Genomic DNA, 140204 nt, shown 5'->3' with positions numbered 1-140204 from the left:
AGAAGCTGTTTCAGCAACAAGCACAGAGTGGAAGAAGGGTTCTGAAATAAATCTTTACCTCAGGTATACAAACATACATACACACACACACCACTGAGTAAAAAACCAGAAGGGAGAATGTGGATTGGAACCCTCACCTGAAGACATCAACACTGTATCATCTGAAAAGATCAATTAGGACACACTAGAAAAAAAAGTTCACAGAAAGAAGTCCTACGATACAACTTAAAATTCAATCTCTTGACAATACCATGCAGCCAGATCTGCCATAAAAACTGGCATGTCGCATGACAAGACTCATCTGGGAAGAAGTATCCTCCTAGAACACTGAGAAAACAACTCCTTACCCTGCAATCGCTGCTTATCTGGAAGATCGAAAGGGAGAGTAAGAAGTAAAAGTTGAAACTACTTCAATTCTGCTAGGCTGAAAAGGAATTTGTTACAATCAAAAAGACAAATAACAACAAGTGTTGGCAAGGATGTAGGGAAACGAACCTTCATATACTGCTGACAGGAATGTAAAATGGGGCAGCAACTTTGAAAAGCAGTCCAGCAATTCCTGGAATGATTAAACATAGTTACCGTATAAGGAGGAAGTTTCACTCCTAGCTATATACTCAAAGGAAAACACGTCTACACAGAAACTTGCACGTGCAAATTCACTGCAGCATTTTTCATAAGAACCAAAAAGCAGAAATTGAGATGTCCATGAACTGATGAATGGATGGTCCCATTTATAAGGATATGACCAGAGTTTCTGAAAAAGAAAAACTCAAAATCTAAGCTGCTTTCTTTGGGGGGAGCCAAGCTGTCTAGTTTATTTATCCTGAGACTCTATGCTCACTTTCCAAGATCAGGTCGCATTTGGTGCTACTCGCACTGGAAGGATGAAGCAATCCAAGTAGTCCAAGCATAAGTCACAGGACACTGAGTTCAGGGAAAGGTAGAGCCTGCCAAGACTGATGCTGAAAGTACCTCTCACCTCTGCTACATCTAATCATGAGTTGGTAAAGGGCCATTCCACTTAAAGAATTTCCAAAGTTAAACGGCTCTGGTCATTTTGAGGCAGGGCATAGAGAAATGTTAAGTTACAAGGATTCCACAAGCCTTTTCAGGATTAGACTGGCTGAAATGAAAATCGAAGTCAAGCTACTTGCCATGGAAAATTCTGTTAGTGGGTTGGGCAGAGAAGTCAAAAACTATGGGTAAATGAAAGGATAAAACCCAGGGAAGGGGTGGAGTCCAATGCATTTGCAACCAGTCACTTACTTTCTTTTAGGCTGCCCTGAAAGACTCCTGGCTCGACAGGGGACCCCCAGTGGAACCATCTCCTTCTTGTACCCTTGTGTCCACTTTTCACAGCTGCCTAATAAAAACTTTTCAATCCCAAGTCAGTTGCAGCATATAAACAGAACATGGGAATTTGTAGCAGGCTTCTGTATCCAAGTTCTAAATTGGAACCTGTGGTTCAAAAAGTAGGCAAGTGGCTATTTGTAAGCTCATGTTCATTTCATTGCAGCACTGTTCCTAACAGCCAAGAAGGGGAAGCAATTCCAGTGTCCACCAACATGAGTGGATTAAGAAAACGTAGTATGTATGTACAATAGGATATTTTCTGCCTTAAAAAAGGAAATCCTATTATGTGACAACATAGATGAATCTGGAAGACACATGGTAAGTGAAATAGGCTTGTTTCAAAAAGACAAATACTGCATGATTCCACGTATGCGAGGTATCTAAACTAGTCAAACTCCTAGAAACAGAAAGTAGTATGTGGTTGCCAAGGGGCTGGAGGAAAGGGGAAAAAGAGTTGTTACATGGATATAGTTTGTCTTGCAAGATGAAAAAGTTCCAGAGATCTATTGCACAGTAACGTGCACATACTTAGCTACTCTACACTTAAAAATGTTAAGATGGTGAAGTTTTATGTTGTATGTTTCTGACCAATAAAAGAAAGAAAGAAAGAAAGAAAGAAAGAAAGAAAGAAAGAAAGAAAGAAAGAAAGAAAGAAAGAAAGAAAGCAGATGGCTGCAACACAGATTCCTCATAAAACTGTCCTTCACAGGGCTGGGTCAAATGGGATGCAACAGAAAGTGCTCAATAAACCCTATTAATCATACCATTAATAAAAACGAATGCTAGGAGTTTAGCATTAACTTTGCACATTTTATAATGCAATCAGAGTAAACCCAATGGGCCCTGAGGTCTGGTCTGCAGCCCACTAACAGAAGCTCTGTGGGCAGGCTTCATCCACCTGGTTTAGCTGACTCACTCAAGGCAGACCCACCACTGGCACTTTCTATAACCACAGCTCAGCCTTCAGTGGTGGCCTGAGCCTTTGTTCACATTCTCCCCACCCAAAGATAATGGACCAAATGCACCAGCCCTTTCCCCAAAGCTCTGCTCACAAAATGGGAGAGGAGAGAGATGTATAGAATGAACGAAATGAAAGATGTCAGATAAAGCAAATTCCAAGGAGTAGGGAATTTTCAAGGCCATAAAAAGAAAAGAGCAGAGATTGGAGATACCATACTTACCTAGGTAATTGCAGTTCACTCCACAACAGTTAGCTTTCAAAGAAAAACCCTCTCCCTGAGCTGATGTAGCCTAATCCTCCACTTGAGTTAGGCTACACAGGCTTGGCTTTCTCTAGCCTGGGGACCTGGCTGGGACTCCATTTCCAATCCTCCTGTGGGAATGGGAGCAAGGTACTTGCCATTCTCCACAAATCAGTCAGTTCCTGACTGTCCTCTCACTCTAAACGTGACCCCAGGTCCTTCCTCTTCTCTCTCCACATAGCCACAGAAGACTTCACCCATCCTTCTGGCAATGCCCAAAGTCTCCAATTCTGGCCTAGGCCTGCCCCTGCATTCCAGAACTGCGTATCTACTTGCCTACAAGGCGGTGTCAATCACAAGCACCAGGGCACTAAACTAAGCCTATCTTCTCTAAAACCTGTCAAAGCAGGTACACTTGCTATGTGTTGATAGTGCTACCATGCTGAATGGATAACTCAGAAACTCAAGATTTTCCATTACTCTAGAAAGTTCCACAGGACACCACTGCTTTAAAAACTATGACCAGGTCACAGGGCACCTGGCTGGCTCAGTCCATAGAGCATGTGACTTTTTTTTTTTTTTAAGATTTTATTTATTTATTTATTCATGAGAGACAGAGAGAGAGGGAGGCAGAGACACAGGCAGAGGGAGAAGCAGGCCCCATGCAAGGAGCCTGATGCAGGACTTGATTCTCAGGACTCCAGGATCACTCCCTGGGCCAAAGGCAGGCACTAAACCGCTGAGCCATCCAGGGATCCCCAAGCATGTGACTTTTGATCTCAGGGTCATGAGTTAGGTGTGGAGCCTACTTGGGAAAAAAAGGGGGGGGGGAGGCAGGGGGAGTAGGCCACTGTAAAAGAAGATCCAAACGGGACCCTGAAAGATGGAGGGAAGGAGTACCTCGAAAAAGTAAATAATCGGGATGCCTGGGTGGCTCAATGGTTGAGCATCTGCCTTCGGCTCAGGTCATGATCAGGGTTATGGGATCAAGTACCACATCAGGCTCTCCCTCTGCATGTGTCTCTGTCTCTCTGCATCTGTCATGAATGAACGAATGAATCAGAGAAAGAAAGAAGAAAAGAAAGCAAGCAAAGAACCAAAGACATGGGACAGCAGTCTGTCACAGAAGCGAGAGCCCAGAGTACCACAGGATGGGAATTTGGGTTTTAGCCTACATCCAGTGGGGTATGCAGTGGGGTTTTAAAGCCGTAGGAAAATTCTGCCACAATAATAAACCTATTACATTTTGATCACATTCCAACTAACTTACTAGTCTAGTTTTCAGTTTTGCATGAAGCCTGTTAAACCACTTCTACCATTTTCTCTTGACTGGATTTTCCTCACATCTACTCAGAGCCAAACTCTTACTCAATGAGATCATTTGTCATCTTACAAAGTCAAAGCAAGGTTTTAAAAGTAAAATAGTCTGTTTCTTCAGGGCACTCTTATTAAATGAATTACCACTTTTCTAGCACTGAGCCACTGTCCACACTGGACATATTAGAACCCCTTAAACACTTGCCTCATTCTGCCCATCATGTTGTAACTGTACATGGCATACAGACATGGGAAACACTTTTATTCACCACTGAATCTTCATGGCACACACAGAATATAGCACAGTTCCTGATTACCTAAAGTCCCACACACGCCCTGGCAGAATCTGGCCTGTTTGCCTTAGGCAGAAAATTTCCTTTAAACAAGAGTCCTTAGGGACGCCTGGGTGGCTCAGCAGTTGAGCATCTGCCTTTGGCCCAGGCCATGATCCTGGAGTCCCGGGATCAAGTCCCACACAACGGGCTCCCTGCATGGAGCCTGCTTCTCCCTCTGCCTAGGTCTCTGCCTTGCTCTGTGTCTTTCATGAATAATAAAATATCTTAAAAAAATAACGAGTCCTTAAGCGGGAAATAAGCACTCATGAGCTAGAACTCAATTGCACCCTACAATAAAAGCAGCATTTGAGGCAGACAGACTCACCATAATCCTAAGAGATCATCCAGTTCACACCCCTGATTTAACAAGCCTGGAGTTTGGGGCAGTCAGTAAGCTGGAGTAAGATGAAGTTTACTCCAGCTTACTGACTGCCCCAAACTCCCTCTTTTGTACTCAGACTTTCACTAGAGTAACAAGGAAAAAAAGGAGGTGAAACCAAATCAAGACAGGTGGAATTTGATTCCACTCATGTGAATTACTCCATGAGACTCCTAAGGAGGGTGGCATTGCATTTAATGACCAGATCCCCACATGAAGAGAGATTTACCCAGCCAGAGTAATGACCCTCCCTCCTCTGACCATCCCCCACCCTGCTGAGTGCCTCCAAGGGAAAGGCGCTTTGCCTGCTGAATGTTCAGTCCAGATCTCCATCCAGGCCTCAGCTGTCCCCACAGGTGGATCAACCAAAATGCGAGCTCTTTTCCTACACTCACAGCTGGAAGATCTCTCTTCCTTCAGGGTGGCTGGCCTATAACTCTCAGGAGGCACTCTCTACCCTGCCCACATTATGGTACCATCCCAACCATCTGCACGTGGCAGATTCTCTCCTTCCACAACTTGCAGAAGTCAAGAGCATGTGGAGGAGTGCCTGGCTGGCTCAGTTGGAGTGAGACTCTTGACTTTGGGGTTGTAAGTTCAAGCCCCACATTGGGTGTAGAGATTACTTAAAAATAAAATCTTAGGGGTGCCTGGATGGCTCAGTGGTTGAGCATTTGCCTTTGGCTCAGGTCATGATCCTGGGGTCCTGTTACTGAGTTCCAAGTTCCGCATCAGGTCCCAGCAGGAAGCCTGCTTCTCCCTCTGCCTGTGTCTCTGCCTCTTTCTGTGTCTCTCATGAATAAATAAAATCTTAAAAAAGTAAAATTAAATTAAAAAAATAAATACAAAATATTGGAAAAAGAAATCTTAAAAAAAGAAAGAGCACGTAGGCTCTGGAGCCAAGCGCTGCCACTTACCAGCTCTGTGCCCTTGTATCCCTCTCCTCAAGTGACTGAGCGCTCTGGGCATCAGCTTCCTTTTACAAAATGGAAATGATACTAGTACTAGTACCCAGTTAGGTTGTTTTCTTTTTTTTTTTTTTTTAAGATTTTATTTATTTATTCATGAGAGACACAGACAGAGGCAGAGACACAGGCAGAGGGAGAAGCAGGCTCCATGCAGGGAGCCCAACGTGGGACTTGATCCCAGGTCTCCAGGATCACGCTCTGCGCTGAAGGCGGCGCTAAACCGCTGAGCCACCTGGGCTGCCCAGTTTTCTTAAGACTTAAGGAAAACAGGAGCCTTGCTTAGAAATCTAGCACCTGGGATCCCTGGGTGGCGCAGCGGTTTAGCGCCTGCCTTTGGCCCAGGGCGCAATCTTGGAGACCCAGGATCGAATCCCATGTCGGGCTCCCTGCATGGAGCCTGCTTCTCCCTCTGCCTATGTATCTGCCTCTCTCTCTGTGTGACTATCATAAAAAAAAAGAAGAAAGAAAGAAAAGAAAAGAAAAGAAAAGAAAAGAAAAGAAAAAGAAAGAAAGAAAGAAAGAAAGAAAGAAAGAAAGAAAGAAAGAAAGAAAGAAAGAAAGAAAGAAAGAAAGAAATCTAGCACCTGAGCCATACTAACCACTCAAATATTCACTAAAACAGAGTGCTCATAAACATATACTCAAGCTTCCCCTCTGGGGAAACAGTGGGAAAGAAGAGACCCACACTGCAGCTCTGTACATTAAGGCAGACAAAGACAGCCAGGTGACTCACGTTCTACTTCACCATTTCAAATTAGGCAAGAAGGTAACAGGAAAAAAAAAAAAACCTGTATGTTCAGAAAATATAGGGGATCCCTGGGTGGTGTAGCGGTTTAGCGCCTGCCTTTGGCCCAGGGCGCAATCCTGGAGACCCAAGATCGAATCCCACGTCGAGCTCCCAGTGCATGGAGCCTGCTTCTCCCTCTGCCTGTGTCTCTGCCTCTCTCTCTGTGTGTGTGACTATCATAAATAAATAAAAATTTAAAAAAAAAAAGAAAGAAAATATAGTTCTACCCTTTATGGGATACTTTTCACAAAGAGTCTGGATCAAAAGATAAGCACTGCCTCAAGGTGAACAAAGGGACTGTGGGGATCTGGGAGGCAAGCAGTAAGAGCCACAGGCCAGGGAGGGCATTCAGCCCTCTCAAATACAAGGGAAGGATGCTCAGGGTTCCCAGAGCAAACAGACCTGGAGATGTCCTGAGAGAGGACCCTGAAGACAGGCCACCTAAACTACAGGCTGCATATGTTGCAACTCAAAAGGATTCCAACACTGACAACTGAAAACTGCATTCCTGGGATTACAAAGATGCATGTTATGATTCTGAAATAGATGAACACAAAGGTGGTGTTACTTCCAGACAACTTATCTGTCAGCTCAATTGTTTCCTAGTGTCAAAAGGAAAACAAATGGGGACACCTGGGTGGCTCAGCGGTTGAGCGCCGCCTTCAGCCCAGGGCGTGATCCCGGACACCTGGGATTGAGTCCCACGTCAGGCTCCCAGCATGGAGCCTGCTTCTCCCTCTGCCTGTATCTCTGCCTCTCCTCTCTTGTGTCTCTCATGAATAAATAAAATCTTAAAAAAAAAAAGGTAATTTTCAATGAAGATTATAAATGAAAACCTACACATGGAAGGAACCACCTTTTACAAAACTCTTCCACATATCCTATCTTGCCTGTTTCTCTTAATTACAAAATAGGGGAAACTGCTCAAGCAACAAAAAAACCATGCCTATACAGTAAGATTGTAATTCAACTGAGCAGAGCAATGGGATTAATAAAGCCAACACCAGTAAATGAAAGGGTGAAATATACATCAGCACGTAACAAGCTTAATCTTTGAACTTTAGAGATTAAGGAGGAGCAAGGGAGTTTTTAATATGCACCATTCTTAGAAGTAACAGGAGTTCTTTTCCATCCTCCATCACCTCTGCCCCAATTACAGAAGTATGAATTATTCAAGTTTATGGTATTGTGTTTCCTACTCCTTCCACCATAGGGATGTGGGTAGAGAAAGGAGAGTGGCATCATGCACACACCTGGAGTAGCATGTTCATATTCCTAAGCAAAAACATTATGTTGAAGGATGATACTTTGCCCATTCCACAAGTTCTATCTCCCTCATCGTGCAGTTCTAGTGTATGCATGAATGAAGTCCCACAGCAGAGACCAGATACTAAATCACAGCAGGGACCCATAGCCATAACTCTAAGCCTACCCACATCCAACACCACCAAATGACAGGCTGGCTAACAGCCCATTGGGTTACCTTCTGCAATAAAGGTTCCAGGCCAACATCAAATCCTGGAGACAGTTTAACCAAGAGTGGCGTCTTCAGTGAACCAAAAACTCCCTTCTTCTGCAGCCACTGAGAGGCCCATTCTGACACTCCTTATCCCCAGGAAGGAAAACAAGCTGGGAAAGAGGGGTGCATTGGGGATCTTGGGCCGGTTTGTGCCATTGCTGACACTCACGCTGACAGCTCTATAAAACCCTCTGGAGGATTTCACAAGGACAATCCAAAATGGGCACTCCACACTGTTTCCATGTTATGTATTTGTAAATGTCCGCAAAAACAGGCTGCGTGCAAAAAGTCTTCAAAACCACCAAGAGCCTTTTAATTAATATAATGATAAACTTCTCGTTCTCAAAGTAAAATCCAGGAAATTTATTTTAGTACATGCTCCTTAGACAGACTTTACGTTTCCGAGAACCATCTCCCCAACTGTTCAATGTTCAGGCATATACATTTTTTCTGGAGAAAGGACCCATAGCATTCATCACATTCTCAAGGGGACCCTCTGACCTCCCCTCACGTTAAGGGAAGCTCTAGTGAGAAGGAGGGCTGGTCTCATCCTTGGCCACTGGATCCTCAATTATTCGGAGCCCCCCAAAGGACTGAATAAATCCAACAGCAAGAACTGCAGGAAAATGATTACTCTAGCAGTCCTTAACACTTGTTTTTTATTATGGAAATCTGAGTAGGCTTTCTGTAATACTAGAGGAATGTCAAGCAGCAGACTTTACAAGAACTTAAGTACAGAAACAGCTTAGCAAATGGCAAAATTACAACTGTAGTTTTCACAGGCATGGACGAAAGATGAACCCAGTCTACTGAAAAGTTCTCCATTACAATTTCATTCATGCAAGCATTTACTGAAATTTATCTACCTGGTTCCCTTTCCAAGTTGTGCCCTGTGCTTCCTCAATGTTATAAACCCATCTTACCCCTGTGCTTCCTCAGGGCTGCTTTTCTGGTCAAACTGAACCCTGTCCTCACTGGTGACCTGAGTCCTCTCATCTCCCTCAAAGAGATTTGGCTTGACTTCTCTCACAGGTCCCACAGCAGCTCCCTCTGTACCCGGTACCTGGTAAAAAAAAAAAAACCCTTTCATTTAATCCTCTACCAAAGGATTTGGAATACATAATCCCTAAGCATCTTCACTTTACCCTTTTCTTGTGTTACTCATCCTGAGCTAATTTTAATTCTATTTTTGTTTTTTTTTTTAAGATTTTATTTATTTATTCATGAGAGACAGAGGGAGAGAGAGGCAGACACAAGCAGAGAGAGAAGCAGGCTCCACGCAGGGAGTCCCATGTGGGACTTGATCCTGGGTCTCCAGGATCAGGCCCTGGGCTGAAGGTGGCGCTAAACTGCTGAGCCACCCGGGCTGCCCTAATTCTGGTTTATGACTTAGTATGGAAAATTAGCTTCCCTTTCAGCCATTCAAAATTTGCTTCCAATTGGGGGGCACACTACTTCTAGTGCAAAAAACAGACTGCTCTGGGCATGTGGATGCCTTAATGGCTGAGGGTCTGCCTTTGGCTCAGGTCATGCGGGGTACTGGGATCCAGTCCCACATCAGGCTTCCCATGGGGAGCCTGCTTCTCCCTCGGCCTGTGTCTCTGCCTCTCTCATAAATAAAATCTTAAAAAAAAAAAAAAGACTGCTTAACTAAAGTATTCCATCTAGCTGCTGGAGCTACTTGACGTGAGCAAGTGGAGGACAGAGATGGGCTACAGGTGCCATGTTTGAGGCAAGGTAGTTTGACATTCCCATTCTGCACATGGTAGGTGATGGGCAATGATCCGAGGCAGTCTCCTGCCATCAGACAGCACTACTGGGGAAAACTCAATCTTGACCTTGAGATCAGTATATGAGAGACAGGTAACAAGATCTGATGTCCCTGCTTGAGCCCTTAGATTCAGCTAGCTGTGCCTGAGACACCGGACTTATCACATAAGCCAACAGAGTTCCCTTTTGACAGTTTCACGTTTATTATTTGTAAGAGACCCAACCAATAAAATTATTTCCAAAAAAAGAGAAAGAAAGATATCTTAAATAAAAAGTTGGAAGGACGGTTTCTGAGAATAAAGGACAGGTAGTTTGCCTCACACACTTGAAGAGACAAAAGGCCCAAATGGAGTCACTTGTGCTAAGCCCCACAGTCACCAAACTGAGACTTAATACCTAATTATAGTTTCAACTTCTCCAAGGAGTGGAATTTTAAACCAGTCAATCTGGAATTACCTGGTCAGCACCAGTGAGGTAATCTGCCCAAAAGACGACAGACCCCAGCCCCTAAAGGAAGGTGACCTTTCCTAAAACAATCGACTCTTTGCTGTTTACAACTTCCTCATCTCCCCCCCACCCCCCCCCCGTCCCCAATAAAACTTTTCATTTCATACAGCTCTTTGGAAATCCTTTCTATTTACTAGGTGAGATGCTGCCCTATTCATGAATCATTGAAAAAAGTCAACTAAGATCTTTAAAATTCACTTGGTTGAACTTTTTTTAATACACATACAACACTCTTAAATACTTGTTTTGCCTGTTGCAGACTACTGACAACCTTCAACACTATATGCTTCAACTCTCCCACCCACTCTACCTCCTACAGAGTGCTTAGCAAGCAGTGGGTACAATCCAAGTCACCTACTTATAGAAAGCATATGCAGGAGTCACCCTCAGACAAGTGAGGAAGAAACAGATTGTAAAGGGTTAAAAGAAGAAACTACCATCAAAGTTCCCACAGTTATAAGTGAGTGGTCCCTAAAACAATGTTATTTCACACAGTTCTGACAGGACCCACAATTAAGATACATGTTTTATCACGTACACAGCAATACATAAAATAAAGGTTTATGAAATACTCTTCAGGGATCCCTGGGTGGCTCAGCGGTTTGGCGCCTGCCTTTGGCCCAGGGCGAGATCCTGGAGTCACGGGATCGAGTCCCAAGTGGGGCTCCTGGCATGGAGCCTGCTTCTCCCTCCTCCTGTGTCTCTGCCTCTCTAATAAATCTTAAAAAAAAAAAAAAAAAAAATACTCTTCAATGTGTAACACTCTCTGACATTTCCTTTCTTCCCCTTAAACAATGACTGCAACCCTTTACTTCACATCATTACCCTCAGTTTGGAAAGGGGAAAAAAAAAACATATAAAACAAGAATGACTTTCTTTTAAAATCGAGACTCTGGTCAAAGTTCTCTGGAGCCCAAACTTACTACCCTACTACCCTTTTTTACATATGAGAAACTGAGGCTTGAGAGGGTATCTGACTGGTCCAACGCAAGTACAGTGTGTTCTCATGCATGCACGTACTGTGTGTACATACATGTACACACACACATAGCGTTGGCACATTCCACACTCCATGCAATTCTCCTATTTCAACCCTCAGATTAACAATTTGCTCCCACCAAATAGAGGTTTCCTCAGAAACAACGGAAAAGGGACACCTGGGTGGCTCAGCGGTTGGGCGCCTGCCTTCGGCCCAGGTTGTAGTCCTGGGATCCAGGATCGAGTCCCACTTCAGGGTCCCTGCATGGAGCCTGCTTCCCCCTCTGCCTGTGTCTCTGCCTCTCTCTCTCTCTCTCTGAATAAATAAAATCTTTAAAAAAAAAAAAAAAGGAAAATGTTTCAAGTGTAAAATCCCCAGACTGATCTCACTCTCTTCCTTTTTTTCTTAAAACCCAAAACAGGGACGCCTGGGTGGCTCAGCGGCTGAGCATCTGCCTTCGGCCCAGGGTGTGAGCCTGGAGTCCCAGGATCCAGTCCTGCATTGGGCTCCCTGCATGGAGCCTGCTTCTCCCTCTGCCTGTGTCTCTGCCTCTCTGTCTCTCATGAACAAATAAAAATCTTGAAAAAAAACAAAACAAAACAAAACCACAAAACAATCCCAAAGGCCAATTTGCCCACAGATGTGTATGTGTTATTGCATGGCGTACGACAAGTGGGGACATTGGCCACACACAAGGGCATAGGAATTACTAATTCCTGTTTCTGGAAATTGCATAATACAAAGCCCAACACCTCTTCTCTGGCACTGCTTCCACAATGTGTCAGTGCCTCTTGACAGCTACAAGGAACAAATAATAACTTTCAGCATTAAATGGAACCAAGACAAGGAAGGTGACCAAATGCAGAGTAGGGTCTGGACAGCTTTTCTCAAAGCCCTTCAGGCAGAGCAAAGCAAGCACTCCCTTCAGACCCCACTCAATACAACTACATTACAGATGTGAGCCCTCCCTCCCCGCCCTCCACCTTCTGACCACCTGCCAATGCTCAGGTATACAGATCCCACTTTACAGATATGGAAACTGAGGTTTAGAGAGATTATGTAAATCAAGTTAGGTCAAGAGCAGAAGTGGGTAGGGCTGGGACTGAACTGTGACAGTGGACTCCACAGTTCTCCCTCTCCAGTGAAACAGCTCCAACCAAGCCTACTCTCCACAGCCCAAAGACCTAGTATCTAGTATTCCGACATCGGGCAGAAGAAGCCAATAGCTGTCAAGGAAAAAAAAAAAAATCACAGAAAAATAGCCTATACTTAGGATGAACTGAAAAAAAAAAAAAAAAAAAAGTCTAGGTATGTCACAGATCAAAAAGAATAAATGGCATATACGTTGAAGCACTCTTAATTTGCAGTTAAATGCTTAGCTTTGGCTGATATCTGAAAAAAAAAATTTCTCCAATTGAATTTTAACACAACAAAAAACAACCTATATGACACTGGATCTTGATAGTCCCTAGTAATGGTAACTGACATCAACTTGTTAGCCTGGTCAACAAGGCCCAAAGTCTAATCATTAGCAGGACCTCAGTCTCCCAACCAGGAAAGTGGAGTTATCCCATCCAGCTGATTGCCTCTCTTGCAGGGAAAGGCTGACTTGTGACCCAAACCTTCCTGGAGACCAGAATCCTGCCATGCTCAGATGTCAACACAATTCAAATTAGGGCCAAAAGAGGCAAAGAAGGTAGGGAGAGATGCTGTGCTTGTAACTCTAGAAAAACTTTGCCCAACTGGCACCCTAACCATCGCCTTTTATTCAGATAACCAAGTTTTAATGAAATAGAAAACTTCCATTTTAGGCCCAAAAATATACCAGGTCACCTTTCCCTGCTAGATCATTTCCCCAAACTCTGCAGCCAACATCCCAGAGTGGATGTTCCCAGAGCCACTGAATTTTCCCTGATCCTATTACCATAATTTTTAATCTCGGTATCAGATAAAAACAAATCCTCACTTAAAAAAACAACAACACCCTAATCCCCACTTTAAATCACTCCCTCCATTGGTCTCCATGCACCATTCACTTGGAAGGAACACACAACATGGGGGGGGGGCGGTTCTAGAAGGCACCTGGTTGACCTTGGTGTCACCTGGTGACATGATTTCTAGGAGTACCAGCTGATGCAGCTTCCTGGCCTTCAGGAGCTCTACTCTCATACCTAGCTACCTCTTCCCACTTCAATTCTTTACCCTGGGCAATGACAGCAATTAAGTAGCTAACCTTGAGAGGGTATTGCCTCATTTTGCCCTCAGCTGGAAAAAAAAGTAAAGAAAAGAAATTTGTGGGAGGTTGAAAGACAGGCTGAAAGCCACACAGGTGGCAGCAGGGCCAAGACTCAAACTGGAGTCTGTCTCACAGTGGTAGTATTAGTCTTTGGAGCTGGCTAACAAAAATGAGACAGGATTAGATGCCAGGGGGCTGCACGAGCCCTCCCCAGAGCATTCAGATAACACTGGGCTCCTATCACAGGATCACGAATTCTGAGACTTGATTTCAGGAAACAAAGTCCAACTATGGCAGGATAGAGTACAGAGAGGTCAAAGAGCAAGACGTGGAGACACATTTGCTTCTCAGAAGCCCTCAGAACACACTCAAGAGGACATTTTGTTTTTACCCAATTGCTTTTTTATGGGGGCAAAAATGTTAAAAGAAAAACCCTCACTCTTACAAACAACACTATCAACTATAACTGGAGAAATGGACATTCTTGGAACTTTTCTGGAAAACTAATTTATCAAGTTTTAAAAAATGCACACCCTCTGATCTAGTGATTCCCTCTCTAAACATGAAAAAAGAACACCTGATGGGGATCACTGGGTGGCTCAGTGGTTTAGCGCCCGCCTTTGGCCCAGGGCGTGATCCTGGAGACCCGGGATCGAGTACCCACCCCACGTCGGGCTCCCTGCATAGAGCCCGCTTCTCCCTCTGTCTGTGTCTCTGCCTCTCTGTCTCTCATGAATAAATAAAATTTTAAAAAAAGAGAACTTAAAAATTGTGTCCAAAAATAGAATTATAGCACATTCATATGGTAGAATATTAGGCAACTATTTAAATAGGGCATCTTGGAAGTGTTCACAATGCAGGATTTTTTTTTAAAGAGTATAATCTAATTTTGTTACTCATAAATAGAAAAAAATGGAACACGAATGAGATTAAGGGATAGTTTTGGACACTTCACATTATGTTAACATTGTTATTTTTCAAATTATTTCAAATGACCATGAACTGCTTTAGCTTAAAGGAGAGAGAGAGAAAAAAAAAAAAAAAGACCCTTACAGTCTCATTTTCAAATGATGGTGGACCAATCAGTGCTATTCCCCTTCAGGGATCAGTCAAGAATGGGACAGATGGCTGTTTGCCCTAACTTTGACACTGGACTTCATCTATTTCTTTAGAAATGGGATATATCCCATGATTTAAACTGGGACGTGTGGGTGCAGTTTAATGAGTTGTAGCCTGCTTAAACTAAAAAAGAAAATTAAAGGTTTTAATAATAACCCTTTACAACAGTAAAAGTTTGTGGAGTGCATATTCCAGAAGGGTTTCTGTGCATTACCAGCATTTCAAACTGTTCTCTAGGAATGAACAATTTTTAAAAAATAAGCTGGGATCAAATCACACAGACTGCACTACAGGCAACGTACTGGCATCCTTGCACTTCCATTTCCTCATTTTTTAAAATGGGTACACCCACAGTTCAGCAAGCTTTTCTTTTAACCCCTTGTGAAAGCACCAGAAATCAAGGCACTTAAAAAGTCATTGCACATCCTCAAATAGCTACCTACCATGACCCAGCAATTCCACTAAATATCTATCTACTCACGAGTAAATGTCTATACAAAATAACTTGTATGTGAATGTTCACAGTGGCCAAAGTGGAAACACCCCAAATATCCACCAACCAATGAATGGATAAATAAAATGTGTAATGTGTTCACATAATGGAATATCATTCAGTCATAAAAAGAATGAAGTACTGATTCATACAATAGCAAAAACCTTGAAAACATACTGAAAGAGATCAGATATAAAAAGCTATATATTGCATAATTCCTGAAATACTCAGAAGAGACAAATTTATAGTGACAGAGAATAGATTGGTGGTTGCCAGGCCTTGCGGGGGGCGGGGGGGGGGTACAGAGAGTGGCTATAAAGGGGTTTATTTTTGTATGAATGTAAATGTCCTAACATTGGTTGTGGTGATGACTGCACAACTCTGAATATACTACAAACTACTAAATTATACACTTTAAACTGGGGAACTGCATTGTGTGTGAATTCTATCTTGATAAAGCTGTTACTTCTTTAAAGAAGAATATTTGAGGAAACACCTGAGTAGCTCAGTCAGTTAAGCGTCCGTCCGACTTCAGCTCAGGTCATACATGATCTCATGGTTCTGGGATCAAGACCTGCCATCAGACTCCTTCCTAAGTGGGGAATCTAGTCTACATGTCCCTCTCCCTCTCACCTTCACTCATTCTCTCAAATAAAATCTTAAATATATATATATACTTATTATTTTAACAGTGTAATGCCTAAGTTATACACAATTTGTATTCAGTACATATTTGGAAACGGATATGTTAGTAAAGAACAAACTCACCAAAGAAAAGTCACATGCAAATACCTTTTTATCTTTCTTTTGCACAGTTAAAAGCTCGGGTACTAATCGCTGAAATTGGGCAATCACATACACACGAAACCCGAGTATTAAAAAGAAAACGCTCAATGCTAAAAAAAAGTTTTTATTGACAAGATTAGATTCACATTTAGAAGTGCTGCCCATACATGTTTATTACCCACTTCATCTCCCTCTTAAAATACTTTTCCCAGGCCAGTATTGAACCATAGCCCAAACCCACTCACCACATTTCAAACTAAGTGGGAAATGTACAGTAGACAGTGCACAGAAGCAACTGCATGCCACATTGCCAGGACTATAAATAAGTTCACTCCAATTTCTGGACTTTAGTATCCTAGTTAAAATTCACATTACTTGTAAATCACTACAAACCAATTATGTCCCCTCCTAACAATTTAAGGGGAATTATTTGCATTTGGTATTAGGGACATGCCAAATTCCTCCTGTACAATTATCTCTCCAGTTTGTTCACTCAAAGAATATTTAAGGTACTCTTCTGGGATGTAACAATTAAAATAGGCAAAACCAAGCAAACATAATCCTGCCTGCATGGAACTTACATTCCACTAAAACAAACAAAAAAATTAAAATTTTATTTTTTACAAACTCATGACTTATGAATTTAAAATGAACTGTCAGCACCTGCAAAGAATCCCATTTCTCACTTTGCAAACACGCAATCTTTGCTAAACACCAGAAGTCACAAAGACTTATGAAATATTAGTAGCAGTTTCCAATGGCAAACTTTTCTTTCCTTTTTATACACTTCCCAGGAACATGAAGACAAACATGATCTACAAGTTTATTAAGAATCAGAAATGAAATACTTTACAACTGTGACAGATGACAGTGGGTTGTCAAAAGATTTAACAGCCCAGAATCTGCAAATCATTGAAGTACCAAATGGTTTTGCTTTAAATTAAGAACAAGGACTCCAACCTCCTTCCAAATCCGTAAATCTCAAGTCATTCAATAACCTGAATTGTGTAACAGAAAAATATCGCATCCTCCCAACCTCCAAGAACAAAAGTGCAATTAAGTACAAAGATCACAACAACTGGCTCAAAAAGGTAACTTTTGGAAACAAAGTCTAAATTCCTCTAAGCAATTCAATAATTTAGTGGAAATTTTACAAAGTGGCCAATAATTATCTTGCAATTCTTTGGTAATTTCTTTTTTCTACCACCATCCAAGCTAAGGGGAAGCTAGCCATACTGACACCCTAAACAGCCAACCTATCCTTAAAATATAGCCACTTTCAAGTTCCAACTTTTCATTTGTAGGCAGAGCTCCGTATCTTTCACAAATTAGCTGGGGCTGAATTCTATCTAAAAACACACAGGTGGGCTCACTTTCCAGACCAAAGTAAAGTGATCTTATTAAGAGATTTACTCCACAGCTTGAGCCCGTAGATACTACTAAAAACAGAAGTATGGTGGATAACTGGGGAGAAATGCATTTTGTTTCAGGTCATGCTCTTCCTTCTATAGTCAACAGAAACCGTCTGAGAGGTTTATCTTCCCCAGGTTGAAGTTTTGGGGGAAAACCGGTTGGTTATCTATTATACCTTGAAAATAGATAATCCCCATCCAAATTAAACCAAAAAGAATGCTTTATTAAATTACTGGCAAGGTCATAAAACAGATTTTACCATCCAAAGTCTACCTGGTATTGAAAACACATTCATAAATCCTGCCGAGTATCGCTTTCTTTAGCACTTTCAAACTACAAACTCTAAGGACTCACAACTCAAGGAACTTGACAGCCCCATTCATAAAAATATCCCAACCATGATTACAGCACGAAAGAGCCACTGGCTTAGAGGTACACTGAGACTCACTCTCTGTAAACACAGACAAGTAGAGCCGTCTCAGAGGGAAGCAAAAACACGTCAATTCTCACGAAACAAAAATTCCAAGAGGTCACTTCTTGCATCCAACACACATATAAATGAACCCAAAGACCAGGGCCATAAACTCCACCAGGTTGCAGAAAACATTAAATGAGTAAACAAATGAGAATAACATTTCAAAAAAAACAACAACAACGCGTGGTCTTCAGTATATGCGAGGTCAGCCACTCAGCGAAAGCACATGACTCATCCACGGGCCTGAATATAAGTATTCACACTGTCCACTACACCAAAGTGGGATTTCCCATTTTCGTCCAAGGCCGGGCCTTGGGGGCAGCCCGGTTGGGTAAAGTTGTGCTGTTTCCGTGCGGGGGGGGGGGGGGGGAGAAGAGGGGGGGTGTCATTTTATTTCGCTGAATCACAACTCCCCCACATCCACACCCCAAACCACCACCCCGCACAACACCGCGAACAGACGAGGCCGTGGCAAGGACGCCAGCGAGCACCGACCGAGCAAAACAAAGCGCCCGGCGCAGGGCTGCCAGGTTGGGGGTGGGTGGGTAGAGGGGGTCAGATTCGCCCCCACACAGCACCGCTCCCACCCCCGGGAGTGTCTCCGGCAGGCGTGCGGCGGCAGCCTCCTCCCTCCGCCCGGGGACCAGCCCCATTCTCCGCAGAGCTCCGGGGACGGCCGGGAAGGCGAGGAAATGGGGGCGGGGGCGCGCTGCCCCAATCCGGGCAGGACGACCCAGGCGCGGAGGGGGGGGGAGGGGGCGCTAAGCCCAGCCCACGTGAGCGTCTGGGCCGGGGCCGAGCCAGCCCCCGGGACGGCGGTCGGAGACAGCGGCGCCCGCGGCCACCACGCCGGGCCCGGACTTACCGGGGCCGGGCGCGCCGCGAGCCCCGCGGCGGCCGCTTCCTCCTCCTCCTCCTCCTCCTCACTTGACAAAATGGCGGCGGCAGGAAGTGCCGGGCGCCTCGGCCCGCCCCCCGCCCGCCCCCGGCCACCCGCCCCGCCGCGGCGCCCGCGCCCCCCGCCCGCGCCCCCGCCCCGCCGGCCAGCCCAAGCCGGGGAGCGGCGGCGCCAACCGCCGGGCACCCGCGAGCGCCCCGGCCGCTCCGACGCCAACGGCGCAGGCCGCCCCGGCCCGGCGCAAGCGGCACGGCGCGCGGACGCGGGAGGCCCGCAGGCCCGAGCCCGCGTCGCCCCGGCCTCCCCGCCCCCGCGCCGCGCCGATGGCGTAGGTGCTGGCGCACCGGCCCCATTACGCAATGCAGGTTACGCGGGCCGCGCCGCGGGCCCCCGCCGGCCGCCCCGCGCCGCCCGCCGCCCCGAAGGGCACTGGTCCTCACCTGAGACGCTAGGCCGCACGCCACCCCCGCCGGCCGCCGGCCGCCGCCGCCGCCCCCTCCTCTCCGGGCTGCCTGCGCGGCGCCGGGGCCCGCCCGCCGCGCCCGCCGCTCCGCCGCGCTCACAGGCCCCGCTCGCCTGCGGGCACCGCCGGCAGCCGCCGCCGCCGCAGCCACCGCTTCGGCTCCTCGGCTGCGGGAGAGCAGAACAAACAGCCCTGCCGCCGCCGCCGCCGCCGCCGCCGCCGCCGCCGCCGCCAGCGCACTGACGTCACCGCGTACGTTGCGCGCGCGGCCCCGCGCCGCCGCCCGGCGTGCGCGCCCCGCGACCGCGCCGGGCGCCAGCGAGCTGCGGAGAGCTGCTCGCCGGCGCGAGGTAAAGGGGGAAGCCCTGGGCGACGGAGAGGTCGCCGGGACCTGGCCGGCCCAGGTCGGGGTGCCTGCGGACGGCGGGCGTGACCCTGCGGGCCACGGGAGAGGCCGGAGGGGAGACGTTCCGGCGGGAGGCTGGGACGGGGGAGGAGCGTCCAGGATTTAAGAAGGGTCCGCAGATGAGACCCGCAGCGAGAGGGAGGAAGGCGACGAGCGACGGCAGAGGCGAGCCCCCCAGGTGGGCAGGTGGCGGGGTGCTGCGGGAGGCGGGGACGCTTCGGCCGGCGAGCGGCGCTGGGGCGCCTGGCGGGGGCGGCGGGGGCGGCGGGGCGCCGGGCCGCGGCGGCGTCAGTCTCAGCCCGCCTGCTGCTGGGAGGCGGGGGCTGCAGGTGCTGGGCCGCGAGTCTGCGAGACACCGCCGGGGCCGGCGGGGTGGGGGGTGGGGGGGCGGGGGGGCGTTAAGGCTCAGGTCCCTGGCAGTTTATTTTTTATTTTTTTAGACATTTCATTTATTTATTCACGAGAGACACAGAGACCCAGGCAGAGGGAGAAGCAGGCTCCACGCAGGGAACCCGACGTGGGACTCGATCCCGGGTCTCCAGGATCAGGCCCCCCCGGGCTGAAGGCGGCGCTAAACCGCTGAGCCACCCGGGCTGCCCCTCGCTTGCAGTTTAAAATGAGGATTCTGGGCGCCTGGCTGGGTCAGGGGGGAAGACCTCGTGACTCTGGATCGCAGGGTCGTGGGTTCGAGCCCTGTGTTGAGCTGAGAGCTTACTTTAAAAAAAAATTTTTTTTTAATTAAAAAAGGATTCCGTTAGATGTTTCAAACGGGGAAACAAAATTTTATTTTCATTTTCACTCTTATCTTCACTGTTTTAGCACTTTTATTTTTTTGCTTTAAAGATTTGCGGCAGCCCGGGTGGCTGGGCGGTTTAGCGCCGCCTTCAGCCCGGGGCGTGATCCTGGAGTCTCGGGACCGAGTCCCACGTCGGGCTCCCTGCGTGGAGCCTGCTTCTCCCTCTGCCTGGGTCTCTGTGTCTCTCTCTGTGTCTCTCATGAATGAATAAATAAGATCTTTTTTAAAACATAAAGATTTTATTTATTTTGAGAGCGAGCGAGAGAACATGAGCAGGAGGAGGCACGCAGAGAAACGGAGAAGGAGAATCCCAAGCTGATGCCCCACCCAGCCCAGAGCCCCCATGCAGGGCTCTATCTCACAACCCTAAGACGAAATCAGAAGTCCCATTCTCAACCACCAGAGCCACCCAAAACCCCCCACTTTTAGTACTTTTAGCCCCATCTTTTAGAGATCACAAATTCCGTTCCTCTAAAAAGTCTAGGTTATTTTAAAAAGTCCCCAATGGCCCCTTCTTCCAAAATATATCACTACACTCGGATAGCAGTCAAATAGTTTTGTCTGTATAATGGTATTTGCTCAGGCTTGAAAGGCAATCATAAATCACTGATGGGTCCTGGGCAAAGTAAAGACTTAAGTTTATCTGTTATTTTAGCAAAGCATGAGATAACAAGTGCGAGAAATAAAGGAAGTGATTGTAATTGGTTCATTAATCAACTTTCTTCTAATTATGTATTACAGAACATTAGAATTTCTGAATGTCTTCTGGTTTCTTATTTTGCATACTCAACAATTTGTGGAAGATGATCAGAAATGGAAAAAGAATAGAAAAGTACACAGGGCTATGTAAATATGGAATAACAATTTTTTTTTCTTTTTTAAGGAAACCAGAATGTATCCATTTTAAGTTGTCCTTCCCATGTTTGTCTTCTTGTATTATATACTTAATTTGTTGTTGTAGCTGATAATATTTTTGGAAGTAATTTGGAGCTGCCAGTTTGCAAGTTGTTTTACTTGAATCACATTTCATTTAAACAAAACTAACATCCAACTTGATTTACTGGCCCCAAGTGCAGGGCTTTTCAGCTGTTACTAGAAGTCAAATCCAACCTGAAGAGAATATGCAAAACAAACAAACAAAAAAAAAGAATATGCAAACTGTAAAGGCAGTTCCAAAAGCTGTTTCCAAAAATCTTTTAGGACAACAATGTCCTGTTCTTCTTGTCTTCCGTAGTGCAGACCCTAACTCCTTACAGCTTAAACTCAGAAAATGTTTATCCCATTGAATCAGTTTCATAAAAAGTCTTGGGTCTTTTTTGTTTTTGTTTTAAAGATTTTATTTATTTATTCATGAGAGACAAGAAGAGGCAGAGACACAGGCAGAGGGAGAAGCAGGCTCCCTGCAGGGAGCGGCACATGGGACTCCATCCCAGGTCTCCAGGACCACACCACGGCCTGAAGGTGGCGCTAAACCGCTGAGGCACCTGGGCTGCCCAAGTTTTTATTTTTTTATTTTTTTATTTTATTTTTTTAAAGATTTTATTTATTTATTCATGAGAGACACACACACACAGAGAGAGAGAGGCAGAGACACAGGCAGAGGGAGAAGCAGGCTCCACACAGGGAGCCCGATGTGGGACTTGATCCCAGGACTCCAGGGTCACACCCCGGGGCAAAGGCAGGCGCCAAACCACTGAGCAACCCAGGGATCCCAGTTTTGTTTTTTTAATGATTCGCATAATAAGCTCTCTTTCTCTTGTTATTACTGTGTTTGCAATACTAAAAATCAGAAGAGATCAATAAAAAATTGTTTTAATATTTATTCATGAGAGAGAGAGAGAGAGGCAGAGACATAGGTAGAGGGAGAAGCAGGCTCCCTGCAGGGAGCCCGATGTGGAACTCGATCCCAGGACTCCAGGATCACTCCCTGGGCAGGCGCTAAACCGCTGAGCCACCGGGCTGCCCAAAGATGTCAAGGACCCAGGGATCCCCGAGATCAATAAAAATATTAAGGAATGAGACATAAGTACATACTAATTTTCTGAATGGCTTTAAATATGCATTATTTGGGGGATCCCTGGGTGGCTCAGCACTTTATCGTCTGTCTTTGGCCCAGGGCCTGATCCTGGAGTCCAGGGATCGAGTTCCTCATCCGGCTCCTTGCATGGAGCCTGATTCTCCCTCTGCCTGTCTGTCTGTCTGTCTCTCTCTCTCTCTCTCCCTGCCCCCTGTCTCTCATGAATAAATAAAATATTAAAAACAAATAAATAAAGATGCATTACTCATTGTAAATAACACATGAAACCATTCTAACTGAACAATACAAAAGAATACAGAAGTAAAATAAAGTATCCCTCTTATCTCTTCCCCTCTTTTCCCAGAGTATCCAATGCTGTCACTTCAATGTGTTTTAGACCTATGCCGTCTGGTAGGACCACATGTGGCTACTGAGTGCTTGATATGTAGCTGGCCCAAATTGAGATGTGCTGTAAGTATAAAATACACATTACATTTCAAAGATTTAATAGGAAAAAACGTAAAATATCATAATTTTTTTGTATTGATCACATGTTGAAATAATGTTTTGTATATTGGGTTAAATAAAATATATTATTAAATTTAATTTTGCCTGTTTTTTTCTTTTTAATGTAGACTAGAAAAAATAAAATCACATATACAGCTTGCAACATATTTCTATTGAACAGTACTGGTCTGGGTTTTTTTAATTGTTTTATTTTTTTATTATTAAAGATTTTATTTATTTATTCATCAGAGACACACAGAGAGAGGCAGAGACATAGGCAGAGGGGGAAGCAGGCTCCATACAGAAAGCCTGATGTGGGGCTCAATCCTGGGTCTCCAGGATCACACCCTGGGCTGCAGGTGGCGCTAAACCGGTGCACCACTGGGGCTGCCCTGGATTTTTTTTTTTTTTTTTAATTTGTGACAACATTTTTTTTTTTTTTTTTTTTACCTAAGCTCTATGGCCAACATGGGGCTTAAACTCACAACCCCAAGGTCAAGAGTTGTATGCTCTACCAACTGAGCCAGCCACAGGTCTCTTGGTCTTTTTTTTTTTTTTTTTAAGTATAGTTGACACACCATGTTATATTAGTTTCAGGTGTACAACATAATGATTCCACAACTCTATTACACTGTCTAGACTTTTCTATGCATCAATATGTATCCATAGAAATAGTTGTTATAAAACAAAAGGAATCATTCTGTGCTTGTTAATTTGTAGCATTCTTTTTTTCATTTAATACATCTTAGAAGAGGGCGGGTGGCAGCCCGGGTGGCTCAGCGGTTTAACGCCTGCCTTCAGCCCAGGGTGTGATCCTGGAGTCCCGGGATCAAGTCCCACCACCGGCTCCCTGCATGGAGCCTGCTTCTCCTTCTGCCTGTGTCTCTGCCTCTTTCTCTCTCCCTGTGTCTCTCATGAATAAATAAATAAAATCTTAAAAAAAAAAAAACATCTTAGAAGGCATTCTACATGAGCTCTGCTAGTAGGAAGATAACTCCAAATGATGTACAGTATGTTATCTGGTAGGAGTAGATCATAATTTACTTAACCATTCCCCTATATTGAACATTTAATACATTTCTAGTTTTTCCATCATTAATAGTATTACAATGGACAGCCTATACATTTACCATTTTCCTTTCATACTTGCCAGCATCTTTCCAGGTTAAAAACATCTGGGGCACCTGGCTGGCTCAGTGGGTGAAGCATGCAACTCTTAATCTCAGGATTGTGGGTTCACACACACACGGGGGGGGGGGGGGTAGAGATCACTTTTTTAAAAATCTTTTTAAAAATTAATGTTTTCTTAAAAGCAAAGATAAATTTATAAAAGATGAGTTTTGGAAAAGCTGGAGGTGTTTGATTTGTTATGGCCTGAATCCATGCTCACTTTGGTTTTTTTTGAAAGATTTTATTTGTATATATTTAATTAAAATTTTAAAAAAAAGTTTATTTTTTTTTAAATTTTATTTATTTATTCATGACAGAGAGAGAGAGAGAAAGGCAGAGACACAGGCAGAGGGAGAAGCAGGCTCCATGCAGGGAGCCCGATGTGGGACTCGATCCCAGGTCTCCAGGATCACACCCCATGCTGAAGGCAGCGCTAAACCGCTGAGCCACCGGGGCTGCCCCTAAAAAAAGTTTATTAATGAGAGACACAGAAGCAGAAACCTAGGCAGAGGGAGAAGCAGGCTCCTCGCAGGAGCCTGATGCAGGACTCGATCTCGGATTCCAGGATCACAACCTGAGCAGAAGGCAGCCACCCAACCGCTGAGCAACCCGGGTGTCCCCCCCCCAAAAAAAAAATATTTAAAAAAATAAATAAAATGATTGAATCAAATGATGAGCAGTAGATGAGCATTCCCACTACTATTCTTTGACCTCCAGATTCCTTCTGGAGCAGTTTTATTCTATGTGCAACATCTGCATTTTCTTTCCACTTTCAAACTTTAATCACTTTTTTTTTTAATTGCAATTATATGGCTCTTCACACTAGGTCTTCCAGTATCATTATTTTGAGTGTGATAGTGAATGATATTTGTTAAGCCCTCCAAAACCAAAAAACACAGCAAAATACAAATGAACATAATAGCAGAGACTAAAAATTACCCTTAGGACTATCCTGCACCTGTTTGTGGCTGCCAGAATTGCAGTATTCTACTCTGAAGCTTATTTTTGTTTCCAACTAGTTTATGAGTTAAAACCTGGCAAGCATAATGGTGCATGTCATTACACATTTGTCATAAGTCAGAACAGGGGCGCCTGTGTAGCTCAGTTGGTTAAGCATCTGCCTTGGGCTCAGATCGTGATCCCAGGGTCCTGGAATTGAACCCCACATGAGGCTCCATGCTCAGCAGGGAGCCTGCTTCTCCTTCTCCCTCTGCCCCACCCGTGCTCACTCTCTCAAATAAATAAATAAAATCTTAAAAAACCAACCCATAGAATATAAAACACAAAGAGTGAGCCCTAACGTAAACTATAGGCTTTAGTTAATAATCACATATCCATGTTGGCTTATCAACTGTAACAAATGTACTGCGCTATGCATACTAATAATGGGGGAAGTGGATTGGGGAAGTAAGGGAGTATATGGGAACTCTGTACTTTCCACTCAATTTAAACATAAATCTAAAACTGCTAAAAACGAAAGAATTAACAAAAAATGCAAGCAGGATAGCTTCTTATTATGGTAAGGAAGTTTCCATTTTGTACACTTGAGAGTCTAGAGCAGGGATCAGCAAACTAATGCCTGTGGGACAAATCTAGACTGCTCTCTGTATATGTACAGTCTTCCAGCAAAGAGTGGTATATATGGCATAAATAATTTATTACATATTCATATAATACATATATATTTATATATAAATAATAACTAATATAAATAAATATATACAGGGGCACCTGGGTGGCTCAGTGGTTGAGCATCTGCCTCCGGCTCAGGTTGTAATCCCAGGGTCCTGGGACCGAGTCCCGCAACAGGCTCCTGCAAGGAGCCTGCTTCTCCCTCTGCCTGTGTCTCTGCCTCTCTCTCTGTCCCTCATGAATAAATAAATAAATCTTTAAAAAAAAGTTTTGTTTTTTTTTTTTTGTTCAGTCATTTAGAAAACAGTTTAGCCTTATCTGGTGAAGTTGAAGCTGTACATACTCTGGTCCACTAGTTCCAGTCCCTTGGAAACTTGCTGATCTGCTGAAGAAGGTTCGGAACAGCTCTGCTCAGAAGATCCCACCCTGAAGACAAGCCAAATGTTCCCCCACAGCAAGATGGATTGTATATATATATATATACATGAAATATTATACATAATATAATGAAAATGAACTAACCACCACCACATGGGACAACATGGATGAATTTTGCAAACTGTGGAATCAAAGAAGCAAGGCCTATGAAGCATATATGACGATTCCATTGCTATGTTGATTTTTAAAACAAAAATAGACTGAAGTTTTTAGGGAAATGAAACAATAAAAACAATCACCAGTGGTTGCCTGAGAGGGTGACCAGGAAGGGATGAGGGGGTGGGTGGGCAGGGCTACTATTTTAATGTGGTTCAAGGGCAGCCCAGGTGGCTTAAGGATTTAGCGCCGCCTTCAGTCCAGGGCCTGATTCTGGAGTCCCAGGAATGAGTCCCACATCGGGCTCCCTGTGTGGAGCCTGCTTCTCCCTCTGCCTGTGTCTCTGCCTCTCTCTCTGTGTCTCTCATGAATAAATAAAATCTTAAAAAAAAAAAAAAAGACACACAGGTATTCTAAAGCTGAGGCTGCTAAAAGTGTTGCTGGTCAAATTTTGATCATCAGCCCCTGACAGTTCCAAAAGTTCAAGGTCTTGTAGAATCATGGCATCAGAATGAGTGGCAGCGAGCCAAGTGAGGCTGCTCCAGCTGCTAAAAACACTGTCTTTGATATTTGCTGAGTAAGGAAGTTTTCTTGCCTTGACCAATTTTCACCATAGTTGAAGACAGGCTATTGTGGGGGAAAGATGCCTGATAAAATTTATTTTAGCAGGGACTCCATGGGTAGGCCTGTTGTTTTTCTTTTAAGATTATTCATTCGTTCATTCTGAAGAGACAGAGACAGAGAGGCGGAGACATAGGCAGATGGAGAAGCAGGCTCCTCAAGGGGAGCCCCATATGGGACTTGATCCCGGGACTCTGGGACCACACCCTGAGCCGAAGGCAAACGCTCAACTACTGAGCCACCCAGGTGTCCCTGAGTAGGCCTGTTTTAAAGCTTTGTATGAGGGCAGCCCCGGTGGCTCAGCGGTTTAGTGCCGCCTTCAGCCCAGGGCCTATTCCTGGAGACCTGGGATTGAGTCCCATGTTGGGCTTGCTGCATGGAGCCTGCTTCTCCCGCCACTTGTGTCTCTGCCTCTCTCTCTGTGTCTCTCATTAATAAATAAAATCTTTTTTTTAATAAATAAAATCTTTAAAAAAATAAAAATAAAGCGTTGTATGAATAACCTCAGCAGTGTAAGTACATGTCAGAACTGAAAGCCTACATCTCTTTTGTTCCTTTCATCTTCAAGAGAAATGGGCTGATGAAGCAGACACTTGGAATCTAATAGAAGAAGAGCATCTAGGGGCTCGGCTTGGGTCATGATTGCAGGGTCCTGGGTTTGAGCCCTGAGTCAGGTTCCCACTCAGTGGGGAGCCTGCTTCTCCCTCCCCCACTGGAGCTCTCTCTCTCTCTCTCTCTCTCACTCTCTCACTCATTCTCTCTCAAATAAATAGAATCTTAAAAAAAAAAAAAAGAGCATCTTTGGGACACCTGGGTGGCTCAGTCAGTTAAGCGTCTGTCTTAAGCTCAGGTTATGATCCCAGGGTCCTGGGATCAAGCCCCATGTTGAAATCCTTGCAGTGGGGAGTCTGCTTCTCCCTCTCCTGCTGCGCTTCCCCCTGCTTGTGCTCATGTTCTCTGCTGTGTCTGCTTGTGTCTCTGTCTCTCTCTCTCTGTCAAAAGAATGAATGAAATCTAAAAAAAAAAAAACAGCTATATCTGGAATTGTATTATGTGATAGGCAATTTTCAAAGATGGCCCCCAGTGATTCTTCACCTTCTGATAGTCACACCCTTTTGTGATCTCTTTTTGAGAGTGGACTAGACCTAGCGATTTGCTGGTAATGAAGAGATTCTGTCAAAAGTGGTGGAATGTCACTTTCATAATCAGGTTACAGAAGACTGACTTTCATCTAGCTGGATTCTCTTTTGCCTTTTCAGCTTGTACACTTTTAAGATTTTATTTATTTATTTGAGAGAGAGAGAGAGAGAGAGAGGGCAGAGACACAGGCAGAGGGAAAAGCAGGCTCCATGTGGGACTTGATCCCAGGTCTCCAGGATCATGGCCCAGGGTGAAGGTGGTGCTAAACCGCTGAGTCACCTGGGCTGCCCTCAGCTTGCACACTTTGATGAAGCAAGCTGTCAGGTATGAGAGGCCCATGTGACAAGGGGCTGAAAGTGATTTCTGGTCAATAGCAAGGAGCCAAAGCCCCAGTCCAATGGCTACAAAGAACTTAGTTCTGCTAACCACCACATGGGCAACATTGAAAAGATATCCTTCCATAGTCAAGCCTTCACATGAGACCACAGCCTTGGCCAACAGTTTGCAGCCCTATAATTCCAACTAAGGACTCAGCTAAGCCACACCAAGATTCCTAACCACCAGAAATTGTGAAATAATAAACATTTAATTTTAAGTCACTAACTTTTGGAGCAATTAGTTATGCAGCAATAGATAACTCATACATCCTGGGACCAAATCTCCTCTTTCCTTAGGAGACACACTTCAGCCTTAGCAGGATTGATAAATGTTGGCAAGAAAATTCTTCCTTTTCCCAGAGTATTCCCTTAGCTTCATCTGGTTTTGCCATTGTTGAGCAAGTGTATTTCAAACATGGGAACATTGTTGTGGTCTTACCTCATTTGAGACAACCAATATTGTCATTCTCATTGTCCTCCAATGAGAAGGAATTAGAGATTTATTGTCTCTCTAAGGAGGCTACATTTTTTCTTGTGGGGACCATTGTAGTAGACACTTCATTCTGAAATTAGCCTAAAGTTAGTCTTTGACCCTTGGGGGTTGTCTAAAGAGGAATTCTCTTAGAGATAATTTTGTGGCAGCACATAAAGGGAACTTTGTGATGCATATGTGATCTCCCTATCTTCACTATTTAGTGAAATGCTCCCAAATCTTTTTTTTTTTTAAGATTCTGTTTATTTATTCATGAGAAACAGAGAGAGAGACACACAGAGAGAGGCAGAGACACAGGCAGAGGAAGAAGCAGGCTCCATGCAGGGAGCCCAATGTGGGACTCGATCCCAGGCCTCCAGGATCACACCCTGGGCTGAAGGCAGCACTAAACCACTGAGCTGCCCAGGCTGCCCAAATATTATATCATTTATGTTCTTTATTCAAAGAATCCAACTTAAATGGATTGGCTAGAATTAGAGTATTTGCAGGAATTCACAGGAGAAAGATTGAGGATATAAATAACTTTAAAAAGAAATGTTATAAGGATACCAACATTGTATTGGAAGTTCTAGCCAGAGTAATCAGGCAAGAAAAAGATATAAAAGGCATCCACATAGAAAGGAAGAAGTAAAACAATATCTCTTCACAGATAACATGATCTTATATGTGGGAAATCCTAAAGAATCTACCATTAAAAAAAATCCACCATAAACAAATTCAGCAAAGTTTCAAGACACAGGATCACACAAAAATCAATCGTATTTCTTTCTTCTTTTTTTCTTTTTCTAAGAGGGAGGGGCAGTAGGAAAGAGAATCCCAAGCAGGCTCCAAGCCCAGTGCAGAGCCCAACATGGGGCTCAGTCCCATGACCCTAAGATCATGACCTGAGCCAAAGTCAAGAGTTGGACTCTTAACCAACTGAGCCACTTAAGTGCCCCAAGAAACAGTGTATTTCTATATACTAGCAATGAAAAAATCCAAAAATGAAATTAAGAAAACCACTCCAGGGGCACCTGGGTGGCCTAGTCAGTTAAGTATCTGCCTTTGGCTCAGGTCATGATCCCAGGGTCCTGGGCTTCAGCCCCGCATCAGGCTCCCTGCTCAGCGGGGAGTCTGCTTCTCCCTCTCCCTCTGTGCACTTGCACTCTCTCTCTCAAGTAAATAAAATCTTTTAAAAAGAAAGAAAGAAAACCACTCCATTTACAATAGCATCAAAGAATAAAATACTTAGGAATAAATTTAACCAAAGAAAGGTAGAAGTTATACACTGCAAAACACTACTTCCAGAAATTAAAGTAGACCTGAATAAGTGGAAAGATGTTAATATTCATGAATTAGAAGTGTAAAGTGTAAAGATTAAGAGTGTAAAGATGGCAATATTCCCCAAATTGATTTATAGATTTAAAGTAATTCTACCAGAATACCAGTTGGCTTCTTTGTAGAAATTGATAAACTGACTCTTAAATTAATTACTCAAGGGACCCAGAATAACCAAAAGAACCTTGAAAAAGACAAAAAAGGTTGGAGGATTCACAGTTCCTGATTCCAAATCATTATACAAAGCTCCAGTGTGATACTGGCATAAGGATAGATATATGAGAATAATAGAATCAAATTGAGTGTCCAGAAATAAACCCACATAGCTATAGTCAACTGAACTTTGACAACGGTGCCAAGACCATTCAGTGGAAAGAACAGCCTGGGTTTTTTTTTTGTTTTTTGTTTTAGATTTTATTTGAGAGAGCAAGCAAGCAAGAGAGAGCACGAGCAGGGTGAAGAGCAGAAACACACTCTCCACTGAGCAGGGAAGCCTGATGCAGGGCTCCATCCGAGGACCCTGGAATCGTGACCTGAATCTAAGGCTGATGCCTAACTGACTGAGCCACCCAGACACCCCAAGAACAGCCTCTTTAACAAATGGTGCTGGGACACCCAGATATTCACATAGAATATGATGAAGTTGGACCCTTACATCACACTGTGCACAAGTATTAGGACAAAATGGATCGTAGACCTAAATGCAACAGCTAAAACCATAAAACTCTCAGAAGAAAATGTAGGGGTACATTCTAGTGGCCTTAGATTTGGCCATGATTTCTTCCATATGCCAAAACTACAAGCAAAGCAACAAAAAATATATATAAATTGGACTTGATCAGAAACAAAACAATTTTTGCATCAAAGGGCACTACTAAGAGAATGAAGAGTCCAGAATGTAAAAAAAAATATATCTATATATATATATGTAACTCATATCTGCTAGGTGTCTATATGCAGAATATATCAACAACTCTTACAACTTAACAAAAGGACAACTCAATTTAAAAGTAGGCTAAGAGGGGCAACTGGGTGGCTCAGTTGGTTAAGTGTCTAACTCTTTTTTTTTTTTTTTTAAGCGTCCAACTCTTGATTTTGGCTCAGGTCACGATCTCAGGGTCATGGGATTGAACCTGCATCAAGCTTCTATGCTGGGTGTGGAGCCTGCTTGGGATTCTCTTTCACCTTCTCCCTCTGCCACTACTGCCAAGTCCGACACTCTCTCTCAAAAAAAAAAAAAAAAAAAAAGGTGAAGAACTTGAATAGACATTTCTCCAAATGTAAACAAATGACCAAGTACATGAAGGAATGTCCAACATCATTAGTCATCAGGGAAATACAAATCAAAACGACAATAAGATACCATTTCACACGTACTAGGATGGCTGGAATTAGGGGGAAAAAATGAAGTATTGGTAAGGATGTGAAGAAATTGGAACCCTTGTATATTTCTTTTGGAAATGTAAAAATGGTGCAGCTACTGTGGAAAAAGATTTGGTGGTTCCTTGAAAAATTAACCATAGAATTACCATATGACATAATGCCACTCCTAGATATATATTCAAAAGAATTAACAACAGGTACTCAGATACTTGTTCAAGAATGTTCCTTTTTTAAAGATTTTATTTATTTATTCATTTTATTTAATTATTTAGATAGATAGATAAAGAGGCAGAGACACGGGCAGAGGGAGAGGCAGGCTCCATGCAGGGAGCCCAAAGTGGGACTCGATCCCAGGTCTCCAGGATCATGCCCTGGGCTGAAGGCAGCACTAACCCACTAAGCCACCTAGGGATCCCCTGAAGAATGTTCCTAATGGTACTATTTGCAATGGTCAAAACATGGAAACTAAGGATGCCTGGATGGTTTAGTGCCTTTGGCCCAGGGCGTGATCCTGGAGACCCAGGATCGAGCCCCACGTCGGGCTCCCTGCATGGGGCCTGCTTCTCCCTCTGCCTGTGTCTCTGCCTCTCTCATGAATAAATAAATAGAATCTTAAAAAAAAAAAAAAAAAAAAAAAGCATGAGCAGGGTGAGGGGCCAAGGGAGAGGCAGACTCCTTGCTGAGCAGGGAGCCTGATGCGGGGCTCAATGCCAGAACCCCGGGATCGCGACCCCAGCCAAACACAGATGCTTTACAGATTGGGCCACCCAGGTGCTGGATTGTCCACTTGAAAATGGTTAATGGAGGAGCGCCTGGGTGGCTCAGTCCGTGAAGCATGCATGGGACTTATTGGGGTTGTCAGTTTGATCCCTACATTCGGTGTAGATGCTACTTAAAAGTCTTAAAAAACATTTAAAAGATAAAATGGTGAATGGCTTATTTTATGTGAATTTTACCTCTGAATCCAATGTTGAGCTCATCAAATCACTTTTTTCAATAGTGCCAAATGTTTACTCATTCAATACTGATACCCAACCCTGTGAGAGTGGATTGCCCCCTAGCTCACCACGTTGTCTAATTTATCTATATAAATTAAAGTATACCTGCATCAGATAGTGTCTTGAGAGGAGGGTAGCAGTATGGGGGCTCTAAGTCTGCTTGTTGAAAACCAACCTCATTGGCCTCGGTGTCCTTATAAAAGATAAAGTGGCCCAATATATATATTTATATTTTTAAAGATTTTGACATAGGGGTCCCTGGGTGGCTCAGTAGTTTGGCACCTGTCTTTGGCCCAGGGCATGGTCCTAGAGACCTGGGATGGAGGCCCCGTCAGTCTCCCCGCAAGGAGCCTGCTTCTCCCTCTGCCTGTGTCTCGTGAATAAATAAAATCTTTAAAAAAAAAAAAAAAAAGATTTTGACACAGAGTATGAGGGGGGAGGGACAGAGGGAGAAGCAGACTCCCCGCTGAGCAGGGAGCCCCACATGGGACTCCATCTCAGGACCCGGAGGTCATGACCTGAGCTGAAAGCAGACACTTAACTGAGCCACCAAGGCACCCCTAAACCTTTTTAAAGGTGCTCTGTAAAGCTCATGGCTCCTGGTGTCTCACAGATCTGGGTACTTTTTTAAATAAAGACTTTATTCATGAAACAGAGGCAGAGGGAGAAGCAGACTCCTCACAGGGAACCCAATGCGGGACTCAATCCCAGGCCCCCAGGGTCACACTGAGCCAAAGGCAGATGCTCAACCACTGAGGCACCCAGGTGCCCCCAGATCTGTGGACTGATTTGGGTTATCTATACATCTTTGCTAGGGGACTCTAAAAGTTACTCTAACTGCCTCTGCAAGTGGGAAGTGACCTAAGTGAGGGACCTTGTTTATTCCCGTCCCTTCTGGGGACAGAAGGGCACCCCTTTGTGCAATCCAAGTAGTTACTTCCATCTTGGGGGAGGGGGGCCTGGTAAGCTCAGTGTAGAAGTAAGACGATTCATGTTCTTTCACACTGGGTGGGAGACGAGGAACCACACTGAAATGGAGATTTAATGGTGGGCCTTGGGTCACATTTACAAGAGAAACAGAGCAGTTTCATAGTTTTGTTATCCTTCTTGAGGCTACTGGTGTTCAGCGGCACCAACTTTTTTGCCTCAAGAGAAGCAGCTTCAAAGAGCACACGCAACCTGTGTCCAAGGCACATCTGTGTAGTAGTGGCGACGAGCGCAGACAATTCAGAGACACCATTTTCTTGCGTACTGAGCAATTTATTTGTTTCTAGTTCTTATATTGACTTTTCATAAATATCCATCTCACATCTCCAATAAAGGCCCTTGAGAGCAGGGCCCATCTCTTACTTTTATTGTGAATTAGCACCTGGAACACAGTAGATGCTCGAGTCTTTTAACATCTAGTAAATTCCCTCTGGCCAATGCTTCCCCAAATGAGACCGTTCAGGGGTTTGCAGGGAAACAGACCCAGCGGTATCATTTCAAAAGGGAAGCATCTTCCACTTCCTTTGATTATATGAAAGTCTAACTGTTGCTTGCTACCCTCTTAACACGTGCTAGCTAGCTTTTCTTTCTCACTGATTCAGAAAACCTCCAAAGGAATAGTATCTATTTGAAATGTATTTATTTCACTATATTCATTTCTTACAGGTAGCATCTATCTATGGCAATTTAGTTTGTTTTCCATTCATGAGAGTGACACCAAGTTTTCTTTTTAAATACGGTTAAGTAGTAGTAAGTAACTCAGTTTAAAGGGAAACAAAAGCAAAAAACCCTGAAGTAACAGAGGTGGAACAAAAATGAGGTAAAAACGAAAAAAGAACAAAAAACCTCCAAACTAGAAAGGTGATTCAAAGACTAAAGATTGGGAAAATAATGCCCTAGGCAAAATGTCCTCATTCTTGAGGGGCAAGAGGGAGGGCTTCCAAGGGTGAAGGTCTGTTAGATTCAGGAGGCCTTTGAACAGAGTTCACCAACGTGACAGAGCCAACGTCGCAGTAACAAGATCCTGCTACATCTTGTGAGGATCACACACCCATACGCGGTGTGCTACCAAAGCAGGTCAAAAACTGAAGCCAAAGCAAATTCTTAAATCTTAAAAAAATCCTTTATAAAGCAAGATATATCCTAGTATTAAGCTGGTCTCAGGGAAAAGAAAAATAATATAAAGGGCATTCAGCTAGTAGCTGTATTTAACAAGCAAAATATCATCAAAATCTAATGATCCAACTTTTATTATTCCAACTGCAGTGTAGAGACGTCACAGCCACTTGGGGGGAATGTACAACTTCCGCAGCCTTCATACCACGGCAGAAAGCCATACAACTTTAAAGATAAGCCCATGAGGTACACTTTTTTTGAAGGAAACGGCTGGGTCTCTTCACCAAGGTTTCCAGCATGTTCCAGTAACACACACCCCAGTTCTGCTTATAAACAAAAGGAGAAAGAGCAACGCATTATGAAATCCATCCCCTGCCACAGGGAGGTGGGTCATTCCGTGGGGGTGACATCTTTGGGCTCTGCCTCAGTCTGTTCCGCTTTGGTTTCTGTGACCGGCGGGGCAGGAGCTGCGCCCCTCACCGCGCCGTCCACTGCGCCGTCCGTCTCTGCCACCACCTCCTGCTCTTCACCTGCCGCTTCGGTGGTTTCACCTCCAGCCTCTGCGTTGGCGTCGCCCTTCTCTGGAGCCACACCACATGGTGTCTCCACTTCCACCAGCTGCTCAGAGTGGGGACTGTGAGTGGCCTCGGCTGCATCCACGGGGCCTTGCCCTTCGGGCGGTGTGTCACTGCCTTCTGGGGCCGGTGCTCCCTCCCCATCTACCGCTCTCACTGCTGCTGTGATGACCTCAGCCAACACCTCTGCGGCCACCTCCTCGGGCGTCTCCTCCTTCTCACCTCCTAAAGTGTCATCTCCTTCGATTTCTGGGTCAACGGCTTCGCTAGTGAAAGGGTCTTCACCCTGGCCAAGAGGAGCAACAGGTCAGTGCAAAGGTGAGACAAGGGGCCCAGGTTGCTGGGAGTCAGGGTTTTGACGCTGAGCAGCCAACGGGAGAAACCCTTTCAGCTACGGCAGGTGAGTGCATCCCACAGGGGCTCAGCGCCTTCGGAGTCAGGAAAGGCTTCTCGGAAGAGCCTTACGGCAACCATTTTTGCATCTTTTCACTTTTATTGTCTTACTTAGTTAGCTAAGGCCTGGAGTACAAATAAAGGGCTGAATCAAGGGCTGTTCTTGTTTTCAGCACTAGTAATTTTGATATTTACAATGGGTTTTTGAAAGATGTACTTTTCCCGCCCCCTTCAAAGACTTTTTAGGATGAAGTATTTAACTGAGCCACCTGTTAATATTTACTACAGCTGCCTACCCCCCCCCACTGTTCTGCATTTTTCATTCAAGCATATAATGGTGAAGAAAAGTTTAAAAAGAACTAGGATTTCTTAACCTAATTAAAACAAAAAGCCTCATAACAGAAGTTATGACTATTTACAATTTTAGCTTCATTTATTTTATTTTTTAAAGATTATTTATGTATTTATTCATGAGAGACAGAGAGAGAGGCAGAGACACAGGCAGAGGGAGAAGCAGGCTTCACGCAGGGAGCCCGACGTGGGACTTGATCCTGGGTCTCCAAGATCAGGCCCTGGGCCGAAAGCAGCACCAAACCACTGAGCCACCCAGGCTACCCAATTTTGGCTTCATTTAAGCACACAGCCCTGGTTACGGTTACAAGGGTGCCCCATTCTGCAGATAAGGAGACTCAGCAACTTGCCCAAGGCCACACAACTACTGAACTCCAGTCAGGACACAGAAGTCAAACGTAGACTAAAAACAGTCTCTGGCTTAGAAAATATAAACATCAGGGAAGCCCTGGTGGCTCAGCGGTTTGGCGCTGCCTGTGGCCTGGGGTGTGATCCTGGAGACCCGGGATCAAGTCCCACATCGGGCTCCCTGCATGGGGCCTGCTTCTCCCTCTGCCTGTGTCTTTGCCTCTCTCTCTGTGTGTCTATGAATAAATAAATAAAATCCTAAAAAAAAAAATAAACATCACTGGTAGATTAGCAAATAGGTTTTAAATTTTATTTTATTTTATTTATTTATGATAGGCACACAGTGAGAGAGAGAGAGAGAGGCAGAGACATAGGCAGAGGGAGAAGCAGGCTCTATGCACCGAGAGCCCGATGTGGGATTCAATCCCGGGTCTCCAGGATCGCGCCCTGGGCCAAAGGCAGGTGCTAAACCGCTGCGCCACCCAGGGATCCCGCAAATAGGTTTTAAAATGCAGTATTTAGGGGGTGCCTGGTTGGCTTAGTCAGGGGAGCACGCGACTCTTGATCTCAGGGTCAGGAGTTCGAGCCCCACATTAGGTGTGGAGATAATTCGAAGAAAAAAAAATTTTTAATAAATAAATTCAATAAAATTAAAACCAAAAACACAGGGATGCCTGGGTGGCTCAGTGGTTGAGTGTCTGCCTTTGGCTCAGAACGTGATCCCGTGGTCCTGGGACTGAGTCCCACATCAGGCTCCCTGCATGGAGCCTGCTACTCTGTCTGCCTATGTCTTTGCCTCTCTGTGTCTCTCATGAATAAATAAATAAAATAAATATTTACACACACACACACACACACACACACACACACACACACACACACACACACGTCTCTCTCTCCAAACACACTGACCAGGCCTGACTCTTAAATTGGTTGCTCTTTCTGGCTTCTTTCCTGGACAACTATCAGCTAACTTGGATTTTTCTGTGAGCATTTCGGCATCATTGCTCAGTACTTCGTGGATATTCAAGGTTTCTCATGGTGAGCCCACAACCATGCCCACAAGTGGGGAATCACAGGAAATCTGTTGTTGTGGAATTCCCACTCATGATACATTCTTCAAAACAATCCGAACTGCCAATACTGCACTCTGAATGCAACTCCACACTTGCAGAGTTCATCCTGCATCCCAAAAGCTTTTCCCATCCACTGCACTCCTAAGCACAAACCTTGAGGTATTTTTCCAGCATCTTCACTATGTGTCTGTTGTTCAAAACACTCTTAGCCACATGAAGACTGGTCTTCTTGAACTGTTCAGCAGCCAACTGTAAAGGAAACCAAACAAACCAAACATGGACTTTGACACATGGTTTGCACAGAGGAGCAAACAAACTGGCCAGGCTGTACCGAGTTGCCCCGGGAGCAGCCCTAGACAAAAAAATGACTACCACCTCTCTTCACCATGGCAGATCCTGCAATGCCAGGGTCCGAGAATGAGAGAAAGAAGGCCCTGGAGGGACACCGGAGCTCAGACTATGAAACAGCACAGAGAAGCCTGATAATCTTAAGAGACAGAAGAACAGGCATAACACTGACGTCCAGTACCTTGTGCAGGAGCAAGGCAAGCTTTTTCTTTTTCAGTTCTTTGAATTCTAGTGACTTTACCAGTAAAATCAGCAGCAGAAGTAGGAATGCTGCAACCATTTGGCTGTTTTAGAGCTCAAGCCATTCAAAGGATAATCCCTTGTTTGTACAGGGCTCGGTGGACGAGCTTTCATGAGGTAGGAGATGTGTGGGCAGCACTCAGGACAGGCGGGGAGAGCCCGTGGGCCAGGCATGGCCATGCCCATGCCTTCCATCTGGACTCTGGTCGCTCTAGCCCATGAGCAGCACACCTGAGGTGTTAAAGATCTCGTGTCCCACAAAGCCCGAAACATTTGCGATTTGACCCTTTGTAAGAGATCTGCTGATACCCTGAGCTACATACACATTTAGCCACAGGCCCCAACGGCTAGTGAAGGCCCAGTTAGTTCTTGACTCTGGGTCCCCCAGGCCACTGTGCTCTTCTTAACAAGAAAGCCCCTCAGCCCCTGCTTCTGGGAAATCCAGTTTGTCAGGAACTGGGAAATTTCCCTGTGTGGTTTATAGGGAACATTTTTAACATTTTTTTTTTTTTTTTAAATTTACGATAGTCATACAGAGAGAGAGAGAGAGAGAGAGAGGCAGAGACACAGGCAGAGGGAGAAGCAGGCTCCATGCACCAGGAGCCCGACGTGGGATTCGATCCCGGGTCTCCAGGATCGCGCCCTGGGCCAAAGGCAGGCGCCAAACCGCTGCGCCACCCAGGGATCCCCATTTTTAACATTTTTTAAGGAGACTTTCAGCTACTCTATGTAAAGTCAACCCCCAGCAACACAGTTTCACATGATACTAGAAACTGGGACACCTCTTACAGCCCGCTGATGAAATCACAGTCGGTGGAACCTGTCAAGAGCCCCTGATCAGCTAACATTCCCCACAAGACACAGAAGGCTCTGAACCTCACCGCCAGAGGCCTGGAAGTGCTGGCCAGGCCTGAGGAGGGGACTCACCCTGCGGTTGTGATTGTGGTCCACCGAATGCAGGTGCCGTTGGAGGAGCTGATGCTGCGCGGGGATTAGCATGTCACAAGCCAGGCAGTGAGCAGCCTCTATCTTCTTGAAAAAGTGCTCCTGGCCAATCCCTGTAGATACAACCCAAGTCTGGTGTGATCCGGAACAGCAGGCAGGTGATGCTCTCCTCCTGCTCCCCAGAAGGGCTCCCATTTTCTCCTGGTAGTCCGTGAGGACTAGCACACCCGCCCTCCAGCATGACTATGTGGATGGAAGCACCTCCACATCTGGGGGTTTTATTCAACTTTTTTCATCCCTCTGGTCATTTCTCTTCAAAAAAGGAGGAAGACACCAGAAAGCTTCATATCAGTCCAATAAGCTGCCAGTAGAGCTGAGACATTCATCAGGCCACACTTACGGGCTTTACATTGCGAGGCAGCCTGGCTGAGGGTCTTCCTGTCACATTCTCAGCAGCCCTGTGTTGGGCTGGCTTTGTACCCAGCTGCACGCCTTAGCAGCATGTGGAATAGTGCACCGCAGGATCCTGACTCACCTTTGAAAGGATCTGGTTTGGGCTTTGTACTTTCCTTCTCCATCAACTCCTGCCGCCGCTTCTCAATTTTCTTATTCCTGTTCACAATATACTCCTAGAGGAGATGGCACCAAATGAAACGAGGACAGGGTGCTGTATGCGCCTAACTCTCAGTTTACCCAGGGCAGCTGCCAAGCCCCCAGCAGAGGATGGCCCGGTCTCAGCTGTCCCAGCAGCTCCGTGGGCAGAACCCATGGGAACTACAATGGCCACAGCGCTTGGCTCTCCCTCTGACCTGGGACTCGTACACTGTTATTGTGGAAAGTCCAGGCCTCTTATTTCTCTCCCCTTTCCCTTCTCTGTAGGGATTGGATTCCTATAGGACCATCAGGAAACACTCTGACAGAGGCTAAGTGTGCTTTACCTGGAGGAACTCCACTGTCTTGTCAGGGAGTTTGGTACTTATAAACCTCAGTGTCTCTTTGTGAAATTTGCTCTGTAGATGTTTCTGGATTTCTTCATCTTCAAAACTACGAAACTTGCACACAGAACAGGCGAACTGAATCCTGGAGAAGATAAAAAGAGCAATGAGTAGGAATAACCATGGGGATCCTGGGGTGGCTCAGCGGTTTGGCACCCGCCTTTGGCCTAGAGCATGATTCTGGAGACCCGGGATTGAGTCCCACATCGGGCTCCCTGCATGAAGCCTGCTTCTCCCTCTGCCTGTGTTTCTGCCTCTCTCTCTCATGAATAAATAAATAAAATCTTAAAGAAAAAAAAAAAAAGGAATAACCAGCTCATCTCTGGTCAGAATGGAAACAAGATAGTAATTTCTGTACCCAGGCTTCTGATTCTGTGAGGCATCATAGTAAGGTGCCTCAGGTCTCCCCATTCCAAGAACGGGGGTAAATTTTGCAAGTGTTTCAGGAAAAGGATTCATGCACCCCATCAGTCTTTTTGGCCCAAAGTTCCACAAGAGAACACCCAAAAGTGGAGACTTTCCAAATTGTGGACTACCTAAAAGCCCCCAAACCACTGCTCTGGGGGTGTAGTACCTAACTCCATTAACTTCTTTCTATAGCCACCAGGATAATACAGGGTAACCTCATTTTAATTTGAAGGAGTAATTCCTGAAGGCCTTCCACAGCTTAAAATTCACAAAACCCAAGACCAATTTTCCCATGGGACTCCACATAAAGCCCCATCATATCAAATTCTGTGGCTAGAAACTGGTATCTTGGGGTGCCTGGGTGGCTTAATCAGTTAAGCTCTGTCTTTGGCTCAGGTCGTGGTCCTGAGGTCCTGGGATTGAGCCCCACGTTGAGCTCCCTGCTCAGTGGGGGGCCTGCCCCTCCTTCTGCCTGTTGCTCCCCTCCTTGTGCTCTATCAAATAAGTAAATAAAATCTTTTGGAAAAAAACTCAAAAAACCAAAAAAATCTGACATCTCTTTGTTGCTTACTTTAAATTTTTTTTAAAAAAGGTTTATTTATTTATTTATTCATGAGAGACACAGAGAGAGAGGCAGAAACTCAGGCAGAGGGGAAGCAGGTTCCCTGTGGGGAGCTCGATTCAGGACTCGATCCACCAGGATGATCCAGGATCACACCCTGAGCCAAAGGCAGATGCTGAACGGGAGCCACCTAGGTGCCCCACGTTGCTTACTTTCAAAACCTCACAAATGCAATCATGCTGTAAGGCAAGAGAGTAGCCTGCAGAGCCCTACGTCCCCACAGTGGGGCGCCACTTCCCTTGGCTCTGGGCTAACAGCACAGGCCCTGGGGCACTCAGGATTCCTCAGGTACCAACACAAGACTCCTTTCTGCCAGGTCCCAATGCCTGGCTTCTGACCTCTGGAAAAGGCACAAGATGCTTATTTTTGCACATACGCCCAACAGAAAAGTGAAAAGAAAGCTCTGGGACCCTATGTGTACCAAAGAAGTGCAGGGTTCATGATTCTTGCTGCATCTTTACCTCCCCTGTGACAATTTCTCCTAGTCTCTTTGAGGACCCTCCATTGCTAGGATGGAGTCTAAAGATTCCTTCCAGAAAAAAAAAAAAAGTCATCTCAGTTCTCCTGGGGCATGAAAATAATCTAATGAAAATTAGATCTAATGAAAAAATATACGGGTCTCCGTATATTCATCTGTTTGAAAAACAAGCATTTTGATGACTTTTTGTTTAACACTCGGAAGCATCTACCTTCCAGTTCCTGGCTTTCTTGTCTCTGCTGTTGGTTGTTTTACTAATGTTTCTTTTGCGTTTCTTTGCACAGGGAAAGCACAACCTGATCTGAGCTTTAGGGGCAAGGAAGGAGAGCCTGTGCATTGAGAAATAACCACAGGCAGTCAAGGCCAGAGCAACCTAGGGCTCCATGGCCACCAGTGATTTACATATCTAGTCACCAGTACCTGATCACTGGAAAGGCTGAGAGGCACATGGTGCAGTCACACCAACACCCCGCACTTTTGCCATCCTTTTCCATTTAGAGACAAGATTTGTAAGGCAACATCCCTGCATATGTAACTGTCACTGTAACTTCAGAGGTGGTCTGGATTTGGGCAAGACACCCAAAGCACCTTCTTAGCAGCTCTGCTGAACAAAGTTCACCTGTCTGGGGTGACAGATAAGAGCCAGGGACAAGGAAACTCCCCACAGGGGAGCCAGAGAGCCCCCTACTGGACACATAGGCCTCAGAGACTCAGTGGAAGATCGGAATGCCATCCATCCGTTCCCCAAGTTTTGCATCTCTGGATCTGAGCGAGATTTCCAAACAGACTCCAGAGGCCAATCAAACTGGCTGCCCCTGCACTGTTAGGTTAAGGTGGATGAGCTCAGGAGAACCGGGACAACGCTCAGCTTCCAGCCAAGCTCCCACCTCGCCGGCCTCCTCACCTGTCAGCCGCTCGGTCTCGCATTCGGTCTCTCCTCCTTTGCTTTTCTCTTCTCTTCTTTATTTCATCATCCTCATCATCCTTCTCTCCTGCAACAGAGAAGTTCCTTCGAGATGCCCTGAGGACCCTGCAGAGGAGCTGAGCAGCAGGGCCTCAATGGAGGCCACAGCTCGGCCACCACACCCTGTACCTGCTGCCACCACACACGGCAGGGCCAGGACAGCCTGAGGCACCGGCACCAACAGTCTGTCCAAGGCTCCCCACAGGGATGGGCCTCTGATGCCGAATCCTTGGGAGTTCCCAGGGAGTCACCTTACCCCCTCCCCATGGCCTGATACAGCTGGGATGGCCAGGGAGCTGGCCCGCCCATCCCACTCACACCGTGGCCCACCTGCCTGTCCTTCCCTATCCTGCTTTTCCAATCCAGTGCCCTACCACTGGGTCTTCTCCCAAAGTCACTTAAGGAGAGAGAGAAGCAGTTCTTCCCAGATAAAAGAGGCAGCAGCTGGAAGGCCTCAGAAAATAAAGCAAGCCACTCTACCGCCCTCCGTCCCACCTCAAGGTGGACCATGACGACAGTTCCGTCAGCCTCCTCTGAACTAGGGCCTCAGCAGGTCTGACAGTCCTTGCTGGCCCAAACTCTATCTTCCACTCACAAAAACCGTCCATCTAGGGCTTTCCCAGGGCTATGAGGGAAGCAGTCCTAGAAACAAAAGTGGGAAGAGACCAACTGGTCCTCCGTCGTCCCCAGGGCCAGCGCAGGAGCTCCTCCGAGAGCTGTGCAGCCCAGCGTCCCAGCGTGAGGCCAGGCCAGGCCATGGCGGCTCAGGGCCAGACACTGAGGAAAGGTTGGATAAGCATCTGAACTGTAACCCCTACCCCTGATGCCAGTCACGAGACTGTCCCACGAAGATGGCGACCGGCGTGCGCTGCTCAGAAGCCTCTCAAAAGGGCGTGTGGGGTTTTTGGCAAGAGGTCACTGCCTGAAACTATTACTGCTGTTTAATAGCAAAGTCATCCCGGGTAGGCAGCAGGACCTGTGCGCAATAAACATGTCACCTTTGCTTTAGCATCTGCCCTGCTGCACGAGCTGCTAAATGCTCTGCGTGGTCCCAAGTTACAGGCATAACTGCTTTAGTAAATGAGGTGAGAGGGCCTCGGTGGGTTGGCTCAGCCTAAACACACAGGAGAAGGAGCATCTAAGCCAGGGGCCTGCAAGTTTACGGGAGCAGAGCCACAAAGGAGCCAGCGTGTGATTCTTGGGGAAAACCAGCTATGGGCAGACCCATGGAAACAGGAAAAGAAACAAATGGCTTGTGGGTAAGTTCAAGGTCACGCTGTCTCAGGCTGCTTCTCTATGTTCCCCCCAACAAGGTTTAACTTTGCTCTGCCCTTGCCGCTTACTTTGGGCTCTTGGGTCCCCTATAAGGGCACTGGTGAGCCCTGCTGAGCAGTGATGGTCTCTGGAGGATCCTGGGCTTGGGTGTACCTGACTGGCCTCCCCTCCCCACAACCAGCTCCCAACCCGGGCATGTGTCTGAACTCTGTCCCACACAGCAGAGAACACTGCTGCTGTTGGCATCCCCACCACAGAGGCTGAGGGCACAACCCTGGGCTGGCAACTGAGGAAAGTGTGAAAAGAAGCCCAGGAAAAGACAGTACAGGGACCTGCACTGGCCAGTAAGTAACAGAGAAGATGGGCTAGAGTATGCCTCTTCTGTTCTTTCTTGCATTTCTGAGACTCTCCCTTCCCTACCACTGCAAGCTGTTGCAGATACTCAGGAATGAGTTTTCCCTCTCCACAGCCTGCCTCAAGTGAGGCAAACAGACCTGTTTCCAGCAAGTGTTGCTCTAAGCCTCAGGGTGGGCACCATGGCCAAGGCCCAGCCAGTGGCCACAGCCCCTCTTCTGCCCTGAGCCACCAGTCCCTCCATCCAGGCCCCAGGCTTGCCCAGAAGGCCAGCCCGGCTGGGAGTGGGGCACACAGGAAAGCAAGCTCAAAGAGACACCGAGTGATGCCTACCTCTCTGCCTCCCGGGGTCGAAGAATTCATCCTCCTGAAAAAGGGCACACACAAAGTCGGGCTATGAGGTAGAGTTTCCAGAACCCTCCACAACTGACCCAGCACCCTGCCACCACCTGGTCATAATATGTCAGGACAAGTCCCAGGGCGGTGGAAGAGGCTGTGTGTCCTGTCACCGCTCTTGGTTGCCTTCTGAGATTCTGTAATGACCAATGTGCTTTTTTATTAAAGTCACTGGCCCTTTTCCAGTTATTTCTACAGCCAAAGAACCACCCTGGCAAACAAACGCGCACCTGCACAGTTCTGCAGTGGGAGCACCGATGGCCCATTCGTCCGCTCTATGTCAAGAGACTCTGACTGGTGGGATGCCAGTTCCAGCACTCTTTACCGAAAAGGGGCTTTATCAAGTTCCTGGCCATCTGTTCGTATTTATTGATGGTGGTAACAAACCAGGTGTAGATTAAAAAACAATACAACAACTGAAAATTGAAACACAGTCCTGTTTCTTAGGCATTGGGCTCAAGGTTAAAATAGGTCACCAGCAGAGACAGGTTCCCAGAATCAAGATCAAAGCAAGCCCAACAGAGAGTAAGTGAGACTCGCTGATAACAGCTGGAAATTCACTGTATCCTGCCCACCCCAGAGCTGACCATCAGAAGTACTTGGTCGAAGCCTTCATACACCCAGGTCTCCAGGCCGTATCCCAGACACAGGTCAGAACTTACAGGGGCAGCAAGGGCTTACCACCTAGGTGCTTGTGCAGTCATGGCTCAGAGGGCCTTATATGCCTTTCTCCTGCACCTGGTATTAAGGGCTGAGCGACAAGGAGGCAGCTCAGCACCAGCACAAGGCTGGCAGTACCTGAGTCTTCAGCCTGAGCCCACACGGCCCACGGCACTTACCACACGTGTGGCCCATGCCCATCACTGAGGACGTGAGAGCGGCTGGGGAGAGGGATGGGAATTTCCTTGGGAAGAGAAGGATTGTTACTAGTACAAAACTCTTAGAATCCTAGCTGCAAGTCAGGTTATTAAATACAATCACAAAGCGGTCAAGTCTACCATAGACGCTTTTGCTGCCTCTTTGGAAGAAAGGCTAACGCAAAGGAAAAATCCCACGCTACAGAAACAAAGGAGGGTGACCAGCGAAGATGGACTTACACCCCTGAATTCTTCATCTCCTGACCGGAAGTCAGCAGCTCCATCATCTACCAGACACAAAGAAGAGGGAAAGTCAGCCCCTTGGAGATTGGCCCACTCCGTTTCACCCTCCCCAGCTTGCCATCCAGGGTGACCGTGCTTGTCCTGACTGCAGTGGGGGCTGCAGGAGCGCGGAGGACACGCGCCACTCTCGAGTTCAACACCTGTCCACCGTACACATGGGTAGGCAGAGCACCAAGCATGAAACAAACTCATTTTACGAAACCACCCAGGGCCTACCGTTTTCGGAAAAATCTCCTTCGCTGTCAGCCCGGGCCAATTTGGCATCTGGCTCATCGTAGATCTGCAACTGCTTCCGTTTCCTGCCCATGCCGTCTGGGCCGCAGCGGTCAAACCCTCTCCGCCTGGGCTACAGACACAAGCACATCCGATGTACCGCTTACCCGGACCATTAAGATACCCCAGAAAAACGGAGAACAGTGAAGTTCTAAGATCAGAGATCAGAGGCAGAAAAGATCTTTTCAGGAAACGAAGATGAAAGAGTCGAGCCCCACCCCCACCCTCACCTTCAGGCCCAATGGAAGAAGTCAGGACACAAAAGGCCACGTGTTATATGATTACATTCGTAAGGAAGGTCTGGGAGAGGAAGCTCTCCAAAGAAGAAAGCAGACTGGCACTTGCCAAGTACAGAGGAGGACCAGGACTGGGAAGTACTGCTAGTGACAGTGGTTTGCATCTTTCCTGGTTGACGGCAATGTCATAAAATTAGATGGTGGTGATGGCTACACAATTCTGTACGTTTTTACTAAAACCCGAACTGTGCACTTAACAATGGGCGAATCGTACGGGATACAAATTTGTCTCCACAGAGCTGTTGGCAAAGAAGGCAGATCACAACTTCCGGAGGGCTTACCCGATCCCTCATCCGCGTCTGTGACCGGCCACATCCATAGGGTACCGAGTTGTCATAACCGCCGGCCCCCTGCATGCCCATCACACCGAAGTCGGGGGCCATGGACTGGGAGAACAGGGAAGGAGGCGGCCTGCTGGGGGAGGGGCCGCCGAGGCCCCGCCCACCCACATAGTTCAGCTCTGGCCAGGGAGCAGACAAGGGCTCCGAAGAGGCCGAGGGCGGCATGAAAGGGTCGCTGCGCATGAAGGTGCTGGGGTTGCTCCGGTCCTGGAAGCGGCCCTGGCCCTGGCCCTGGCCCCGGCCCCGCATGAAGCCATCAAGGGAGCCCCGCTCACGGGCTGGGTCCCGGCAGTCGCCATACTGACTGCTAAAGCCACCGTTTCGGTCAGGCATGGGGTCAAAGTCATAATCGTAGCTATAGCTGGGACGATAGGGATGGTGCTCCGGGAGGCAAGACCTGGAGTCATAGGACTCGTACGACTGGAAGCGGAAGGAGCTGCAAAGGAAGCAGAACCGTCACTACACTCTAGGCACAAGCCCAAGCCTCCTGCAAAGCTGGCTTCCCAACATTCAGAACAGCACTCCACACTGCCACACAGCCCTCCTAAATAGTCCGAAGGCAAAACAGGAAAATAACCCCCCTGAACATTGTTGATGAGGTACACAGAGCCCTTGACCACAAAAACGAGAGAGTCTACAGGTACCTGAAGCAGAAATAAGGAGCCTAGCACACTAGCTAGTTTAGCCAACAGTCATACCTTAAGCCCAATCACTCCGGACTCCAACTAGTCCTATCACAATGACTGCCCCAATAACTGCCCGACTCAACTACTCTGCACTCAGGAGGGAGTTGGGGAAAAGCCCTCCCTGGAAGAGGGGGTGCCCACTGCCACTTGCACAAAGCTGGGGTATGTGTGTGTGTCTGTGATAAGATCCCCGGGGAAGGGTTCGGATCCATAATCACCTCTCCCGGTCCTGCATGCCCTCCCCACCGCCGCTGCTCCCGCCCCTGCCTCCTTCCTTGGACATCATGTCCAAACGCTGGTTGATCTTGGCAATGAGAGAGTCAGAATTGTCGGTGCATGGTTCTGGGCCATAAGAAGCCATGTGGACGGCAGGGCCCCCAGCTCCCAGGCCATCGCTGGCCTTGGTGGTCTCCCACGAGGCTGGGCCATAGCTGTAGGACGCTCCTGTGGTGACGCTGGTATTCTGGGCTCCGTAGTAATTGTAGTTTTCATAACCTGCCATAGGAAAGAAGAGCCAATAAAATATCAGCAGCCACAAGGTAAGTCTACAGCAGACACGTCTGGGGAGAAGCACCCCACTACTCATACGAAGGAAGAGCATCAAGGAACCATGCTGTCATCACCCCACACTGTGCACATCACCTGCCAAGAGGCAGGAAGAGAAGGGCAGGGGCACAGCCTCAGCAATGAGTGGTGGGTTTTCTGTGCCAGATCCAAATCTTGTTCCCCATCCAAAGCCAGAGGCGGCTGAGAGCCCACAGGTGGCAGGTGGAGCTGCTGCTTCCAGAATACAACCACAATCCCCAGCCTCCAGGAAGTTCTTGAGGATGCCCAGACCTGCCAAGCCTTCAGGAGAGCTATGAGCACAGCTAGAATGGGAGATGGGGATGGGAGGTCCCTGTATCCCAAACCTTCTGTACAGCTGACCCAAGGCTTTCTTGCCCACTCACAGACACCCAGAGGGCCTACCTTGCCAGCTGGCCACACCAGTTCCATAGGCACCTTAGGGAAACAAAACACATAAGAGCTTTGCATACTGAGTGAAAGTACCTGAAACAGCCTATGACAATTGTCACCTCATTCTACTATCCACAGGTCCAGGGCTGTTGTGGGAAGCACCCCTGGTTGTCCATTAAGGCCAGGAATGGCTGAGACCCACTAGCTGTAAAACTCATTTCCTAAAGAGCACTCAGCTAAGCATAACCAAGACTTCTCTTGTAGGCAAGCCTGATCTCCCCCAACAGGACAAGCAGAAAGGACGCTGCAGCATTCCCAGGAAACGGCTGGTGAGGGCCACCAGCCAAGAGGCCAGATCCCCTGGCAGAGCCCTTCAAAAGTGCCAGTTCTTACCAGTTGCTGGAGCCTGGGCACTACTAACACGGATCATGCATCAGTGGAAAATCATGTCCCTAACTCAACTGAGCAAAGGGACATCATGTACCTTAGTGACATGGAGGGCCTCCTCCTAGAAAACTTAGTGATGGGTGAAAAAGTGACTCCACCACCCCTAATGGTGCTAGTGGCAAGTTCCCGGCTCAGAAAACAAAGAGAGCCCTCGTCCCATCCCCTGGAATAAATGCTGGCAAAAAGCAGAAAAACCTCACCACCGGGGAGAGGACATTCTGGTCCCTCAAACATACCGATCATCGTGATCTAGATTCCAGAGCAGGGCCAGCCAATAGGCCCCCACGCCAAATCTAGCCCACTGCCTGTTTCTGTATAGCCGGCAAGCTAAAAATGGTTTTTACTTTTTTAAATGGTTGGGGGCAGGGCGATCAAAAGAGTATTTCATGACATGGATTTTGAAAGGAAATGCATCATTCATACATCAGAACTCACAGAACTGTGCAACCAGTAACGACTAACTCTGGATTATAATTAACAACAATGGGGACGCCTGGGTGGTTCAGTGGTTGAGCATCTGCCTTTGGCTCAGGATGTGATCCTGGGGTCCTGGGATCAAGTCCCACATCAGGCTCTGCATGGAGCCTGCTTCTCCCTCTGCCTGTGTCTCTGCCTTTCTCTCTGTGTCTCTCATGAATAAATAAATAAAATCTAAAAAAAAAAAAGACAACGTATTGACACGGACTTGCTACTGACAATAAATGTACTGAGGCAAGATATTAATAATAAGAAAAAACTTTTATTATATCCTTGGCTATTTACTTAGAATAACCAAAATCCCTAAAATAAAAGCTGTCACATACAAAAATTATATTGTATGCAAATTTCAGGGTCCTTAAGTAATACTACTGCCACACCATCACACCCATTTTTTCATAAACATCTGTAACTTGCACTGCAGGGGGGCCAGTCAGAAAGCCCCCCAAAGCCAGAAAAAAAGTACTGTGTAGCCCTTTACAGAAAAGGTCTCTGGTTCCATGGACTAGGCCCAGTCCTCCTGTCAGCCCCCCACCAGGTTACAATCATGCTAGTGTTGGGGTGGAATCCATGCCTCCCCATAAGGTCTTACCTTGGGTGTTGGTGGGTCCAGCACTCCATGCCCCATAGCCTGTAAAGAGAAGACCTGTGAGTTAGGATCCTACTTGTCACGCCAGACAACGGGTGCTTCTGAGGTGCTCTGAGAAGCCTAAAGTGCTTGCCTTGAAGAAGAGTTTGGTGCCAGCCTCACAGGAAGAGGGCATAACCACAGTACTGTCCCTCTAAAAGTCCTCCACAGCTAGTTGATTGCATTACCACATTCCACCTATCTGTCTGAGGTCAAAGCAGAAAAGAGTTGGGGGGGGGGGGGGAATAGGCTTTGGTGCCTGCTCCGCTGGGAGCCGGATGAGGGACCTCAGCCAAAGCCTCAATCTGCAACTCAGGAGGACACAGGACAAGCTGACAGCTAGCCCAGTAGTAAGACACAGTTGTGCCTCCACCCCCCGTTTGGCTCACCTAGCAGCCATAAGTCCCCTGTAACCAAGAACAAAGTTCAGAATTTGGAGACAACAGTGCCTCTCTAGGCCTCACTTCTCTGTGACTTTGGGCCATCCAATGCTCCCCTGGGCCTTCAAGTCCCAGGGCTTCAGCCTGGCCTAACGTATTGGGGCTGCACTCCTCTCTGGTGGTTCCTCTTGCCTCTGAGGACTCCCATGTCGGCCCTCTTCACTTCTGTGTCCCTGGAACCTCAAACAGAGCTGGGCATAGGTAGCTATCCATAACTGTCGATGATCCAACTTTTTGGAACAGGAATACCTCTCTTACTAGAACCACCTGAGCCACTAGCTAAGTGCCTAGTGTGTGCCAACACATGACAGGAACTGAGCACATGCTAGTGTCCCTGAGGGCCATTTAGAGATGGGAGAGCTCAGGCTTAGCCGTTAGGGTACTTGAAACTTGCTGAAATTTGCCCTCTGCAGGCTAGTCTCCCCATGCTACACGACATGTGTACGACAGGAAGAGCAGTGACAAGTAACCAACGACGAGTGACCAACTACAAGGCACTGGTCTGAGCAGCGTAGGCTAATCACGTAAGCTCACAACGCCTCTTCAGATGGCTAACGTTTACCCTGTTGTACCCAGAGGCTCAAGAAGCTGTCACCTGCCCATGATCATAGAGCTGGAGAATGGAAGAACCGGGATGTGCCCTCAGATCAGATCTACGTGCCTCCTACAGCCAGAGAACAACCGTGAAGGTTCAGCAAGTCCTGAGAAGTTAACTCTATGCGGAAAAGCGATTAGGAGGATTCAGGGAGGCCCCACCATTTAAACTGAGCCTGAAGGGTTTTGGCAGATCAGAAGTGAAGGGAATAAAACCTCTTCATGCTCAGGGTGTGCACGGGGCCAGATGACTGACTGAAAGATCTGGTGGGAAGCCGACGAAGAATTCTAAGACCCAGCTGACCTGAAAAAAGACCGAGAAAGCTAGGGTTGCTAGGGCAACCCAGGGCCCTGGAGACACCCAAGCACACCGTGCACCTCAGGACCTCTCTTGCAATTCCAGGTGCCGGATCCTAACACTGCCACCTTTTTTTTTTTTAATTTTTTTTTTATTTGTTTATGATAGTTACAGAGAGAGAGAGAGAGGCAGAGACACAGGCAGAGAGAGAAGCAGGCTCCATGCACCGGGAGCCCAACGTGGGATTCCATCCCGGGTCTCCAGGATCGCGCCCCGGGCAGATGGCAGGCGCCAAACCGCTGCGCCACCCAGGGATCCCCAACACTGCCACCTTTCAAGACTGGTGCCTTCTCCAGCCGTTGTAGCAAAATGGAACTGCTTGTTTCTCCAACCTCATGTACTCGGAAAAGGACTGCACCCGCTCAAGCCCTGCCCCCCACGTATTCCAAACTTCGACTGTTCCCAGCGGGCAAAGTTGGCTCAGCACAGAGCAAACGCCTGCTAAGAATCTCGGGTTCCGGACACGGAGCCCAGGTCGCTCGAGAAGCTCCGTCCCGCCGCAGGCCCTGAGGTCCAAGTAGGGAAGGGGGCATATTCTCCCTTTCGCAGCCCCCAGCCACCTCCAGGGCACCGCCGCAGCGCACGTCAGGACTCCGACTCTGCACGAAGACGCCCAACACCTGACCCCCGAAGTCCTGGGTCACGCACAGGGCAGGAGCCCGCCGCGACCGACCCTGCAGAGGCCGCGCTCAGCTCCCCGGCGCTGCATGGCGGGGCTGGCGGGGAGGGACGGCTTCCAGGACCGGCGCGACGGACCACGTGCACCGCGCGGGCCCCCGCCGAGCCCCACAGCCCGGGGACAGGCAGCCCAACTCCCTCGGCCTCCAGCCGCGGACCCCGCGCCCCACGAGCTTTCGCCGTGGCTCCGCCCCCGGGCGCCGCCATTTTGTGGCCTTCCAAAGGGGAAGGCGGGCCTCCGAGCGGCGGGGTCCACTGGCCCAGCCTCGCCGCGGCCGAGAGGTAGAAACGGCCGGGACAGCCCGAGGCGCCCCCCGAAGCCCGCCGCAGCGTCTGCCCGCCAAACCCCGCCCGCCTCCCCAAGCCTCGCCGGCCAATCCGCACGCAGCGCCCGGGAGCGACGGCGCCGAGGTCCAATGAGCAGCGCGCGCGCGCCCCGGCCTCCTCTCCGCTCGGCCGGGTTGGAGTAACCGCGCTCCGCTGTAGGCCTCGGCCTGCAGCCCTGTACGCACCAGCGGCTGCGTCGCCTGAGCAGCGCCTGTCCGCCCCACCCCGCACCGAGGCACCCACACGAACCTCCGTAGCCCTGCTCCATGTCTTCAGCTCGGCCCGCCAGCAGCCCCCTTTTTCTAGGCTGCCACAGGACGCATGCGCTCAACACACCTTCCGCCGTCCGCTACTGGAAGACCAGGAGCATACGTCACTCCTCCCGCGCCCCACCATTGGCTGGCTTTCACTGCGCACCCGCCCCTGTCGCCCCAGCGGGCCTTCCGGTTGCTTGGGCTCAGCTTTTACAGCATCTTGGGAGTTTTGGTCCGATCACGCAGTCTTACTGCGCGCAGGCGCTTCCCTCTTCCTTCCCGCCGCCAGTGCGCAGGCGCACCCCACCCTCCCCCGGGCCCCGCGCGCAGGCGCACGCCATTCCTTCCTATGCCGATGGTGCCGCATACCAACAAACGAAGGAGAAAGAGATGGGACGGGAAGAGCTTTATTAGGCTCTGCTTCCAGCCTTGGGCACGCGGGTCCTGCCCGCCCGGGGCCCGGGTTACGGTGCGCCCCCGCCACCCTCCTCCTCGTCGTCGTCGGCCTCCACGTCGAGGCCCGGGATACCGCGGATCTGGCGCTGAAGCGCCCCGCCCAGCAGGGGCACGGCCTCCTCCTCCTCCTCGGGGGGCGGTGGCGGTGGCGGAGACGCGGCCCCGGGGGCCGGCTCCGGGGGCACGGGGGGCTGCGCCGGCGCGCCCTCTGCACCCTCCGCGCCCCCTGCCGCTTCGACCAGCGCGCCCTCGTCCAGGGCGCCGCCCTCGGCCTCCTCCTGTTCCTTCTCTTCCTCGGGGCTATCGGTGAACGGGTTCTCACCCTGTGGGGAGGGAAGCGGACACTGAAGGGAGCGAGGACCCGCGGGAGCCGGAGGCCGGGGGCCAGGCGCCGGGGCACCTCACCTTCAGATAGCGCTCCAGCTTCTTGCTGATGATTTTGTTGTTGAGGATGCTGCGGGCCACCATAAGCGAGGACTTCTTGGACTGCTCCATCATGAGCTGCAGGCAAGGCAGGCAGGGCTGGAGGGGCTGCTCTGGGCGCCAGAAAGCCCCCCTCCCACACCCCACTAGATCTGCGGAGCCCTCCCAAACCCCTGGGCTCAGCACAGCCAAGCACTCTAACCACGTGATGTAGGTGTACAAGTGTACCTTGGGTACAAGCGTAGGCCACTCTACAAGCACGGAGCTAAGACCTGATCTGATCTTTGCTCGAATGCTCCATTCTTCCGCATCATACGTACTTACTGTAATTTTTTTTTCGTACTGTATGTAATTGATTAAAGACATATGTCTTTACAGCTGTACAGCAGAAATCTGATGTGCTTACATAAAAACTACAAACAGTGAACAAATTAGGAAACCTACTAAAAGCCAAAGTTGCAACCTATTATCAAGAAGCCAACTGCCCATACGCAAGGAACTCTTTAGAATCAACAGGGAGGATATGATCTGGAATACAAATGTCAAAGAGTACATTTAAGTGAAATACCTCCTTTTAACCCATAGAATTCCGAGGATGAAGAATTATATACCCTAAATGGCAAGGGTGAAGAGAGGAGTCCTACCCTGACGGTGACAAGGTCAACTGTTTACTTTCTGGAAAGCAGTTTGATAAAATGTATCAAAATTAAGTTTGTCTCAAAAATTTGTCTCAGTAATTCTTTACAAGAATAAGAATCTATCCTAAGACTTGGAAACATTCATGCACATAGTTGCAGAAAAACTGGAAAACACCTAAAAGTTCTGTGTAAATAAATCATACATTCAAAAGAACACCATGCAGTCCTTAAAATAGGGCTCATTTCTGGGACCCCTGGGTGGCTCAGTTGGTTAAACATCTGACTTCAGCTCAGGTCATGATCCTGGGATCTTGACCCATGTGAGACTTTGTGCTCGGCAGGGAGTCTCCCTCTATTTCTGCTCCTCCCCACCAATGGTGCATGCACTCTCAAATAAGATTTTATTTTAAAAAATAGGGCTTATCTCCCTCTGTGTGCTGAGAAAGGCAGTATGCATAGCATGCCAGAGCCTTTTGTCTGGAAGGATTTACACTGAAATGCTAAGTGGTTTCCTCAATGGTGGAAGTACAGACAAATCTCACTTTTGTCAGTATGAAGATAATGTATATATAAAGCCACAAGCTGGAAGATGAAGGCTATTTCTGTTGGCATGGGGGAGCCCCACCCCCAGGAACCTTACTGCCGCATCCCAGCCACCTCTTTATATCATCCTCTCACTTGCTGTTTCTATTCTGTTTCCCCACCTTCACTTTTTCTTTACTCATTTTCTTTACTATTTGGGGAAAATAGGGATAGTCCTCATACATGCTCAAAATGAAACAAGTTAAAGATGCACAATTAGGATGCTAGGTCAGATCATTTCGTCTGCAGCTCATCACTTGCCAACACATGATCCTCCTTCCTGTCAGCACAGATATGTACACGCAACTCCCAAGGGAAGCCCACTTACAGGGTTTCCAGATTTTTGCTACAAGAACCAAACGCCACCAGAATAAACTTAAATACTTCCATGTTGGTGCTACCCAACAGGTTCCCCAAAGTGATGGTGTCTCAGTACTCTGCAAAAAAGTTGTAGTACGTTGTAGTAGTAAGTCGGGCTTCCTCCACCTGTATTAAAACAATGTACTTATCCTTTTGCCTCCTCAGCAGCATCAGATGTTCCCACTGTTGGGTACTTTTGCAGTTGAAGGAAAGAAAATAATGTATGCATCCTCTTGTGGCATTTCCCTGCCCACCAGCGAATCTGAGAGATCTGATACGCACATGGGGCCACCTGCCCAGCATTTCTAGGAGGTCATCTTCTCCACGACCTCTGGGTTTCCTGGCTTGCTCAGGAAGGCTTTCTGCAACCTCAAGGTAAACAATCTAAATTTTGCTCTTTTATTTTTCACATCATTTCTGGAATTTAAATATGTTGCAGGAGATTAAAGGTCCAGCTTTCTTGTTCAGAAATTTGTGAGATAAACCGGTTTCTCCATTAAATTGACATACAGGCCTATAATAATCCCTTCTCCACAAATCTGAAATCCAGAAGGAAAAAGTTTTCCCCTAAAACTCCATTGTGTTTTTGAGCCATCTTTATTTATACCACTTATATAAGTCATTTGAGGCATTACTGATGGTTCAACTATTAAGTCACCTTCCCAGGTCCCACCTAGGGATGTTAGTGACCATCCTAGGGTTTCAGATAAGGAACCTGTGCTGACTTTGATAATTACTAAGTTCCAAAACATACTGGGAACCTTCATTAGACTCTAACTCTATTCTGGTTCCACCACTGTATTACTATGCCAGTATCGCTCTTCGTTTTTAATTGCAGTGGCTTTGAAGAAATATTTTATCTGCTAAACCAATTCCTTAAACTCAACTATCACTCTTTCTATAATTTTCTGGACTGTTGTTAGACTTTTAGTTCTACAACATAGGGCGGCCCAGGTGGCTCAGCGGTTTAGTGCCACCTTTGACCCAGGGCCTGATCCTAGAGACCTGGGATCAAGTCCCATATCAGGCTTCCTGCATAGATCCTGCTTCTCCCTCTGTCTGTGCCTCTGCCTCTCTCCCTGTGTCTCTCATGAATAAATAAATAAAATCTTTAAAATAATAATAATTCTACAACATAAACTTTAAATCAATTTCTCCAGTCCTCCTCCCCAGAGTATGATGGGAACCCCCATGAACTATCCACATTAATATGAGGAGATGTAGTGTTTGTTTTGCTCTGCTATTAAGTCTCTATGAAGCACACCATATATTCCTTTATTCATTGAAGTCTTGTTTCCTATCCTTGCAGTTTAAGATCCCATACCTTTCTTCTTAAATCTATAGTCCTAGTTATTTTATATACTTTGTGGTTATTTGTGAGTATATTTTCCCCATTTTCATTTCTAACTGGGTTATTACCAGAATGGAAGCTATTGCTTTCTGGATATTATCTTGAATTCCACCCTTTATCAAATTCTGTTATTAACACCATTTTGTTGGAATCATTCAGCTCTTCTAAGAATATAATTTGCATATAAAGTTTCCTTTCTAGCATTTCATACAAATACTGTTGCTATTTTTTTTTCTTTTTTTTTTTTTAAGATTTTACTTATTTATTTGAGAGAGAGAAAGAGAGTCTGAGTGCACACAAGCCAGAGGCAGAGGAAGAGAGAGAAGCAGATTCCCTGCTGAGCAGGGAGCCCAATGCAGGGCTCTATCCCAGGACCCTGCAATCATGACCTGAGCCAAAGGCAGACACCTAACCGCTGAGCCACCCAGGCATCCCTAAAAGTTTTATTTATAAGTAACCTCTACACCCAACATGGAGTTTGAACTCAACCCCGAGATCAAGAATTATAAGCTCAATGGAGTCAGCCAAGCACCCCTACTGAGCACTTTTATTCTTTAATAATAGAATGTATGGTTTCTTTTTTAAGCTTTTATTTATTTATTCATGAGAGAGAGGGAGAGAGAGGCAGACACAAGCAGAGGGAGAAGCAGGCTCCATGCAAGGAGCCTGATGTGGGACTTGATCCCAGGACTCCGGGTTCATGCCCTGAGAGCCAAAGGCAGACACTCAACGGTTGAAGCCACCCAGGCGTCCCAAAATGTATGGTTTCATTTTGGCATTATCCTTATCCGATTATTGGAACTAAGGTTAAAAAAAAAATCTTCCTTAAAACACAACAGAAGATAGACTTCCAGTATGACAACTTGAGAAGCTACATGGACCTGCTCCCTGGTGAAACTGATAAAGACTATAGAAGAACACAACCCTTTAAAGTCAAGGGAAAAGGTCCTAAGGACATATAGCAAATGAAGAAACACTAAGCAAGGAAAAGCTACTAAAACTCAGTAAAGATTGTGAGTTGTGGTTAAAAGATGACCTGTTGCTTCCCTGCCTTCCCCAGCTCAGTGATGGAAAACCCCATTCCAGATGTTGCAGCAAGAATACAGGGCTCTGACTCTTCCCAGAAGGATGGAAGAGTTCAGCAGTTCTCATCTAGCCCCTACTACCTGCTGCTAAAGCTAGGTTCTAGGAAGGTTCAGCTCAGAGGTGGGGGTTCCCTTCTTTTCTCCTGTCCCCAGACTTCTGGAATGGAGACTTTGCTGAGAATACCAGGTTTCATACTGCTCTTGCTCTGGCTTATTCATAAAGCAGAGGTCTCATGCCTTGGGAGAGGCAAACCAAACCAAGATCGGAGGTTATAGCTAACGGCCCCTCTCCCGAATATCTCCTAAAGCAGCAGATGCTCAGGAATAAGCATTCTATAATCCCCAGCCCAGCTCCAGAGCACAGGCTTAGGTTTTACCCAGGCACAAGCCTTAAAAGTGAGCTTCTAAATCTTTCCAGAAGAACTAACTTTATTCGAAAGAATGTAAGGAAGTTCAAAACAGAGGGCTCTCTCAAAGCAGTGGAGGGTGTGGGAAAAGCCAATTAAAAGAAGACTAGTAGATTTGATACCAACATAAACTAAACCATCAGCTGCCCTCCTTACCAGAGACCAGTAAAACAGTTAAGAGCCTCCAGGGCTCAGAACTCTTAAACAATGACCTCAAAAATAATCCTATAAAAGAGCCTGGATTTAATTGATTGGATCAGATTAGAGAGCAATTGAATGCCTCAAGGCATTGCTGAAAACAAGACAGCAATCAGCCAACAATTTATGCAGTTTATAATAGTTTAAGTGTAGTCTGGAAAAGAAAGAGAACCTTCTCAAAACCACTGTTATCCCAGGCTGGCTGTGCACTTGCCTTGCCCATGGCTTCCTCTTCCAAGGCACCCTAGCAAAGGCTTCACATTGTAGGGATGAAAGAGACTTCAAAAAAATAATTTGACTAGACAAACAAATACAGGAATAAGACTGGGGTGGAAAGAAGGAAAAGGCATGATCATGACACTTTTTCATCAAATACAGAATATCAGTAAAGAGACAAATTATAAAAAACAAAAATAAGTAAGTCTTGGAGCTAGAAAGTACAACTGAAATGAAAAATGCACTATATGGGGTTGATGGTAGATTTGAACTGGCAGAAGAATTCGAGAATCTATAGATTGGTAGAGATATGATCTGAAAAACAGAACAAAGGAAGAAAAATATTCTCAGATAACCTTGGGACATCACTAGATGACCCGACATGTGCATAATGGTAACACCAGAAGAGGAACAAGATGCAGAAAAAAAATATATGAAGAAAAAATACATACAAACTTGCTAAATCTGATGAATAACTTTAACCTAGAGATCCAACAAGCTCAACAAACTCCAAGTAAAATAAATACAAAGAGATCCACAAAAAGACTTATCATAATGCTAAAAGCCAAAGACAAGGGAAAAATCTTGAAAGCATCAAAAGAAAAATGAATCATCACTTAAAAGGGAATCCCAATAAGGCTAAAGGTTGGCTCCTTATGAGAAACAAGGCCAGAAAGCAGCAAAATAACTTATTTACAACATTCGGGGTGCCTGGGTAGCTCAGCTGGTTAAGCATCTGCCTTTAGCTCAGATCATCCTGGGGTCCTGGGATGGAGCTCAGCAGGGAGCATGCTTCTCCCTAGCCCTCTGCTGTTCCCCCTGCTTGTGTTCTCTCTCTTTCAAATAAAGTCTTTAAAGAAAAAGTGTCACCAAGACTTCTATGCCTAGCAAAGCTATCTTTCAAAAATGAGGTGAAATAAATACATTCCACAATCAAGAATACCTGAGAGAGGGCAGCCCGGGTGGCTCAGCGGTTTAGCACTGCCTTCAGCCCGGGGCCTGATTCTGGAGCCTGGGGAATCGAGTCCCACATCAGGCTCCCTGCACGGAGCCTGCTTCTCCCTCTGCCTCTGTCTCTGCCTCTCTCTCTCTGTGTCTCTCATGAACAAATAAATAAAATCTTAAAAAAAAAAAAAAAAAAAAAAAGAATACCTGAGAGAGTATGCTTCCATACCTTGTAAGAAATACCAAAGGAAGTTCTTCAGGCTGAAAACAAGTAATGCCAGACAGTAATGTGAATCCACGTGAAAGACAACAAAGGTAATTATAAAAGAGACACTATAAATATGCAGTTCTTTGCCAGTCTTCTCAACTGACTGAAAGAAAGTTGTACAGAGCAATACACACACACACTCTTGTACTGTTTGGCCTATAACACAGAAATATAACATGTTTGCCAATAACAGCACAAAGGTGTGGGGGGGGACTATAGCTGTATTGAACTGATAAGGAAATGAATACAGGTGGTAAGTTAAATCCACAGGAAAAACCCAAATGAAGAGAACCAAAAATGAGAAATAAGAAGGCTAAGATAACAGAAGCTAGAAGCTAGGAATATAAAATTGCTCTTTCTTCTGTCAGCTTCCTTAAAAGATATAAAATTACATAAAGTAGTTATGATCCTGTATTATACTATTGCCTTTTTTTGGGGGGGATTATAACACATACAGATAAAAATTGTAGCAGTAATAACACAAAAACCTCCTATGTAAAGAGAGGTATATAGGAGTAACTCAATCCCACTGCAATTAAGTTGTTATCTGAAGAAGATTCTGAGAAGTTAATATATGTAAGGTAAGGTCTAGAGAAACCACTCAGAAAATAATGCCCAAAAATGTAGTGCGTGTGTGCGCGCACGTACACACGCGCGCGCGAACACAAGCCATTAAGGAAATTAAAATGTTACAGTAGAAAATTAAAACAGTAAAGAGGGAATAGAACAAGAGATGTAAATCCAACAATCTCAGTAATAACATTAAATGTGAATGGACAAGTGATCCAATCAAAAGAGTCAAACTGGATTAAAAAAAAAAAAAGAGCTCAAAAGATCCAAATTAAAAGAGCTAAAACTTATAAAACTCTTATGAGAAACACAAGGATAAATCTTTGTGACCCTGGATTTAACAATGGATTCTCAGCGATGGCGCCCCAAGCACAAGCTAACAAACGAAATAAACTGGACTTTATCACAATGAAACTTTTGTACTGTAGACACATCAAGAAGGTGAGAAATCAACCCACAGATTGGGAGAAAATGTTTGTAAATCATAGATCTGATAAGGGATTTGTGTCTAGAATACATAAAAAACTTGTTTTCAAGATTTTATTTATTTAGGAGAGGGAGAAAGGGAATGCACAAGCATGTGTGCATGGCGGGAGGGGCAGAAAGGGGAAGGGAAAGAGGGAGAAGGAGACAATCTCAAGCAGACTCCCACTGAACATGGAGCCCAACTCAGAGCTTGATCTCACAACTGAGATCATGACCTGAGCTGAAACCAGATCAGGAGTTGGACACTTAACAGACTGAGCCAGCCAGGTACCCCTAAAACATATAAAAAACTCTTTAACTCAAAAAGACCATACAATTAAAAAACAAATACAGGATCTTAATAGACATTTCTCCAACTCCAAGGACATAGACAAATGGCCAACAAACCCATTAAAAGATGCTCAACATCATGGTCATTAGGGAAATTTAAATAAAAAATAAACAATGGATACCACTTCATACCCACTAAGAAGGCTAGAATGAGAAAGTCATAAAATCAGTGCTAGAGAGGTGTGGAGAAGTCGGAATCTGCACACTACTGCTGATGGGAATATAAAACAGTGCAGACGCTCAGGCAGTTAAACAGAGTTACTATTGGATCCAGACATTCCACACCTAGACTGGTACCCAAGAGAAATAAAAACATATGCCCACACAAAAACTTGTACACAAATATTCAAATGCTTATAATAGCATAGTTCACAATAGCCAAAAGATGAAAACCATCCAAATGCCTAAACTAATAAACTGCTAGACCAAACGTGGTATATCCATGCAAGAGTGTAAGATTAGGCCGTACAAAGGAATGAAGTTCTGACACATGTTACCTGGATGAACCTTGGAAACATGCTGAGTGGAAGAAGCTGATTATAGAAGAGACCACGTATTATGTGACTCCATTTATGTGAAATGCTCAGAATGAGCAAATATGCAGAGACAAACAACTGGTTAGTGGTTGCCTAAGGTAGGGGAAGCATGGGGCAGGAGTTGGGGAGTGATAGCTAAAGGGCATGGGTTTCTCTGAAGTGATAAAAATGTTTTATAATTGATTGTGGTGATGGCTGCACAACTAATATACTAAAAACTACTGCACTGTATGGCTTAAATGGGTGAACTATATGCTATAAATTATATCTTAAACGGTGACCGAAAATAATAATTAGAAGCTTTCCATTCATATCTATAGCCTGGAATCTTTAAAAATACAGTATTTAAATTGTACTCAAATCTCTGTAAACTAATAACTTCCGGTGCTTTCTAACTTGCAAGTATCTTCTGTCTTTTGTCACCTAAGGAGTCCCTCTATTAACAGCTATGGCTTTTTCTTTTTTCAAACCTTTTCTAGGATCAATTTTGAATTTATGTTTTATTGGCTATCACTCATTTCACCTGATTTTCCACATTTTGATACCATGCACCATCCATCCTCTGCAGTCTGCTCTATTCCTACCCCGTTTATTAGCTCCCAGTTCCAGAAACTGGTGTTGGCAAGATCCCCACAAGATTTCCCACTGTTGACAATCAGTGCACCAAGATCAGAGATGAATTTGATGGCCATGGACAAAGGTTGAAAAATGCTATTTCAACTACGCTCCCCAGACTGCTATAATCTGCACATAAATCCCCTCCACCTCCTTCAGGGTCATGGCAGTCAAGCCTCTCCAGGCCTAGACCTGGTCCTGGACCTCTCAGCTCTACTGCCCAGCCCGTCCACCCCGAGTAGACCTCTAACAGCCACCTTCAGCCTAATCAATCAAAACACACCTTCCCTGGCTTCTTTGCTAGGCATTGAGGATACACTGGAAAATGCAACCGAGTTTGTTCATCTTCTTGCCAGACTTGCTCCTTTCCCTGTACCATATCCCTACCCCCTTATCTTAGCAGCTGCTCTGTCCACCTAGGTCCCCCCAAGCCAGAAGCCTGAGACATCCCAGACTCCTGGTCTCCTGGTCACTTCCTTAAACAGACCCTCTGTCCAGCCTTTCTCATCACTCCCAAAGTGAGGGCCCTCCTGTATCTTGGTACTGCAGCAGTGCCTTGTGCGCTTCCTGCCACTACCCATCTCACTCCACACCAGGTGCCATATCAGCTCTAATCCCCCTAGTGCTCGGCTTAAAAAACTGCCAACAGGACTGAGCCCAGCCCTTCAGCCCAGGCCCCATGAACCCCTCCTCTAGCAACACTCACACTGTATAATTCTTGTAGGGTTTCTGAACCTATTTGGCTAGTAGCTCCTATGCACAACACAGAAGTCCCCGTATCTCACAGCCTTAAGATCCAGTTCTAATGCCACCCACTCCCAGGCAGAGTTCCCATTTCCCTCCCCTTGCCCTGTACCTGCACTGAATACACTGTCAGAAATGTCTATGTCGGCCTGCCCCACCACATCTCCTGCAGTACCTCATGGGCAGAGGTCATAACCCCAGGACCTTCACAAGTCAATCCACAGGATGGTAGAAGGACACTGGTGGCCACTCACCCTGCGGTTCCGGTTGTGATCCATGGTCTTGAGGTGCTTCTGGATGATCCCAAACTGCATGGGAATGAAGAGGTCACAGGCTGCACAGTGGGCTGCCTCTACCTTCTTCACAAAATGCTCCATGGCAATTTCTGCAGGGGGGAGAAGGAGGGTCACCACAGGTTCCAGGTGCCTGAGACAGACCCAGCAGTTTAGGGAAACCACCAGACCAGCTCCTCACCTCACCCTGCCATTTCCACGTGGGCCTGAGGCTGTTCTCACTGACCCTCCCTGGGGGAACAGAGGGGTGTCGTGACCCCACTCTGAACACCAGAGGAGGGCAGGCTGAGTCTCTGCCTGCTTGGAGTGGAATGGAACCTACTCACCTTGGGTAAGATCCTGGTCTCTGTAGATCTGCTGGATCAGACCATCAAGGTCCTCCACGGTTTTCCGGAGTTCCTCTGTCTTCTTGGTCTTATTGGCGACATATTCCTGCCGAAGATACCGAGGTTTGTGCAGGCTGCTCTGTGTTCCTAGGGTTCTGAGCAGCTCAGAGCAGCCATGCTGCTGTGCCAAGGCTCACCTGCAGAAAGTCAGCCGTCTGCCTGGGGAGCTTGGTGCCTACATATTTAAAGTGCTCCTTATGGAACTTGCTATCGAGGTGGCTGGTCATCTCCTCCTCATAGAAGGTCCGGTATTTGCAGAGAGAACACACAAACTGGATCCTGCCACAGGAAAGAAATGCGGGGCTGAGGCCTCGATGGTCCCAGGGAGCAGTGCTGCCGCCTCACCCAACCCAGCTGCGAGCCCTGAAACAGGCCTTGCTCATGGGCCTCTGAAGTGTGGTCCCGGCAGGGGGACAGGCTAGGACCAGTGGGGCTGGGAGCAGAGGGACAGAAAGTCTGCAGTTACTGCAACGTGGGGGACATGGGAGGAACGCTTCCTTCCCAGACAGGAGGCTGAAACCTGAGGCAGCAGCTGCCGCCACAGGCAAGGAGTCGCTGGAAGGCTGCCGGTGGGCCTCTCTACCAAGGCTGGGCACGAGCGTGTGCATTTGGCCCAGCTGGGGACCGGAAGGAAGGATGCCCTGGCGTGAGCCAGGTGGCCCTGAGGTGCAGAGTGGAGTACGCAGTCCCGAGGCAGGGCCCGAAAAGGTGCTGCATCTTCCTTCTGGGTCTGGGGGACCGAAAGGCCCAGCCCATCCTCTGCTCAGAATGCTTGGGGGTGGTGTCGGGAGGGATGGGAGGCAAGCAGGCCTGGGCTCTTGCTGCCTCATCTTCCTCTTCCAAGAAGAGACCAGTCTGAGCTGGAAGGAGGACGCCCGCCTGGCCTGCCAGAGGGCAGCCTGGAGTCACCTGAGCGAGGTGCTCTGTCTGGGCCTGGTGTCCACAGCAGAAGCCCGGGGTCTGGGGCCTGGGCTGGAGCAGGCCGCCGTGGCAAGGGGCGGAGGAGGCCAGCCGCCACCGAGGCCTCGGGGCGGGTCCCTACCTCTGCCGGACGTCCTTATCTGGGCCACGGGGTCAGCTTTGTCTGGAGAGCCCAGGGGCCGGGCGCCGGCGAGGATGAGGAAGGTCCAGCAAGAGCAAGAGTCTGAGGCGGAGGAGGAGGAGGCAAGCGCCAGTGCGGGAGCCCTGAGGGCAGACAGACCCGACCAAGGGGCGTGAAGGGCTCAGCCGCAGACAGGCCCGGCCTGACAGGGCCGGCGGGCAGGGCAGAGGGCAGGCCCGAGGCTGCCACAGCCCACAGGTGCTGCCATCTCTCCTGGGCGCGGCGGCGGCCTCTTGGCAGCTAGCTGGGGTGGCACAGGCGCCTTGGACCTTGAGTCTCTGATGAGTTGGCCCCCTCCCGCAGGGGCATCAGGCCCCCAGTGCACCTCGGGGCTCGTGCGCCGAGTGACCTAGCGCTGGAGCTTCTGGGCAACGGTGCCGAGCAGTCGGGTCTCAGGTCAAAGACGCTAGCGGTCGCCAGGCGGCCGCAGTGGGGCGGGGAAGAGTCAGGCCTTGGGAGCTGGGCCTGGCGGAAAGCAGGGTCCATGCACGGCCGAGCAGGTGGCAGCTCCCGAGGGAGGCCAGAGGGCGGCGAGGCGGCAGAGCTATGGCCCTGCTCTCCAGGCGGCAGCCCCAGAGCGAGGCAGAGGCAAAGGAGTGGAGGGAAGCTGGTTACCTTTCTACCATGCGGTCTCTCTGCCGCTTTTTCTGCTTGTCCTGGCTCTTCTTGCCTGCCTGCAACTTGCGCTTGATCTGGCCACTATCATCCTGGATGCTCAAGGCCCCTGTGAAAACAGAGGAGGAGCACAGTCACTGGTTTGGTTCCACCAGGTCGGGGCAGGCCCTGGGGCCTCTGGCTGGATCACCCGCCTTCTACTCCAGACAGTCCATTCTGAAAGCAGCCGTCTGAACAAGGACTCTGGCCATGAGCAGGGCTGGGCACCCTGGCCTGGGCCATTTTGAGCCTAGGTCCTGAAGAGGAGAGGAACAGGCTGACCCCACCGCTCTCCAGAACACCCATACTCTGCTGTGGGCCACAGGGAGGCTGGAAGGTAAACAGAAGCCGTCTTGGAGGGGACACTGGCACAGGTTCAGAGGGGCCAGGTAGTGGGATGCAGAGAGGCCATGGCTGAGGCCTACGTGCAGCCCGCAGAGATAAAGAACCCAAAGCTCACAAAGCTTAGCCCACCCCCCACGGCGCACCGCGGCAACAGTGGGCTGAGGCTGGATTTGCTGTTAGGTACCTGCTGGCGCTCATCACTCAGGTAGGGGGACACGGACTCCCAACAGGGGCTGGAGAAGCACTAAGGGAGAGGACACGCAAACCAGAGCCGTAAAAACTGTGAGGGTCCCAGCTTGGACACCAGCCACCGAGGACTTGGAAGTGTGCACTACTGAAGGCCCTGAGGGCAAGGAGGATCCCTGTGCTTCCCGCCAACTCTTTTGCTTGCTGCCCCCACCAGAAGGTAAAACCAATGTGCTAAGCAGGGGCCAATGCCACCCATAGCCTGTCTGGGAAGAATGGTGGAGGTAGTGGGGATGGGAAGGGGGCAGAGGAACAGAAGCCCCCTGCCAGCACTTGCCCAGCCCCACAAAGGAGGGCCCATACTGGCTACATTTCTGTCTCAGCCCTGCCCTCAGCTGGGTCCCTCCAACTGGGAGGCATGGAAGAGCCTCCCCAGCACCCAGGCCACTTAGAAGACTTACCCTTTTCTGCATCCTCTTTGCCTTCTTCTTTGCCTTCTTCTTTTCCCTCTTCGTCTTCTCCTTCCTAGGATACCATTTGAAAAACTCCACATTAAAGTGTTTACAGTTGTTCATAATGGCTCTGAATAAGGCCCTGCTAAGTGCCAGGCACTGGGCCAAGAGCCTTCCCCCCTCACCAGCAGCCCTCACATAGGGGATTCATTCTACCATTTTCTGGGAAAGAAACCTGGCTTCCAGCTGGGTGGCCTGCTTGCAGCCTGTACTGTTTCCACCAGACCTCCACCTCCCTGTGCTGGGTACATGTGCATGACCAGGATGGCCCATGGCTCCTGGGGAGCACCCTGCTCTGTGGCACAGGGGCTCAGCCAGCCTACCCTCCTCCCCAGGCCCCGCCCACTGGCAACACATGGAGGAGCCCAGCCACTTACTGCTCTGGAGCCCTTCTCCACAGCCTCAGTGCCTTCAGTGCCCTCTGCGGCTTCCCCCTCGGTGCCCTCATCTGGAAAAGAAGAGGAGACAAGCTCAGCCTGGGAGCCCCATGGGGTAGGGGGCGGGAAGCAGCAGCCTACTGCCCAGCTCACCATTGTCTGAATCACTATTATCTGAGCAGTCCGTCCGGGTGGCTTTACTGTCTGGCTCATCAGGACTGCCGCACTGCTTTCTCTTCTTCTTCTTGGTCTGGGGTTGGAAAGAGGGAGCTGGGTCAGGGCAGGTGGCTCCATGCCCCTTGCTCCACCCAGTCAGGGGCCAGGAGGGATGAGAGGTCTCCTCCACTCACCCGGAAGTCGGCTGTGGTCCAGGTCTTCCAGGTCCGCCTCATCTGCTTCATGCCATTGCCAAACCCGAAGCCAAAGCGGGAGCCACCTGGGAAGGTGCCCCCGCCACGCATGCCCTGGAACATGCTGTACTCAGGGATGATGTTCTGAGAGAAGAGGGAGGGCAGCCGGGAGGCACCAGGCATGCACTGGCCCCGGGCCCCCATGGGGTCTTCCCACATGCGCCCATAGCCCGAGGCCATCGGCCGGCCACTCCTGGAGTCCCGGGCCCAGCCCTGAGCCCGTGGGCCAAAGGTGTCGCTGCCACGCATGCGGAACTGGTCACGGTAGGCATCGTACTGGCCCTCGTAGGCCATTTCCATCTCGGGGTCAAGTTCGCCATAGTCGTAGCCTGACCGGTATAGGTCGCGCTCGCTCAGAATGGCCCTCGAGTCACAGGCCTCATAGGAATCATATCTGCAGAAGCAGGTGGCAAGCATCAGGGACGCCCTCAGGTCCCACTACCCTTGGGTGGAGCCTACTGTTCCTGTCTATCCCCAAAGCTCCCAGTTCTGGGGACAGGAAGTCCTACTCTAGCACCTACACCACCCTGTCAGAGACGCTCAATGTTCAGGAATGACAATAAAAAGGCCTCTCAGGAGCCTCTGCACCAGCTAGGGGACTCAAAGAAAAACTGACAATAGGGTGGAGAAGGTCTCAGAGTGCATCAGCCTCAGCCCTTCGGAAGTATGTACATATCTGTGGTAGCCAAAATGCGCAAGGCTATTCCTCAGGGGCAGAGCCAAGCACTCCAGCTGTCCTCTGGCATATGGGCAGTCAAGCATACAAATGCCTGTCCAACAGGGATAATGATGCCTACGATGCCCCAAACCCTGTGCTGGTCTCATCCCTTTTGGCTGAGGGAACTTCGAATCTCCCAAAGGCCTTTACCACCCAACAGGCGAAGGGAAACAAACTGCAGAGTGCTTCCCAGGAAAGTCACGGAGTTTGCCCAGGGACTAGAGAAAAAGCTCTATCACACTGAACCCTCCATAGCAACTGGGAAGGCAGGCCAAACTTCCCTCCCAGGAGAAAGAGAGCACTGCAGAAAGCTCTTCTAACCGTGGACGCAGCCCACATACCCCTAGTCCCACACATCTTACAGGCACAGGGGCCCCTCCTGGCAAAGCCGGGCAGCCAAGAAGTGCCAGCAGCTGTGGGAGAAGTAGCTAGCACTACCTAGTTGTCACTCCCTCCCTCACCTCTGCTCCCCAGTTCTAGGCTATGGCAAGAAGGTACACAGGCAACTGGCACCAGCAGCGACAGGGTCCACACAGCCACTGAGCCAAAAGCCAAGAAGCCAAGCCCCTCCTGCCTTAAGTAGCCTCAGCTTGAGTGCAGTGGCTGCCAAGCATGGGGTATGTCTGGGGATCCCCACCTTTTTACTTGCTACAGTGTCAATGCATACATGTTCCTTTGGCAGCCTCTGCCCCCCAGTGGCCCTAGGACCTCATCTGAACCCAGCAGTGCCTGGCTTGACTCATCCTTACTCTCTGCTCTCTTTTCATCTGTCAGCTAGAGCCATTAGACTGCTCCACACCACCATGTGCTATCCTCATTGAAACCTCTCACTAGGGCACAAGGACTTCTGAGCCAGTACCAGTTTAGACAGTGACAAACAAATGCCCACAGCATGATGCTGTGGAATAAGGCAGATCTAGGTGGCAGGCCCAGCTCCACGAGCTATTCCTGGGTGTCTTCAGGCAAGAGTGTGACCTCTTGTGCTTCAAGAATGAGGACAAGAGTTCCTCACAAAGGTGCTTTTGAGGCTCAACAGGCACACAATCGTCAAGCTCAAAAGAGTGGCCTGGAAGTGTCCAAATTTTCTCTCTTATGTGGGGAGAGCCCAGCTTGTTGTGGTCAGCCCCAAAGGCTCATCATCCTGTTTCATGCCCAGGCCAATCTGTCCTGTCCCAACACTGTGTGGGATACAAAGTCTTATGCGAACTCCAAATGGCTGTCTCCAGAGGGAGGGGCCACTTAATGGTCTGGTCCTGAGAAGAGCCATTCAGAGGACACAGTGAAGCCGGCCCAGTTGGAACTTGTTCTTCCCCCTATAAGCTGGGGGGAGACTGGACACCAGGCAATTGCAAAGGGCAGGGAGGGGGCCCAGGCCAGAGAAGGGAAGCATAGCAGACCCTGAGCAGTCTTTAGGAGCCCCCAGCAGCAAAGCAAGGGGAGAGGCAGCAGACACAGGAGGCAGGTCAGAGAGGGAGGTGCCAGCAGGCAGCAAGCGTGCCAGCAAAGCCTCAGCCCCTGGGCAGACACCCACTCACCTTTCTCCACCTGAGCCGTACATGCCTCCTTGTATCATGTCTGTCTCCAAGTGTGGCACCATATCTAAGCGCTGGTTAATTCTGGACAAAACGGAATCGGCACTGGCACTACTCGCAGCACTAGGGTTTGCATTTGTGTCAGAGCTAGGCATTTCCCAAGAGTTTGAAGTGGCCATACCATACCCATAGTTGGTGCTGTTATCCTGGCCATAGCCATAGCCATAACCATAGTTCTCGTAGCCTGCAAGGAGAAACACAGAGACAGACGGACAGAGATGGCAGGGACAGGGAGAGGAGAGGCAGAGGTAGAGAGACAAACAGAGAAACAAGAACATCTGCTGTCACAGAGACAAGCTGGGGACCCTAGCCACCTGAGGTTGAGTGGGGTCCTAACCACAGGACCTCCTGTCAAAGAGTAGCTGGCCCCAGAGTAACCGGGGCCCCCAAAGGCACCTCCCAATATGCTCTGGGCAAGCTAAGCAGTGGCAGAAACACACAACCAGTCCAATCCCAAGGGAGAGAACAATAATCATGGGAATACTTGCCTCTGTTAGTCCCAGAGTTCCAAGTTCCATATCCTATAAAAAGTAAAAGCTCAATTACACCTACAATTGATTATAATACAAAAGCTTAATTCAAGTACAAATGAAGGCTATGATTCCCAGTATCTGACTGGTGACAGAAGAGCGAACCTCCCCTGAGAAGCCTTGAGCTTAAGAGCACTCCATAGATGACCCAGGCCCTGCCCTGCCCTGGTGCTCGAACTTCTGTGGCTCTGACCATCTGCTACTAAAGGGGCCTTCCCTTGCCAACACTGCCAGCTGAGGAATTTGGCTCTCATACTCCTCCCCTGAGGAGCCAGCTAGATTACCCCCACTTTCCGCTAACCACCAATCAGAGGAAGAGGAGAATGGGTTCTGGTGCCTCACACAGACTGCGTGAGAAGTACAGCACAAAGCCCACATCTACTCTGAAAACCATGTCACTCATATCACCCAAAAAAAGCCATCACAGAGAAACTGACCATCCTAGTTCCCTAAGTATATGCCTTAACAGGCAAGGCCACCAAACCCTTGGATCTCATGTGTGTGCTATGCTGAAACACACCCACAGAGGTAAGGACAATTCCCATCTTGAGAAAACAATCTGGAACATAGATTAAATATGCTCTGGATTTTATCACAGCACATAAGAAAAAAATTCATTCTTTCAGGAACACAAAGCCATCAAGAACTGACGAACTGCAAAGCCAAGTGGGCATTTCAACTCAAGCAAACATGGTTCCTCCAGGGGAGTCCACCAGAACTCTCCCAGTTCCAATCTCCAGTGAGATTCCAGAGTTGTCTCTTATTCTGTATTGTCTCTACCCCGCAGACACACAGGACCTGCTCATCCCAGGGCAGAGATCAAAGCTCAGTGAGAAGGCGGCATGATGAACGGCAGAGTCCAACCACAGAAGAGCAGGAGTGTATAAACTTGAAAAGATGGACAACAGGGCCAGGCCGAGGTCCTACACTTGGTTCCTCCTCGATCCAGCACATGAACAGAATGAGGAGGTGGAAACTTTAATGACCATTACATTTCATGCACCAGAGAGCTCACACTGCAAAACTCCTCTTGGTTGGGAAATCAAAGCAGAGGCTTCTCATTGGTTCATTTATTCAGCAATTGTCATCCTGAGCACACAAGAGCAGAGGCTGGTGGTGCTGGGCAATGCTCAAGCCTGGAGCACCGTCTATTAGAGACGCTTCTAACTAGAAAGCGGCAAGGGACAGCCAGCAGCAGGAGCCACGTAAGGGAGGAGAGGAAAAGGAGTTCTGACAGGTGAGAAGAGAGGCTGGCAGAGACCAGGGAATACTACACACACAGCCCTGGCAGCTAACAAGAGCCTGGTCACATGGATGTCTGCACCAGGACAATGGGCACTAGCTATTCAAAAGGAAACAGGACAGGGAAGCAAAGGCAGAGCTGCTGGGGCTGTGCTCATGAGGCCTATATACGGTCCTCCAGGGCTTTAGCTGCCAAAAGTCTGCCAGAACAGAGCAAGGAGGCACAAAGAAAGAAGCAGGAATGGGTGCTAAACTCTATAAACACAAGGACAGGCAAGTGGACAGGTAGGTGATGGTCTTGAAACAGGACTTGGAAAGCACTCTCCATGTGCTGGCTGCTATGTCCAGAAGAACCCAGACTCCTGGAAGAGTTTCCCAGCCAGGTCCCTTCAAGGGGAAATTTTTGTCTACACTATGAGGCCTGGGGAGTCCCAAGATGGGCCCCTTCCAACAGAACAACAGAGCTCACTTTCACCTTCAGAGGAGGATGAGACTAGTGTTGACATAGGGAATTTTAGGGACATATTTTTTTCTAATAAGAGAAAGACAACAGAAGAAGAGAAAAGTAGATGGTCACAGCAAACAAAAGGTACAGAACAAAAATATAAAACAATGTAAACATCCAACTTCAAGGAAATTATAATATACCTTCTCAGTGACATACTTCATAAAGACATCAAAAAAGAATCCATTAAGCCTCTGTAGTACAAGGAAATGCTTCTAGCTGTAGGCAAATAAATCAGGATACACAATTCTATCTACCTTTAAATTATTCAACTACTTAAACCAGGAATGCTGACAAAAGTATTAAAATGGTGGGATCACAGTTGACTGTTTCCCAAAATGTTATTTAAATGTTGTTATATTGGGGAAAAAAAAGTTGTTATATTGCTCTTATAATTTAAGCCAGAAGGAAATATAAAAAATATAAAATTGTCTTTACTCTTTCAGATTACCACCTACATAAAAAAACAAGAACAACAAAAACTACAACTCTACGAGTTACAAGAATAATCAAGCTGAGCAAGGTTTATTAGTAGGCATATATATATATATCTATATATATATATATACATACATATGATGCCTGGGTGGTTCAGCGGTTGAGCCCATCTGCCTTTGGCTCAGGGCGTGATCCTGGAGTACCAGGATCAAGTCCCACATCGGGCTCCCTGCATGGAGCCTGCTTCTCCCTCTATGTCTCTGCCTCTCTCTTTCTGGGTCTCTCATGAATAAATAAACAAAAGCTTAAAAAAAAAACAAAAACAAACAAAAAAAACCCGGGATGCCTGGGTGGCTCAGTTGGTTGAGCACTGTGATCATGATCCCAGGGTCCTGGGATTGAGTCCCACATCTGGCTTCCTGCTCAGTGGGGAGTGTGATTCTCCCCCTCCTTCCCACTTGTGCTCTCTCTATCCCTGTCTCTGTCTTTCTCAAATAAATAAATAAAATCTTTTAAAAAACTTAAAAATAGGGGATCCCTGGGTGGCTCAGCAGTTTAGTGCCTGCCTTCGGCCCAGGGTGTGATCCTGGAGTCCCGGGATCAAGTCCTGCGTCAGGCTCCCTGCATGGAGCTTGCTTCTCCCTCTGCCTGTGTCTCTGCCTCTCTCTCTCTCTCTCTCTGTCTCTCATGAATAAATAAAATTTTTTAAAAATTAAAAAAATAAAAATAAATTGAATGACATTGTATTGATGGATCAGAAAACTTAATATCATATGTTAATTCTTCCAAACAAATCTATAGATTCAAGGCCATTGAACTCAAAATCTCAGCAGGAATTCTTACAGAAATTGACAAACTGATTCTAAAAATTTATATGCCAAAAAATGGGAACTAAAATATCCAAGTCAATTCTGGAAAAAGAATAAAGCTGGAGAACTTCAATTAACTGACTTCATGACTCATTATGTAGTAATCAAGATGGGCTGGTACTGGAGGACATTCAGATACACAGGTGACCAGAATTAGAGTCCAAAAACAGATCGCCCCACATACAGTTCAAACTGATTTTCAACCAAGTTGAAAAAAGAACATTGACCTATACTGCACACTCTATAGAGATACTAACTCAAAATGGATCACAGAACAGATGTAAAACATAAAACTAGGAGGCACCTGAAAGAAAACAGAAGACCATCTTGGTGACCTGGAGTCAGGCAAAAATTTCTTAAGATGTGACCCCCAAATCACCATATACTAAAAAGAAAAAAAAGATTGATAAATAAGACGTCTTCAAAATGAAGAACGTGTGTTCTTTGAAAGATACTACTGATGAGAATAGACAAGCTACAGGCTGTGAGAAAAGATTTGCAAATGGCACATCTGCTAAAATGCTCCTACCCAGACTATGTAAACCAGAGGGAAAATAATACAAAAAAGCTGTGTAACCTGGGACTACAGTTTGGTTAGAAGGGATGAGGCAGACAGGGCAGGATAGGGAAGCCATACACACCAAGTTTCTACTTGTTCAGGAAGTATCAGATACCTCCTTACTCAATTTCAGAACATTTTAAGTCTCCTTTTCCCCTGGGACTAGTTGCAAATACTTCAGGAAGCTTACAACCATTTATTCAGCGACTCCTGAGATAATGCCATGGTGTAGGCTCAGTCTCTCCCCAGACCCTAGTAGTACAACAAATTCTCCATCTAAGCAAGCAAAGTATTATCCTTATTAATTCCAAAGAGGGCTCTTCATGAGGTCACAGACCACATGGTCACAGATCACAGAAAGACCAGCATTTATTGGCAGGTGGTTAGAGGTTGCCAGAACATACCAAGAGAACATCTATGGATTCTGTCGAGTGGCTACTTCTGAGTTAAAGATCTAATGCATCTGACCGTGACTGAAAAATCAATTGGACATTTCCCCTCTATCCTGTGTGAGAAGCCCACTGGCTTGAGATGGTCTGACTGATGGTTTCTAAAAACCCTGCTAGACCCAGGGAGGTAGCCTCTCTTACTTACAGGTCCCACACAGTAGAAGCTGAATTGATGGCTTGGTTTCTGCTCAGACCAATCCTCTGAACTTTGATTGGCCACTCTCCTTCCCAGGCCCTCAAGGGGATTTTCTGAGGCCAGACCTTTGTCACAGACCATATGCACTTCCAACAAAATGTTCCAGGATCAAAGGAATCAATCATTTACAGTTCCAAGAACTCCAGCTTGCTCAGTAAGCAGACATCTTTCCCATTACTGCCTCCAAGGGAAGTACTAGCCATTCCACTGGTCCACCACACCGCTGTCTTTAAGATTGCATTTGGACCAGCAGACAGTGAGAGCAGAGTCAAAGGCAACTAAGATACCAGCTTGCTCTGCCACTAGAAGGCAGAGTATTCACCCTCTGGTTCCCCGGGGACCCACACTTACCATAATCACAGGTGGGCTGAGCGCTCGTGTCTGAGTAGGTCGACTGCAAAGTGGTTTCAGATCCCTGGACAAAGCCTAAATATATGCACAGTGTGGTTAATTTCCCAAAACAAGCCACATGGAGATGACCTAAGACTGCCCTTCAGTGTAAACTGGCTGGCAGTCCCTCCCCTCAATGGAAAGCCTCCAAGAACTACAGCTTCTCAACACTTTAATTATACCTCCAGAACATATTAGCCAATTAAAAGACAGGCTATATTTAACTTGCTACATTAGAAGACCTGGATAAAAATGTTCATACATTTTAAACCAATATTCAGTTGCAATAAATGAGTACCCAAATTATTCAGTTAAATGAGGAAAATACTTATATCAAATGACAGAAAGGTGAGTGGCCTCCAATTCAAACAAGGATGGAGGTTGGTTCCGAACAATGTTAAGGCAGATAATACCCCTTCCCTTCCCCCAAATCTGAAACTGAAACTGCTTTGTATTTTTTGGTTTTCTCACAAAAACCGTGTACATTACGATTACCTCTCGAAAGCAATTACTTGGGGTGAGCATGTTTTCACCGAATATTATACATAGTATGCATATTATTTCCTATTTTCTCAATTCTCAAAACTGTTTCTCGATAAGTAAGGAAAACTTGAACCTCTATCAGAAACTTTTGCTCTTAAATGATGACTCCTGACACTATCTTTATTTTATTTTTTTTATAATAAATTTATTTTTTATTGGTGTTCAATTTACCAACATACAGAATAACACCCAGTGCTTATCCCGTCAAGTACACTATCTTTAAAATTGCATTTACAGGGCAGCCGGGTGGCTCAGCGGTTTAGCGCCGCCTTTAGCCCAGGGCGTGATCCTGGAGTCGGGGAATTGAGTCCCTAGTTGGGCTCCCTGTGTGGAGCTTGCTTCTCCCTCTCCCTCTCCCTCTCTGTCTCTCATGAATAAATAAATAAAAAATCTTAAAAAAATAAAATTACATTTACAAATATTTTAAATGATTTACCCTTAGCACTGAAACTACATACCATAAGAGGCAATTATTTGCTTATTCTCATCAGATTCAATTCAGGACCTAAAAATTAAAGCCAGTGCCTTTAATGCTTTTTTTCAACAAAAGTATACACCAAGTGCCTCCCCTGGGGTAGGCATTCACATGTTGACAGTCTCTCTAGCTCCTCTCTTAGGACCACAGCAACAAAGATGACCGTTAACAGCAGCCAACACTGAACAAGTGTTTCCCCTGCAGGGTGCTAAGAGCTTTATCTGCATTATTTTACTTCATCCTCAACACAGCCAACAAAGGGGACAGGGCCAAGATCCCTTACCCTGTAATTCCCAAGTCCAAAAAGGTCTGAAAACCAAGTGTTCTCCTCATATGTGGTGCCAACACTCATTGTGGGGCAAAAGTGACATGGGAGGACAATTAGGATTTTTCTTTACCCAACATGGTATAGAAATAATGCATTTAATTACAGGGTGCTGCCCTAGACCCCAGTAGGGGTGTTGTGGAATGCCCTCTCAAGCTAGAATTCCAAAATATAGCCAGCTCCAAGGGTTTCAAGTAAAGAACAGCAGAGCCACACTGTCTTTACTTCCCAGAGGAGGGATCAGAGACTGAGGCACTGGGGAAGGAGGAAGATAAAAGTACCCACACTAACCTTTTTTACCTTCCCTAATTAAAGAGGGTACATTATAATAGACTCCCTAAGGGACCCAGGACCTTCCCAAGAGGTCCGCATCCGAAATACTGAATGCATGTTTTGGATGATTCACTTTGGGGAGGCCCAACAGTGTAAAAATCTGTACCCTACACCTACCTTCTCCACTGTTTGCTCAACTAGCTTCCGGAAACCTGTTTGTTCAGTAACACAGCCACCAGCAAAATGGCTCCAGCCTTTAGGTAACCTGGCTGATACACGTTTGCGGCTGCAGCTGGAACCACCACACCCTGCCAGGAATACTAACTGGAACACAACAGAAGAGCTACAGAGCAAGAGATCTAGGTCTATTGAGAGGGGCCCTCGTTCTTCCCTGAGAAAAAAGACAATCCACTAAACCTTCAGAGATCAATGGCAACCTCCGCTCTAGTTCTGTACTCTCCATGTTAACATTTTGTTCCACAATACTGTCTGTCTCTAGAACAGGAAGTTATGCTTCAATTGTGAATAAATTCTTGTCTGGTTCATGAATCCTTCTCTTTTTGGTTTGATTTACCAGCCTGATCAGCTCTGGGTGAAAAAATAAAATAAGTGTTTGCCCCTATAAAGCTAAGTCAGACCATGGATTTATGATAATTACACATCATGATCCCTCCTTCCCTCTTGGTCTGTGAAAGACTGTGACATCTTTTCACTCAAAAATACAGAAAACTTCTCCATTTTCTTCTTTTTCTTCTTCTTCTTTTTTTTTTTTTTGAAAGGGAATCCTTTGAAGAAATGACTAAAGTGATTAAAAACTAGAGGACAACTGGAATGAGGTTAGGTTGACTCCAACCTCTACCATTTGGTGGTAACCAGCCTCCAAGATGGCTTCCACTCATTCTTGCCTCCTGAAATTGCTGTCCCTTCCCAAACTAACAGAGGTAGCAGTGTAACCAATAAGATTGCAGAAATAACTCAGTAGGACTTTTAAGGCTTCTGCCTTGCTCTCTGTTAGATCATCCACTCTGGGGACAACCAGCCACCATGCTGTAAGGACCTGCAAGCCCACATGGTTAGGAACCCAAAGCTAGCATCAACCTGCCAGCCATGTGAGTTAAGAGTCATCTTGGAGATGGATCCTTTAGCCTCGATCAAGCCTTCAGATAACTACAGTCCCAACTGACATCCAAAATGTAACCGCACGAGACATCCCAAGCCAGAACCATTCAGCTAAACTACTTACACATTACCTACACACACACACACACACACACACACACACACACACACACAAAACCTGTGAAATCAATGTTCTTATAAAAGGTTTGGTAGCATCTAAGGGCCTGATTTTAGATGTTTCTGTCCTGTTTTTCTATTGCTCCCATCCTTCCCCGTGGTGTCAGAGATGGAGTCCCCTTCCCCGAGTACACATAAAGTGACTGGGTTCAAAAGCTGGACAAGTTATCGAAAAAATTACTTATTTTAATCACCTCCCATGCTTAATAATAATGGTAACATTTGCTTCAAGGCCTCCAGAACTCCCTTTTTCTTTTTTCCCTTTTTTTTCAGAACTCCTTCTTAAAGTCAAATTGTTTGAAATGTGACTTAAGGGACGCCTGGTGGCTCAGTTAGTTAAATGTCAGCCTTCAGCTCAGGTCATGACCCCAGGGTCCTGAGACAGAGCCCTGCATTGGGCTCCCTGCTCTGCGGGGAGCTTGCTTCTCCCTCTCCCTCTGCTCCTGCTCCCCTTGCTTGTGCTTTCTTTCTCTGTCAAATAAATAAATAATCTTAAAACAAACAAACAAACAAACCCAACAACATACAAAGCAAACAGTGAAACGTGACTTAAATTTTTTTTTTTCTTTAGTGGTCTGCTTCTTAAAAGGGAAAGACAATATAAAGCTGCTGTGGTTTTTAGTTGATTAAGATCAAGGAAAAAGTAATCATTACCTCATTATCATGGCTCCCTCAGGAAACCAAGAATTAAAGCCTACAGGTCTGGAGTTGAAATTCAGACCTGGCCACTAACTCAGTCTCCTTGTCCATAAATATAAATGCTCCATTATTAAGCTACTCTATAGCACCCAACCATTCACCTTGTTTTTTTTTTCCCCCAGCAGTTCTGCTCCTAAAACCAAAGAACTATCTTCCAGTGCTAAGACTTGGTGAAAAGGGTTACATCTCAATTCCAGAGATGTCAGCGACTACCCTAGTGACTCTCCTTCTGAACCAGAAAGCTACAGAAAGACTGGGGCAAGGTTGTCCAACTTTGGTACTACTGATATTCTGGGCTGGATAATTTATTTGTGGTGGGGGCTGCCCTGTGCATTAGAGGATGTTTAGCAGTATTTCTGGCCTCTATCCACTGGATGATGGTAGCAACTCCACTCCCAGAGGTGACAAACACAAACATCTCCAAATGTTGCCAAATGTACTGGGGGGCGGAGGTGGAGGGAAGAATCAATCACCCTTGGTTGAGAACCACCGGCCTAAGGGATGGCTCCTTGAAAAACTAGGATTCTTGCCAAGCTCCTCACGTGGGGGCCAGAGGAGGGAGGCCTGGCATCACTTCCCTGCTGAGGCCAACATAAAGCAGCCTAAGGAACAGCCCCAAAGGCTCCAGTTCCATTGTCAGACCCCAACATTCCAAGCAGAATGTAGGTAACCCGGCAACCATACCTGCTCAAGCCTAATACCCCCGTCAAATGGGGAGGCCTCGTCTATGGCCCCGGGGCTGAGAAGCTTCCGGTGTTACTGCCAAGGCAGACGCAGGCGTGCTTTCAAATTCCCCCACAAGCGTCCAAGCATAGCCCAGGGCCCCCTCTTTGATCTCATCACCCACCTTCCCCTTTGCTCAAATCCCACTGGCCTCGCTAGCTGATCTAACCAGACGGGCGGTTTCTGCTCCTGGGCCTGTATGTCGATGGCCTCGCGGGTTAGATATCCTTAACCCCTTCATCCCATTCAGGTCTCTGATTCAAACGTCACCCTTAGACGTTGATCCCACTCACCCCCACCCCACCACTGCCCCTGAGCAAGCCCCTCGGCGTCAGATCGCCGGGGAATACATCCTACGTTCATTGGTTTCCCTGCTAGGGTCCGCCCCTAAGCTGCTGGAGGATTTCCTGTCCATGTCTCCGTGCCTGTTCAGCAGCTGACACCATGGCTGCGACAGATGGTGAATGAATTAATGGAGAGGCCGGTCGTTCCTCGCAAGGCTCACGCTCGGCCCCTCGGATCCCCCGCTCTCGCCCGGCGCCTCTCCGGGCCTAGGGCAGACAAAGGGGCCGGGAGGTGGGCAGCTACGCATTCCGCAGGGAAACCGCGCGGGGGAGGCTGCGGCAATGGCGACGGCAGCCCAGCCCTCTGACCCGTGTGTCGGGCTGAGGCCTGAACAACGGCGACCTGGGGCGTCTAGGTCCGAGGCCGGGCCAAGCGGGGAGGCGATGGGCGCAGAGAACGCAGGTGCGCAGGCGGGGCCCTCGGACACAGGCGCCAGGGGGCAGGACCTCGGGCAGCCGCGGGCCGGGACGCGAGGCCAGGAGCACAGAGAACTGAGGCGCCAAGGCGTGAGCCGGGGGAACCAGAGGCGACGGGCCCGCGGCGCCATTTTGTGACCGCAGAGAGGGCAGCGTCCAGGCCCCGGGGGAGGTGAGGGCGAGCCCGCTGTGGCTCTGGCGCGTCCCTGTCCCTCCCCCGCCGAAGCCCAACCCCTACCCTGCGGGCCCACCTGTGTAGCTCATGGTGGCAGCGAACACTGCACCCGAGGACTCAGGCAGCTGTCCGACACGTCCGACGCCGGGGTAGCGGCGACAACCCCCGGGGCCCCTTCTAACACAACCGAGCCCCACCCCCCGCCCCCATTGGCTCGCGTCGGACTCTGGCTTTACTCCTATTGGAGGAGAGCGCTGTCTATCCCAGTCCGTTGTCATGCTAGCGACGGATGGCGCTGCCGATCTCGTGAGGGCCCCGCCCCCCGTTATCCCAAGCCCGCGGTGATTGGCTGAAAGAAGCAGGCCGGGAGATAGAATCTTGCAGATTTCGAAGAGGCGGAGCCGTGTGCTACGGGAAGACCCGAGGCCCAAGCGCGCGACCGGGCCGGGGGGAGCGCCGGTGCCCTGGAGGACCGCCAGAGGGAGTCGGAACTACCGCCCGAGGCACTGTTCCAGTCTCCGCAGCGCTACGGACGTGCTGTGCAAACCCCGCTCGTTTCTTAACTTCTCTGGCCCTCAGCTCCTAAACGAGCACGGTGCGGCCTCGCTGGAATGAAAATTACAACTAAGTATCACGCAAGATGCTGGGCTCCAGTTCAAACGTATGAGACAATGTAGATAAAGAAACAGGTCCAAGGTGGGGTCGCGGGGTGGGGTGGTTCTAAATAAATGTTACATTTTGTGGTTGTTTCATTATGATAATGGATTTATTTATATAGCATGTTTATATTGTAGATGTAATATTTGTACTGTTTATCATCTCAGATGCTCCCCTCATTCCTGCAAGGTCCTTTTTAAAATAATTTCCCATTTAAAAGATAAAACTGAGGTCTGGAATTCATGACTTGCCCGAGGTCCCTGGCACAAGTGTTAAAGCTCGAACTCCCTTCTATAGCCCTCTGGGTTTGTTCCTGTAGCAGTGCAGTCTGGCGCCAGCCCTGTGTCCTCAGCATCCTCACTGGATGTGTGGCATCCACTTTCAGAGACCTCTCAGAACTTCTGAGAGATGACTTGACAGAGCAGCAGATACTGAAAATGGTACTTAACAGCTGTTTGTACATATGCTTTTTGTTTTACAAGTTCGTTTTAAAGTATGAGCAGTGTTCCTGATGTCTTGTTATGAACGAAGTGTCAATCTCTTTAGGTATAATGGCGTATTTAAAAGTCCCTATCCTTCAGAGAAAGTCTGAAATATTAAGAGATTGATTCACATAATTATAAGGATGTGATTCACCATAATTCAGATGAGGAAAAGGAAGGGGGCTATTAAAATAAAAAAAGGAAGGGGGGTATTGAGTTATAGTTGAAGAGATTGGTCTTGAGTTGGTGACTGATAGATGAGGGTTCGTTTTCTATCCTATTCTTGTCTGGTTGGGATTTTCCATAAAATCTTATTAAATGGCATATGCAGAATTTGCTGCCACATGGGACAAGGCTTATGATGTGTTAAGAAACTCCAAATACGAAGCATACAAAACTGATTAATATGCACTCCAGCTTTAAGGCTCACTGCAGTGCTACCCTCAGATGCCTGCCTGTTCTCCAAATTAAAGCTGAGCCCCCTGGATACCTCTTATAGACCCTACAGCTTCCTTCATGGCACATACCACAGCCATCATTTTACCTTCATTGGGTGATTTTATTAACATCCTATGCTCTGCTTCTGAAACGGAACGGCCTGAGAAGAGAAGCATGCTCAAAATTTTAGGAAAAGATCCCTCTGTGCTAAGAACCTTAGGCTACCCTTTTGAGGACCTGCACAGCTATCACTGCATGTGTTCATGGGAAGGAACTTCCCATGTTACTTTATAAGGTCTTGTGCCATTTGATTTTTTTTAAATCCAGCTTCCATCATTTTTATATTTTTAAAGCTGATAAAAAGCTGAAAGGGGAAGTGCCTTTGGGTTAGCTCTCATCCCCAGAGATGCCCTTCTCTGCTTTCAGAGTCTTAGACATGCCCACTCCCAGTGTGGGATGGACAGAAGTGCTTGAGTCTTTCTCCTACCAGGTGAGATGTGTGCCCTGACCTCCTCTCAGGACCAGAAAAGCCAAGAGTGTAGGCCAACGCTACTCTTGTGGGCATGTTACCACAGCTTGTTAGCCTGTCCCTCCCAGACAGAGGCACAGTGGGGGTCCTGGGGCAATAGCATTCAGGGTAAAGGAGGCCTCTGCTGTCTACACCCCAAGAGGTTATTCCCACTTTCCAGCCCTTGGCCACTGAAGTGAAAATGATGAGCTGAAAAACCGCATGCAATAAACAAGAAGGAGCAGCCAACAAAATCTCTTAAAATCTCAGAAATGTTCAATAAACATTTGCAGAGCGAGAAAATAAATAACATCATGGAGCCAGCAGCTCCCTTTTCCCCTCGTGTGATTTGGGTTCAGGGTGCCTGTGTCTCCAGACAAGTCACAGGTCTTGAAGGCAGGCTGGCCCCAGCTCTCCGAAGGCTGCCAGCAACTGTGCACTTCTCCCTCCCCACACAGGTCCCCCACACCCTCCCTGGACAGCTTCTGCCCTTGGAGAGCCCTTCCGGCTTCATCACTTCATCCTGGCCCCCTTCCTAGACCAGCTGCCCAGAGTCTTGGTTCCTCTCCTCTGCTTACAGGAGCCGCTTCACCAGCCAGCCAACCAGCCAGAGCCCCCCACCAACCGTGCCATTGAAAGCCAACAGCTGGGAACTTGGGCTCATCCCCAGCTGGGTCTGGTGAGCTTGGCGGCCAACAGGAAAACCCAGGGCCTCCAGGGGCTCTGGGAGGAGGCGGCTCGATTCCAGCCCCGGCTGCCAGACGATGCCAGCCTGTCCACTCGACAGAAAAACACACGCTGGCCGCCTGCCCCGGGGTGTTTCCAGAAGAGAAATTTAATCTAATTTACATACTTCTAGGTACATCGATAACCAAAATGTGGCCACTGAAAAAAGTTAAAAGGTCAATCAGCTCCCGGTCTCTAGCTGGCCCAGGATTGCAAAATAAAAAGATCCACGTTCCTTATTCTCTACACAAAACGCGTTTTTAAAAAAGTGAAAGGTCTAGGGAGCTATACATAGAAAGCAACAGTGAAAAGAGGGAGGGGGGTGGGGGTGGGGGAGGAGAGTCCCATCCCCACCCCCTCCTGGGCCCCGGAGTCCCCCAAGGCTCTGGGGGGGCCTTGACATGGCAGGAGGCAGCTGTCAGCTCTGAGCTCTTCCAGGCTGGGAAGGCCCCTGGGAGGGGGCAGCCAACAAGGATTTCCGTGGCATCATGGGCTCAGTGGGGGGCTCCCGGGCCCCAGCAGGACCTCAGAGGGAGCGTGCCTTCCCCTGAGCAAGCACCGTGGCATGATGTGGTCGTTTGACTCAGGAACTGGGGGGCTGGGGCAGATCCCGGGTCTCACGAGGTGCGTGCGTGCATGTGTGTGTGTGTGTGTTTGCGTGTGTGTATATGTGTGTGTGCGCGTGAGTGCGTGTGAGAGGATATTCACAGGGGCAAGAGGGAACCAGGACAGGGGTCTTTGGGGTCTTTGCAAATGGCCACGGATGGCAAACATAGCCCCGCCTGGCTGCTAGATTCGGGGGAGCGCTGGCCTTCCTCCCCTTCACCAGATCAGCTGCCACCGCAAGAGACCTGGCCTCTGCCCCTGCTGGACCAGGTGGGCACGGCTGAAGGAAGATGCGCTGTGTGTGGCCCAGAGCCCTCGGGCTGGGGGAAGGGCCGCTAGCTGGCTCCTGGCGCCCCGGCTGTAGTGTGCCCGGCCCCCAAGGGGTACCGGTTTGAGGTTTTGGCTTGCTCCTTTGGAAACGGAAAAGAAAGAGGAAGGAGAGGGTGGAAGAGACGGAGGAGAAAGAGGAGACAGAGGTGGCACGAGAGGGAATTTGGAATGCTTTTGTGTTAGGGTGCCTCTGCCGCCGCTGTCTGTGCCTGCGGGGCCCGGGGCTCCTCAGGCGGGGGGTCTGCTTTGGAGAAATTCATCTCCAGGATGTGCCGCTGTAAGTGCCGCACCCACTCCTCCTGGATAGAGAGGGGCCCCTGGAATTCCACCTCACAGAACCTGTGTGGAAGGAAGAGAGAGAGAGAGAGAGAGAGAGAGGAGTGGCCACTGCCATGAGGAGAGGCAGATGTGTAGCCCTGCCCATGTCCCTGAGCACACCTGCTGCTACTCAGTGTGGAGAGAACATGCCTGAGATTTCAGGGAAGGGGACCCAGAAGCCAGATATTTCCTCATGGTCAGCTCCCTGTACCCATTCCAAGATCAGGGTAGGGTCCCCTAAAGACCCTCATCTCTATGTTCAGGGCAGTCAGCTGGCTCTGATGCTGGGAAAGTGCCACTGCCAAGTCCCTCTGCCATGTGACTGAAGCATGTGATCTGAGAGGGGAGAGAAAGCCCAGAGAAGCAGACCCTACCCCGCCAGGCTTTAGGACAGATGGACAGCAGCTGGGGGAAAGGGGGTCAGGCACTAACTCACTCCCACCCTGCTCATGCACCCAATTCACCAACTCCCCGGGCTTGAGGTCCCAAGGGAGGCCTCACAGAACAGGGGCCCAGGACCTGAGCTTGTGACTCCAGAGACCTGGGTTCTAATCTTACTTCTGACTTGACCTATGTGGCCTGAGGCAGGCTACCTTAAGTCTCAGACTCAGTTTCCTGGCCTCTGATGTATGCCCGGACTCTGGTAAAAATCTATTTTTTTCTTAATCAGGCAAGTACTTGTTGAGTGCTTACCATATGTCAGGCACAGTTCGAGTGCTTTATAAATATTCAACTTTTTAAATCCTCACAGCTAATCTGTTACCAACCCCATTTTATAGGTGGGAATATGGAGGCATGGGGTGGGAAGCCCTTGCTCAAGGTCACGAGGCTGATGAGTGTCAAAGTCAGCACTGGAACCCTCAGGGTCCCAGCTCACTGCTCTGAGATGATGTTGTTGAGAAGCTCTTAGCCTGGGTCCAGCCACACTCGAAGGCAGTCCTTGAGGCTCTATCTCCTGACCCCCACGAACCCATGTCCTTTTCAGAGGCACTTGGTGACCCAGCCCTAAGTGGGTGGTCTTTCTCCCCCACCCACCCAGGGGGCTGCATACCTGCACTTGAGGGTGTAGATGTTGCCAACAAACTTGACCAGTGATGTCTGGGGGGGCCGGGGTACCAAGGAGGGGACCGGCCGGACCCGGGGCGGGGGCTGCCGCACCTCCTCCAGCTTCTGCTGTAGATCATTGGCCTCTTCGCCCCCCCGGACCGCAGAGGCGTCTGGAGGGCGGGCTTGTCGGCGCTCAAATTCTGAGGCGTAGAAAGGTACAGAGAGGGACAGGAGATAAGCTGGAGGGCAAGATTTCTGGGGAGGTTCCTGCCTTTTTTTTTTTTTTTTTTTTAGGTTCCTGCCTTTAAAGCAAGATGGGACAGCTGGTGACTGGATGCTGCCTGGGCCTTGGGACAGGTTGGATCGTGGCCAGATGGGCAAACAGGTGAGAATGATCGGGGAAGTGACTAAGAGCAGATGCACAGTGGAGAATCCTGGTGGCAGGAGCCCCTCGCCCTTAAAACCCCCTCCACCAGCACTCACTGTTGATGTTCTGCCGCTGGTGCTCCTCGGCCTTCACAGTGCCCGGCGGGCTGGCTGCCAGAGGCCGCTCACCACTGTCTGCTGCCCGGCCAGCCTCAGGCCCTGGCTCACCCCCAGCACTGCGGCCCACCACAGCCAGGCCCCCAGGTGCCAGCCCGAGGGGTGGCCGCTTGTCGCTGTCGCGGCCATGTCCGGCGCTGCGGAACTTCTTGGTGAAGGGGCGGCCGCCCTGGATGTAGCTGCGGTAAGCCCCCACCTTCTGAGGCCGGTGCTTGATCCACTCGCTCAGTGTCTCAATGGGTGAGCCGTTCACACACCACTCGGTCACGCCAAATTGCCGCAGGTGCGCCCGTGCGTGGCTGGCCAGGGCCTTGCGGTTTTCGAAGTAAAGGCCACACAGCTCACAGCAGGCCTCAGTGGCTGCAGGCAGAGGGGGTGTCGCTGAGTCCCAGCCCAAAGGGAACAAAAGTACCCAGAAGGCCCTGCCCAGGTCAGGAGTCAGTCCCGCCTCCCACTGGGGCCTTGCCACGGGCCTCTGCTGGGGGTCAGTGTATGTGCGGCACTGCCAGGCCCTGTGGGCCCCAGCAGATGCCCTCCCAGGACCCTGCCACCCACTGCTTACAGGAGTGGGAGGTCTTCTCGTGGAGGGTCTTTGCCTTGAAGGGCAGTTCGGTCTGGATGTAGGTCTTGGCCTTGACCTCTGCTGGGAGGAGGCGGTCCTCCTGCAGGGGCCGCTTGGCTGCCACTGAGCCCAGATAGCCAGTGGCTGTGGGCTTGGCACCAGTGATGGGCGCCAGGCTGAGCTCTCGAGGAACCTGGGCCGGCCCAGCTCCTGGTTTGCCTGGGCGGCCAGCCATTGGCACCAATGGCAGGGGGGCCTGCACAGGCCCAGGAGCAGCCGTGGGGGGCCCGTCCTCAGCCAAGGCAGGGGCCAGGTCTCCGGCTGGCGGCTCTTTCTTGATGAGGCACGGTTTGGACTTCTTCTTGAGGATCTCCCGCAGTGTGTCGATGGGCGAGCCGTTGACGGACCACTCGGTCACACCCATCTGCCGTAGGTGGGAGCGCGCGTGGCTCGACAGGCCCTTGCGGTTCTCGAAGAATTCACCGCAGAACTCACAGCGGATGTCACGCACAGGCTCTGCCCGGGACGCTGCAGAGGGTCCAGGGTGGAGGGAGGGGAAGGAGAAGGAGGCAGCTGCTGCGGCGGGAGGTTCGAAGCTCAAGGCTAACATTAAGTGCCTGGCTGTCCCGTCCATGCAGCCCCAGACCCAAATGACCCACTCCCTCATCCACTTCCAGGGGCCCTTGTGTACATTCAGCCCTTCTGCTTGCTCTGTCACCTCAAATTCACCTCATCTGGCTTCAAGATGATTCCCTGTGACACCAAGAAGCAGTGAGGAGCAAGCGCCTCCATCCCGGGCTCAGGCACTGGCTTGGCTGTGACCCCCTATGTTACACTGGGCCAACCACATCCCCTCTGAGCCTCAGACTCCTCCTCTACAAAATGCAGATGAAAACCTCCACCGGGTGGGAGCAGCTCCAAGCATGTGGCACACAGCTGATATGAAATGCACATGAGCACCGAAGCAGAGGCCTGGGCCATCCTCACCTGCTCAGCACACGACTCAGCCAATTCGAGCAGAGAGAACACAGTGACAGGGACAGTAAGACTACTGACTAACGTATACATATGGCTCTGTTTAAGCGGGCACCGTGCTAAGTGGTTTACACTACTTTGGAACTACACGGAGCTGGGACCATGCTTATCTTCCACCTCCAAGAAGAAGAAACCTGCCCAAGGTCACATACTGCTGGAGTGGAAGAGCTGACTACTTAATTTGAACTTGTCTCCAAATGTCAAGCACGTAGCAACCAGGAATGTCAGAAAGAGGGTGCAGCCGCCCACTCCCAGTGCCTATACTCCAGCCCATGGGAGAATCACTAACTGACCCCTATAATCCTCCTCCCTAGGAATCTGGTCGGTAGACACTACCAATCGACTGAAGATAGCCCGAGACGTAAAATCTTCTGGGCATCATTGAGTGGCACAATTCTGCCTCCCCAACGTGGATGGAGACTCAAGGAGTAGCTCAGTTAGAGGCCTACACAGCAGGATCGCACAGCTAACCCCTTGTCCTCTGGTTCTGGGTAGCCTCTGTTCTATTTCTACCCTGGGCGCTCTGGGTACCCATCAAATGTGTGTGTGTGGGGGGAGACCCCTCTACCTGTTCTCACTGCCCTGCCCCTGGGGTCACACTTACACAGGTTCAGGGGGGCCATGTCTTCCCGTGGCGCCACCCAGGGACCCTCAGATGGGTGTGGCTCCCCATGAAGGGCCCCTGGTAGCATCTCCCGTTTGATCTCCACCCGCATTTGTTCAGGCTTCAGCTTCTTGGGCAGGGAAGGTGCGGCCAGGCCTGGGAACATCTTCCGGGCCGTGGGAGGAGGAGAGGCAGTTGGTGAGTGGCCCAGGGGGCTGCCTGGTGGCGGTGGCAACTTCTTGGCCAGGGGTGAGAGGTGAAGGTCTGCGGGGCTGCGGGCTTCCAGCGAGCTGCCAGGACCTCCGCTGCCCACCACCTTGGCCAGGGCTTTCGGGCTGGGCCCTGGTGGGTTAGGGGGGCCACCAGGCCGGGCCTGGGTCCGTCTCTTGAGGATCTCCCGTAGTGTGTCAATGGGTGAGCCGTTGACATACCACTCAGTCACGCCCATCTGCCGCAGGTGCGAGCGTGCGTGACTTGATAGGCCCTTGCGGTTCTCGAAGAACTCACCGCAGAACTCGCAGCGGATGTCTCGAGCTGGCTCTGGGCCCGAGGCTGCAGCAGGAGAAAGGAGTAATTAGCATCGTGGGGAATCATTAGCATCGTTGTCTGTGGGTCTCCTGGTCAGCTGGGCTGGGCAGCAGCATGCCCACAGGTTGGGATGGTGGTGGAGGGCAGGTGCAAGTGAGGGAACTGAAGGGCAGGGGGCCACTCAGCAGGAGCGAGGGGAGGCTCCAGAGAGCGCATGGGCCCTCAGTCCTGGCAGAGGATGGAACCAAGACTCCACAGCTCTGCGGGTCCTGGGTCCCAACAAGGACAGGGGCAAGAGGGCAGGAAGTAGCAGCCTAAGTGCCAAATGCCATCCAGACCAGGGGCAACCATGGACACTTTTCACACCAAAAGGCAGCACCCCACCCTTGGCCTTCATTCTCAGGGAAGGTCACAGTCATGGAGGTCAAAGGCCAAGAGAGAGGGCCTAGCAGCCAACTGCCAACAAGATCTCTGGGCAGAACCAGCCCACTGCCAAGGGCCCCTGTCTACTCCCTGCCCTGGCAGGAAAGGAGTAGGGAGGGGGCTACGACCCCCCCGGGAGGGGCGCCAGGGCCCGCAGGGAGGAGGGAGCGGCTGAAGCGAGAACCTACAGAGGTTGAGAGGAGACGGCTCCACATCAGAGGCCCAGAAAATGCCGGCGGCTGCGGCGGCCGAGAGGTCCTGCTTCCCCCAGGGGCTGGCCGTACCCGCGGCCTTCAGCTTGGCCTTCTTGGCCGGCGGTGGGGGGGGGAGCAAGGAGAGGGCCGCAGAGGTGGGAGGAGGCCGCCCCAGCTGGGCCAGGGTGCCGCGCCCGGGTGGGAGGCGGATCTGGACGCCGTCCCTCCTGATGAGCCCGTGGAGCACGTCTATGGGGGATCCCTTGGCGTCCGGGTCGCTGACGCCCAGGTGGCGCAGGTGGGCGCGGGCGTGGCTGGACAGGCCCTTGCGGGTCTCAAACCAGGCACCGCACAGCTGGCAGTCCAGCTCTCTGCCCCCGTCACTATCTAAAGCTGCGGAGACAAAACACAGGGGGGGGTTCACGGCCGCCACCTTGGCCGGCCCTGGGGGACTGAGGCAAGAAGACCTGATATGATTTAAGGCTTCCCAGGCCATTCAGGGTTCAAGATTTGTGCCGCAGATTTATTTTAAGAGGTTTTGGGAAACAGAAAGTCCTGTTCCCTGCCTAGCCCTCTGGCATCAAGGTGAGTGTGGAGAGCTTAAGGATGTGGGGTGGAGAGGTGGTGGCCAAATTCCAGTGGCACAATCTGATGCTCCCAGGGCCTCTTCCCTGGGACCCCAGCGGTGGGAGCTGTGTGGGTACAAAGCAGGGGCCCTACCCAGCTGCCGAGCATCATATAGCCAAGGGCAGACCTGCCCAGGGCCTTGCTCCCAAAAGCAAAGCAGACAATGGAAGTGGCTTCATGGGAACATGAGGTGCCAACTGGGATGCCCCATTGGGCAGGGGGCCAGACCTCGGGCTCATCCCAGACTAACATAAATGTGAGGGAAGGCCTGACTTCCGAAGGGATGCCATGCTAAACCTCCTCACTGTACCCGGGAGGGTGGGGGGTGGTTCTTTCTAAACCCTTCTTTGCCATGCCCACAGGCAGCCCAGGAGGTCTGGCTCCACCCATGGGCACAGAAGTGCCTCTGCACAGACAGCCAGGAAGATGTGAAGACAGGGCCAACTACAAAACTTCCTGTCAGGTGGACCACCTCCCTACCTGTAGGACCCAAGATGCCCTTCTGGGGAAGACAGGCCCACAGGACTTCTGGTTACCTTCATTCACTACCCCAACCCTCAGGCTCAGAGAAGGCCAAATGCCCCTAAGTGGTGAGGATCATCCTGGCAGGCTTAGCAGCCACAGCCAAGCCTCCAGAGAGAAGAATAGCAAAGTAGAGTGGGAGGCAGATGATTATATGCTGCAAGGCCAGCCCAACAGGAGACACAGTGCTCTGACCAATATTCTGACCCAGTGGACCCAGGACCTAGGAGCTGTAGCCCCCACCATCCCCACCCTGGGCTCTGCAGCCCTCCCGGTGCCAGGACCTCCCTCAGCTCCCGGGACCCGCACTCACTGAGGTTCAGGGGCCCTTCATCCTCAGACTGAGGCCACTGTGCCTTTGGGGAGGCTGGCCGGGGGCTCAGGGACAGCTGGGGGCTCTTGTCCTCAGGATTCTTGGGGGTGGGGGAGCCCGCCAGGGCGAGTGGTGCCTTCTTGAGGAGTGGGGAGCTGGGTGGGTGGGCCAAGCCCTTGGTAGAGAAGCCAGGAGGTGACTTGATGGCCTTGTTGACAGCAGGGGCATCCAAGGGCTTGGCCAGGGCAAGCAAGCCAGGCCGGGGAGCACCGGCGACCACCTCCTTCGGTGAGTTGGACTTCTTAGACAGGCCTGGGGGCAGCCCAAGGGGTGTGTCAGGCAGGCCCTTCTGCTTCACAAGCTCGTAGAGGAGGTCAATGGGGGCACCGCTGCTCTCCGATTCGGCCACCCCCAGCTGACGCAGGTGGGAGCGTGCGTGGCTGGACAGGCCCTTGCGTGTCTCAAAGCAGGCACCGCAGACCTCGCAGGTGGTCAGACTCTGGGCTGGAGGGCGAGATGGAGGCCAAGAGAGCTGGCTGTGAGGTCCCTTAAGCCCTGCCCTCCCACTGCCCCTCCCCCCAGGATCCCACTTACCCAGGCTCCCTACAAGCCTCCCTGATCCTTATAATGACCCTAATTAGGCAGGGATCAGCCTGTCCAGTTTGCAAATAAGGAAACTGAGTCTCAGAGAGGGAAGAGTTGTGCCAATGGCACACAACAGGAGGCAGAGCCCTTCTGTGGCCCGGGCAGCAGAATGCCTTTCGGATATCCAACATACCAGGGTGTCCTGGCAACAGGTGTTCACACAAACACTGACCTGCCCGTCACAGTGCTTCCCAGAGCTGTCCTAGCCAGCCTCTGGGGCTCAACTCATGCCCCAAACACTGGGTTGGAGGCCCCAGCCAACAGTCCCTCTGGTGCCCTACACCCATCTTGTGCAGAGCCCTTATCACTGCCTGTCTCCTCCTCTGCCTCCCTGCTCTAAAACTTCAATAAGTCCAGCATAGTGCCTATCAACTACTTAATAATGATCTGAGTATCAACATACAGACAAGACAACATCATACAAAAGATCACATAGCTAATGAGGGCCAAAATCAGCAAATAAATTGGGTCTGAGTGTGAGCTCCTGAAAACCATGCTGTTTCCCTGGATGCCCCTCCCCCACCCAGTGAGGGTATATCTCAAGGCCATGCATGCCCAGGGCAGCAGAAGCTGAACAGAAGACAGCCAGATGTCTCCTTAGAGCTTTGGCGTGAAGAGAAAGCTGTGGACCCCACACTAAGCCCCAGGCCCAAGAGTTCCCTGTGAGTGTGACCAGCCGGGCCTGCACCCCCACCGTGTCACCTGGGTCACTCACCCTTGAGATCTGGCAGCTCCTGCTTGCTGCCATGAGGAACCTCTGCAGCCACTTTGCTGCTCAGCCGATTGGCCACCTGTTCCAAGGGCCCAGGGACAGGCAGGCTCTTCTTGGGGAGCAGGGGGGAGCCCAAGTCCATGGCCACCATTGTGTTTTCCTCAGAACCCAGGCCTGTGAGGTTAGGAAGACAGGCTCAGCCCAGGCTGGGAGGGAGCTGTCTACTCCCATAAGGACTGAGAGTAGGGGCATGGAGTCTTCTTCCTCATCCTTGGCATCTGCTCTCACTCTGGGAGGCAACTCACCATATGAGAACAGAGGCTCCATCCAAACCCCCAGCACCAGTGAGATGCAGGGATGTCACGGCTGCCCACTGACAGCGGGGCCGAGCAGCAGTTTCCACCCACCAGAACACACACTGGTTGGGGCAGGGACTCCGATCCTAGACCTGACAAAGTATCTCTCTAGGCAGAACTTGTGCAGGGGAGCATGTCAGTCTTGGGAGCAGGTAGGTGGCAGTCAGAAGGGAGATCCAGAAAGAGAAGGCCTGAGTCAGAGGCCAGAGAAGCAATGCAGAGTTGACAAGCCAAGGACAGGAAGGAGGCTCCGCAGGACTCATGGGGAATCTCCACCCGACAGGGCACCTGGGGCTGCGGAGGCGACTCGGGGGCTGCCTAGTGGTCTGCTTATCACAAGCTGAGCCCTAAGTGGGGTAAGGGGAGAACTGGGAGCCCGGATCAGCCGAGATCTGAATGGGGACAGGAAAAGCGAGAATCACAGAACTTTGTAGGAAGTTTCCGAGGCCTCGGACAAGTCAGGAAGCCTCCCTGGATGAGGTGTACAGGAGGACAGGGAGTGGAAGGCATGTGTTCGCGGTCTACTCTTCTCGGAGAAGGGGGCCCGCGGGGCCTGCTGAGCCCCGGGTGTCGTGTTCAGGGCAGGGAGACAGCTCTGAGGCTGAAGAAAACTGTGTGTCAGATGGAGCTTTGCAGCCGGTCAGGCCTACGAGCAGGAAGCCATGAAGGTTCTCCGCTCGGCTGGAGTCCTACGGAGGCGAGCAGAAGGGAGCAGGGGGGCCGCCGAGGCCCGGGACACCGAGGACTTTGTCAAAGTCGCCGGGTGGAGTGGGCGCGTCTGTCAGATGGTGCAGGGACCGTGTCTGAAGTGACTCGGAGCGGGTTTCTGCGCCGCAGGGCCGGAGACTGTGGCGAGGGGCGCTCCCGGGGCTCCAGGGGGGACAGGGGACACCTGTCAGGCAGGGTGAGGGTCCCACGGAGCGGCGGCGGACAGTGTTTCTGAAGCCCGGGGCCCCGCGAGCTGCGACAGGAGGCCCGGGGCCCGCGCGACTGGAGGGCCTGGGGGGAGGGGGAGTCCCAGAGACTGGGCGGCGGGCGGCGGGGGCGGCGGCAGGGGGCGGGCGGAATGCCGACTTTGCCCTCCCCGCACCCTCCCCGGCGCGGGCTCTTACCCGGCGCGGGCGCCGGCCCGGGCCCCGGCTCCGGCTCGGCCTTGGGCCCGTCCCGCGGCGGCGGCGGCGGGGGCGGGGGCGGCGGCGGCGGCGGCGCGGGGAGGGCCGCGGGGCCCGGGCTCGGGGGGCTGGGCGGGGGCGCCCCAGCGGGCGCGCGCTCCCGGGCGCCCCCCGCGCGCGGCCCCGCCGCCGCCTTGCTCTCCGCTTTTGTCACTCGGCACTGGGCGGTGGAGGCGGCCATCTTGGCTCCGGCGCACGCGGGGCGGCCGCCCCAGGCGGGAGCAGCCGAGCGCCGAGCGCCGCCGCCGAGCCCGCTCCGTTCCGCCCCGCCCCTCGGGGCGCGCCCAGGGTGGCCGGCCGAGCGCCGAGCGCCGCGAGCGAGTGAGCGAAACACTTGTCCGGGCCCTGCGGGCCGGGGGTGGGGGGGTGGGGGGGTGGGGCGGGAGCCTCAGGGAGCCGCCCGCACCCTGGCTCGGGGACGCACGCACGCCGCGCTGGGCGCGGCCGCCAACCGCACTCCCACCCCTGGCCTGGACGGGATGGGACGCTCTCCCCGCCCCCCCCCCCCCGGACCCCGACCGCCCCTAAGGCTAAAATGGGAATCCTCGGACCACACGCATTCGCCTTCCCCGCGTCCAGCTTCCTGGAGCGCCCACGGGCGGAGCTAGGACCTGCCCGGGGATCCTGTTCCATCCTCTATCCTGGAATTCTCCCTTCGTGTCGGAGCTCTGGAAGACACCAGATCCCAGCTCTGAGGGCCCCACATCATCCTGATATCTAAATGTCCCCCCCGACGCCGCCGGCGCTGTCCCGCGGTCCTACGGAGCTCCCCACACGATCGCCGGCTCCCCATTCCGGGCACAACCTGCTTCTTCCCAACATCAAACCGATTGCCCCCAGCTGTTTCTTGACAGCTGGGTGGGGCCAGAATCTGACGGTTGCCCCGCCCCCAACCTGGCACCCGCCCCTACAGCCCACTTAGGTGCGAGATGCTTCTAGGAACAATCAGGGCAGGGCGGGTGCCCAGACCTAGCCTTAATCTTGGACATCCTTCTTGAAGGCAAGGCTTCCAGGCTCTTCGGAACCACCCATAAACAGCCCTCCAGCCCACCAGGTGTTAACTGAAAGACTGTTCAGAGCCACCCCCACCCCCACCCCATCCCCCACCACGGACAAGGCCCGGACAGTACCAGACTGAATCCTGACACCCCAAAGACTTAGCCATCTCCATTAGCACTGACCGGGGGCTGCCACGTTGGTCTTCTAGTGGAAACAGGTTGACCAGAGCTGAGCCTGACTACTGGACACACCCTGCCATCCCTGAGGGGCTTGACCCAGTGCCAAGTAAGGAGTGTGAGCCTGACATTCAGACCTCTACCAGAGTGGCAAAAGAAAGAAGAAAGAAGAAAGAAGAAGAGAGCGGGGCTGTAGCTTACAGACTACCTCCTGTGTCCCCCAGCCATCCTCAGAGCCAGCTCCACTTCTCAGCCATCCCTGAGGCACTGCAAACCCAGCCAAGTGTGTGAGCTGAATGCCCAGGGGACAGCCTTCAGCAGAGGCAAGAAGCCTGAGGTCAGGTCCCTACTCTGGCTCTTTCCAAACTGTGTCCTCAACCAGCCACTCTGTCCTTTCTGTGCCTCAGATTCCTTGTCCAAAGAGGAGAGGGAGCTTTCACAGCACCACCCTCCACTTTGCAGACCCTCAGATGCCCTTTACTGGTAAGGGGGCTGGCAAATGGGTCCAGTGGAGTTCAGAGCACAGATGGAGGTAGGACCCTGGGAGGTCCAGGTAGGAGAAACCGAAGGAAACCTCAGTGCCATGTGGCCCCTAGACAGTTCCTCTGTTCAGAAACTTCTCCATTCCCCAGGGCCCACTGACTCCTCACTGCCAAGTTCTCTGCTTTGAATTCAGTAAAGGCTCCTACAAAGTCAGGCTTTGCAAGGCTGGGTCCTACAGGTTTTTACTCCCCCAGTGGTGCCCAGCCCCAGGCTCCTTCACCAAAATATTACTTCCGGATTTTCCAAGCCATCTTCCACTGGAGAGACCACCGAACATGGTGTTCAGAAATCTAGCTCTGCTGCTTCGTGGCTATGTGGCAAAGCAGATGACCCACAGCTTCCTTGTCCACAAAACAGCAACACAGCAATCCTTAGCCCCACAGAGCTGTTTGAGGCATAAATGAGATAAAACCTTAGTATACAGCAAGTATTCAGTTATGGGAGGGGTTATCAATGCTGCTGGACAAAGTAGGCACTACTGAAAATCCAGCATGTAGACTCTAGCTCTGCAATGTTTGGCAGAATTACCACTAACCTTGCACTAGCCACGTTTCACATGCTCAACACCATATGTGGCCAGTAGTAACCTATGCGCAGAACACCTATCTAGAGAACCTTTCCACCTCATAAAGTTCTATAGGACAGTGCTGCTCTAGACAGATGATTTTAAGAGCAAGGATGCTGGAACCTGACCTGTCTGGAGTTTCAAATCCCAGCTCCACCACTTCTGGCCATGTGTCCTTGGACCAGTTAATTAATTTCGTTGTGCCTCAGTTTCCTTATCTGTAAAATGGGGATAATAATAATAACACCTGCCTTATAGCATTGTTGTGAGGATGCAAATAAGCTTGTGTTTGTAAAATTCTTAGAACATATCTGGCTCCCAGTAGGAGGTGACTAAGCATGTGTGAAAATCACTGTCAGGCAGGGCAGGGATGAATTGGATCCAGGAGTAACCCTGGACCAGCCCCTGAATAAAACATAAATAACCTCTAAGTGGCATGGCAGTTGTGAGGACAGTTGTCAGTATACTTTGTAAAGTGACTTGAAACACTACCAGAAAAGTGGAGTGGCTGCCCCCTCCCACCTCCTCTCATCTCTCTGGGGCCCTGAGAAGGGTCAGGGCCCCACCCTATCCACACCCTCTCCCCTTACCATCTCCGTAGGCTGGCCCAGGGTCCTCAGCCCAGGTGGGTGGAAAGGGCACTGCGAGAGGTAAGCGGGGCCGACGCGAGGTCAGGAAGCCACTGGGTGACCCCCCAGGCTCGCAGCCCAGGGGGCTGGGGGGCCGCTCAGCAGCGGAGGTGGCCAACAGCTCTTGCAGGATGTTGATGGGTGACACGGTGAGCTCCCAGTTAGTGATGCCGAAGTCACGTAGGTGGGCCCGGGCGTGGCTAGAGAGGCCGGCCCGGGTGTCGAAGCCAGCCCCACAGAAGTCACAGCGCATCAGGCTGAAGGTGCCTGGGTCGAAGTTAGCCACTGTGGAGGAAGAGAGGATATGGACTGCCTGGAGGGGTGACTCACTGGCCCCAGCCCTCCCCGTTCCTGGGGTTGCTCCCCCTCCACAGATCACACAGCCAGTGCCATCCCTGACCCTAGACACCTCCCTTTCCCTTTGCCATTCATGCTCCTGCCTGCATCAGCTCCTGTCTGCTCCACGTGTTCTCCAATCCTCCCACTCCGGGAAGCCCTTTCTGCCTGACCTTCCAGGTTTCCCTTCACATAGCTCTCAGCATCAGGGACTCCACCCCCCAGAAACCCTCCTCCAGTTGTGCATTTGCAATCCTTTGGCTGAGTGTTTGATTAATATCCTTCCCGTGTCTAGAGCGCATGCCTATTTTTGCTCACTATCACTCCAGTGCTGTCAATGAAATCTTTGTTGAATGAAGAAATGGCCAAATGGATGGGATGTTCTCCTCTGGGGAGCCTGCTTGGATGCCCCCAGGTGGAGTCAGGGACCTCCTGTCCACTTCCTCAGACCCCAGTTTCCCCCATCACAGCCCTGGTCACTCACCATTGTAGGAACCTGGTTTTATGGCTGTCTGCTCCTGGCCCCTTACCCCCAGGACATGCATACTTGCACACATGCACGTGCGCGCGCACACACACACACACACTCACACATGCACTCCCTCAAACAGCACACCAGCACCTCCCCCAAGTGGGATCCATTTCTGCCAGCGTCAGAACCACCCAGGGCACTCGTGTTGGAGACAGACCTCCAGAATCAGAACCCTGGTGCCTGGGAATCTCCATACCTCACAGGCTGCCCCAGGGGTTCTGAAGCCGGCCAGGGTCCCACACTCCTATTACTGGGCCGTGAACTCCAGGAGAGCAGGGACTGCTGTTTCCTTCTCTGCTGTGTCCCCAAGTGCCCAGAACAGAGGGGACCTCTCTCAATAAATATTTGTCGAATGAAGACATCAGTGAAATTCCCTGCCTGGGGCTGCCTCCTCTGCCCATACTCCTTCCTCCAGTTGCCGGAAGGGCCAGGGCACTGGGGCATCCCCACACCTCCACCGATGTGGTGGCCTTTGCCGCGGCTCCCAGTCTTCCAGAAGGGGAGGCCCTGACTTCCCCCTGCTTGGCACTATGGGATGATTTAGAGTGAGGATTGCTTGGTTCAGAACTCAGCTGCCCAGCTGTGCGTCTCTTGGGCCTCGGATGGAGGTGGGTGCCGGAGCGAAGCCGCCCTACCTTTTTTCTTCTTCTTCTGGAAGGAGAACCTGCGCTCAATGGCCTTCACCTCCTCGGCAGAGATGAAATGCCGCACATTGTAGCTCACGCCTACACGGTTCAGGTGGCCCCGGACATGGTTGGCCAAGCCGATGCCGTTGTGGAAGCGATCGGGGCAGTAGGGGCACTTCCGCTCCTCGTGCTTCAATTCCACTGCTGGGTCCCCATCGAGGAGCACGTCCAGCCCCAGTGGGCCACCCAGCGGCGCATCCAGGAGCAAGAAGTCCAGGGGGTGGGCGCCCCCCAGCCCCAGCTCCTCAGGCTGCAGCCTTGGGGGCATCCTGGTCGCTGCAGCCATGACCTGTGGCCCCAGCTTTGCCAGCAGCACAAGTGGCACCATCCCTCGGAGCTGCTGCTGCTGTGCCCGAGAGGCCTCAGCTGCCCTCAGAGCTTTTCGGAAAGTCTGCTTCAGATCCAGGGCCAGCTGTGGGATGAGGCCAGGGGCAGCTAAGGGTGGAAAGACCCCATTTTCGGGGGAAAAGTCCATCTCTGAGACCAGCGGTATGTCTTCCTCCTCCTCTTCACTCCAAGGGTGTCTCCGGTCCCCCAGCTGGGCTGGGAGCCCCTGCAGGTGGACCATGCTCTTGTTTCTACTGGGCTGTAAGGAGTAGGGGGAAGATGCCAGAGGGGAGGGAAAGGCTGGCCTTCCTGGGGGCCTTGGGTCTGAGCCGTGCAGAAGTGGCTTTGACAGTGGGAAATCCCTCACGCCCAACTGCTGGCAGCCTGGGCCAAAGGCCAGGCTGGGGTCATATCCAGCAGGGTTCTCCTGCCATGTGGGGGCCAAGAGAGCTTCAGCTTTGCCAAAGTAGTCCTCAGCAGCATCGGGGAAGCGGGCATATGCATCCTGGCTGGTGCCTGGCTGGCTGGCAGGGTCCTCCTCGAAAGCCTCGGCGTCCTCCTCCCAGTGGGGATGGGCATGCGCAAGCCTCATGTGCTCCCTGAGCAGGCTCTCACTGGGCGCCGGGAAACCGCAGAAAACGCAGCCACTGAGCCCTGAAGAGGTTCGGTAGGGTCGATAGGTGAGGGTGGTAGCATTGGGGCCTGGGCTGCCAGCCCCACTGCCGCCCCCAAAGGGCTCCCTGGCAGGCTGGCCTGGAAGCTCGCGCACGTGCAGTTTGGCATGCTGCACAAAGGCCTTGGAGGAATTGGTGCCAAAGACACACTTGGGGCACTGCAGCCGTGCCTCCCGGCCCTCATCACCAGGCACCTGCTTCAGTTTCTGGATCTCTTCAATGATCTTCTCCCGGGAGGCCTGGTGCAACTGCCGGTGCTGCTCCAGGGAACTGGGGTCAGCAAAGGCCCAGCCGCACTCCCCACAGGCCAGCGGAGCCAAGTCAGCAGGTGGCTCCTGACCCGGTGCTCGGCGGTGCTGGCTCATGTGCTCCAGAAGGTGCTCCTTCTGCTTGAAGTAGATGCTGCACTCAATGCATGGGAACACGGCTGGCTCCTCATCCTCATCCTCATCCGGGCTGGCCACCCCCTTGGCCACCTCCTCCAGCAGCTCACACAGGTAGGGCCCTGTCTGGATCGGGGAAGGCAAGGGCTGGAGCCGCTCCACGGACGCCTCCGAGTTCACCGTCCAGGTCTGTGTGGCCACCTCCGAGGCCGACCTGGGCAGGCCCCACTCAGATGGCTGAGCCAGCTCTTCGAGGTCTGCCAGGTGCTCCCTGGTGTCCACCACTGTCACATCCAACGTCTTAGTGGTGTCTTCTACCGGCACGAGCACCGTCCTGAAGGAGGTGAGGGGCAGGGGCTGGGGCGGCAGGTCCAGGTGCAGCCCAGCATCCTGGGGTGGGGCCGGCTCGTCTGTATCTTGGAGCCAGTCGAACCTGGGGTGGCCCCGGGGGGCCTTCTCCAAGAGCTTTGCTTCACCCTGATGGTGCAAGAACCTTCTAGATCCCTCAAGCTCAATGTGGGGCTTCACAGTCCTCACAATGACTGAGTCCTCGAACCTCCGTTCAGGTGGGATGCCCTCCCTGGCTTCCTGGACCAGGGGGTGCTCCCAGGACCCCTGGCCATCAGGGGGGCCGGGGAAGTGGCCCAGGAGGTGGGGTGGTGGGGAGCCCGGCTGGAAGTCCAGGCTGCCTCCATCCCAGCAACTGCAAGGAAGTGCCAATGGGGACAGGTTAGCCACAGGCCTCAATTTCTCTTCCTTGGGCAGGGGAGGGGGGTCCTCATAGGCAGCCTGAGATAAGCCCCAGAGACCCAGCCCGAGGGTGACCTCAGAGGGGCTGGGAGTGTGGAGGTGAGGGTGGGGAGGTAGGGGGAGTAGATGTGGCCCTTCCAGAGCTATTAGACCAAAAGCACCTTCAGCTCCCAGGATGCACCTGTCCATGTAGCCCAGCCCCGTTGCATGGTGGGAGAGTGTGCAGGGTCCACCAGTGGTCACACCAGGGTCACAGGGCATGTCCTCAAGTCTGGTGGCACAGTCAACTCTCATCTGTCCCGCAGGAAGACCAAGGCTCTGATCTGTGCCCCCAGCTGCATAAGACCAAGAGGTTTTCCCCAAACCAGGGTGATTTAGTTCATTTAGCCTCACTTTCCAGCAAATGTGGTACAACTCTGTGGTATAAACAATTCAGGGAAATGCCCTTTTCCCCTGCAGCTCCCCTCTTGGAAGGGCAGAGTTAGTAGTGGTAGAAGGACCAAATCAGCCTCTGGCCCTAAGGACCCTGACCTCCTTGGGGGAAAGGGGGCAAAGCAACCTCACTGAGCCTCAGTTTTCCAATCCTAAAAATGAGAATGAGACCCCCAATCCAGGAGCCTCTGTGTCCTTCTGCAACATCTAAGGAGCTTTCTCATATCCACAATAGAAGAAAAGTTCACATGAGGGATGTGCTCATTTAAATGGTCACAACTATAGCCCTTCAAATGGGGACCTTGACTCGGACCCCGGGAAGTGTAGGGAGGACATGACTCCATGCTGGAGAAATGCTTCACTTCACCAGATGCCTGGTTTATGGTAAGCCCACAACCAACATGGGTTCTTATCATGACACTGATAAATCTCCCTTCGTTTTCAGGACTCTGCCTCCAAGAGGGGCTATCGATTACGCCCACCAAAAAGTGCAGAAAGGGGTTCCATCGAGAGGCAGAGCAGAAACCACAGGGTCACCTCTCTCAGCCCCGTTGGTGATACCAACAGGACCACCCACCCTCCAGGTCCATGACAAAGATTAGAGGGGGAAACCTGTGCCAAGAGGCTAGTACACAGCAAGCGCTCAACTAATGGGAGCTCTCATTGACACACTGCAATGATTATTACATATTAGCACCCACCCAGACTTTATAAAGGGTTGCTGCTGTCACCACTATTGTCATTTCCTGCTCCTGTCCAACCTCTCTGGGGTCCTCAAAGCCAGTTTGTGAGATGCATCTTAGGGACTTTATTTTACAGATGGGGAAACTGAGGCTTAGAAAGGACTGACATCATTCTAAGGGTCACCTGGCAGAGACAGGACTCCAAGGGTCTAACCTTCAGGCTCCTGTCCCTCTGGCCCTGCTCCTGGCAGGGATAATGAGAGTTGACTGTCTGTGTTCAACCCAGTTTTCCCCACCCCCTGCACATGCCCAGGGGCTTGCCTGCTGGGAGCCATCTCCTCCTGCCTGGCCTCCTGATTCCCTCCTTTCCCCTTCTCACTCCCCAGGGGCTTCCTTCGGGGCCTAGGCACATCCTGCTTGCCCCCCTGCCCTCCCTGAGGTCAGGGCCAGCGTGGCACTCACCAGCTGCTGATCCGATGGGTGGCGGAGGTGGCACGGGGGAGGGCTTCGCTGAGGCCAGGATGGGGCTGCCCGTCTGCAACAGAGAGGGGAGACCCTGAGGGGCTGGGGTCCCCCTGGCCGGGGTCCTTCACAACACCCCAGCTCTGGGAGCCCTGCCAGGCACCTCGAAGGGCCTAGCTGGCTCCGCACCCCTCTCTGAGAGGCCTTTGGCCTCTGCACTCCTGAGCCCTGAAAGGAGTCTCTTTGGAGGAGTCTCCTGGGGGACCCTGGGGCTTCCTGCCTTCAACCCTTCTCTCTTTACTCCCACCCAGCAAGCCAAGGTGATTCTTAAAAATCACACCCTGGTAAAAACTCCCCTGACTTATACCTATGATAAAAAGCAGATTCCTGACCACTACCTACAAAGCCCTGTGGTGAGGTGGGACCTCTTCAGGTCTCTCCAGCCTTGGTTCCCTTTCCTTGCCTTTGCTGGCTCTGTCCTGACTCCTCTTGATGCCTCAAGCCCACCCAACTTTTCCTGGCCCCAGGGCCTCAATATTGGCTATTCCTTCTGTCTGGAGAGTCCTTCCGTGCTCGCTTCAGCAGCACATATACTAAAATTGGAGAGTCCTTCCCTGGCCACTGACCAAAGTGAGCCTCTATGACTTTCTCTCTTGTCACCTGTTTCATTCCTTTCTTCACCCTCTCCCAAATTGCCTGGTTCCTCTTATGGATTACGGCTTGCCTGCGCCCCTGCTGGCACTTGCGCACCCCCTGAGGGAGGAGACTTTTTCAGCCTCATTCACTGTAGCCTCCCAGTGCCTGGCACACAGCGGGTGCTCAACCAATACTCGCCAGATGATGAATGAGGAACTCTAAGCCTGAGTTGCAGAGTGCCTGTCCCTGCCTCCCAGGCCCCCTTCCAGGCTTCAGTCCTAGAATCAAATCCCCTCCTGGGACCCCTCACACAGATAGAGCCAACTCTCCATTATCCGCCTGTGGAGCCAACGCCTGGAGCGACCACAGGAATCCTGGCCTGTGCCTCCTCTGCCTGCCACACTCGCCTGTCATGGGTGAATGTGCCAGTTGGGGTACAGGCCAACTGCCTGGGCCAAGGTTAACACACGGGGGGAACTTGTGCCCCGTCCAGAGCCTGACAGATGCAATTGCTGGATTAGCTTCAACTGGAGGATGGTCCAGAAAGAGGGCTAGGGCCAGGGCTAGATCTTTTTCTGATCCCCCGTGGTTCAATTTGCCCAGGAAATTGAGAGCTGTCAGGAGCCAAAGAATTAAAAGTGCCATCAGGGGTAGCGTGGGGGATCAGAAAGTCGTGGTCACTGGCTGAGGGTCTTTCTACCGCGCCTCAGAGAAGGTCTGTGACTGTCACATGGCCTCTGGAAGGTGAGGGTGGCAATGGGGGTACATAAATTTGCACTATCGAGAGCAGTTTCTCAACCATGACTTTCTGTGCACTGGCCTCTCCCCACTAGATGCTGGTAACCCCCCGGCCCCTGGCCCTGCAGTCATGACAACCAAAAATGGCTATAGGCACTGCCAAAGCATCCCTTGCAGGCAGAATGGCCGCCATTTGAGGACCCCTGCAGTAGGCTGATGGGGAGCAGGGCCAGGCAGGTGTATGTTCGAATGCCAGGGTGAGTGTCAGGGTGGGAGGTCGAGGTGAATGTTAGAGAAGGTGTGAGGGTTAGGAAAGCAAGGCCTGGACTAGCCAAGGGAGAGAGACCCCACCAAAATGGGGTCTCTTGAGAACACAAGATCATAAATGTGAGCTCCTCGGGGAGGGCAAGTGATTCAGTGGCAACAAGATCCTGCACAGCCTAGAGGTGCAGGTCTGAGGGTTTGGGCATCCTGCTTCTGAGATTCTGGGACCCCAGCTGCCGAGATACTGGGCGTCCCAGATTCGTTGGTTCTGCGATTGGCGTTGTCTAAGGATTCCACGAGCCAGGGGGCTGTGTTGGCCTCTTTGAGCAGCTCCAGCGAGGCTCCTATTTTTAGTGGCAGCATTTTGGAAGAAGCAGGCCAAGCAAGGCCCCGTGTCTAAGACACCTGGGGGCTGGGGGGCTTGCCCAGAGGCCTCCATAGCTGGCGGGGATCCAGAAGTCCCTGCAGGTCAGACGAGGCGCCTGTTTGCAGCCCTTGGTAGTGGCCACGCCAAAGGGCCCTCATGGACTCCTGCTATCTGCGGGTCCCCGAGAGGGTTTGAAAATGAGAGAGGAAAAATGATAAGGGTATCCGCAAGCAGCTTCAACCCCAAGCCAGGCAGCTTGGCATCATGGCCAAGAATATAGACTTTAGAGGTAGACAGATCCAAGTTCAAGGCCCAGTGGTGACCGAAGGGCACGCCTTTCCCACCTGTTTCCTCCTCTGTATAAAGGAAACAGCTACCACCCATCTCGCAGGGCCAGCGACGGATGCCAAGGAGATCACACAGTACATGCTCCATCCAGAGAGGCGGCGGTGGGGGGAAAGGAAGGGCTGTGAGGGTGCCTGGGACGGGGGTCAGGGTTGGCTCGGAGTCATCCCAGGTTGCAAGCTGAAGGCTGGACCAAGAGCCTCAGTTCTGCTCACTCCATGCTCTGGTTTCCTCCCCAGCCTGGGGCCCACGTGAGGGCAGAAATAATGTGTCGTTCATCCTCTGGCCCCCTGGTCTCAAGGCCAGGCATGCACCAGACTCTATCCATCCATGTGGACGCTCTCAGCCCCCCAAGCCTTGGCTGTACCCAGGAGGCCAAATATCAGGCGGGGGCTGCAAGGAGGCAGTGGGGGCTCCAAGCCAATAGCCATAACATAGGCCAGAGAAGGCAGTGGAAGTATCCATGTCCAGGTGCAGAAGTTTGCAAGTAGCTGCTCCAGGGGTATCCCCTGGTAGTCCCCAAGGGCAGGGTCGGGGTGAGGGAGGGCCCAGGCTTCAGGGTGGAACAGCAGTCCCAGAGGCTGTTCCTATTTATAGGCATCACAAGACTCCTAGGGCAGGTGCCTGAGCCAGGAAGGGGGGTCAAGCAGGCTGAGAGGGCAGCGGGGGAGGTGCCGTGTCCCAAGCCTAGGCCCTCCTCTAACCTCCAGACTGTGACCCCGCCCAAGTCAAGCCACCCCTGTCCCATGCCCCCAGTTGCTCAAGGACATCGTTAAGGGTGGGCTTGGGCCCCTTTGGCAGCCACATTCCCTTCCTCCCCCAGGCACATGCACTGGAGCCTGATTGAGGGAGGAAGGAAGCACCTACCTACCCACCTGCTCACCATACCCCTCTCATGCCAGACCTGGGGCTTCTGCCTGGCAGAGAAGTGACAGATTCCTCAGAACCAGACCAGAGAGGACTCTGGGACCCTAGATCCTGCTTCCCTGGGACTGTCACAAAATCAAGGTCTCAGGTCTGCCCTGGCCAGCCATGTGACCTGAGACCTGAACATGGTCCTGCCAATCTCTGGGCCCTGGTTACTAATGATTTGGAGGAGGGGCTTGCTAAGGTTCCCTGAGCACTGATACTCTCACCCTCAGCGGCCTCACCCTGTCATCCCCCTGTGTAATACCTTCGGGTGCCACCCATCACCTCCATGCCATAGCTTATGTGGAATCTGATGCCTAGACTTCCTTTGCTCTCTGTCTGACTCACTGTTCCTCATCCAGGACCCCAGGATGGCCTCCAGGCTGGGCCTAGCTGGGCTTCACCCACTGCAGCCCCAGCGACTGTGTCCTAACACCTGGTGACTAGTTTGTCTACCCAGCACCTGATGGTGAGGATGGAGCATGTGCGTGGTCCCAAGAAGGTGCTCTGTAAATATCCAATCATCGTGCATATTGCTAATGGTGACTTGGGGCAGGTCAAGGATGTCTTGACACAGGGTGGTGGTTAAAGATGAGGGCTGTCAAGCCAGGTTACTGCCAGCTGTGGGACCATGGGCTCCTTAGGGCTTGGGGTTTCCCATCTCTAGCATGGGATGATTGTAACTGAGGCTACCCCACAGGAATCTTTTAAGAATGACATGAGATGATCACGTAAAGGGCTTGGCATGTAGGAAACTCCTGATGAGGTACATGAAGTTTCCTGGAAACCAAGGCCTATAGGGCAGGCCAAGCAGATGAACGGAGACATCTGGTACATCAGCCTGCACTGCCCCCAGCACTCTGCTCTTCCTGCCTGGTCCTTGAACACACCAGGCTCCTCCTCACTGCAGGACCTTTGCACCTGCTGTTCCCACCACCTGGCTTGTCTTTCCCGCCATTCATTCAATGCTCCATTCAAATTCCACCCACTCAAGGAGGTTTCCCAGGTCCTCCGGGCATGATCCTGGCACTCTGTTTATTACCTTCACAGCATCTGTCACTACCTGCCCTTACGTTATTTATATAGTTGCTTGTTGTCTGTCTCTCCTACTACAATGTCAGGCCTCTGTGGGAAGGGAGTTTTGCCTCTTTTGTTTATGGCTGTATCCCCAGCACCTAGAACATAGCCTGACACATAATAGTTGCTGAGTATTTAATGAATGAATAACAAATCGTGAGGTGGGGACAGTGTGAGATCCCCTTTTGCTGGGTAAACCGAGGCACAAAGGGGTTAGCTGGTGTCCCTAATTACCCAGTCTCTCCCCAGCCACTAGAGGGCCCAAGCTGTTTTGGTCCATGGCTCAGGAGCAGGACTCACCAAGACAGTGCAGCAAGAGGGAGCTGGGATATACATGGAATGGGGTACGCCTGGGGAGCAAATGGGCTCTCAGGGCAGGATGCTGGTCCACTAATTGGACCCCAATTAGTGTGCTCAGAGGAGGGAATCAGGCAGATCTGAGGTCAAGTCCCAGCTCCTTGCTACCCACCGGGTTGGGGGGGGGCATTCATCAGGTCATTGGCTCCCAGGGCCTCTTATTTTCACAACCGTTAAATGGGAAAATAATCAGAGTACAAAGAGAAGGCTCTGGACCCAAACAAAATTAGGATCCCATCTCAACTCCTGCTGAGGTGGGTGACTTAGCCCTCTCTGAACCTCAGGGACCAGGTTGGATGCTTCCCCAGAGCCATAGGGCCCATCCTCTTACCAGAAATGCCACCTCTGCCATCCAGAATGTCTCGGGGTCCCTCCTTGGTGACAGGCAGGTAATGAGTGGACCGGAAGATGCCACCTTCCCCTTCAGCAGCCTCGGCCCCACCTTCGATGTCTTCCCTTGGTGCTGGGCCAGGCAGTCTCTCAGGACCACGAGGGCGATCTGGGGCGGCCAGGCCGCCTACCAGGGGCCCATCCATGGATGCTCTCTGCCTGGCTCCACTCAGCTCCAGGGCTGGCTCAGCAAGGCATTGTAGGCCTGGGGGGCAGAGAGACAGGTGCTTAGGGGAGGTGGGAAAGGGATGCTGCCTCAGTTTCTCCTTCCTTGAAGCCCCAGTCCTCACCCTTGCTGCTCAGTGCCTCAGTTTACCTCCCAGCCCAGGAGAGCTAAGTAAATGGTGCTGAGGCCCTATCTATAGCATAGTATCCCAGTTGGCCTATAGCCTCAGTATGCCTCAGTCTCCCCGTCGGTACCTCCTCTTTACACAGCTCCTGCACTGTACTGCCTCAGTTTACCCTATTTTTACACATGCAAACTCATCCACCTTGTTTTCTTCCAGTATTAATCCTATCACTTCTCCCAGGCGCCTCCCTTCATTCACACACTGCTGCACTTTTCCCAATTGTGCCCTCGCTTCCATGCACATGCATCTCCTATGCCCATGCCCCGGCATGAATCCCAGTCACTTCTGCACACTGATCCTATACACTATCTCAAGTGCCCCCATCATTACCTCTGCACTTTTCCCACACTCCAGCCCCCATCCCCTCAGGACCTTAGGGTTCACCAGCATTAACCCTTTCACCCTCACATGCAGCCTCAAGTGACCCCAGCATTAACCCCTTCTCTTCTCCCCAACATCACCCCTCATGCATACCCAGCCTGGGCTCTTCCATCCCACCCTCCCAAGATTTCTCTAGTCTGCGGACAAAAACGACGGATGGGGCTCCTGGTCCAGAAATGAGGACCCTGGGGAGGCCATGTGTGTGTGTGTGTGGGGGGGTGGGTGCTGTCCTCTCCACCTATAAATACCTTCAAGGTAACGGCGGAAAGTGAAGGGCAGGAATGAGGCGCCCTCCCCAGGGAGATGGTGGGGAGGCCGGGCCCAGGCAACCGGGGCGGGGCCCGGGCTCCAGGCCTGGCTGCAGGCGCTGCCCTCGGGGGCCTGGGGGCTCCCAAGGGGCTAGTCCGTGGCCTGGCAGTCGTGACGGGGGTCCCTGCCCAGGCCCAGAGGAAGCACCTGCGGGTGCCCACCGGGTGGGCACTGCCCGCGGGGAACAGGCGGGACCGCAACTTCGGAGAGCACTTTGGCAGCGTGGGAAGGGGCCTCCTGCCTGGACGCCCCCCGGGGGTCGCAGGGGTAGGGGCAGCGCCAGGCCAGCGCACCCCTCGTTGGGCCAGGGTCCGGGAGACGCTCCCTCCGCCCGTGCACTTCGGGGCAGGAGACCCCGTGGGACGCGCCGAGGTGGGGGGACACCTGCCCCAAGACCCCCGCTCCTCCCCCCCCCAGAACGGCCCCGCCCCCGGCCAGGCCCCGCCCCTGCCGGCCCCGCCCCCGCCCCCCGCCCCGGGGGGTCCCGCCTGGCCCGGCCCGGCCCCGGCCTCCCCCTCCCCGTGCCGGCTCCGCCCCGCCCGCGGGCTCCCCAGGCCGGGCCGGGCCTCACCGGGGAGGCGGTGCCGCCGGCCAGGCGCCGGGGTTCGAAGCTCCCCTCTTCGGTGCGGCCGTCGCTGCCGCTACCGCCGCTGCTGCTCCCGGTGCCGGTGCCGCGGCCTCCGCAGCCGCCGCCGCCTCCACCGCTCGGGGGACATTGTCCCTTTAAATCGCTCCCCCCGCCGCCCCGCCCCCCCGGCGCGCCGCCGTGACCTCAGCGCGACAGCCCCGCCGCGCCGCCATGATGGGGAGGTCCAGGCCCCCACCCCCCACCCCCCCCCCGCGCCGCCCGGGGGGGGGCGGTCAGCGGGCGCGCCGCCATGTTGGGAGTGGCCAGGCAGGTCACCCTTAAAGGGGCCGCGCGGCCTGAGAGTCCAGGGAGGGTCTGTTTCCATGACAACACACTTGTCCCCCTGCCCCCAATAGCTCCTCATCACCCTACTGGTTCTTCCAATGCTAGGCCTACTAATAGCACCAGAAGAGTGAGGAGGAGGCAGAGAAGTTCCCCCATGGGTCATTTATAGGTCATTGAAAACTCCATCCAGCCAATCCGTATCCTTCAGTCCCTTGCCCCCTATCAGCTACCTTCCAACCACAAGTCTTCTCTCTCCTCTCCCATTATCCAAACTGGACTTCAGCACCTCCGTGTCCCTAGAACTGCCGTAGGTGCCCATGCTAAGCGCCCCTTTCTCCATCCAACCCCAAGGATCCCAGCCTCCAAAACTACCCCATCATGAATACATAACAGTTCTGCTTTCTTCCATCCACCACCCATTCGCATGTCCAACCACCCATTCATCTCTCCACCCATTCATCCAGTCAACCACTCATCTATCTATTCAGCCAATTAACCAACTATCCACCATCCATCCAAACACTCAAACCTCCCATCCACCTCCTATCTACACACTCACCCATCCACCACTCAACCAACGTCTGGTCCTGTCAGCGTTAGCCACCCACCCAAATTCCCATTCACCCATCTGAACACCCACTCAACCCATCCATCCACTCCCATCTACCTGCCCATCCACCCACCACCCAAGTAAATACATATCCAAACAAGCAAGCACCCATCGCTACACACATCCTTTCACCCAGCCACGCAGACATCCATCCTTTAGCTGCACATTTACTTGTCTCCACTAGGGTGTAATTTCCATGAGGACAGGAGTCCCGTCTGCCTAGTTCATTATTGTTTCCCCACTGCCTAGCTCAAGAGTCTTAGGAGGCCCCAACAAATATTCATACGATGTATATAACCAGTTACTCAATTAGCTCAAATATTTATTTCCTACTGAGATCCAGGCCTTTTCTAGGCAGACATAACCGTCCCAGCTAACTGCCTACTTACTCACCTACCAGGGCAGGTATCCACCAAATGCTAATCTATTTTTCTGCCTATTGTCCCATTCACCTTACCCCTCACCCATGTTTCAAATGCCCATTTACCCAACCAACAGCCATAGAGCTCAACTGTCTCCATACCTACTCACCCTTTCCTTTATCTGCCTCCCAGACCCATGCTCTTCCAGCTATGAGGGAGTTGGTGTGGGATTTGGGGGCCTAGGAAGATGCTCTCATCTGAGGCCTGGGCTTCATTCAGAAGCAGGTGCCGCCCCTAACAATGACAAATACCTTTTATTGAACACCTTAAACAATGGGTCTTCTACTGTGTAAGAAACTTTAGATCCATTTTACAGATGAGGAAATTGAGGCTCTAAGAGAGTAAAGGTCTAAGGTCACACAGCTGGTGAAAATCTCCTTATATTGTCCCTTCCATGAGACCTCTAATTAAGAGATAATTTGGGAGACTTGAATGGTGGGAGAGGGGTGCTTTCTGTTCGGCAACACTTGGGGGCAAAAAAAAAATCCATCCATTTTACTGAAATCAAAATTTTACTGGGTAACCTCACAGTGCCAGACTGGTTGACATATGGCTCCACTTTCCACTCTAGGCCACTGTAGGGCTGAGGCAGGGATCAGACAGGTCTTTTAAGACAGCTCCCAGACCACGTGGAACAGCGTGGGCAGCTCAAGTGGTATCTCCGTTGATGCAGGGTGGTTTGAGGGGTAGGGGCTGGCTCCGGGATCCCGACGTTCTGGGAAGAAGCTGCAGGTTCTGGACCACATTCCTCAACTGGGCCTGAGTATTCTCCATCTCAGCCAGGCGGCGCTCCTGGAGAGGCAGTGGCTGTGGGCTCGGAGGCAGGGGAGGGTTGCACCCCAACCCTGGTTCCCTCCCCGCCTAGATCTTCCCCAGGGCTAGGGCAGGGGTCTCACCAGACTTCGCAGCCGGTGATCCTCACTGCTTGGAGGGCCAGGCTCTTGATCCAGCTGAGGGGTCCTGTGGGGATCGGGGGCAAGAGAGGAGGGTCAAAGACTGAGAAACTCCCCTCCAGAAACTCCCCTCCCTGGTTGGACAGCCGGGAATTTGGGGGCGGGGCTTGTCTGGAGGCGGGGTTTGCCACGCTAGGGGGCGGGGCCTATTTAAACTTGTAGCCGGGGCTGAATCAGAGCCTTGAATGGCTGGGATGAAAGGACCAACCAACTCTTGGGGGCGGGGCTTGGTGAGTCGAGGGTGAGGTGGTGACGAAGATGAAGGTGTGCCCAGACTGAGAGACCCGGGACCAACCTGTTTGGGAGGGACTGATTGAGGTGTCGGGCGTGGAAGGTAGGACTCGCCGGCCACCTGGGGTGGGCGGAGCTGACCAAGAGGCGGGGCGAGACAGGTGTGTCGGGGCGGGGCTGGAAGGGGGCGTGGCTTGCCAGGAGTGATTGGCTGTGATTGAGAGGCAGGGCCCGAATGGAAGTGGAGCCTGGGCAGATCTGATTACAGCGGGCTCACCCGGGGGCAGAGCTAATGGAGGGGGCGGGGCTCACCCTTCTCGGAGCCTGGAGTCCAGGTCTTGAAGCTGCCGCTGAAGCTGCTCCTGCTTCTCCGTCAAGGCCTGGATGTGGGTGCTTAGCGACTCCACGAGGCCGGACAGAGCCTTCTGTTCCTCGCGCAGGGCGGCCACCTCACACTGTAGCTCTGCCAACTGTGGGGAGGGAGCAGCTGTCACCTGACCCGTCGTCCCGCCCCATCTCCTCCCCGAAAAACCCTGACCTCCGTGTCCCCTGCTCTCTGCCTTCTCACTGCCCTGCCGGGTAAGGAAACCTCGCTCCCGTTTTACAGAGGAGCAAACTGAGGCTCAGAGAGGGTTGCACTAGGCCCGAGGTCACACAGCGCAGACAACTTGCTATTTGAACCCAGACCTGACTGGTTTTTCTGTCTTCCCAGTCCCGTCATTCCTCTCCGTGCGCAGAACTGAGCTGGACCTCACCTTGCCCACAGGTCGGTGCGTGCCCGTCGTCGCCTGGTCTCTGTCCCGCGGCTGGTCCAGCTGGCGCTGCCAGGGCACTGACGGCTTCCGAGGCAACGATGCTGAGGCCCCGGTCCAGGGCCGGCCGCGGGGAGCGGGCCCCGTGCGTAGCGAGCTTTTGGGTCGTGGCCGGGGTCCTGCAGAGGGGCGGCGGCGAGCGGGGCGGCCAGCCGGGACGCTCTGCGTGCGCTGCACTGGCCGGGGCAGCCGCGGGGGACGCTCTTCTTCTGGCTGCTGTCGCGCCCAACTCCCTGCGCCGTGAACGCTGCGTAGAGACTGGCTCTTGGAAATGAGAGGGGTGTGCTTGGGGAGATCCCGGGGAGCCAGGAAGCCTGGCTTCTCCCCTGCAGAGAAGCTGGGGGTGGAATGGGAGAGCTCAGATCCTTGACTGGTCTCTGAGCTGACCCCTGGCCAGAAATGACTCCACTTCTAATATCTTACTTCTGTGTGACCTTGTCACTAATGGAATCAGTTTGATCTCTGACCCTCTCCTGGATTTCTGACAATACTGTCCTCTCTATGACCATCTTTATAACCTCTAAGTCCAATCTGACCAGGGCTTAACCTCTGCTCACAGGGATACCATCTTCCTTCCCTGTCTGACTCCCCTTTTGTACCTGACCTCTGACCTTAAGCTGACCCTGTCTCTGCCTCCTCACAGACCATGGTCGCTGATCTCTGACGGAATGACTTTACCTATAACTGTTGATCCCATTTGGCCCTGGGCCTGACCTCTGCTGACCATATGCACCTACTCCTGACCCTTGATGGTGCATCTTAATATCTGACCCTGATCTGACCCCATCTACAACCTTTCACTGAAACCTGACCCTCATCACTGACCACAATGTCACTTTCTCTGTGTGATCCCACATGTGACCTCTCCCTGACCTCTGCAATGACCAATCCCCACCTTGGACCTCAATCTGACCCAGTACCTGCCTTCTGACTATAACGTGAACCTCTCTCTGATCCCTTGGATGACCCCATCTCCAGCCTCTGATCTTTATGCAACACTGTTTCTGACAGTGAATCCCAACCTGACCCTGTTCTTGACCTCTGTCATGATCGTGTCTTCACCTCTAGCCCATCTCACCCTGTGCTTGCCTTTGGTCCTGCCTATGCTCTCACCCATCAGAAGTGGGCTACACTTGAGGCAGGTAGGTTACCTGGAGCGAACCTGGGCTCGGGGTGGTGGGAGACGCATCGGCACAGTCACAGGTACAGGCCGGCCCTCCTCAATGGCTCGCAGGATGGTGGGCAGTGGTTCCAGGCTGTCACAGGTTGCCTGACGATGTATGCAGGGACAATGGTAAGCAAGCTCTCAGGACTATAGGCTCCCTGTCCTCTTGCCTCCCTACCCCAAACCCTGGGCTCTGGGCTCCCATCATACCTGGTCAAGTTCAGCAAAGATGGTACAGAGCTGGGCATGCAGGACCGCCAGCTGGAGGGCTAAGTCACTGCTGCCCTGGTAGCCACTGGGTGCTGCATCCACATCCACCATGGCCACTTGGTCCAGGAAGTGTTGCATGGCTGGTCCGTGATCCTCCAGAAAGCTATTCATGAAGCCCATGTAGGCCTCCTTCTCACCAAACCTGGGCAGAGGTCGGACTGGGTTGGTCAGACCAGGCATCTGCAACCTCACTGCCCTGGCATGCCCCCCCCCCATTGCCTCCCAGCACCTACGGGGCACTGTTGGCGAGGTTCTGGATGACCTTGGCAATCAGCGTGAGGGCGCGGGCTGGGCTAGGTGCAGGGTGCTCTGATGCCAGACCAAAGAGGCTGGGTGCCAGGATGGCAGGACACAGGAGCCTCAGGAAGAGGGAGGCACATACCAGTCGGGGGCCCAGTGCCTCAGAGCCACGTGCCTTGCATGCTTCTCGCCAGCCTGAGAACACAGTGCCCAGCTCTGCTGGAAACCAGCTGGGGCAGAAGAGGCAACGGTCAAAGGAGAGGGTATGGATATAGAGGTCATATTCATGTCAAAGTTTTAAGGTCAGAAGTCAGGAGTCACCTGCACTATGGGTTCCAGGATTAGAGACATTGAGGATAATAATGCTTGGGATCAGGATTTATGCTATAGTTATTCTGGACTCAGTAATCTTGGGGGGGGATACAAGGTCACAAGGGGATACAGTCCATGAGCCTGGGATATAGCTATAAGGGATCATGAGATTGGCATGCCAGATAACATAGTATTAAGTGGGATAGGCTTGAGGTTACAGGGTTGCGTAGGTTCAGAAATCATGGTGTTGATATCCCAAGTGACATGGGACTGGATATATAGGTTAACCTAGGGTGGGAGTTTAAGGAATTGGAATCCCAGGTTTCTTGTGATCAGTTGCATGATATTTGGGGTATGGGGTCATTTAAGGTCAAAGGTCATGGAATTGGGGGGTTTAGCATCACCTGGAATCAGAGGTCCTATGTTAACTGAGGTCAGGTGGCAAGGAATTAGGGTATGGGATCACCTATAGTTAGAGGACAAGGAATTGAGTCCTAGGTTGCTTGGGGTCAGTAACCCCAAGCTGACATGACATTGGGAATGGGTTACCAGATTTAGCGAACAACTTCAGTTAAACTTGAATTTCAGGTAAAAATGAGTAATTTTTTTAGCATAAGTATGTCCCAAATTTTGCATGCATCCCATTTAACTGGGCATCCTTTATTTTATCTGGCAACTCCAACTGAGGTTCAGGGTAATTAGCACAGTGGCTGAGAAGTAGGGCTAGCTAGGCTCAGGTGCTGGGGCCCTGATTCTCACTTGTAGGAGTGGATGATGTTTTGGAAGACTTCTTCACAACTGTTTCTCAGTCTGGCCTGGTGCTGTGGCAGCTCTGGGGCCGGGCACTTGCTGGGGTCCACCTCACAGTCCTCAGTGGAAGCGCAGAGACGCAGCACGACCTGCCCTGCAGTTCAGCACAGCCAAACAAGGGGCCAGGGGCCAGTGACCACTGGAGCCCACTGCACTCAGCCTCCAACTCTGTCTCCAGTTTTCCCCGGAGATACCTAACATCTCTGGGGGAGCCCCCAGTTGCTTCCAGGATTCCAGCACCCTCTAAGGCACTTCCCATTCCCGGCATCCAGGTTACCTAGGAGCTCCCAGGTCCCCCATGGGGTTTCCTAGCCCGCCCAGATGGCTTCGGACATCCACCCTCTGGCTCACCCAGAGTCTTTTGGAGGTAATCTTGTGCCACCAGCTTCATGTACTCATCGATGGCCTTGGTGGCTAACGTATTTTCCCGGAATAGCAGCGCCTCACGGCCTCCACTGCGTGCCAGCTCTGCGGTGCCCAGGTCTGTCACCAGTGCCTGGGTACATTGGAGTTCACGTTGCGCGGGGAGCGGACTGAACCGGGGTATACGAGCCCTTGGCCTATCACTCACACCTGGGACACAGGCCCCACCCCCTCATACCGCAGCTCGGCCCAGTCCTCACTGCTAAGGCTCGCGAGGTTGGAACCTCCAGCCCTCGCTGCAGAAATTTAAATCTTTGGGCTCGGAGGCTCAGTTCAGGCCCCGCCCCTTGTGGTGCCCCGCCCCTCCTCCTTGCAACTGGGGTCCCCAGCCACCAGTACCCCCCCAAACCCCCCGCTCCCCGGAGCGCGAGATCAGCCAGCCTCCCGTCACTCGGGTCCGCCCCGTCGCAGCGCCGCACCTGCGCCCGGCCGGTGGCCTGCAGCACTCGCACCATGGCAGCCGCCAGCTCCTCCTTGGCCTGGGCGGACAGCGCGGGCTCCAGCGCCCCGCAGAGGCGCGCGTAGTGGAAGGTGAGGAACTCCGCCAGCTCCTTGTAGCGCTCGGACGGCAGCACACGCAGGCGCCGCGCCCGGATCCGCGCTCGCAGCGCCGCGCCTGCTGGCGCCCCGAGCAGCGGGAACCAGCGCTCCAGGCCCGCGGCGGGCGCGCGGGGGACGCCCAGCTCTTCCAGTGTCAGCGCCACGCGGCCTAGCGCCGCTCCTCCCGGGCCGACTCCGTGCAGCCGTAACGACAGGCGACGCGCCGGCGGCAGCGCCTCGAAGTGGAAGCGCTCGGCCCAGAAGAGCTGGCTCGGGCCAGCCCGTGGCGCTGTGCGCGCCAGCAGCGCGCCGTCCAGCCACAGCTCGGTGCGCACGCCTGCTGTCGCCGCCGCTCGGGGCAGCCCCTTTGCCTCGTGCACCCACACGCTCAACCACGTCTCTTCCCGCTCCACGTTGTCCTGCAGACCGGAGTGGGGTAGGGGGGGAGGCGTCGGTGCTCGACGTGGGACACCGTGCCCCCAGGGAGATCGCTGGGCCCTTGGGGGAAGACAAGGGCCACGGCGGTCTCAAGGTGGTTCTGTGAAAGCCCTCCAGCGTTACTGGGTCCCGGCGAAGAGATCCGAGCGCAAGGGGTGGAAGAGCAGCCGCGGGGTGGGGACTTGGCGTTTGCCGGGTAGGCGGAGCTTTGGGTGCCACTAGGTCCCGGATTGAATTGAAGGGATGGGGTTGTGTGTGCCAGGGGCTGGTAATAGGCGGGATCTGGGGAGGGTCTCCTAGTGGTTGCAAAATGTTAGCGGGCAGGTGTGTCTAAGAGGCAGGGTTAGGGCGCGGGCGGGGGCTTGGGTTGCTGGGGCGGGGTGGGGAGGGGGAGCGCGGGGCCCGCGCTGTGGGCGGGGCCTCCACGTCCAATTTAACCGCTGGTACTGACCTGTCTGGGCTGGAAGTGGCGGCGAAGGTCCTCGATCCAGCGGTCTCTCTCAGCCGCCGAGCGACAAGAGAAGCAGCGGCTCCCGCCTGCCCACGTTACCTGTTGGGGATGCGGATTCAGGGGTGTGGTTGAGGCCAAGAGTAGAACCAAAGGGTCGGGGTAAGGTGGAGAGTTGTCTGCATTTACCTGGAAGCAGTGAGGCTCCTCCAGGAGGCTGGGATGCAGGGGCCAGACCCGCACATCCCGCTCAGCACCCAGGTCCAGCTCGGAGAGTGTGGCCAGCGATTCCCGAGAGCCCAGAGCACTGAGGGATCCGGGGAAGGGGCGATTGAACAAGTGGTCATCCTTCCCTCCTTCCCTCCTCCCCACCAACCCACACCCTATCGCCTGAAGTGTGGAGAGAGGTCAGGATGAACTTGAACCTAAACTGGACTTGAACTCTTCGCTTTTAGGATAAAAACTCAACTCCTCATGGTAACCTGTGTCACCTTATATAGTACAGCCCTTGTCACCTTTTGGCCACATTTCCCTGCACTTAATCCCTTTCTCTGAGTTCCAGTCATCCTGGCCTTGTTTTTGTCACTTCATCTGGCCTTTTGGCCTTTGTGGTCCCTGTCTCCTGCCTGGAATGCGTTTCCTGCCCCTCCTGGGCTGGAGAACTTCCATCCATCCTTCAGCTCTCAGCTCAGTGGTACCTTCCCTGACACTCCCAGGCCAGGGTCTTTCAATAACTCCAGCATCGCTCAACATGGACACAGAGAGGCCAATGGGAGGTATTTGGTGAAGGTAGGAATGGTAGGCAGGTGGAAGTGGTGGGGGATTGTGTAATCCCAGCCCCTTGGGCCCCTCAGAGACTCTTACCCATCCCGAGAGGCACTGGCTCCCATCTCCGACCTGGCCTTTTTCTTCTCTTTCAGCCGCTTGAGCAATCCCTGCGGGAAGGGGGCTATCAGCTGGATAGAATCCTATTCTCCCTCCACAGCTTCTTTCCGCCCCAAGGCGTCCTGGTTGGCCTGTCGGTTTGGGGGGACCACAATACTACTGCTGTAGTAATAAAGGCAACCTATAGCTCCCTTATCTAAAGCATCCATCCTATGCTTTTCTGCATTCTCTGTTGACATCTCATAAACAGCCCCGAGGGAGGTTTCTCTCATTAGTTCCATTTGACTGCCAGAGACTGTGAGGGCCAAAAAAGTGAGCTGCCCAAGACCACCAAGTAAGAGTCCCCGTTCATTTCTGAGCATCTGGGAGTCTTTGCTCTCCCTTCCACCTCCCACTGGGTGGATGCCTTACCCGAACGTTGTGGACCTGGTTGGGGCCAGCAGCATCAGGCTCAGTCTTTCCAGGGATCCGATCTGTAGGTGGTCAGGGTGGGAAGGTGAGGGGATGGGATCGTCTTGGATTCTGCTCCACCTTGACATCCTCCCAAATGCCCCAGCCCTCCACACCTCTGACACTTACCTGGATCCCTGAGGTTCCCCATGGCTACCTGGATGCTGCCCTCAGAGCTAGCACTCCCCGCCCGGGACCGGCGAGGACCCTGTTGTCCAAAAGAGTGGGAAGTCATAAAGGGGAGGTAGGCCCCTTTCCATTATCCTCTCCTCCCCCCACTCATCTATCTCCTTCTCACCCTCTTCTTCCCGCCCCCTTGCCCCTGTGACCCTTCTCACCTCCTCCTCACCCCCAAGCAGCACCAGCTTCCCATCAAGCAGGGTGAAGGCCCCAATGTTCCAGATGGGTACGTCAGGTGTGGGGGCCTCAGGGATCTGTGGGGCAGGGGTCTCTGGCTCCGGCTCAGGCTCTGGGTAGAGGAGTTGGTATCAGGGACCTGGGAGTCCTTTCCTCTCCCTCAGAGGACCCTCTCCATTTGCAGAGGTTCATCAGGTGTTCCCTCCCAGGTGTCTCCTCTCTCCCCAACCCCAGCCCATCCAGCAGCCTTGCCAGGCTGTTGTTGGACAAGTTTCCACCCCTCTCTGGCCCTTATCCCCACAGGCCATGGGGAGTAGACACGTGTGCCCTATATGGTGTTTACTGCTCCTGGTGCCTTCTCTCATTTAATCCTCCAAAAGCCGTTCAAGGGCTTTTATAATCCCCATTTTGCCAAGGAGGAAACTGAAAACCACAGAGATTGAGTGGCGTGCCCAGGGTCACACAGCTTGTGAAGTGGTTGAGCCGGGCTTCAAACACAAACATTCTTCTCTTAACCAAGACAGTAGGTAGGTCCAAGAGGTTAAACAACAAGACAGCATCCTTGGTTCCTTACATAAATAGCTAATCTAAGGTGGAAAGCATTCAACGTTTAAGAGAGGAATAGAAAGGGGATCCCCTGGGTGGCTCAGCAGTTTGGCGCCTGCCTTTGGCCCAGGGCGCTATCCTGGAGTCCCGGGATCAAGTCCCACGTCGGGCTCCCTGCGTGGAGCCTGCTTCTCCTTCTGCCTGTGTCTCTGTCTGTCTGTCTGTCTCTCTCTATGTCTATCATGAATAAATAATAAATAAAAATCTTAAAAAAAGAGAGGAATAGAAAAAAGATCAGAGTAGGGGGAGGTGGTGGTGCAGTGGGACAGGGAAAGCCTCCAGAGATGGTAGGTTTGCAATGGATCTTGAACAGCAGGTTGGATTTTGACAGAGCTGGAGGAGACAAGGGCAGGAACAGCTTGGTTGCAAAGGCTTGGAGATGACAAGGCCCAGGAAAGGTAGGAAGGGCCCAGAGGGCTCAGAGGCTAGAGGGGAAGATCCAGGTTGAGAGTGGTTCAGCATCTTGGACGCCAGTTAGAGAACTGGAGGTTTTATCCTGGGGGGTAATGGGGAACCATGGGAAGTGTTTGAGCAGCAGAGGGGTGGGAGGGAGCAGTCCTGCTTGTTGGAGAACTCTCTCTCCATACTATGGTTTGAGCAATACCTGACACCCTGGAGGGGGTTGAAGGGAATGCCTCTGCAAAATGGGAATATGAACAGTGAGAAATGAGCTTCCAGGAATAGACAGGAATAGATGGGTTGAATCAACCCTTCCAGATTACCTGTCCATCCTATTGTTTTCCCATCAGGGGAATAAATAACTTGCTAACAGATCATTTAAAACATGTTGGGCCCTGGGCTAGTGCTACATTCCTGAACTCCAGTCTTTGTGGCATCCCTTTCTCCTCTAGATCTCTCTGTGGAACAGCCCCATCTGTCATTTTGGTTTGCTTGTTTACTGTCTGTCATGCCCACTACACTGTGAGTGAACTATGTGGGGTAGGCAGTTTCACCTGTTTTGTTCACTGCTGTGTCCTTAGTGCCTACGTCAAGGCCTGGCATGTAGTAAATGTGCAACAGACCTCTGTTTGGATGAGTGAATGAATGAATAAATGAATGAATGAATGAATGATTGAATATGAGCAAATGAAATAATATATGCTTTAAGGTAGGGATTAGGATCTCCATCAGTTAAATGGAGAAACTGAGGTTCAAAGAGGTGAAGAAACTGAAGATACAGAGGCCAGGGGGCAAGAGAGTAAGAGGTGGCTGAGGTGGATGGCCAAGCCAGAGAGGATGAGCCTGAGCAGCTGGATATGAGGAGAGACCCATTAGGGCCAAGAGCCATTTAGCGTCTGGACAGTGCCACCCTCCGTCTCTTTCCTCTCCCTTCCCCAGGATGGACCCCCAGCCCACAGGTTCCCGGCCACTCCCCCCACCTCTAGTCTCCATGTGAGAGGGAAGAGGGCAGCTGGGCCCCAGCCACTTCCTGTTGGGCTTTTGCACTCCCCACAACTTCCTGTGTCTGTAGAGCTGATGCTCCGGAGGCAGACATACACCCAGCATCCGGCCTCCCAGCCTGGGTGGGGGAGCCGTGTACCTGGGGCTTCTGGCTCTGGCTCTGGCTCCAGCGGCGGGCTCTTATGCCTTCCCCAGAGGGTCTTGGATAGCCGCAGGCGGCTTGTGCGTGACTCCTTGGGGGGCGAAGAGAGGACACGGCGGAACAGCGAGCGGGAGGCAGGCTGGCTGCTGACCATGGGCTCCTGGTGGCTTAGCGCCCGCCCCCAGCTTGCAATTCGGCCCCAGCGGGACCCTCCAGCTACTTTCTCCCCATCGCCCCCTGTGTGCCAGCGGTAGGAGGTTATCGGGGACGAAGCTGCAGGCTGGGTTTGGGAGGCCTTGCAGGGTGATGGTGGTTCCATGGCAGCGGTTCTCCTGGGGGGCAAGAGGGTGACAGTGCTGCCCAGTGTGTTCCCGTGTGCTGTCCTCATCTTGGCCCCCTCCCCACTCTCAGCTCCTCCCCCCAGGGAACCCTCTCCGTGGCCACATGCAGTCCCTCCCTTACCTTGATTTGTAGACCAGCCCCAAAATCAGCAGCGTCTGTGCCCTGCCTGGCTTCCTCCCGCTAAACGCAACTCCACGTGACCCTGTCTGTCCCACCCCACCCCACAGGCTGGCTGGGAGGGCACAGTGGTAGCAGGATGAGGGAGGGAGAGGAGGTGACAGAGCAGGACCCACAATCTCTTGCTGACCGGGAGGCAGCGATTCCTCTCTCTGAGCCTCAGATGCCATCTCTGCAAAATGGGTACATAACTGACCAAGTGCTGGTGAGAACACAGAGCACCTGGAGCTCTCCTCCACTGCTGGTCAGAGTGTAGATCAATTCACCTAAGTCGGAAAACTGACGTGATCTCCTAACATTGACTATACACCTCTCTTCTGGCCTTGCATTTATAGTGCTAGATATACACCCAGTAGACATGCCCACTAACACTCTGTAATAGCCCCAAACTGGAGACAAGTCAAGTGTCCATCTACTCTAGAAAGGATCAATTGTGATCTCTTCCACAGTGGGATACCACGCAGCAACGAAACGAGCAAACTGCTGGAGGACTGAACTTGGATGAGTCACAAACAATGAAGAGTAAATACTGTGTGGTCCCTTTTATATAAAGTCGCAAAGGAGGCAAAACTGGGTGGAACAAGTCAGAATGTTGGTTTCCTTTTTTTTTTAAAGATTTTATTTTATTTTATTTTATTTATTCATGAGATAGATAGATAGATAGAGAGAGAGAGGCAGAGACACAGGCAGAGGGAGCAGCAGGCTTCATGCAGGGAGCCTGACGTGGGACTTGAGGGACTTGATCCCGGGGTTTCCAGGATCAGGCCCTGGGCTGAGGGTGGCGCTAAACCACTGGGCCACTGGGGCTGCCCTGTCAGTTTCCTTTGGAAGAGGGTAGAGGAGCATGCGGGAAACTTCTGGAAATTGATCTTTTTTTTCCCTTTTTTTCTAATGGTGGCAAAAGTCACGTAACAAATTTAACATGTCCCGTTTCTTGAACTGGGTGGGTGCTGGTTACATGGGTGTGTTCTGTTGTGAAAATTTTTTTTAAAGATTTTTATTATTCATGAGAGACGCTCAGAGAGAGAAAGACAGAGACATAGGCAGAGAGAGAGGCAGAGAGAGAAGCAGGCTCCACCCAGGGAGCCCGATATGGGACTTGATCCCAGGACTCCAGGATCACGCCCTGAGCGGAAGGCAGGTGTGCTGAGCTACCCAGGTATCCCCTGTTGTGGAAATTTATTGGGCTATACAGTTCAGTGCACTTTCCTGTATCTTTATTGTACCTTTTTTTTTAAGATTTTATTTATTTATTCATGAGACACAGAGAGAGGCAGAGACACAGGCAGAGGGAGAGCAGGCTCCATGCAGGGAGCTCGATATGGGACTCGACCCCCGGAACCCCAGGATCACGCCCTAGGCCCAAGGCAGACCCTCAACCACTGAGCCACCCAGGCATCCCTCTCTGTTGTATCTAAAGTAAGTGTTTACTTGTAAAAAAGAGGTGAGCAAATGCTGTTCTAAGAAGTGAGTGAGTCAGCATTAGAACTGGTTGAATTCTGGACCAGGGGTGCGTTCTAGTACCAGCTGGTCCTTTTCTCGCTGCGACCTCAGGCAAGTCACTTCCTCTCTGTGAGCCTCGGTTTCCTTATTTGTACAACAAGATGACAACATTAGCTCCAGAAGGCTCATAATAGGAGCCTTTGTTTACTCAATAAATGTTTCCTGAGTGTCTACTATGTACTAGGTGCTGGAGAAGCCACAGGGGACTAAAAAAGCTTGGCTCTTGCCCTCCTCTTGGAACTCACAGTCCAATGAGGGAAACAGATGATGAACATCAATGCAGGACATTTCTAGCTAGTGAGGATGACTTGGAGGAAAATAGACTGGAGTAGAGGCTGAGTAGAAGTGGAAAAAATCCAGGAGGGCCTCCCTGGAAAGGTGATACTTATGGCCCAAAGCATAAGGAGCTGACCATGGGATGAGCACACCCAATAGAAGGAACAGTTTGTGCAAAGGCAAAGGTGACCAGAATTCACAGGGTGGGGTGAGTTGGACCACTTTCATGGGCACGTGGCAGTCACCCAGGACCCCCATGCTTACAAGGGCACCACACTGCGTTTGATTTAATGCTTTGCTGTTGCTGTATTAAAGTTCTTGCGTTTTGAACAAGGGGCCCTGCATTTTCATTTTGCCCTGTGTCTGACAAATTCTAGAACCTGTCCCAAGGAGTAGAATATTCCGTGAGGGCCAGAAACCCCTTTCCTGGAGCTGGACATGTTCACACAGATGCACACACCTTAGGTATGCCCACCTCATTCATACTGCACTCAATCCATTCACTGCACACACACCTAGAGTTTTCTCATGTTCCGATGTATCCCTGGGCCTTTCCCATTTCACTGACTACTGATTCACTTCCAACTCCCTGCATTTTTACTGGAGGTCTTTCTCTGATGATGGAGTCCACTCTCTCCATGCAACAAGCAGCCCCAAAGTGTCAGAGAATTAATACTTCCCTGAGATCAGCCCTTAACCAATGACTATGAAGGTTGGAGGATCAATACCCCAGCTTCCTTGGATCAATACTCCACCCTTCTCTTCGGTGGGATGACTCTGAGGAGTGTGTCTTACACTGTCCCCCAAAGTCCCCAGTGGGATTGAGCTCCATGTCCTTTCAGTGCCAACTTGCTTGAGAGGACTGCCTTCCTTTCTCTACCTCTCTTCCTCACTCCCCAAATGATAAGTCCTAGGATCACCTTCCCCTCCCAAACTACTTGTACTCAAATTCTTGTGTCAGGTCCACTTCTTGGCAAACACAAAGTAAGACAATGTGTGCAAACACAGATGATGCATAGATACAGGCTTTCTTTCCACTTTCTCTTTTAAAAATATTTTATTCATTTATTTGGCAATGTGCACAAGCAGGGGGGAGCGGCAGGCAGAGGGAGAGGGAGAAGCAGGACTTCCTGCGGAACAGGGAACCTGATGCTGGATGATGCAGGACTCGATCCCAGGACCCTGGGATCATGACCCGAGCTGAAGGCAGATGCTTCACTGACTGAGCCACCGGGATGCCACTCCACTGTCTCTTTATTGGGGGTCTGTGGCTGGCAGGATCATTGGAGGTGGCTTCCTTTTGGATCTCCAGGAGGCTCTCCTAGCTGTTCTTGGATTCACATTCTAGAAAAGACAGGGGAGTGTGAGGCTTGTGGAATAGGGGCCTGCCCCTGTTATGGTGAGACCCTGGGTAGGGAAGAGGATGGGACCCCAAAGTTAGGGGGTGGGTGCAATGCTGGCTGCAGGCCAGCTTAATGAAATAAGGTGGCAGTGCGCAGATAACATGAGAATGTGCAGGTGTGAATATAGAGAATTGGTAATCAAGGTCAGGGGCTAGGTGTGCTGGCTGGAGGTAGACTGCTCCATCATAAGAGCTGTCATCGGGGGTCAGGGAGGCTGGGGCTGAGCAAGCATCTTCAGGGCTGAGATTGGGCAAAGCACTGCAGGACAGCACTAGATGCTGGACAGAGTTTGCACAGGCAAAGGGGTTTTCTGTAGAGGGTCACAGGCTAAGTTAGCATTGTGTGGACAGGGGGCCCTTTGGGTAGGGGATGAGGGTGAGGCCAAGGTTGGGTATTCTGGGTGAGGTTGTGCAGGCAGGTAGGGCTATGTAGGGCCAGGGTCCATGCCTTGGTTGGGAGGGCAGGGGTGTTGGGAGTGGATAAAGCACAAACTGGCTGGGTCAGGGCTGAGCTGAGATTGTACAGGAGCAGGACAGTGGGCAGGGGCTGTTGCAAGTAGAACGACTGAAGTCTGGGCCTAGGTTGCCTGAATCGATGGACTGCAAGGGGGACCTGGCTGAGGCTGCGTGTGGGCACAGGGGTTACAGTAAGGAGTCAGGGGCCTGCCGAGGTTTTGCAGGCAGACAGGGGTCAGGGCTGCGCTGCGAGCTTGTGCGGAGGGACCGGCTGCAGGCTGAGGTAGTGCGGCCTCTGGTACTCACCGCTGCGAAGCGCGGCCAGGTGCGCAGCAGGTTGAAGAGCGCGTCCCCGGGGCAGTCCGTGCGCACGAGCTGGCGGTGGCCCAGCAGCGTGTAGTCGGGCCGCAGGAAGCCAGCGCGCACTGCGCAGCCAGGGAGCACGTCCTGCACGGTGCGAAGCGCAGCCTCGGTAGGCAGCTCCGCAGTGTAGTTGCCCACGAAGGCCACGCCGAAGCCGCGAGAGTTGTGGCCGAGCGTGTGCGCGCCCACCCAGTGCCAGCCGCGGCCCTCGTACACGTAGCCGTCTGAGCCTATCACGAAACTGTAGGGGGAAGAGGGAAGCAGGGCCACGCGGCGCGACGGCGGCCCCGCCTTTCCTCCGGCCCCCGCCCCAGTTCTGCACCTGACCCAAGTCCCGCCCGGTCGCTGTGGCTCTGCCCTGTCCATCCTCCTCCCACTCCCCAAGTGCCACTGCAGAAACCATCCTATTTTTCTGGATCTGTCCGTCGGCATTGGCCACCTCCCTTTCTACCCAGTGCCCTCGGTGTCTCAGGTACAGCTCCTGCCCAATTCAGAGACCTTTTCAGCCTTAGGTCTTATTTCATCACTGCTCCGTCCCAGACCCAGGTCTTAACCACAGGTCCTGCGTCCTTTCCTAGCTCCTACCCTAGACCCAAGAATCCCACCGCGAGAGCCAGGACCCGGTCAAGACCACGCCCCCTTTCACCTTTCTCAGCTCTCCCCAAACTCCTCCTCCGGCACGCCCCCTTGGCTCCAGTCCAAGCCCCGCCCCCTGGTCCCCGCCCCGCCCACCCTGTCTCTCTCCTAAGAGGTTCCCGAGCCCACCCGCGCAGTTTACCTGTAGCCAATGTCGTCCCAACCCCGGGTATCCTGGTGGAAGTGCTGCATAGAGCGCATGTCGGCGGCGCAGTGCGCGAAATCCGTGCAGGGTGGCGCGGGAATGTATGTGTGATGCACGTACAGGAACCCGAGTGGCAGCTGCAGCGACCTCGGGCTGCCCCGATAGGGCGCGGCGCCCCAGCGGCAACGGGGGTGGATGGCCGGGCACCCTGCAGAGAAGGAAGTCCAGGGCTGGGGTCAGCCAGCGTTTCTCTGCCCGCCGCCTACACCCCCATTAGAACGCATATGGACCATCCCTCCAGACTTGAGGACATGTCCATCTCGCACCAGACACCCCCCCACACACACACACACTGGGATCCAAACTAAATTTAACAGCATCTCAGTCCTGTTGCAATATCTGCTATGTTTCCCATCACCTTGAGGATGAACCCCACGAATCTTAGCTCTTATTTTAAGGCCCTTTGCAATCCAGGACTCAACACTCTGCAGCTGGCTCTGCTCTGAGTTCTAGGGGAGGGACAGCCACAGTGAGAAAAGAGGAATTTCAGCCCCCATTTATCATACTCTGATTGTGTGCTACTTGCTTTACTTGCTTCGTCTTTAAGCCACCCAGCACATCCAAGAGGAACCAATGATCTTCCCAGGCTTCACTAAAGAAGGTGAGTTTCGGAGAACTGAAGCAACTTCCCTAAAGATGCACAGGAGTAACTGGCTGAACTTCCACTTGAACCTCTGTGCCTTTGTATGTGCTGAGCCCACCTCCTCAAATGCCCTCTACCTCCCCCAGCCTTTTTTTTTGGGGGGGGGGATGAACTTTTATTCATCCTTTAAGACTCAAATCTAGCCTTTCCTTACCTGTGCAGCTGCCCTGGCTCCCCAGCCTGAACTGCTATTTCTCCCTCTGGAATCGGTCCTGGATCCCCCTGACCAAATGAAGCTATGAGTGTCTGTATCTGTGTTGGGGGGTGAGGATCATAGGGTGTGGGGACCCTTCTCACCCAGGAAGGCCTCAGTGAATTCCTTGGTAGCATTGGTGGCCACCTCTGCCAGCTGTTCTTGGCTCATGCCCCTCAGCTGAGGGTGTGTTGGCTCCAGCCTCTGTAGCAGGATGAGGGCCCCCCATACCTGCTGGGTCAAGGTGGGGGTTGAAGTTAGAGCAGCTGTGTTCTGCCGTCGGAAGTTGCTGCGAAATCCTGGATCTCCAGCCACCCCGGCTCCATAGTATTCGCTCAGCAGGTGGCTGAGAGGTGACCTAGGCTCAGGGGTTCGGCTGAGATAATCTCCAAGGAGGACTCCATCCAGCGCCCCATTGAGGAAGGCCATGGTGACTGGCGATGCCCCAGAGTGTAAGAGTGTGAAGGTCCGGGGGGCAGATAGCTGATCCCAGCAACCCTCAGTCCCCAGGCCTGCATGGCTCCAGGTCTGAGGGCCCTGGAGGAAGGCCAGACCCAGGTCTCTGGCCAGGGTGACCACCAGGAGGCTGTCCACAGTGGTTGGGGACCTGGCTTTGGCACCTGGCAAGGAAGTGTGGACATCTGGAGAGGTGACTGGGACATCTGGAGAGCCAGGTCTAATACCTGTAGAGGTGGGTTTGACATCGAGATCGGTGGCTCTAATATTTGGAGATGTGGCTCCAACATCTGCAGAGGTGACATCTGGGGGGGCATCCCTGGGTTCTAGGGATGTGGCTCTTACATCAGGAACCATGACTCCAGTGTCTGGAAAGGTGGTTCCAGCATCCAGAGGGGTGGCTGTGCTGTCCAAGGGTAGGTTTACAACCCTGCGACCCTGTAGCCCTGCCTCCAGTCCTGCCAGAAGAGGCTCCACAGCCACTGTTGAGCCATCGGGTGCCAGAACCACTCCGTATTCCTGCCTGTCCTGAATACCATGGTGGGCCATGTCCTTGGTGAGGCCTCTAAGCTCTGGGCTCAGTTGGTAGGGATCCAGATTGGTGGCTTTGAGATTTTGCCGCTCCAGCAGGAAGTGATGGAGGAGATCACGGGGGCCAGAGTCCTGGACTAACAGCAGCCACGCAGAAGCCACGTGGCTCGCCTTGGTGGCTGGTACCTTCTGCTCCAGCTCAGCCAGGGCCTGGATGACAGAGTCCATGAGCAGGGGTAGGGTTGCTGCAGGAGGAGGAACAACATTAGTCCAGTGGCCCAGTACCCCCTTGTTCCTCTACCTGCTGCTTCCACATTTTCTCAGTGCCCCCAACTCTTCATCAGACAACCCTATGACCACCACCACTGTCCTTGTGTAGATGAGGAGACTGAGGCACAGATAACAGGTTAAGGAGCTTAGACGATCAGTGAGCACTGGGGAGCCATGGCAGGTTCATGAGCAGGAGAAGGACATGGCCTGGCTAATATTCTAAGATTGCCCCTTTGGCTACCCTGTGGAGTGCAGACTTGGAGGAGGCTAGAGTAGGGAAGGGGACACAGTGTGGGTGTAAGCAATGAAGGTGGCCGAAGCCAGGGTGGAAGCAGTGTGATAGACAAAAATGGGCAGAGTTCCCAGGTGTTTTGAGGGGGAAATGGACAGTTCTTTGTGATGGATTGGAGTTTGGGGGATTTTTAGAGGGAAAGGTGTCTCTAGGGATGGCCAGGGGAGAGAGTGGCCTTGTGCCCTGTAAGGGAAATGTCAGTGGCTGAACCTGGAACCTAGGAATGCTGGGCTCAGAGCGGAGTGGGATGTTGAATGATAGCTGATAATTGTTAAACATTTACTATGTGCCAGGCACCATTCTAGGCGACTTATAAAATTTAACCCCTTTAATCCTCACAATGACCCTGTGAGCACAGAGAGGTTGAATCATCTGCATAGGGTTACACAACTAGGAAGTGGCAGAGGCAGGATTTGAACCCAGGAAGTTTTAATCCTTACACTGTCCAGAATCCAGGTTCTTCTCCAGACAGTCCACACTATGATTCCTCTATAACTTTGTTCTTTTCTTTGCCTAAAATGCCCTTTCCTGTTTCTCCATCAAGTAGAGTTTTTATCCTTCTTCCTGTCCTAAATCTATGTTCTCTCCTCCAGGAAACTTTCCTGATTTTTGCTCTTCTGGCCCCAAGCCCTGCCCCTAGCTCCTGTCCTGACCTCATGGGAAGCATCTGGAGACTGGAGGTTCTTTGAGACTGGGGCCTCCTGAGGTATCCAGCATCACCCTGTACAGGGCTGGACACAGAGGGGGCAGCAGTCCACTTTTGCAGCACTGAGTCCTGGCCCCAGATCTCTGCCTTCTGACCCACCTGTCCCTGGCTCCAGCCGCAGCAGCAATCCGAGCAAGATCCAGAAGACACCCTGGGCCACCACTGGGGGGTTCCAGCTTCTGAGGGGCATTTCCAGTTGACCTTAGCTGAGACCTTGGCAGAACTGGAAGAGGATAGGCATGGAGAACTGAGCAGTGCCTTTGGCTACTGTCAAAGTCCAGGGGTGAATGACATGGCTGCCCCTTGCGGAGCTGTGGGCGGGAGGTAGTGGAAGCATGGAAACAGAGTGCCATGGGTCAAGGTCATCTGGATTTCAGGGGCTCTCCCATCCTATCCTGTCCCTCCCAGGCTGAGGTCAAGGGTCAGCAAGCCAGGCCCATCCCAGGAGGGGCCTGGAGCCCAAGTAGTTTACACTCCAACAACTCTGCCCATTCCCAAGAGAGGTAGACTGAGGCCAGTCCAGCAAGCCCTACTCACTTCCTGTAATTATTATTCTGGAGCTGCAGCTGGCCACCAGAGGGGACTCTCACCTGCCTGCCCAACTGGTAAGACTGGCTGTACAGGTGGAGAAGAGAGAAGGAAAGACCTTGTGTTGGGACTGCCTCTTGCCTTCTTTGCTGCCAGCACCTCAATCTCAGGCAAAGGGTGGGTGCAGGGGCTGGGGATTGTTTTTGATGAAGCCTGCTCTGAGCCCCTGGGATCAGGAGCTATCACCTCTTACCCAGTTCCAGGTCCTGGGCCCAAGCATCCAAAGGTGGTGGGGGAGCAGGGATGGGGCTGGAGCATTCAAGACCCTGGCTTTGTCCCAGAAGCTGGCTTCTGGGCTCACCTGGGTTGACAGTGAGGGGTCCTCCTCTTTTCTGGTGCAGCGTGGGTGGCTGAGTCCTGTACTGATGAACCTGCCTCCCCTTTATCCCAGTGTCAGGTGGGATGGGCTCCAAGTGGTTGGGGCTGCGGTGTGAATTGCTTCATTGTGGGCCTCCCACCCTGAAACCAGCCTGGGGAGTTTCCAGGAGGCCCACCAGGCTGAGGACTCAGCATGGGGCAGATCCTGGGCGGGCCTGGGAATGCCCAGGCTGAGCCAGACCTGGGATTCCCCAGGGGGAAGGGGGGCGGCTTCTGCAGATATAGAGTATCCTCTCTCTGGGGATCCAGCATCACACAGTAGGGGCTCAGGGAGTAAGGTGCCCTGGGAGGGAGGGGATGGAGGCCACTCCCCAGGGGATTCCAAGGAAATCTCTGTGTCCCAGTTTCCAAGGATTTGGGGAAAGGGGCGGGGAAGGGGGGTCAGGGAGAGAAGGTGGCTCTGCCTGGTAAAACCACATGGAGGATTTGGACTGTGTGTCTACCTGGTGGGAGGGCTGAGTGAGGAGAGAAAGGCATTCACCTAGGGTGTAAAATTGAAGGTGTTGCTGAACATCTGTTATCAAGTCATATATATATATATATTTAAGTCATATATTTTTAAAAGATTTTATTTATTTGTTCATGAGAGACACAGACACACACACACACACAGAGAGAGAGAGAGAGAGAGGCAGAGACCCAGGCAGAGGGAGAAGCAGGCTCCATGCAGGGAGCCCTACGCGGGACTCGATCCCGGGTCTCCAGGACCATGCCCTGAGCAGGTCCTAAAGGCAGGTGCTAAACCGCTGAGCCACCCAGGGATCCCCCATCAAGTCATATTTTAATGTGATATTTTAAAAGACCAAAGTGGATGCAAAAAAAAAAAAATCCATGTTAAACAAAATACCAACTTTTTAGAGAAAGACAGGATCAAGAACAGCCCTGTGCTGAGGCATTCTAGTGTCAGAGGTGAAAGTTAAAATCAGGAATTGTGATCCTGTCTTTGTCTCCTTTGCTTTACCGCTAGTGCTCCCAAAATGGGGTGGCTAAGGAGATCCCCACCTAGTGTCCACCTAGCAATGACCTTGCCTTGGCATATGGATGCTGGGTTTGTCTCTCTGTGTCTCTCACTGATTGTAGCCTCAGGGGACCCTTCTGGCTTTATGTCACCATCCATTTATGCTCATTTTACCCAGCAGGAAGGTAAGTTCAGAGGGGTTAAGTAACTTGCTCAAGGTCACATAGCTGAAACCTGGGGAGTACTCCACTATTCTGTGTCTGGGTCAAGGTCAGAGTAATTCACACTGGGGACCTGTTTGCAGACTTGCTGTGGAGTGACTTCACACCCAAGAATTCCTGGGCCAGCCAGCTAGCCAGCCGGCCGGCCTTGATTCCCTTTTGAAGCTTGGAATTGGTGGCAGAGGCTAGGTAGAGTCCAAGCTAGAGGCATGTCATGGCTGGCCAGCATTTCCCTTAGAGCCTGTCTGGGATTTGTGTCCTGGGGTAGGACCCTTCCTCCAGGAAGCCTCCCTGATTACCCCTGGTTCCCCCCTTTTCCCATCCTGGCTCTCTAGCCCAAGGTACCTCCCTTTGACTTGGGCCCATTCATACAGAGCTAGGAGTTTCTCTGTCAGGTTCCATCTCCCCCAAACTAGGACATGCAGAGTCCTCTTACAGTGCCCAGAAGTACCTGGCACAGGCCAGGGCCCAGGTGGGTGGCAGGGAAGTATTGCTGAGTGCATAAAAATTCCTGATTGAGGATGTGGGGTCACTTTGGGATTGGATTCTGAAACACACGAACACGTACACACACACATGCAGGCACCCACACTCCAAAGGGCCTGGGCTGGGCTGGGCCTGGGAGTTACAAGAAAGGCTGGGATTCCCATGACGAATCACCACTCCCTGCCCCTACTTCCCTTATAACTCCTGAGGACCACCTGTCAGGTGAAAGCCCCTCCAGGCTGCAGAGAGACCACTAGTCTCAAGAGAATAGTCGTTGTCTGGGGCCTGGGGACAGCTCTAATGGAGGTAGCCTTGATCCAGCCCTGGGCCCTGGATCTGAAGTGAAGGTGGGATCATGGCCAGAGGAAGAGGAAGTTGGGCAAGACTGGGCTTGGGGCCAACTTCAGAGTTAACCATGTTCACTTTGGTAGCAGAAGAATAGTCACGAAGACCCTGATAATAATAATCTTTAATAATAAAAACTGCAATATGCAGGGCTTTAAGCTAATATTTTATATTCCTGCGGTTTTTTTTTCCCTTCAGCTCTGGGTTTTGTTAAGAGATGTAGAACAGGAGTCTGCAGATGACAGCCTGTTATGTATACAATGTCTTTTTTTTTGCTTTTGGGTTTTTTTCAAGGTGAAATCCACCCAATATAAACTGAACCATTTAAAAGTGTATAATTCGGGGCACTGGGTGGTTCAGTGGTTGAGCATCTGCCTTCGGCTCAGGTCGTGATCCTAGGGCCCTGGGATCATCGAGTCCCGCATCAGGCTCCCTGAGGGGAGCCTGCTTCTCCCTCTGCCTATGTCTCTGCCTCTCTCTCTGTGTCTCTCATGAATAAATAAATAAAATCTTTAAAATACCCGAAAGTGTATAATTTTATAGCACGTAGTACATTCATAATGTGCAACCATCACCTCTGTCTGGTTCCAGAACATTTCCATCACCTGGAAATAAAACCCTGTACCCATTAGCAGTCACTATCACTTGTCTCCCAGCTTCTGGGAACCACTGACCTGCTCTCTATCTCTGTGTTTGCCTGTTCTGGACGTTTCACATACATGGACTCAGATACTATGTGACTTTTGGTGTCTGGCTGCTTTTTCACTCAGGATAACATTTATGAGGCTCATCTGTGTTGTGGCATGAATTGGTACTTCTTATCATGGATCATTCTTTTTTTCTGGCTGAATAATATTCCATTGTAGGGATGTGCCACAATTTGGGTAAATAAACAAAGAAATTTATGTAAGTAAATTACTAGAGCACATCCTCCCCCATTCACTTACGTATTGTCTATGACTGTCCTCATGCTGCAATGGCAGAGTTGAATCTCAGCAGCAGAGACCATCTGACCTGCAAAACCGAAGTATTTAATACATGGCTTCCCCTCCCCCAGCTTTATTGAGATATAAATGACATGTAACATTGTGTAAGTGTAAGCAGTGCAACATGATGATTTGATATGTGTATGTTGCAAAATGTTTACCACAATAAGGTTAGTTAACACATCCCATCACCTCACATAGTTATCTTTTCTTTCTTTCTTTTCTTTTTTCTTTTTTTCTTTTTTTTTTTTTTTGTGGTGAGAACTTTTAAGACCTACTCCCTTAGCAGCTTTCAAGTGTCACGATACAGTACTGTTAACTAGAGTGACATTGCTGGACATTGGATCCTCAGACCTTACGTATCTTGTAACTAGAAGTTTGTACCCTCTGACCAGCATCTCCCCGTTTCCCCATCCTCAACCCCTGGCAACTACTACGCTGCTTCTATGAGTTCATTTTATTTGTTTTTTTTAGTTTCCACACATAAGTAAGATCACACAGTCTTTGTCTTTGTCTGGCTTATTTCCCTTAGGATAATGCCCTTAACTTCCATTCATGCTGTTGCAGGATTTCCTTCTTTTTTTCTATGGCTGAATAATACTCCATTATATATGTACACCACCTTTTAAAAAATCTATTCATTTACTGAGAGACTCTTAGGTTGTTTCCACTTCTTAATGATGGTGAATCATGCTGCAGAGAATATGAGGGTGCAGATATCTCTTTGGGATAGTGATTTCATCTCCTTCAAATATATGTGGACTTTCAATAAAAAGTTGAGCTGAGCCATTTAAGCCAGGTCCAAATCCTCACTCTGCTGCTTACTAGCTGGAGTGAGTGGCTTAATCTCTAGCTCTCATTTTGTCTCTCTCCAGAATGGGAGAATAGTACCAACCTCATAGGGTTATTTTGGGAGCTAAATGAGGTGGTCCTAACTGCATAGACCATCCTTGCATGGGGAAAGCGGGCAATGAGTAGATTGTTTCTGCTCACTCAGCCACCGGCCCCAGCCTCCCCAGCAGAGGTCCCAGCCCACAGGATAATCTATGATGGCTGGAGTCACGCTTCCTGTATGAGTCTGGATTCACAGACATGTATTATTTCTGTATCTGGGGTATTTGTCTAAGCCAAGGCTTCCCTGCTGGCCTTGCCCTCACAGCAGCCAGCTGGGCTTCAGGGCTGGGCCTTCAGCCAGTCTGGAACCACAGCCAGATCACTGAAGCCAGGTAGACTAGCCCCAGAATTGGTAGAACCCAATTTGCTAAAGGAAAAAGCAAAGTTGTAGTGTGAGTCAATGACCCCGCAGCCTCCAGCCAGGGGCTGGCAGGGAGAAGTTGACTTCAGTTGCATCTTTCTAGGAGAATAGAGGTGAGATTTAATCTCTCAACACCTGGTCCTAGAACTGGAGAGGAGGGAGTTTTGTAACTAAGGACATGAGATATTTTAGTGAAATCATGAGCTCAGCCCTTGGCGGTATGCTAGAGGCCAAGAATGAGTGTGGAGTAAGTGGGGCTAGATGTTGGTACACCCTGGGGAATATTTACTGAGCACCTACGGCTCCTAGCTGTTGTCATCCTGCTATGAGAGAATGACACAGGGCAAAGGGCTTTAACCACTCTTTTCTTTTTTTAAAGATTTGATTTATTTATTCATGAGAGGCACACAGAGAGAAAGAGACAGAGACACAGGCAGAGGGAGAAGCAGGCCTCATGCAGGGAGCCCGACGCGGGACTTGATTCCGGGTCTCCAGGATCAGGTCCTGGGCGGAAGGTGGCGCTAAGCCTCTGGGCCACCGGGGCTGCCCACTATTTTCTAAACAGAAGAAATATATTCAAAAGTAGAGAGAATTGGGATCCCTGGGTGGCGCGGCGGTTTGGCGCCTGCCTTTGGCCCAGGGCACGATCCTGGAGACCCGAGATCGAATCCCATATCGGGCTCCCGGTGCATGGAGCCTGCTTCTCCCTCTGCCTGTGTCTCTGCCTCTCTCTCTCTGTGACTATCATAAAATAAAAATAAAATTAAAAAAAAAGTAGAGAGAATTATATAGTGAATCCCCATATGTATCCATCATCCAATTGACATGTCAACTCATAAGCTATCTTATTTTTTCCATAACTGCCACCGACTGCCTCTCTTCTGTGATGTTCCCTGCCATTGGTGATCATTGCCTAGCCCTATTAATCTGCTAGCAGCTACAACAGAGTGGTATTGGGATGATTTATTCCTTCTTTATTTATTAGCTGGAATACGTCTAGAGAGGGAAACAACCTCTCTTCTACCATTTGGTTTCCCAGTGATACGATTCACATGGAAAGACAAGATCAAGGCTTGTTATCTTTCCTTCCCAGGTTTTCAGAGTCGTTACTGGGCTCCTTAAAATCCTCCAAAGGTAAATAATGAGATTTCCCTTTCCCCCCATATTTTTACAAATCATGGATTTAAACTATTGAAATGTGTCAATACATTGCTGTTTAAAAAAATTATAATATTCAAACTACTATGTCTTCTTTGGCCAGTGGGAGCCTCTTCACTTTGACTCCTGAGTTCTTTTGACAAGACTGTTTCTTGCTTTATGATGTAACAAGATATTCTTGTATACTTCCTGCCACAAGCCTGGGAAATCAACCATTTCCCCAGGGAGCCCTTCTTTCTTTGATTGGAAAGTGGTACTTAGAGATAGCGATCAAGGTGATAAAGGTGCTCATGGCTGCTGGGTTAGTTGTTGATTCTAGGACTTTTCATTGGACAGAAATAGGAAATCCCATACCATTTTTTCTTCTTGATTATTTATTTAAAAATTTTTTGAGAGAGAATGTGGGTGTGAGTGGGGGGAGGGGCAGAGAGGGAGAAAGGGAGAGAGAGAATCCCAAACAGGCTCCACATCCCATGCCCCTGCATGGAGCCAGATGTGGGGCTCATCTCACGACCCCTGAGATCATGACCTGAGCCAAAATCAAGAGTCTGATGCTTAACTGACTGAGCCACCCAGATGCATCCCCCTAGCATTTTAGAAATAAAATACATTGGGGATCCCTGGGTGGCTCAGTGGTTGAATCTGCCTTCGGTCCAGGGTGTGATCCTGGAGTCCTGGGATCGAGTCCTGCATCAGGCTCCCTGCATGGAACCTGCTTCTCCCTCTGCCTATGTCCCTACCTCTCTTTCTGTGTGTGTGTGTGTGTGTCTCATGAATAAATAAATAAAATCTAAAAAAAAATACGTCATGAATTTATGCTGATACTTCCAATTCTTATTCAGAATTACATGGTTCTTACTTAAACGGATCGACCTTATACCTATATTTTCTTTTTCCTCACATTGGAAATCCAAATTCCCAATTTGCTTCATTCCACAATCATGGACATCAATCTTACAATAACATGCCAATGGTGCCTGAAACAATATGATCATTGAAAACTGGTTTAAGCCTTTCTCTCTCTGGTTCTTTTCGTCCTTTGGACATATCCCACTGTGGGTGTGCTATCAAATTACTGTGCTATTAGGTCACTTGAAGTAGTTTCTTTCTGCACATTTGTACCATTCACCTGAACTTTTTGATTTTTAAGGAACTTTTTTTTTAAGAGCAGGAAGTTTTAACTTACAACAGCACCAACAAAAGAAAAACAACACCTGGGATCCCTGGGTGGCGCAGCGGTTTGGCGCCTGCCTTTGGCCCAGGGCGCGATCCTGGAGACCCGGGATCGAATCCCACGTCGGGCTCCCGGTGCATGGAGCCTGCTTCTCCCTCTGCCTGTGTCTCTGCCTCTCTCTCTCTCTCTCTCTCTCTCTCTCTCTGTGACTATCATAAATAAATAAAAATAAATAAAAATCTTTAAAAAAAACACCTCATGATAAGATTATACATTACTGTGTAACAAGAAACATTACATAACTAGAAAATATCTAAAACAATAGGATTAATATTGTAATTATTATTATTAATTTGTTACGATTGTTGAAAAATTCATCTCATGGTTCCACCCTTCTGTTTAAAAATATCTCTGAAATATTGTATTATAACAAATTCAACTTAGAGTAGCTGGGCCTTTCAAATAAGGTAATGTCCCATTACTTTTTTAAATTGTGAAATATACATAATATAAACCTTATTATTTGAACCATTTTATGTGTACAGTTCAGAAGAATTAAGTACATTTACATTGTTATACAACTACCACCATATTTATCCCCAGAACTTTCTCATCTTCCCAAACAGAAACTCTGTCCCCACTTAGCATAATATCTTTAAGGTTCATCCATGTTGTACCCTGGGTCAGATGTTTTCCTTTTTTTTTTTTTTTTTTTTTTTTGAGAGACCAAGAGAGAGGGAGAGGGAGAGAGAGAATCCTATGCATGTTCCATGCTTAGCCTGGAGCCTGACTTGAAGCTCCATCTTACAACCCCAAGATCATGACCTGAGCCAAAATCAAAAGTTGTATGCTTAACCAACTGAGCCACTCAGGCGTCCCTGTTTTTTTCCTTTTCAGGCTGAACAAAATTCCATCATATAGATAGACCGCATTTTGTTTATCCATTCATTTGTTGATGGACATTTGGGTTGTTTCCTCTTTGGGCTTTTTTTTTTTTTAAAGATTTTATTTATTTATTCATGGGAGACACACAGAGAGAGAGAGAGAGAGAGAGAGAGAGAGAGAGAAAGAGAGAGGCAGACACAGGCAGAGGGAGTAGCAGGCTCCACGCAGTGAGCCTGACGTGGGACTCGATCCAGGATCTCCAGGATCACGCCCTGGGCTGAAAGCGGCACTAAACCGCTGAGCCACCCAGGCTGCCCCCTCTTTGGGCTTATTGTGAATAGTACTGCTGTGAACCTGAGTGGACAAATATTTGTTTGAGTTGAGTTGCTGTTTTCTTTTCTTTTGGTATATACCCAGAAGTGGAATTGCTGGATCGTGTGGTAATTATATGTTTAATTTTTTAAGAAATTGCCACACTGTTTGCCATAGTGGCTGCACCATCTTACATTCCTACCAGTGGTTCACAGGGGTTCCAATTTCTCTGCATTCTTGCCAATATATATTATTTTCTTTTTTATAATAGCCATCCTAATGGGTGTGAAGTGAGGGAATTATTTTTTGAATTTAATATTACCTTACAATTATGTAAGATATTTACGTGATTCTAAAGTCAAATCTGCAAAACAAGGTATATAGAGAAATATCTAGCTTCTATTCATGTACTTTTCATCATGTTCTTTTCCTCTTCTTTAGGTAATCATTTATAATTTTTCATGGTCTCTATATATATCTCCCACTTCCCTGTTTTTCCACTTAATATTGTTTCCTGGAGATCTCTCCATGCCAGGATAGAGAGAGATTCCTCATTCCTTTTTACAGCTGCAAAGGACTCCATCATGTAGCTGTGCCTTGGTTTATTCAACCATTCCCTATTGATGGGCTTATGGGCTATTTCCAGTCTTTTGATATTTTAAATAATGCTCTTAATGAAAAGCCATGTTCATTTGCCTTTTCTTACTTTTGCAAGGGAATCATTGGGATATATTCTCCTAAATGGATAAATGTGTATATATTTTTTGCCAGATAGGACCAATTTCTCCTCCCGAGGGCTTATATCTCTTTGCCTTCCCACTAGTAGAGCTTTTTCATTTGATCTGATGGACTTCTATACATACTTCAAAACCTATCTCCAAGTATCCTGGTTTTGGGAGGCCTTTCCTTCTCCTCTGACTTTCTCCTCTTGGCTTTTCCAGCTCTAGGCTTCTTTCTCTGGCTCAGCCCTGACCCTGAGAGGTTGGGAGTGTCTGTGTCCAACTCTATATTTTCCAGACCGAGGGCTTCTTGAATGCAGGCTCTAGGCCTGAGTCTTCCTAAGGCATCCAGCACAGAACTGGGCACAGAGAGGTGACAATGACAGATTTGCTGTCTGAACAAAGGACATCCCCTTAGCCCTGGGCCTCCCTTGCTGGCTCCTCCTAGGCCAGGGGAAAAGAACCAGGTCAAGCCGGCCAATACCCTGGCTTCTGCCATCTGCCCTCTCGCTGAGACACCTGTACCCAAGGGTGGTAAACTCCGTGTGGGTGTCTGTCACCTGCATGGCTCCCACGCAGAGGGATGGAAATCTGCTTGAGGTCAGGGAGACCCCATGTCCAGTTCAGTCTTCCCTCTCCCTAGGTGGAGCACCTCCCCTCTCTGTGCCTTGATTTCTTCAATCTAAAACAATAATCCTGTGTCTATCTCATGGCCTGAGCCAAGGAATCAGTGGTATAAAATCATATCAACTCACTTCCCACCATTTATTTATTTGCTATGTATTTATTATTGCAGTGAAATGCATGTAATGTAAAATTAATCATTTTTATTTTATTTTAAAAAATATTTCATTTATTTATTCATGAGAGACACTGAGAGAGGCAGAGACACAGGTAGAGGGAGAAGTAGGCTCCCTGTGGGAAGCCCGATGCGGGACTCCATCCCAGGACCCTGGGATCACGACCTGAGCCAAAGGCAGATGCTTAAACACTGAGTCACCCAGGCACCCAAATTAATAATTTTAAAAAAGAGAATAGTACAGTGGCATTTAGTATATTTACAGTGTTGTGCAACCATCACCTCTCTCTGGTTCCAGAACATTTTCATCACCCTGGATGGAAACTCCATGCTGATTATGTAATGACTTCGCATTTCCCCTCCTTTCAGCCCCTGGCAACCACCACTCTGCTTTTTTTGTCTCTAAGAATTACCTATTCTGGACCTTGCTTATAAATGGGATCATACACTATGTGACTTTGGTGATTGGCTTCTTTCATTCAATGTGATGCTCCTGAGATTCATCCATGTTGTAGTGTGTGTCAGGGCTCCAATTCCTTTTTACAGCTGAATAACATTCCATTGTGTGTGTAGGGGGCATTTTGTTTATCCATTTGTGATTTCATGGGCATTTCAGGTGTTTCCAGTTTTGGCTATTGTGAATAGTGCTGCTGTGAACATGTGTGTACACATACTTGTTTGAATACTGTTTTCAATTCTTTGGGGTCTGTACCTAGAAGTGCAATGGCTGGGCCATATGGTACCTCTGTGTTTAACTTTTTAAGGGACCACCAAACACTTTATATCTCCGTTGCCTCACAGAGCCAGTGAAGAGAGAATTCCAACTGAAGAAATCTAAGTCCCCATTTTATAGCCAAGGAAGGGGAGTCTCCCCACACCATTCTGTGCTATTGACCATCAGAATAACCCCTGTCTGCTTAGTGACCCCTGGGTACCAGACACTTGCTAAGGAGGGGATTAGGATTGGGGCACCCCCCTAGGGGCACCTGGGTGGCTCAGTTAGTTAAGCATCTGCCTTCAGCTCAGGTCATGATCCCAGGCTCTTGGGATCAAGCCCCACATTTGGCTCCTTGCTCAGCTGGGAGTCTGCTTCTCCCTCTGTGCCCCGCCCCTCTTGTGCTCTGTCTCTGTTTGAAATAAATAAAATCTTAAAAAACAAAAAAAGATTCATAGTCTCTCCAATTCTGGAATCTGACAGATCTGTGTTTAACTCCCAACTTGGGCAAGTTGCTTCCTTCCTCGGAGCCTTCATCTCTCTACCTATAAATGATCATAATCCAAGTCCTTCCTTTACTGTGAAGAATTAACATGGTAATGTAGGAGGAGGATGGAACCTATATTATACTTCTGATTTATGATGGATCAAACCAACAAAAAAGTGGTCGCCTGAGACTTGGGGGGGGTAAAGTACCTCACTAAAAGTCACAGTTACACAGCAGTTGTGACTGGATCCACCCTACAAGCATTTTTGAGAAGTTTCCTGAAGCTTAACCCTTCTGGAAGCTAGGGAGGAGAGATTCCTAAGGGAGATCCTCTGGGGGTGGGGGCAGTTTGCTGCTCGGTTGCTTTGCTCTTTGGGGAGCTGACTTTTGACGACAGAGTCTTGCTGAATCAGCCTGGGGTAGCCTGTGGTTATGAACCACAACTGATTCCCTGGTGGAGGTCACCTCTGCCCCCACCCACTTATTCCTCCTCTCTGTTTTACAGTTTATATCAGCCAGCAAGAGGCAGGGTGACTTCCGGTGCCCCAAACAGGCATGGGCCAGGCACTTCCTTGCTTCCAGGCATAGGTCTTCTCCTTCTGGTCCCTCTGTTGGGGGGCACCCTTAACCCTTCCCTCTTCTTTCTGTAGTGCATATATTAGAACTTTCAGGATCTGGCTTCTAACCCTTCTAATCTCTCCTCAGAGGTCACTTTCAGGTTGGAGCCTCAGGCCCACCTTAAGAGGTAAGGAAGATGAACACTCTCATTTTACAGTTGAAAAGAAAGAGGCACAGAGA

General features: G+C 50.6%; 5 protein-coding genes and 1 long non-coding RNA gene across 13 annotated transcripts; 1 reads left to right on the top strand and 5 right to left on the bottom strand.

The window, feature by feature from the left end:
- The first annotated feature begins 19305 nt into the window (after positions 1-19305).
- LOC129521340 (uncharacterized) lies at positions 19306-27172 on the top strand. Its single transcript, XR_008666799.1, has 3 exons — positions 19306-19586; positions 22586-22692; positions 25823-27172. It is a non-coding gene; the product is annotated as an uncharacterized LOC129521340 (long non-coding RNA).
- Positions 27173-34612: 7440 nt separating this feature from the next.
- On the bottom strand, positions 34613-52262 carry AKAP8 (A-kinase anchoring protein 8). Its single transcript, XM_055343513.1, has 14 exons — positions 52176-52262; positions 49494-49532; positions 47990-48022; positions 47239-47515; positions 46275-46770; positions 45641-45770; positions 45362-45408; positions 44202-44235; positions 42180-42267; positions 39711-39852; positions 39308-39401; positions 38755-38885; positions 37393-37488; positions 34613-35357 (listed from the first exon to the last, which is right to left on the bottom strand). Exons 1-14 carry the CDS (start codon positions 52192-52194, stop codon positions 34887-34889), a joined length of 2097 nt encoding a protein of 698 aa, XP_055199488.1. The 5' UTR covers positions 52195-52262; the 3' UTR covers positions 34613-34886.
- A 309-nt stretch (positions 52263-52571) lies between these two features.
- Positions 52572-79623, bottom strand: AKAP8L (A-kinase anchoring protein 8 like). The gene is made up of 14 exons (XM_055344638.1): positions 79490-79623; positions 74105-74179; positions 69454-69486; positions 68909-69149; positions 66596-67049; positions 66399-66495; positions 66246-66316; positions 65818-65881; positions 64787-64895; positions 63207-63348; positions 63010-63115; positions 62645-62775; positions 53042-53137; positions 52572-52959 (listed from the first exon to the last, which is right to left on the bottom strand). Exons 1-14 carry the CDS (start codon positions 79500-79502, stop codon positions 52645-52647), a joined length of 1947 nt encoding a protein of 648 aa, XP_055200613.1. The 5' UTR covers positions 79503-79623; the 3' UTR covers positions 52572-52644.
- Positions 79624-82308: 2685 nt separating this feature from the next.
- WIZ (WIZ zinc finger) lies at positions 82309-107733 on the bottom strand. 7 transcript variants are annotated; one of them, XM_055344630.1, is made up of 13 exons: positions 107633-107733; positions 105963-106226; positions 100939-101011; positions 97177-99314; positions 95635-95958; positions 91237-91407; positions 89877-90380; positions 88409-88807; positions 87270-87821; positions 85631-86158; positions 85009-85428; positions 84530-84725; positions 82309-83499 (listed from the first exon to the last, which is right to left on the bottom strand). In XM_055344630.1, exons 2-13 carry the CDS (start codon positions 106165-106167, stop codon positions 83340-83342), a joined length of 5670 nt encoding a protein of 1889 aa, XP_055200605.1. In that variant the 5' UTR covers positions 106168-106226; positions 107633-107733; the 3' UTR covers positions 82309-83339. The 7 variants fall into 7 exon arrangements, with proteins under 7 accessions (XP_055200605.1, XP_055200608.1, XP_055200606.1 ...); XM_055344633.1 differs by lacking the exon at positions 88409-88807; XM_055344631.1 differs by lacking the exon at positions 91237-91407.
- A 1589-nt stretch (positions 107734-109322) lies between these two features.
- RASAL3 (RAS protein activator like 3) lies at positions 109323-119996 on the bottom strand. Its single transcript, XM_055342706.1, has 18 exons — positions 119952-119996; positions 119487-119821; positions 117322-117452; positions 117113-117191; positions 116945-117006; positions 116513-116583; positions 115838-115955; positions 115652-115750; positions 114642-115181; positions 114151-114295; positions 113749-113893; positions 112671-112907; positions 112378-112579; positions 112154-112272; positions 110946-111339; positions 110503-110660; positions 109903-109966; positions 109323-109798 (listed from the first exon to the last, which is right to left on the bottom strand). Exons 2-18 carry the CDS (start codon positions 119806-119808, stop codon positions 109655-109657), a joined length of 3030 nt encoding a protein of 1009 aa, XP_055198681.1. The 5' UTR covers positions 119809-119821; positions 119952-119996; the 3' UTR covers positions 109323-109654.
- A 2840-nt stretch (positions 119997-122836) lies between these two features.
- PGLYRP2 (peptidoglycan recognition protein 2) lies at positions 122837-128869 on the bottom strand. 2 transcript variants are annotated; one of them, XM_055343966.1, is made up of 6 exons: positions 128830-128869; positions 128040-128163; positions 125790-126917; positions 124787-124997; positions 123952-124249; positions 122837-123131 (listed from the first exon to the last, which is right to left on the bottom strand). In XM_055343966.1, the coding sequence occupies exons 2-6, from the start codon at positions 128128-128130 to the stop codon at positions 123042-123044; spliced, it is 1818 nt and encodes a 605-aa protein (XP_055199941.1). In that variant the 5' UTR covers positions 128131-128163; positions 128830-128869; the 3' UTR covers positions 122837-123041. The 2 variants fall into 2 exon arrangements, with proteins under 2 accessions (XP_055199941.1, XP_055199942.1); XM_055343967.1 differs by having other exon boundaries at positions 128722-128863.
- Between the last annotated feature and the right edge of the window lie 11335 nt (positions 128870-140204).

The sequence above is a fragment of the Nyctereutes procyonoides genome, unplaced genomic scaffold, assembly GCF_905146905.1.
Source record: "Nyctereutes procyonoides isolate TBG_1078 unplaced genomic scaffold, NYPRO_anot_genome, whole genome shotgun sequence".
Classification (NCBI taxonomy): domain Eukaryota; kingdom Metazoa; phylum Chordata; class Mammalia; order Carnivora; family Canidae; genus Nyctereutes; species Nyctereutes procyonoides.
This window is presented reverse-complemented; position numbering and strand designations above follow the sequence as displayed.

Coding starts and splice junctions, on each gene's coding strand:
- AKAP8 (XM_055343513.1), bottom strand. Junction 38,886..39,307: donor CAAACCAGATCCTTTCAAAG/GTGAGTCAGGAT, acceptor TTGTATCTACAG/GGATTGGCCAGGAGCACTTT. Junction 35,358..37,392: donor TGCTGGAAAAATACCTCAAG/GTTTGTGCTTAG, acceptor CCTCTTGGCCAG/GGTGAAGACCCTTTCACTAG.
- AKAP8L (XM_055344638.1), bottom strand. Junction 62,776..63,009: donor AGACCAGGATCTTACCCAAG/GTGAGTAGGTTC, acceptor TCCCCCCTGCAG/AAATTGCCATGGAGCATTTT. Junction 52,960..53,041: donor AGCTGGAGCGCTATCTGAAG/GTGAGGTGCCCC, acceptor CCCTCCCCACAG/GGTGAGAACCCGTTCACCGA.
- WIZ (XM_055344630.1), bottom strand. CDS start 106,167: ATGGATGGGCCCCTGGTAGGCGGCCTGGCCGCCCCAGATCGCCCTCGT. Junction 88,808..89,876: donor TGAAGGGCCCCTGAACCTCA/GTGAGTGCGGGT, acceptor TTGTCTCCGCAG/CTTTAGATAGTGACGGGGGC. Junction 86,159..87,269: donor CATGGCCCCCCTGAACCTGT/GTAAGTGTGACC, acceptor GACCCTCTGCAG/CGTCCCGGGCAGAGCCTGTG.
- RASAL3 (XM_055342706.1), bottom strand. CDS start 119,808: ATGGAACCACCATCACCCTGCAAGGCCTCCCAAACCCAGCCTGCAGCT. Junction 116,584..116,944: donor ACCAGGTCCACAACGTTCGG/GTAAGGCATCCA, acceptor CCCTTCCCGCAG/GGATTGCTCAAGCGGCTGAA. Junction 112,273..112,377: donor TCTTTGCTGAACTTGACCAG/GTATGATGGGAG, acceptor ATACATCGTCAG/GCAACCTGTGACAGCCTGGA.
- PGLYRP2 (XM_055343966.1), bottom strand. CDS start 128,130: ATGCCCCTCAGAAGCTGGAACCCCCCAGTGGTGGCCCAGGGTGTCTTC. Junction 124,250..124,786: donor TGGGACGACATTGGCTACAG/GTAAACTGCGCG, acceptor TTCCCCCTACAG/TTTCGTGATAGGCTCAGACG. Junction 123,132..123,951: donor CCTGGCCGCGCTTCGCAGCG/GTGAGTACCAGA, acceptor TGTCTTTTCTAG/AATGTGAATCCAAGAACAGC.